This window comes from Myxocyprinus asiaticus, chromosome 19, assembly GCF_019703515.2.
Source record: "Myxocyprinus asiaticus isolate MX2 ecotype Aquarium Trade chromosome 19, UBuf_Myxa_2, whole genome shotgun sequence".
Taxonomy (NCBI): domain Eukaryota; kingdom Metazoa; phylum Chordata; class Actinopteri; order Cypriniformes; family Catostomidae; genus Myxocyprinus; species Myxocyprinus asiaticus.
Window position 1 is genome coordinate 17,424,195 of NC_059362.1, and position 121,896 is coordinate 17,546,090.

General features: G+C 38.1%; 2 protein-coding genes across 9 annotated transcripts in view; both read left to right on the forward strand.

Moving 5' to 3' along the window:
- Positions 1-5,218, forward strand: part of LOC127410398 (NAD-dependent protein deacylase sirtuin-5, mitochondrial) — a 14,511-nt gene extending 9,293 nt beyond the window's left edge. For all 8 annotated transcript variants that reach the window (XM_051645645.1, XM_051645646.1, XM_051645648.1 and 5 more), the window contains one exon: positions 5,006-5,218. In XM_051645645.1, the coding sequence (XP_051501605.1) occupies positions 5,006-5,078 (73 nt within the window). In that variant the 3' untranslated portion in view covers positions 5,079-5,218. The remainder of the gene's footprint in view (positions 1-5,005) is intronic.
- Positions 5,219-52,218: 47,000 nt separating this feature from the next.
- LOC127410376 (adenylate cyclase type 1-like) lies at positions 52,219-121,221 on the forward strand. Its single transcript, XM_051645609.1, has 20 exons — positions 52,219-53,024; positions 61,943-62,092; positions 74,533-74,651; positions 76,359-76,470; positions 84,820-84,947; positions 87,346-87,504; positions 87,634-87,775; positions 92,765-92,920; positions 95,702-95,896; positions 99,466-99,563; positions 99,815-99,899; positions 101,761-101,850; positions 104,046-104,299; positions 104,410-104,536; positions 105,396-105,512; positions 109,687-109,833; positions 109,954-110,052; positions 112,697-112,811; positions 116,092-116,216; positions 118,155-121,221. The coding sequence occupies exons 1-20, from the start codon at positions 52,395-52,397 to the stop codon at positions 118,464-118,466; spliced, it is 3,360 nt and encodes a 1,119-aa protein (XP_051501569.1). The 5' UTR covers positions 52,219-52,394; the 3' UTR covers positions 118,467-121,221.
- The last annotated feature ends 675 nt before the right edge of the window (positions 121,222-121,896 follow it).

Consider the following 121,896-nt stretch of genomic DNA (forward strand, 5'->3'; position numbering starts at 1 on the left):
GACAAGATAATACAACCCCAATTCCAAAAAAGTTGGGACGCTGTGTAAAATGTAAATAAAAACAGAATGCAATAATTTGCAAATCTCATAAACCCATATTTTATTCACAATAGAACATAGAAAGCATATCAAATGTTTAAACTGAGGAAATGTACCATTTTAAGGAAAAAATAAGGTAATTTTGAAATTGATGGCAGAAACACATCTCAAAAAAGTTGGGACAGGGCCATGTTTACCACTGTGTAGCATCCCCTCTTCTTTTAACAACAGTCCATATACGTCTGGGAACTGAGGAGACCAGTTGCTGGAGTTTTGGGAGAGGAATGTTGTCCCATTCGTGTTTGATACAGGATTCTAGCTGCTCAACAGTCCTGGGTCTTCTTTGTCGTATTTTTCGTTTCATGATGCACCAAATGTTTTCGATTGGTGAAAGGTCTGGACTGCAGGCAGGCCAGTTCAGCACCCGGACTCTTCCACTATGAAGCCATGCTGTTGTAATAGATGCAGTATGCGGTTTAGCATTGTCTTGCTGAAATATGCAAGGCCTTCCCTGAAAAAGACGTCATCTGGATGGAAGCATATTTTGCTCTAAAACCTGTATATACCTTTCAGCACTGATGGTGCCTTTCCAGATGTGCTAGCTACCCATTCCATAGGCACTAATGCACCCCCATACCATCAGAGATGCATGCTTTTGAACTGAGCGCTGATAACAAACCGGATGGTCCCTCTCCTCTTTAGTCCGGAGGATGCGGCGTCCATGGTTTCCAAAAAGAATTTCAAATTTCGATTCGTCTTACCACAGAACAGTTTTCCACTTTGCCTCAGTCCATTTTAAATGAGCTTTGGCCCAGAGAAGATGGCAGCGTTTCTGGATCATGTTCACATATGGCTTCTTCTTTGCATGATAGAGCTTTAACCTGCATTTGTTGATGGCATGGCGAACTGTGTTCACAGACAATGCAGTGCCCATGCAGCGATTTCCATTACAGAATCATGCCTGTTTTTAATGCAGTGCCGCCTGAGGGCCTGAAGATCACGGGCATCCTATATTAATTTTCGCCCTTGTCCCTTGCGCACAGAGATTTCTTCAGATTCTCTGAATCTTTTGATGATACTATGTACTGTAGATGATGAGATATTCAAAGTCTTCGCAATTTTACGTTGAGGAACATTATTCTGAATTTGTTCCACAATTTGTAGATGCAGTTTTTCACAGATTGGTGAACCTCTGCCCCTCTTCTGAGAGACTCTCTAAGATACTCTTTTTATACCAATCATGTTATTGACCTGTTGCCAGTTGACCTATTTAGTTGCAAAATGTTCCTCCAGCTGTTTCTTTTTAGTAACACTTATTTTTCCAGCCTTTTGTTGCCCCCGTCCCAACTTTTTTGAGACGTGTTGCAGCCATCAAATTCAAAATTACCTTATTTATTCCTTAAAATGGTACATTTCCTCAGTTTAACATTTTATGTTTTCTATGTTCTGTTGTGAATAACATATGGGTTTATGAGATTTGCAAATCATTGCATTCTGTTTTTATTTACATTTTACACAGCGTTCCAACTTTTTTGGAATTGGGGTTGTATTCTTGCAAACTGTTTTCATAATGCTGAAACAAAGAAAACGTGAAAACTCCTATGAAAAACACATGAGCGATAGAGCACCACTTAACAGCTGAACAAACAGCGAGTAAGATACGTGCATCATTGCCTTTTTCCTCACCTGTTCTTCAAGATATAATCAAATGTGTTTCATAGAAGCTCAAAAAGTTCAGCAAAAACTATTACTAGTATAAACATACTCTTTTTTTTTTTTTTCCTGTTTACAGTAAAATATGAATAGGAATATTAACAAATTAAATTAAAGGGATAATTCACTCAAAAATGAAAGACATGATATGATAAGTGTTGGGGAGATACAGATAAATACAACTGGGACAGTATGAAAAATGCTAATAAAAACAAAAATGAGTGATTTGTAAATTATATTCACTCATTGCTATATTGAAAGCACTACAACTACACATATGACGTTTTACCCTGTGAATTTCATTGTTTTTGTTTTTTTGTTTGTTTTTTTATGTATCGTAATTTCAAATTGCTCCAAAAAAATTAGGACAGTCGAGGTTTACCACTGTGAATCATCACCATTTGTTCTAATAACACTTATTAAGCATTTGGGCACTGAAGACACAAGTTTGGTAAGTTTAGAAAGTGGAATTTTCCCCCATTCATCCATTATGTAGGTCTTAAGCTGCATAATTGTACGGGGTCTTCGTTTCCATATGGTGTGCTTCATAATGTGCCACACATTTTCATTTGGAGACATGTTAGGACTGCAGGCAGGCCAGTCTAGCACCCACACTCGCTGCTCACACAGCCATGCACTTAAAATCAGGGCAGTATGTGGTTTGAAGTTGTCCCTGGAAAAAACGGTGCTGGATGGCAGTATATGTTGCTCCAAAATTTGTACATATCTGTCTGCATTCATGGTGTTCTCACAGATGTGCAAGTTACCCATGCCATGGGCACTGACACACCCCTGGCCCATACAGACACTGGCTTTTGGACTTGATACTAATAACAGCTTGGATGGTCCTTTTCCTCTTTGGCGCGGAGAACACAATGGCTGTGTTTTTCAAAACATTTTTGAAATGAGGACTCTTCGGACCAAAAAACACAGTTCCACTGTTCTACTTTCCGTCTAAGATGAGACTGAGCCCAGAGAAGTCGGCAGCGCTTCTGGACAGTGTTGATGTAGGGCTTCTGCTTTGCATAGTAAAGTCTTAACTTGCATCTGAGGATGCAGCGGCGAATGGTGTTGACAAACAAAGGTTTACTAAAGTTATACTGTAGAGCCGAGGAGGGCGGGGCCGGGCTGGAATGAGACACACCCGGTCCCCAATCAGCCTGATGGGGCGCGCGAGGGATAAAGGCGGCCGGGGACGACAGTTCGAGAGAGAGAGAATTGCAGGCAGCTGTACAGTGTGTTTTTAGTTGTGTGTTTTGGTTGTGTTTTTTTGGTTAATAAATTGTTATTTAAGTTGTCAAGCCGGTTCTCGCCGCCTCCTTTCCACTGAACCCCCTTACACTGGTGCCGAAACCTGGGAAGGAGGAGGGATTCCCGTCGCAGGGTCCTCGACATTGCCGTCCACCCAGGGGAGCGCCGCTGCCGTCCGACTGGGGACAGAGTAGCCCGACCACCCGGACGCGGGGAACGGCCACCGTCCGCGTGGCGAGTGGGGACGGGACTCCCCGACCGCCTGGAGCGAGGGAGCCGCTGCTGGGGGCGGAGGAGTGCCCTGCCATCCCCCGGGAACGCGGAGGGGTCGAGAGAAGACCGCCATCCGCGAGGGGAGGAGGGAAGCGACTCCCCGACCGCCTGGAGTGGTAGGGCCGCTGCCAGGGGCGGAGGAGAGTCCCCACGGGACGCCGGGAACGCAGAGGGGCGTTCTGTCCGCTGGGGGTCGGAAGTCTGACTCCGGTCCGCCCGGGGAGGAGCGGCTGCAGTCCGCCTGAGAGGGTGGAGTAGTGATCGAGGACCACGCGACAGCGCATCAGAGAACCGGTGAGTTTCTTTTTCTCTCTCTCTCCTCTCTCTCTCTCTGTCGCTCCGTGTTGGCCTTTCCCTCGCCATTTTGTGTTGTTGTTGTTTTTTCCCCTCCTGTTTCCTCCCAGGTCGAGGAAGGCGGGGAGGACCCGCTGGCAGTCGGGGCATAAGGCGCCTCCTCCTTTCCACTGAACCCCCTTACATATACCAAGCCCATATTAATGATATCTATTACAGATGAATGATGTTTTTTTAAGACAGTGACGTCTGAGGGATCAGAGTCACACATATTCAGAAGTGGTTTTCGTCTTGCCCTTTACGCACCAAAATTTGACCAGATTCCTTGAATCTTTTAACTATATTGTGCACTGTAGTGTTGGATTATTTGCTGAAGCATCTGTTGGCAAATTGACAAGTCTTGAATGATCCTTGCTCTTGAAGACCTAGGCTGTTTTTGGAGGCTCCTTATACAGTATTATGTCAAAATTTCCTCACCTGTTTAACATCTCCTGTTCCACATCGCCTTATTTAGAGTGTATTGCAATCAACTGATTTGAAATTACTGTACATTTAAAAAAATAAATTAATAAATGAAATTCACAAGGTAACACATCATATAATGTGTAGTTGTAGTGCTTTCAATATAGCAAAAGGGGGAATATAATTTAAAATCACTCATTTTTGTTTTTATTAGCATTTTTCATACTGTCCCAACGTTTTAGGAATTGGGGTTGTATTTAAGTCTGTTTTTACTATAAATTCACCTCCCTGCCAAGTAGGTTTTGGAATAATAGTAGTCAACAAAACTATGAAATAACACAAATAGTAGTATAGGAATTGACCAAATGTATACACAAAAGTATCTTATATTTTAGCTTCTTCAAAGCCATTTTTTGGAAATTCAGAACTTTGAAGGTCCAAAAAGCACATAAAGGCAGCATAAAATTAATCATAAGACTCCACTGGTTAAATCTATATCTTCAGAATGTATATGAAAGGTGTCAATATTTAAGTCCTTTTTTACTCTAAATTCTCCTCCCTGCCCAGTAGGTGGCAATATGCACGAAGAATGTAAATCACCAAAAACAAAAGAAGAATGTGAAAGTGGAGATTTATAGTAAAAAAGGGCTTAAATATTGATTTGTTTCTCACCCACACCTATCATATCACTTCTGAAGATATGGATTTAACCAGTGGATGGATTTATGCTGCCTTTATATGCTTTTATATGCTTATATGCATGGGGCAGTGGTGGCTCAGCAGCTAAGGCTCTGGGTTACCTATCAGAACTGCCAAGTAGCTCTCAAAATATTTACCCTGCTTTAGTAAACTTCTGTCTACCAAACCTGGAAAAGGAACTATTGAGTATCGATTTGGTACCAAAGTCCTAGTACTTTTAACATCCATACCTGCATCTGGTTTATTTAGTAACTAGTGTGCTTTTTACCAACAGGTATCATTTTGAGGGTCCTTGTGGCACCACACTGCCTCCTGCTCTGGAACGCCATGAGAGCGAAGTCAATTAAGGAGAAAGAAGAGCACAGAGCATATAGCACTTTAACTGAGAGAGCATGAACAGACTTCGGGATTGGTTCATGCCTTATATAATTTGTGTATTGCATAGACATTGTGTATTGAATTTAAAATTAAATTTTAAATAGTCTTATTGAGTGGTTGGTTGGCATATGTTGCAGAATTTGTGTTTTTGTCAAACTCAAGACATGAGTGTGTGAGTGTGTGAGTGTGTGTGTGTGTGTGTGTGTGTGCAGGTTTAAGTGGTTTACGAGGACTTTTTTAGGTTTCAAACTGGTAATTACAAGGGTATTATGCTAAAAATGTGGTTTATGAGGACATTTATAGTGTCCCCATAATTCAAATCACTTAAAAACATACTAAATGATGTTTTGTTGAAAATGTAAAAATGCAGAAAGATTTTTGTAAGGGTTAGGTTTAGGGGTAGGGTTAGGGGATAGATTCTATAGTTTGTACAGTATAAAAATAATTATATCTATGGAGAGTCCTCATAATGATAGCTGCACCAACATGTGTGTGTGTGTGTTTGTGTGTGTTTGTGTGTGAGCGAGTGTGTGCGTGTGTGTGTGTGTGTGTGCATGCACCCTGTGGCATTGGGTCACCTTGATTCTGTCTAGTCCAATGCCAGGTTTTATGGTCCATCTGAAAATCTCTCTCTCTCACTCACTCTCTCTCTCTCTCTCTCTCTGTCATGACTTGTATGAACAAACAGCAGAGTTACCTGTACATTGCTATAAGCTACATTGTTTTTGACACCTCCTAGTGCAACTTTGTTGTCCTCCTCACCTGTGCAGTCACACACATTAAACCTTGCATGATAACACAGGATTGTGGAATAATGCCATGCGAATAGCTTGATTTATTTAATCTATATGATAAGTGCACTTTACAATAAGGTTGTATGCATAAACGTAGTTAATGCAATAGTTGACATGACTCAACAGCATTTTTGGCATAATGTTGATTGCTACAAACATTAATTTAGAAAAAAGCAAAAATATGGGTTACAGTGAGGCACTTACAATGGAAGTGAATGGGGAAAATTTTTGGAGAGTTAAAAGCCAGAAATGTGAATCTTAGAATTTTATAAAAACTTATGTTTATAATTCTTATGTTAAAACTTGTTAATTATTTGAGCTGTAAAGTTGTTTAAATCGTTGTTTACTTGGATTACAAAGTTTATGGCGTTACATTGTCATGGCAATGAAGTATTGTGGCTATACTTTTGAAACATTGAGTATTTTAACGTTTCCAGATTGGCCCCATTGACTTCTATTGTAACTGCCTCACTGTAACCCAGATTTTTTTTTTTTTTTTAAGGAGTGGCAAGTCATAATACATTTTTATGGTAATCAAAATTATGCCACAAATGCTATCGAATATTCCTGGAATATTCCTTTGATCTTAGTTCATGTTAATGTTTCCGCATATACTAATACTATTTTTAACATTAAAGGTGCAATATGTAATATATTTTCTGTACTAAAGCATAAAATTATCATAATATGCTATCAGAGATTTAGGAAATATGCTAAGTTGAAATACTGGCTTCTCCGAAAACAATGCTACAGCCAGTATATTCTACTTTGAAATGTCCATTCCGGGCTGGAATTTCTGTTTATGTTTTGGCCTGTGTGATCCCACCCACTGCCCATTTCCCAATAGTATTTCGACACCCCAAGTTGCCAGATATGAAACAAGTTAGCAGGCAAATACAGCGTGCTGCAGCCATGGAAGTCAGCAATAAATCTAGCTATCATTGACAGAGTTATGAAAATCCACATGAGCTGGTTTATAATTTGCAAACAATAAAAACATTGCAAACATATACATTAGCTGATCAACTTACAGTGTAAGGCTCGTCGCTTGCTATTGTTAGTTTGCTCGTTCCTGTTGCGTGTCCTCAACCTGGCAACCCGCGTGAGCTTCGAGTCTGGTGAAGAGGGGGCGGGGGAGACAACTCTCTCCAATATTTTGAATTTGGACTGCAGTACCCATTTTAAACGTTTGATGTCAATGTTACACATTGCTCCTTTAAAAGTTGTATACATTAATGCATTATTAATTCACATGAACTAACAATAACGACAGTATATTTAAAAAATAATCTTATTCAAAATTAATTATTAACTCATTATTGTTATTTCCATTACCTTTAGTTTATGATAGCTAATGGATCAATGTTCACATATAGAGCCTTGTTGTAAAGCACTATCATTTACAGGTACATTTGATTTACAAATGTGCAGCAGAATGCTTTCTGTATAAGAAATTTAATGTGTGTTCACAGACTGACACTGTGGCTAAAAAGGCTGTTTTGGAAACAGTGTTTATGTGTGTGTGTGTGTGTGTGGGGGGGGGGGTGTATGTCTGTGTTTGTAAATGCTAAATCGGTGTGTAGTTTTGTGGCATGTGTAACTGATAGCTGTTGGTGTATGTGCATTTGGTCTCCTGGAGAGGCTGTGGCTCATTAGCTTCTGAGGCGATGAGAGAGGTCTGCTCCAAAAATAACACACACCATTTCCTGTCCATTAAACCACAATTTCACACCAATCTGAGCTTAACGACATACGCGCGCGCACGCACAATAAATATCTCCCCTGACATACGCTTAGCCTCTAAAATCCTTTGAGACACACAACATCAATCCTACACACACGTACACGCGCAGTCCCATTAAATATCCATTTCACACCAATCTGAGCATCTCCCCAGTCTGGGCTTGTCAGAGGACAGGGATGGAGCACTGAGGAAAAGGGAGCAGGCGGGAGTAATGTATGGTGTGCAATGAATCTAGTTACTTTTCTGTTGAAAATGTCATTTTACATTTCCTTTCACTTTTATTTTCCTCTTGACTATGTGACTTCTCAGTAATTTATATAGTGGGTTTATTCTATGGTCCTTAGTAGATTTCTTTTGGTCCCACATTCTGGATAACTTTTATGATAACCTTGGACTGAGTAGTGAAATATGATTTTGAGAGACATTATTATTAAGGGAGAATATGGCAGTGTCTATTGTTTAGATCCAATATCTATAGCCAGTTGCCATGTTGTTGTGTGTGCAATCTCATCATTTGTGCTAAAAGAAAAAGAGTTATGATCGGTTAGGCTGGTCATTTGGTTGGTTTTAGAGGTGTTTTGGGCACGTTTTAGCTGTTCAGGATAGGTAGCCAGCTTTTTTCAGCTGGGGTGGTCATTTCCAGACTGATCACACTGTGAATGCGGCAACAGTAGGTCAAATGTTCTGCTGCTGAAATCGGTATGTGCTTACCGAAATTTGAATCACTGGCCCCAGGGCTGAAGGTGGAAGTGTTGCTAAATGTATGACCATGAGTTAGCTCCAGTTTCCTGGTGAAATGTCCAAAGAGTGGCTCCAAAACGTGTTGTATTTCTAGTTATTAATAATGTAATACAGAGAACAGGTTAAACCCCCAGCCCTAAACCTAACCCTCAGTGGAGTAAAAATGTTATTTTAGAGCAAAAATGGAACCTCCCAATGGCGCTCAACATTGTTTATGTAAACACAATTATTTCCTGGTTCCCACGGGACCAGAACTCATGTTTCAGAATTTGTTTGCGCAATGCTGTATCAGTGGCGCTAGAGGTAAAGGTTATCACGTTGTCATTGATGGAAAAATGTCTGATGGTGGATGGCGACTGTAAGTAATTTGACAGAAATTTCGATTTCAGAGTACATGAACTTTCGGAAGCAACATGTTGATATCTGCTGTGATCATGTTACAGTTTCTCACAAAATAACAGCTTCATCCAACTACAACCACTGGCTGATTGCAGAGGTTCTTGCTCAAGCATGACTTTGTTTTTAGGTCATTCAAAGAAGTAGTGCTAATATAGGCTATAGTCAGGGTAGACACCCTGTTTAATTTTTAAGCTGTGAGGGATAAATATACAGTCCCTTAATTGGGTTGTATTGGCTAAATGTTCTAGATCACATCTTATTATCACAACCCGTGCTTTCTGAAGTTTCTTATCCTCTAGAATTTTTTTTGGCATGACATATTTTTAATGTTGCGTTGGCCAAACATTCGACACCCACCCATTGAACAGACTGCACATCTATTCCTCACAGCCTTGATTTCAATCTTAAAAAAATAAATATGGCGTCTACCCTGACTAAGGTCAAAGGCAACCAGCAACAACATCAACATTGTGGCATAAATAGAGTGGACCTTCAGGACCTCCAGGAAACTCTGCCTATCACTACTACAGCTATGAAACCTTGCTTCCTGCTGACAACCAGGTGCTTTCTGTCTCAGAAGACGTCATCCTTGGCTGGGTGCTGAAAGGGTGTGAAACCCAAATGACCAATTTCCTCAAAGATATCAACATTTCACTTCTCTAGGTTTCTTTATGCATCAGAACTGTCACCATCATCAATGTGCCCTAGGAGTCACCTGTCCCCAAAGGGTTCGTTATTGTGGTGTCCTGACAAACCTAATTTGGTGGTTTAGTTAGCTGATCCTTATGCTACATAAGACAATAGGCACTGCAAAAGGCCACAGGGTAACTTTTCAACTTTATTTAATGACTCCATTCATTCAGTTTTTCACAAGTCCTGACATTTAATCATAGAAAACATTGCCTGTCTTAGGTCAGTTAGGATCACTACTTTATTTTAAGAATGTGAAATGTCAGGATAATAGTAGAGAGAATGATTTATTTCAGCTTTAATATCTTTCATCGCATCCCCAGTGGGTCAGAAGTTACCATACACTTTATTAGTATTTGCTAGCATTGCCTTTATATTTTTTTAACTTGGGTCAAACATTTTGGGTAGCCTTCCACAAGCTTCTCACAATAAGTTGCTGGAATTTTGGTCCATTCCTCCAGACAGAACTGGTGTAACTGAGTCAGGTTTGTAGGCCTCCTTGCTCGCATATGCTTTTTCAGCTCTGCCCACACGTTTTCTATCAGATTGAGGTGAGGGCTTTGTGATAGCCACTCCAGTACCTTGACTTTGTTGTCCTTAAGCCATTTTGCCACAACTTTGTAGGTATGCTTGGGGTCATTGTCCATTTGGAAGACCCATTTGCGACTGAGCTTTAACTTCCTGGCTGATATCTTGATTTGTTGCTTCAAAAAATCCACATAACTTTCCTTCCTCATGATGCCATCTATTTTGTGAAGTGCACAAGTCCCTCCTGCAGCAAAGCACCCCCACAACATGATGCGGCCACCCCCATGCTTCACGGTTGGAATGGTGTTCTTCGGCTTGCAAGCCTCACCCTTTTTCCTCCAAACATAACGATGGTCATTATGGCCATTTTGTTTCATCAGACCAGAGGACATTTCTCCAGAAAGTAAGATCTTTGTCCCCATGTGCACTTGCAAACTGTAGTCTGGCTTTTTTATGGCAGTTTTGGAGCAGTGGCTTTTTCCTTGCTGAGCAGCCTTTCAGGTTATGTTGATATAGGACTCGTTTTACTGTGGATATAGATACTTGTCTACCTGTTTCCTCCAGCATCTTTACAAGGTCCTTTGCTGTTGTTCTAGGGTTGATTTGCACTTTTCGCACCAAACTACGTTCATCTCTAGGAGACAGAATGGGTCTCCTTCCTGAGCGGTATGATGGCTGCTTGGTCCCATGGTGTTTATACTTTGACTATTGTTTGTACAGATGAACGTGGTAGCTTCAGGCGTTTGGAAATTGATCCCAAGGATGAACTAGACATGTGGGGGTACACAATTTTTTCTGAGGTCTTGATGTCAAGCAAAGAGGCACTAAGTTTGAAGGTAGGCCTTAACATACATCCACAGGTACACCTCCAATTCAGTACACCTCCTATCAGAAGCTAATTGGCTAATTGTCTAAAGACTTGACATAATTTTCTGGAATTTTCCAAGCTGCTTAAAGGCACAGTTAACTTACTGTATGTAAACTTCTGACCTACTGGAATTGTGATATAGTTAATTAAAAGTGAAACAATCTGTCTGTAACAATTGTTGGAAAAATTACTCGTGTCATGCACAAAGTAGATTTTAAATCTGTGTTGTTAAAAAATTAGTTTTAATGACTTCAACCTAAGTGTATGTAAACTTCTGACTTCAACTGTAGGTCAAGGAATGGTCAGTCAATGTCTAAAATGTCCTCCACAATCATTGCCAATGAATTGTGTACCCTGATCTGAGTGCATGTGATGGGGGGTCTCCAATGATGGATGGAATCCTTGAGAGGTTGTAGGGAATAAAGAGTCCAAACAAAGAGTTTATATGTGTGTAGCCTGCATGCTAGAAAGAAGAAAGTGACAAGTTAATTAATTTTACCTATAAATTGCAGTATTCCAACAGGCAAAGTTTTCGGTCACAGGTGAGCATCTTCACTGCATGATGCAATCAAACAATATCTTCTGTGACTATGGTGTTTATAGCAGGAACAGCATCCACACTTCCAGAATTCAGTGGGTGACCCCTTGGCTATTGAAAGTGCTGTATTATCCATCTCTTGAAACTGAAAAAGATTTGCAAATATATGTAGAAATGGCAGTCATTCCACTGTTTACAAATTCACCTTTTGATAGGAAATCCTGGCTTATATGCCTCGCATAGTCTGAGGTGAATCAGTAGGTTTACTCCAGTTTTCTGATTATATAACTTTTTATGATATATAATCATTTTTTAAGTATATAATTGTTTAAATAAGCAATGGTATACTGCTGATGATGCTGAGAAGGAGGGTCTATCACTCTTAAAACAGCTGCTCAAAAGAGTGAAGCCTGTGGAAATCTGGGGCATATCTTTTCAATGCCAAATAGGACATACAGGATCATGAAGTTCCACCTACAGCTATCTTCTGCTTCCACCTTTCACAGCATCCTCAGGAGGGTCTGGTCAGACATCTCCATAAGTTTCTATCAGTGTGTGATGAAACTACACAATTTGTTTTGCATGCAGAACCTGCACAGGTCTGCCATCATTTAGGGATCCCCTGGTGAATTGAAGGATTTGGTCTTTTGCATATTTGGTCTACTTTCCAGAGAGGAATGGATTCTGGACAGGGGTGGCATAATTAAGGAGAACCAGTGTATATATTAATGACCCTGGATAGACTTTGATTGCTGCCCTACATGGACCCATCCCAATGTGCTGGAAGGGCATCTCAGTGATGAATATTGGGGCCAAGGTTGCTGTCACACTTCACAGTTCTGGAAGAACTCTCTTGTTTAAAGGCTAATTTATACTTAATGGGAGAACAAGTGTCTTGTAGTTCACCTAAAAATTATGACGAAATGCACTGGAATTTTTGTTCTGCTAAGGTGTTTGTTTGCTGATATTTCTCCTGTTTGTGCACATCCCTTACATTCTTGACCTAGGAGAACCTGGCTAGTCGAAGAATGTTGATGGTTAAAAATTGTGGGTGTGTTTATGTAACGTTCTTTATTCACAAAAATATTTGCGTGCTGAGCAGATTGTAGCTTGCTAGGTTTCTATCTCAACATAAAAAATGGATAACTTTGAAGCCCTTCTCTCCAAAGTTCTTTAAAAGTCCACTTTTTTTATACTGTATGATGCAAACTAATTTTAAGGTATAAAACTTCCCACTTAGGCTTTATTCGTCTAGGGTGCTTGAATAAAAGTTTGCCATCTTCCATTGTATAAATTAGGCTTAAGCCTGTAGTCCTGGCCTTTTGGATAAATGTTTGTAGTATACAGTGTTTTATGCTCTGAGGTGTCTTGTGAAGGGGTGGAAGTGTGTCAACTACATCAATATCTGGATCTTCATGCTGGGAACCACCAAAAGCTCTCACCATGCCTGGACACCTTGACATCTAGTAGCCCATTTTTAATCTTAATTTTTGAGTATAAAGATGTTGCCCTCATACCAGTCTGACAGAATGCCATGTTGTTCAAAGTGAGCTACAAATTATTATTTCTTTTTCAAATGTAAAATATATATTTCAAATATATAAAATAGAAACTATTTTACTGAAATGGAATGTTGTTTGGATTTCACCAAGGGCAGGCTGATGCATGGGGCTTCTGTATAATAGCAGGAGGCAGTCTCAGCACTTCAATGTGAGGTTCTCAGCTAGGGGGTGGTGAAACATACAGCCTTGCAGCTTTTTGTCAGCTTGGAAAACCCCAGCTAACAAAATTCTCAGTTACCATTTTTTTAATGTTTCTAGACTGGCCTCATTCACTTCCACTGTGCCTTATTGTAACCGCAACTTGATTGGTAATCAACATTATACCACAAATGTTGACGATATAGCTTAACTTGTGTCGGAAGTTTGACAAGATTTTGCCACCTGAGGTTGCGCTAGGAAAAATTGTTGGTCCCATTTTACATTAGGTGTCTTTCACTATGTACTTAAGCATTTGATACAATGTACTTATTATATAAATGTTGTTGCATTTTACCTAAATTTAAAGTACCTGCATTTAATTGTATTTGTAGTTACACTGTTATCCTTAGCCTAAACCTTACCCCTAAACCCTAAACCTAACCCAACCCTTACCCAAAACCTAACTCTAACCCCTAAAACCTAACCCCAACCTTTACCTTACCCCTACTCCTAAACCTATCTGTACCTCAACCTCAGTAGCAGCAAATGTGAATCTTGTGAGATGTATTTGTAACATGTATTTGTATATATTTTAATGTTATGCATTGTAGTTAAAGACACCTTATAACAAAATCTTTCTCTATCATTATAACAGACTGAGTTAAAAAATTTCCATCAGTCTTTTTTTATCCGTCATATTGGTTTTCATTTACCCGAGAATTAGACCAGAGATCACTAAAATGCTTGATGTAAGAGTCCTGACCTTAACCCCATTGAAAGTTTTTGGGATGTGCTGAAGAAGACTTTATGGAGTGGTTCGACTATTCCATCATCAATACAAGATCTTGGCCAAAAATGTATGCAACTCTGAACGGAAATAAATGTTGTGATGTTGCATAAGGTTGTCGAAACAATGGCGTAATCAATGCTGAAGGCGGTCCAACGATATATTACAGTATGCAACTTTTTTGGGGCCAGGCAGTGTATGTAAAAATTACGGACAGCATTTGGAATTATCAGTAAATTAATAAAAAAAAAAATAGATAAATGTCAGAAAATTTCATTTAACACAACCCCAGGATGAGTGGTTCCTTGGTTCACTTTTTTTGTTTTTGTATCAATTCAGTGTTGTCACAATAATGTTTTTAAATAGTATTTTATTACTAGTCATTAAAGCACATAACATGAAAAAAATTCAAGTCATTGCCGAGTCATCCATTTCAAGTCCAAGTCGAGTCTCGAGTCTCGAGTCATTGGTCCTCAAGTCAAAGTCAAATTAAGTCATTGTAACGGGGGGGTTAAAATGGGAAAGGAGGAGGTGGGAACTGGACGAACCATCAAAGTAATATTTAATGAAAATTAAACAAAAAGACACAAACATAAACACACACGGCAGCTGCGTGTGGCTCTCTCTCTCTCTAACTGCCGCATCCTACTTATCTAAAATCCTGTGCTGACCAGCTGGCCCCCATCTTCACACAGATCTTCAACAGATCACTGGAGCAGTGTGAAGTTCCCTGCTGCTTCAAACAACCCTGTCCCAAAGAAACCCAAGATGAAAGGACTTAATGACTAGACACACCGCTCTGACGTCTGTGGTCATAAAGTCACCTGAGAGACTGGTGTTGGCCCACCTGAAGGACATAACTGGACCTTTTCTGGATCCCCTTCAATTTGCTTATAGAGCAAACAGGTCTGTGGATGATGCAGTTAACATCAGATTGCATAATATCCTGCAACATCAGGACAGACCAGGGATATATGCAAGGATCCTTTTTGTGGACTTCTATTCAGCTTTCAACACCATCATCCCAGCTCTCCTGTGGAATAAATTAACCCAGTTCTCTGTTCCCACGTCTATGTCAGCGAATCACCAACTTTCTGATGGACAGGCAGCAGCTAGTGAGACTGGGGAAATTCACTTCCAGCACATGTACGATCAGCACTGGTGCCCCCCAGGGATGTGTGCACTCCCCACTACTCTTCTCCCTGTATACCAACAACTGCACTGCCAAGGACCCCTCTGTCAAGCTCCTGAAGTTTGCAGATGACACTACTGTCATCGGCCTCATCTAAGATGACGATGAGTCTGCATACAGAATTATGCAGATTATTGAACGGCTGGCTCACTGGTGCAGTCATAACAATCTGGAGCTCAACACACTCAAAACAGTGGAGATGATTGTGGACTTCAGGAGGAACACCCCAACACTGACTCCACTCACCATTCTAAATAGCACTGTGGCAGCAGTGGAGTCATTCAGGTTCCTGGGCTCTACCATTTCACATGACTTTAAGTGGGAGACCCACATTGACCCAGCAGAGGCTGTATTTCCTTCGACAGTTGAGGAAGTTCAACCTGCCACAGGCACTGCTAATCCAGTTCTATTCAGCAGTCATTGAGTCTGTTTCTGCACTTCAAAAACTGTCTGGTTTGGTTCAGCTATGAAATCGAACATCAGAAGACTACAAAGGACAGTTTGGACAGCTGAGCGGATTATTGATTGCCCCCTGCCCTCCCTTCAAAAACTGTTCACATCCAGAGTGAGGAAGAGGGATGGAAAAATCACTCTGGACCCCACTCACCCTGCCCACTACATTTTTGAACTGTTGCCTTCTGGCCGACGCTTCAGAGCTCTGAGCACCAGAACCGTCAGGCACAAGAACAGTTTTTCCCTCAGGCTATCCATCTCATGAACAGTTAAAACTGCCCTATTGTGCAATAATTACGTGCAATACACAGCTTAGTCAATTATATTTATTTAACATATACTACCTCTTCTGCGTTACATTCCCTTGCACTGTATATAACAGATTTGTATTTGTACATATATATATATTTTGTCTTATTGTGTATTTCTATATATACTTACATTTTCTATTGGCTTTTTTATTTATTATTATTGTTATCTCTGTCTTGTTGCTGTATTGTTTGTGCACTGGAAACTTCTGTCACCAAGAAAAATTCCTTGTATGTGTAAGCATACTTGATAAGCAAGTCACAAGTCCTGACACTTTGCAACTCGAGTTGAGTCATGTAACTCCAGTCCCCCACCAATAAACACAAATTACAATTCAGAAAGTACAATTATGACAAAGTACAAAATATTAACAAAGAAAAACTAAAGACATTACAAGCAGTAAAAATAAAGTATCACAAAATATAGCTTTCAAAGTGATACTTGACCAGCCAAATCATTTTTTACAGGACTAAGGCAATGACAATCCATAGTCAAAGGTTCACAAACTATAATCCTGCACAGTCATGAGATGAATTAGGAGAGAGCATGTGAAATTCTCACGACTCTGGATGGGTGAGGGAAAGTGCAGGTGGTGAGTGGGAGAGAGTGTGGGACTGAGATAAAACATTGCAGACTGAAGAAGGGTCACAGTGACTGTAGGGGAGGGGCAGATTCTAGTAAACACAAGGTCAAGCTGTTTGCCAGTTTTGTGTGTAGCAGGAGAGAAAGGCATGATGATGTGGAGCATCTGGAGAAGTGGAGAATTGAGCAGTTTGTGTTTGAATTTAAAAATTGACATGAAAATTGTGAAAAAAAAATATTTACTGCATTTGTGTGTGCCTGAATATTGCTCCTCTTGTTCTCTATTTAGATAATAAGACTGATCTCACTACTTCTGACATGGTTATATAAAATGAATAATCTGTTCAGTCAGACAGTCAAATCGCATATTTTGTTGAGCTGATAGCATAAGCTAATATGCGAAAAGGGTTTGAAAAAAAAAACACTAGATATTTTTAGCCTAGAATGATCAAAATGTGTCCTGATCTCTGTGTGTGAGTGTGTGTGTGTGTGAGTGTGTGTGTGGGGGGGGGGGGGGGCTTAGCTCGTTCAGGCTTAGCAAACTGACAGAGAAACCCAACCCACTAGCAACACTTCCAATGAGCCATGAATGTAGCATTGCCTTATATTACATTATGTTCACAGCCAGCAGACACACTGTCTCACAGAAGTGATTTACAAGAAAATGCATGTCACATGTGCTGCAAATGCTATAAAGCACTATTCAGATGGGATTAGTCTTTTTTCAAACAAAACATTTTGCTTTAGTTGCACTATTCGACAAAAAAGATGGGTGTATATTTCTTTCAAAATAAATGAGAGGTGCTGTGATAAAGTGCAATACTGTAATCACAGACATTCTTATCCAGATGGAATTAGATTTCTCAGAGGTCCCCCGATTTAGCCCAAAAAACCTCAATCAGTTTACTTTGTAAATTTACTGAGGTTGTGTGAGAAAAACACAGACATGTTCGATTCGGATGGGATTAAAATCACAAACTACGTCTGTGAAACACGCTTTTTCCTAATGCCCTCAGGGAAAATAGTCCCGTCCAAATAGGACTGAAGATTATTATGGTTAGTCCAAAAAACCAAGGAAAACACCAATAAACAAGAATATTATAATGGTTGTTTTAACATTTTACAGTAAGTTTGTATTCGTCAGAACATGTAATGCGATAATTAACATGAACTAACAATGAACAATACTTTTAAGGCATTTATTTATCTTGGTTAATGTAAATTTGTAAATATACCAAGACATTTTTTACACTAAAAGTTGTATGCATTAACATTTCTATTTTTAACAAGGAGCAATAGTTTTTACATAAATTGACATTAACTAAGATTAATAAATGCTGTAAGAATGATTGTTCATTGTTAGTTCATGAGACCTAATGCATTGCCTAATGTGACCGAATAGAACCTTAAAGGGTAGTTCTCCCAAAAATGAAAATTCTCTCATCATTTACTCACCCTCATGCTGTCCCTGATGTGTGGCTTTCCTTCTTCTGCAGAACAAAAACAAAGATTTTAAGAAGAATATCTAAACTCTGCAGGTCCATACAATGCAAGTGAATGGTGACCAGAAATATGAAGCTCCAAAAATCACATAAAGGCCACATAAAAGATATGCATAAGACTTCAGTGGTGTAATCCATATTTTCAGAAGTGATATGATAGGTGTGAGTGAGAAACAGATCAATATTTATGTCCTTTTTCACTATAAATCTCCACTTTCACATTCTGAAAGTGAAAGTGGAGATTGATAGTTAAAAGGAGAATGCAGGTCAAAGGGTCAGGGCCCCTTTAAAGGTAACCTTGATGCTGCTTTGATGTATCAGCTTGCATCTCTAAGCATCAAGTTTAAGCACATACACAAAATTATTGATGCCTCCTTTAGAAAGGTTCCACTTTACAAGACCTTAAATGACCAAAGTGTCTTATTGAATTCACGTGGTGTGCACTGTGTGTGTGTGTGTGTGTGTGTGTGTAGTAGAGCTGACACACTGTCCATATACATATATTGTATATACTCTTGTATTACACAAACACACACATACTATGTATGTCTGTATTGGTTTGTGTGTGTCTCACATGGCCCTTTGTGCAGATTAAGAGATTTATAAATAGAGGAAAAGGCTTTGCTTAGACACTCAAATCTCGGAGCCATGCACGGATTATTGCATCCCTGTGGGATTTTAACCCAAACCCGAGCTGACACACACACACACACACACACACACACACACACACACACACACACACACACACACACACACAACTCTCAAGCTCTGTGCAAACTGAAGCGTTGCATATTTAGTTTATTCTAACACTCCAGACATCCCAAAAACCAAATCCACAAATTCAGAGTACAGATGGCCTCTCCCTTGCTGACTGTGTTTAATCTCTCTCTCTCGCTCTTACTTCCTCTGATCATTCTAATCACTCATTCCTTACTGCTGTCCTCCTTCATCCCCTCTTTCTATCTCTCTCCTGTGTCTTTCCAGCAATTGCTTCATTGCCCTTCCATATACATCCATCCATTCTCTTTCTTCCCCCTCCCCACACCTGTTTCCTCTACATTATCACATCCTTTCTTCATTGGCCTGGATGAGGCTGGTGCTGCTGGTTGGCCAAATTGATGGACCATCATTCGGCTAGCAGCTATCATTTAGCTAATTATGCTAATACCCAGGGGTGGAAAGAGTACTAAAAATCATACTCAAGTAAAAGTACTGTTACTTCCCAAAAATTTTAGTGTGAGTAGAGTAAAAGTACCTATCCTGAAAACTACTCAAGTACGAGTACAAGAGTAGCTCATTTAAATGTACTCATGAGTAGTGAGTACTGAGTGCTGAGTTGCAAAAGCTATACCCCGTTATAATAAACACTGTATGCTGCAATTTAAAAATGTAACACACATACTGTAATTTACATTCCCTTTTATGGCTGTTTGCCAGAAAGAATTTAAAAAAATGTGATAGTTTATAGGTATTTTTATCTGCCAAACTTTAAAATACATCACTTATCTATGATTAACACTACATGAATCTGATTCCATAAAATAAAAGGGAGACATGATTACAGAGATGGAAAGATGAAAGTTATTTTCAATACATTGATCACCATTTTAAATCATAATGTAAATCAGTTTATGTTTAGGGTCTAAAATGCCTTTAATGCCGACAGAGCGAGTTATTGTTATGCATAAAACGTTATGTTCAAAACAATCAAGCACTATAAAAATTGGTGGTCACTTGGTGTGTCATGTCCTGCACAATAGAGAAGTTGGGGCAGGGGTGGGAAAAGTTTTTGGTATAGGGGCCACATCGGGTTTTAAAGGGATAGTTCACCCAAAAATGAAAATTCTCTCATTATTTACTCGCCCTCATGCCATCCTGGATGTGTATGACTTTCTTTCTTCAGCTGAACACAAATGAAGATTTTTAGAAGAATGTATCAGCTCTATTGGTCCATACAATGCAAGTGAATGAGTACCAACATTTCGAAGCTCCAAAAATCACATAAAGGCAGCACAAAAGTAGCCTAATCCATGTGACTCCAGTGGTTAAATCCAAGTCTTCAGAAGAGATGTGATAGGTTGGGTGAGAAACAGATACATTTTTAAGTCAATTTTTACTATAAATTCTCCTCCCTGCTCAGTCAGTCTCCACTTTAACTTTTTCACATTGTTCTTGTTTTTGGTGATTCACATTCTTCATGCATATCACCACCTACTGGGCAGGGAGAAGAATTTTTAGCAAAAATGGACTTAAATATTGATCTTCATTTGTGCTCTGCAGAAGAAAGAGAGTCATACACATCTGGGATGGCATGAGGGTAAGTAAATGATGGGAGAATTTTCATTTTTGGGTGAACTATCCCTTTAAGTACTACATGTGGGGCCACACTTTACTCCTTTTGAGATACAATGTTCTGCATTGCATTGATTTAATTCTTGTACCTTTTAAGCCCAGCAATAGTTGTGTTCTCATTATAATGCATGATGCACAATTTTCTGAAATGTATTTGTGACTGGTGGAATATTCTGCCTGTTTGAAGTATTGCTCTACAAATGTTGATACTTTCTAGCAGGCACTATAAAAACTTGACAAAGGCTAAGCATAATTATAAATTATTTTATCATCTGTACATTCATGGTAATTTATTATTCAAAGTAACACTCTCTACATCAGGGGTTGGAATTATTAAAAAACTAACAATATTATTAAAAATGTTACTGTTTTACTATATTCCATTAATAGGCCTACTTTTAAAGCTACTAAAGTTATTCAGCCAAAAGCAGAGAGGTTTTTTCGTTTTCTTGTTATTGTTGTTTGATTAATAGCCTTTTAATGAAACACTACACTAGACAGTGGTCTATTCAGTTACATATACACTTTTTTTTATTTATTTTTTATCCCCTTTTCTCCCTAATTTGGAATGCCCAATTCCCACTACTTAGTAGGTCCTTGCGGTGGCGTGGTTACTCACCTCAATCTGTGTGGCGGAGGACAAATCTCAGTTGCCTCTGCTTCTGAAACAGTCAATCTGCGCATCTTATCATGTGGTTCACCGTGCATGACACCGCGGAGACTCACAGCATGTGGAGGCTCATGCTATTTTCCGCGATCCACGCACAACTTACCACGTGCCCCATTGAGAGCAAGAACCACTAATCGTGACCACGAGGAGTTTACCCCATGTGGCTCTACCCTCCCTAGCAACTGGGACAATTTGGTTGCTTAGGAGACCTGGCTGGAGTCACTCAGCACACCCTGGATTCGAACTCGAGACTCCAGCGGTGGTAGTCAGCGCCAATACTCGCTGAGCTACCCAGGCCCCAACAAGTACACTAGAAGTCTGACATTTTGATACAAATAAGTTTTTTGTCCCACTGTTTATATTCACTTTAGATATAACTGACTGTGTTTACCTCACCAAGATGGGCATTGGCGGAATTATGAAGTGTATTTGGTGTGTCCATCAAAGCCTTTATTTACTGAGGCCAGTGTATTTTTTTCCAGTTGTTTGCAATGGGAGCACTGTGTATTTGAAAAAAGCCAGCATTGTGACGAGGATTGTGAGTGTCTATTCCATGCTGAGCGCTGCGCACTTGGTGTTTTTTTCTGGTCGCCGAGAATTGAAAAATGTTCAACTTTGGGTAAAATGCAGCACTCGTCACTGTCACTTTTTACCCAGCCATCCAATCACAGTGGAGGAGGGGCGGGACAAATACCACACTGACAAACCATCACATCCTACTTGTACAACGACTGAACAACAATGGAGAACTTTATATTGCTTGTCTCTGAGTATTCATGTCTGTACCAGATGACATTCCCAGACTACCACAATATTAATATGAAAAATAATGCTTGAGGAACATTACGTGTTTCAGCCTAACCTTCATCCAGAGCATGGGCCAGAGCAAGTACTCTACCTTGTGCCAACATTTTTACATTCAGTATTTGCTGATAACGCAAACTATCTGCGAAATTAGGTACTTGCAAAACATTACTTCCACGGATATTCTGTATCATAGCAACCAAAGCGTCTCAGCTGAAAAAACGCTGTGCCTCCAAAGTGCTCTCAATCGCTCTCAAGCGCTCCCAGTGCGAGTGGGGCGGTTGCGTTGGACATTCACATTGGCTGCGTCTCTTCCGCAAGAAACAGCAGCACCTCTGTGCCAAAAATAGAGTTATCTCTTGGGTCCTACGCCGATTTTTTCTTTAATAAGGTCATAATAAGCTGAGGTTATTGCTGCTTCAAGGACAACAGCGGGCAGTCACGCGCACTTCATCTTCATCAGCACACTTGGTTGTGATTGGTTAATGTTGTGTCTATACTGTACACCTATATACACAGAATGGCAAAAGGTCCGGCAGTTTATTAATTCTTTACTTTATTTATTTTATTGAGTTTACTTGCATGCAGACATATAAATTGTAGTGTACTAGGTTCGGTTTGAATAATTTTGATTTGCTTTTGTGTCTTGATGACGTCATTTATTACGTAAGACATGAAATTTACATATGTAAATGAGTTGGTGTAAAGAGCTACGGCAATTCTTTAAGATGTAGAACCATATGTTTTTTTATTTTTATTTTTTTTTAATTGAACTAATGATTTAACAATTTGTATTTAACTACTAACCATTTTGCTATCACTAATACAACTTCTTAAACATTCAGACAGTGGGAGATTTCTATTTTTATTTATTTTTTGTAATTAAACTACATTATTGAACAATGACAAAGTCCAAAATTATCCTGGCAATATCAACCAGGGGTAGGCAGCAGTGTATTGTTGGGGATATATTTTTTATTATTATTTATTTTTAAACATGGATCTATATGCCTTATAATGCCTCACGTGGAGCTGTTTTGGAGATAATATATAATATATCTTATTTTTTTAACATATCTGTTGTGTGAAGCTGAACCATCAGTGTGTATTACTTGTGCCAGTGTTACTGTGTCACAATGACTTTTTGATAGTGACACCTCATCTGTTCAAATCACTTATCTCTACACTTTATTATAGATCAAGGTTTCATATGCACTCCATTCTCTCTCTCTTTCTTTCTCTCGCCCGGCTAGATCATTTCTCAATGCTCTTCTATCACTGTAGGCTGACTTTTCTTTTCCAAACGGAGAGCATGCACATGAATTGAGGTTGAGATTGTCGTAACAAATACCAACAGTCATTCAGACAGTCATAAACTCATCAGTCATTCAATTTATAGAACATCCATATGCACATAAATCCAAGATCACAAGAAAAATTAGACATCATTCACGATAGAGCTGATGTTTTTAGTGTCACCAGATGTGGAAGAATGTCGCTAAAGCAGACTATAAAAGTCGCTAAGATTGTCGTTAGTCGCCAGATGGCTATTTTACTCAATAAGGGGGTCTAAATCTAGCGACATAGTCGCTAAGTTAGCAACACTTCTTGAGGCATTCTCCACATCCTTAACAGCTGGTGCCCGATTTCTATGCGTGATTTGATTTGACAGGAGTCACAAGACTCTCGTAGCCAATCACATTGATGGATAAAAAAAAAATCAGGACAGGGAAGTAGCGAAAACAGACGGAGGGAAAATAGTACAGTAAAAGTACAGTTACAGCACTTTAAAATGTAGTCAAGAAAAAGTATAAAAATTTTAAACTACTTAAAAAAGTACAATTCCTGGGAAAACTACTTAATTACAGTAATGTGAGTATTTGTAATTCATTACTTTACACCCCTGCTAATACCATTCATCAGTTCAGTGTAGTGCTGCTTATAGTAAATATTGCTTATATCACTTAGGAAAGGAAACCATGCAAGGGAGCTTTCACGCTAGAGCTTTTGGTGTTGACCTGAGTCTGTTTGATGTGAGAGTACAGTTTGTTTGGTTGGTATGAAAGCAGTTTTACAAACAACTGTGTCTGCATAAAAAGATAGTCTGGAGTTCGGAACATGTGGTACGGTTCCAATGTTGTGGGAGCTACTTTGAAACTGTAGCTTCCCAAGCTACAAGCAACTCATAACTTAAATTAGCCAAACTACTACTTTAAAAAAAAAGAAAGAAAAAAGTAGTTTGCTACACTACATGCTACTAACATAAAGCAGCTACACTGAACCTATTTAAAGAAGAATTTTTTTTGGATGTCTAACAATTCAACACACTCTCATGGCGAAATCGTCAGGATTCATACGACTTTTTTAAATTTGGCTAATTCGTATGATATCGTGCGACTGCACTTGTTTGAATTGCTACGACTTTCACTACAGCCAATGACGTCGCTGGACATCGTTTCCTTCTAATACGCGACAATTACTTGCTTCTGTCACACACAACAGCTTCCTATCATGTTTACACACTCTACTGATTGGTTAAGTTTAGATAAGGGGTTTGGGTAAGGGCATAATATTAATACTGTAAGTATGTCCTTAATGCCTCGTGCGTGAAACTCGCGCTTCCGCATTAGACATCCAGGAATTTGTACACGGTGATGTCGTACGAGTTTATAAGAACAACATCGTGCAAGACCAAACGAAATAGCCAACATGTAAATTATATATGACTTTTCATGAGATTGGGTTGAACAATTGGATAATATCACCTGATTGTTTTAGATTTATTATATATTAAGTTGACATTCCCTTATGGAAATGAACCATGGTTTTATTACAGTGACCATAATTTAAGCATGATATTTGTAGTAAAACCAGATTAAACTACTACAAAACTAAACATTATTACTACAGTTACAGTATGGTTACTACAAAATTACCTTTAAAAATAAAATTACTGTAGTAAAATCATGATAAATATTCATTAGTGTTAAACAAACAGGGTGACAACACTGAAAATAAATGTATACTAAATATACACTAATAAATTAGAAAACACATTATTTAATATAAATGAATCTACATATAGTAATAAACAGCAGCAATATTATATTTTGATTAATAAAAGACGGCAAAGTTATTTTAAGGCTGTGCAGGCTCAAGTGAATCTGTGAATAATTTAAACAAAGTAGACAATTTACATTATTCTTCTAAAACAACCAACTTAAGAGTTACCAACTCTAAATGTAAGGGAATCATTTAATTTAACTGGCTCATTTACATGAACTGTCCGAAAGTACTGATTTACTTAAATCCATGGTTTTCAAACTGGGGGGCACCAGAGCATGTAAGGGGAGGTGCTGAGAATGATGATAAATTTACCAAGTAAAATGAGAAGATAAATAAAAGATAAATTAAACTGAATGGATTAATAGACCATAGTCCAGCTTAATAGACCATAGCTCTATGGCATTATAATACTGTTAAATGTTGAGGGCACACACATATCATGTGTGAGCGCATCCATGTATCGGTTGCTCAAGTGCAAATCTCTCCGCTCATATGTGGATTCCTTTGCACAAAATGATGCGTGCTTTCAAATATACAGTGCTATCTGAAATCTCCCTGCTCTCGCTCAGAGAGTGCATGTGCATGCTCAAAACGTGTCCTGTGCACTCACGAATCTACCAATCCCATTGTTTATAAAAATTGCAGTGCAGAAAGTAGTAGCAGACCCTTACAAAAAAATCTAGAGTTCTGGCAAACTAGCTGAAAAATGTTTCCCCTCATTATTTTCACATGAAATGAGCTTGTAATTCGCTGCAAATGTTTGCCAGAAGTTTGCAGCTCTTCGATGGTAGTGGTAAACCTGCAGCAACCCTTTGGCAACAATGGACAATTTGCCACAAGTTTGCCGCAAAGCTCATTTTCATGTAAAATAATCAGTGCCGAATTTGCGGCAAGTTTGCGGCAAATTTGCCAAGAACTCTTGTTTTTTGTAAGGGGAAAGCTGGCAAATTGTTGAGTTAGATTTTAGACAGCTAGCGCTAGCTATATAATATACGTAGAATAAAATAAGCCTTCAGGTTCAAAGCTAGCTAAGGTTTGGGTACACTATTGCTAGTAACACGGTTAATTATAATCACTGTTTAACGAAAGTACGACACAAAGCCATAAATACAGAAATATTCTTAGCTGTACTATTATGATAATTATACGAGTTAATAACATACCATTAATAAAATGTTCCTTGAAAAGCCTTGAATTGGTCAGCTCTGTTGACAGAATCTGCAAAAATTGAAGCCCTCAGTTTTTGCCATTGCGATTTTGACTGCAAAACAGTGCAGTTACAAAAATACTCAAATTAGCCCGTCTGGCACCAACAATCATGCCACGGTCGAAATCACTGAGATCAAATTTTTCCTCCATTCTGATGGTTGTTTTGAACATTAACTGAAGCTCCTGACCTGTATCAGCATGATTTTATGCATTGCACTGCTGCCACTTGATTGGCTGATTAGATAATCGCATAAATATGTAGGTGTACAGGTCTTACTAATAAAGTGCTCATTGAGTGTATAGCAGCATTAGCTTCCTCTTCAAACGTCAGTGCAGTAAAGCTATATGTAAGGTTAAATCCATAAGAGTAGATGTTTACACAAAGTGCCCTTTTATAGATCTTCATCTTAGCTGACCCTTTCATTATCATCTGATGTGCGGCTGTAGTCTCTTACTGAATATAAATCTAGAGTCAACTATTTTCTCCTGCTTGAAGCAAGCACTCCATTAGGATGTCTCTAATCCCAAATCCCACTACATACAGGTTTTCACTTGTCTGTTTATTGAAAAGCTAAAGGATCTAAGAATTAAAATGAATTTATATTTCTTTGGGGATTACATTTTCCACCCACTCTTTTTCTTTATTTTTTGCCTTTGAAAGAATGATTTACCAACATTTGTTCTCTTGTCAAAATTAATTTCCTCCCTGGCATGCATTTGATTGTGAATACAAACGTGAATATGTACGCTCACTGTATATCTTTTTCCTGTCCTCCTTATACAGCGATTGAGCCTCAAAACAACTAACATAAGATGCCTCCTCACCAAACCTTCACTAAACAAACTGTAGGATCAGAATTTCTCTCTAATACTGATATGAGTACAGAAAAAAAATCTTACAAAATAATGATGTGTTTGTGTTTTTTTAAGCTTTGCATTGATGGGTTGTTAAAGTTGTAAATTATTTTCATGATATTCTGATTAATTAATCAAATAAATTACAAATAATCACTAAAATAATCAATATTTGCTAAGAAAAGCCCCCAGTTGAAGATATTTTAAAGACATTATTGTGGCAGAGTGGTACAGCAATGGATAGACATGCCAAAAAAGTGGCTTTAGAAGTCAATATATTGTTTGTTTAATTTCCATATTATTGAACATTAGCCTATCACTGGCCTACAGTCCACAGCAATCAATTTTGCAACAATTTGACAATCTGAAGTAGACTTCAATGCTGTTCACACAGAATGCGTTCTTGCATTCCATCTGCACTATTTTTTAATTGTTGGTTTTTCAGTGTTTTCTGCCATGAGTGCCACAATTTTTAGATGCTATTTTAAAACTTTTAAAAATGTGTCTCTAGACCCCTGGATTCTGTTGCACTCTGTTTTGAATGTAAAAACACGTCCACCTTTTTTACCCATTCAGTGCTGCCTGCTCTCATTTGGTTTAGTGAGGTGCGTTGCCTTTGGCGTGATTAAATGCGTAAATTTTTTGTCACATTATTCTATAAAACTGATTGTACTTAATTAAGGTTTTAAAGTGGTAGCACTAGATATTACAAGTTTATAAATAGTTGAATTTCAGAACCAAAAGACACAGTCAGGTGACTGTGCCTTTTATCTGAGCCATGGATGCCGCTGGCTACTTCTGAGTGTAATGAGAATAGGTCAGTGAAAAGCTTCAGGCCTGATAATATACTGTATAAACGCGTCAGTATCAACAGCACAAACAGCTCTACCATGGACACAGCATGAACACTGCATCAAACAGCAATCTTAATTTTAGTCTTTATTTTAATACTTGCTGAGGCTGTCAGCAGATTTTGAATGGGGCAATACGGTACCATTTCTGTTAATTGCTCAAGAATCAGCTGATTTGACAGTCTCAAAATGGCTTAATATAAATATCTGACTGTTATATTGGTATATCAGTTCGTAGGCCTATTAAAATTCACTATCCATGTAAACATGCACTCACTGAGCACTTTATTAGGAAGACTGTACTAATACTGTTTAGGGCCTCCCTTTGATTTCAAAACAGCCTCAATTCTTCGTGGCATGGATTCCACAAGATGTTAGAAAAATTCCTTTGAGATTCAGGTCCATGTTGACATGATTGCATCACGCAGTTTCTGCAGATTTGTCAGCTGCACATTCATGCTGCGAATCTCCCGTTCTACCACATCCCAAAGGTGTTCTATTGGATTCAGATCTGGTGACTTGGAAGGCCACTGAAGAACAGTGAAATCATTGTCATGTTCATGAAACCAGTTTGAGATGACTTTTGCTTTGTGACATGGTGCATCATCATGCTGGAATTAGCCATTAGAGCATGAGTAAATTGTGGTCATGAAGGGATGCACATGGTCAGCAACAATATTCAAATAGGCTGTGGAATTCAAGCGCTGATGGAAAGCATTGCCAAGAAAACATTCCCCACACCATTACACCAACGCCACAAGCCTGGACTGTTGACACAAGATAGGCTGGATCCATGGATTCATGCTGTTGGCTCAAATTCTGACCCTACTATCTGTGTGCCTTAGCAGAAATCAAGATGCATCAGACCAGGCTATGTTTTTACAATATTCAACTAAACAGTTTTGGTGAGGCTGTGCCCACTGCAGCCTCAGTTTTCTGTGGAACCCAGCGTGGTCTTCTGATGTTGTAGCCCATCTGCCTCAAGTTTTGACGTGTTGTCAAAGATGCTGAGACGCTATTCTGCTCACTATAATTGTACAGAGTGGTTATCTGAGTTACCGTAACCTTTCTGTCAGCTCGAACCAGTCTGGCCATTCTCCGTTGCCCTCTATCATCAGCAAGGCATTTTCATCCACAGAACTGCTGCTCACTGGATGTTTTTTGTCTTTGGCACCATTCTGAGTAAACTCTAGAAACTGTTGTGTGTGAAAATCCCAGGAGATCAGCTGTTACAGAAATACTCAAACCAGCCTGTCTGGCACCAAAACATTCTGATGGTTAATGTGACATTAACTGAAGCTCCTGACCTGTATCTGCATGAATTTATGCATTGCGCTCATGCATGGCTGATGAATAAGTAGGTGTACAGGTGTTCCTCACAATTAGCACCGAGATCACTCTCCTCTCTAGTAATTTGGCTCATAGTCTTAATAGTGAGTATTTGACTAACTGGGGCCCAGGTCATGAAGCAGACAAACTGGTTTATCCGAACGTCTGCTAGCTGCCTTGAGACATCACACAGGTCACATAAACTACAACACATAGAGACTGTATCACCTAGATATCATATAGTGTCTGTTCCCCGAACTACCAAACACAAACCCCTCATTAAATAATTTAGAAAAAATTTGATTAAGGTCAAACTTAAAAAAAAAAAAAACAGAACAAATAAATTGAAGATAAACATCATATAAAGGTAGGGCTACTTAATCTGTCATATGGAGTTGATGTTGATACTATAGAAATTCTACCACAAAGCGATGACATCTCAGATCATTTTCTCGTCTCTTGTTTGCTGCAATCAGCTAATGTCACTCAATCTACACCACGTTATCGTTCAGGTAGAACTATTCTTTCGACCACTAAAGATAGCTTCCCTAATAATCTTCCAAAATTGTCTAACATACTCAGTAAGCCAAAAAGTCTAGAAGAACTTGATGTAATAACAGAAAATATAAATACAGTCATCTCTAGCACTCTTGATAGTTTCGTCCCCTTTTGATTAAAGAAAATTCAAGAAAAAAGCCCTGCACCATGGTACAATGATCACACTCATGATCTCAAGAGAGCAGTTCGGAAAATAGAGTGCAAGTGGAAGAATACAAAATTAGAGGCATTTCGCGGTGCACTGTCATAGGTCATGAAGAGCTAACAAATCTTATCAAAAAATCAAAAGCCACAACATATTTGTTAAATCCAATACCCTGTAATCTCAGAACCTCTTCTTAATATTATCAACTCCTTGCACTGTTCGGGACGCAGACACACTCAGTTTAAGTCTAGCATAAAGACTCATCTATTTAGCCAGGCATACACCTAATTTATCCATCAACTCACAATTAGGCTGCTTTAGTTAGGTCTGCCACTATATCTATAACTCTGCGTAAAATTGAATGGCATCTATGCTAATATTATTCTATTTGTTTCCATGTCTCATATCCTGAGGTTACCAGAGCCGGCCAGATCCAGCTCCATTCCTGCTTGGTGTCGGACTCCACTGCTACTTGTCTCTGAGTGATGACGACTAATAGCAGCTGATACTAGCCAGACATCACTTCAATCTTTTACGATGGACTTAAAAGGACATACTGATGCCAACTACAACTGTAAGACATTGGATACTTCATATGCCACTGCCTGAACCTTGGATTTAGGATAGACCTCACTGAAATGACCTGCCGGTTGAACTGCGATGCACCTCATTAATCTCTGCCTGCATCACCTTTGTCTAGTGATGGACTACACTCTTGAAATGGAATACATATACTATCATTTAACTGCCAACAAAAGCCTTCATCAGCCAAATAACAAAGGACAATGCATCAATGTGAACTTCTGCAGTTAATCCAGGATGGACTTCAAAGACATTAGTCATTCATCTTGCAGTTCATAACACTTAACACTTACTTAGTTTAAAAATGTTAAACCATGACTTACACTACACACAAATAACTAATATTGATATTATATTCATGCTATTTAGCTAGAGGGGAACTGGCCCCCACAGTGAGCCTGGTTTCTCCCAAGGTTATTTTTCTCCATTAACCAACATCTTATGGAGTTTTGTGCTCCTTGCCACAGTCGCCTTCAGCTTGCTCACAGGGGTTCTAAATACAATTATTGTTTAATTTTTTAATTATTTAATTTTTATACACAATTTACAATCATATTTAATCAAACTACACAACGATCACTTTAAGACTTTATAGATATTACAGTTTAATTTTTTGTTAATGCATGATTTTCTGTAAAGCTGCTTTGAAATGATGTACTGTATGTTGTGAAAAGCGCTATACAAATAAAAATGTCTTGACTTCACTGCGTTCTGAGAGTAAAAGTTTTGACGCTTTCTGTGTTATGTGAGTCCAAAGACTAGATCCAAGCAAACCATTTGTTGTTTAATAATGTCTCTTTTAATATCCTTTCCATTCTCTACAGTCAGTTATTTATCAAAAACAACAAAAGAAACATTTAATTTTAATTACATAGCATGGATGCTGTAAAGAAGCCATTCAACTAAACACTACTGTCAAAGTTCCTGCCACAGGTCTTAAAGAGACAGTACCATTTTAGCACTTGTTCTACATAAAATACTTGTAAATAGTACAAATTAGGCATGTAAACAACAAACATGTAACAATATACTGTATATCTGCAATGTATATGCAATTTCAATAGATCATGTTTGTTGATGTAATACATGGACTATATTTAAAACTATATTAAAATGTCACTAAAATTATGAAAATGAATGATAAAATTCAATTTGTAAAACTGATACTCTATGTCCGTAATTTAACAAGTTAGAAATTCCCCTGTATAATAAATAACAGCATTAGCTGAAAGAGAATTTCTTTCATACTGTACAGTATGTAAGCAAAATGGACATTATAACTGAAATATACCCAAATTAATTTAAATTAAAAGCCAAATTGAAATCAAATCATGTTATCGTGATGTATCGCGATATATTGAATCGTGACGTGTAAGGTATTGTGAGGTGGTTGGTGATACCCAGCCCTTTACCACACTGAGGAGGCGTTTTTGACAGCGAAAACTGAGCTTTTAAAAAATGCTCTCTGCAGTAGATACATTTGAAAATGCTGTCTTCGTGTTGTAGTGTGGACAGGGGAAATGGAGATATCTAAAAACAATGTTGTATTTGTTGTCATGTGACGCAGTAATGTGATTCATTCAACCCAAAACAATCAAGACAATGTTTTTCACTTTGATAAAGTTGTTAAAGATAAATGTTACTTTGTACAGCCTTCACATTGCATTCCTTCAAAGACGATGGGAAGTTCACTCGGAATTGCTGTTCAGGGATGGAACACAAGAACAATTGCGTTTCAGACCATACATGGAACGGCTATTTTTCACATGCGCAGTCAGGGGATTTAAGAGTTTTCATATATTTCTGTGTAGATGAGCAACTTTTGGAAAATGCTTGAAAACGGCAGTGTGGATGGTGAGCGTTTAGAAAACGAAAATGCAGTTTTCAAATGTATCTTGATTAATACGGATGTAGTAGCCTTAAATGCATCAATGAGTAAATGTTTACACGATAAAACCTGTTGAGCAAACATTTGCAAAGTCAGGTGTGTAAAACACAGTTAACAACCTGTTACACCTGCAAAACAAATGCAGTCATAGCAACTTTTTTTCTTTATATGTCATCTGAATTGGACAACAGAACACTACATAGTTGGAAGTTAGAGATATCAAATTTCTCACATCAGAATTGAATGGAACACAGCTATAATGAATGTGTGCATGGCAATTTCCCATTAATCCAATAATATGAAGCCCAATCAAAACTTTTAATGAAGTATTGTTTGATGTCTGGCAATGTTTATTATAGTACCCTTTGGAGACCCACTAGAGTGCAACCATGGATGCTTATGAAGAAAAATCATTAAAGTGAATGTACAGTGACTCAGTGTAGAACAATGGTATTAGCAAAGTATGCATCAGTGTATATACAAAGATTAAATCTTTTCATCTACATGTCCCCTTGGAAAAGTTGGAGAGTGTTAGAAGTCGTTGTTGTGGGTGTGAAGTGTTTGGCTTGGCCATGGCTAGTAGGTGGCTAAAGTGCAAGAATATTGGTCATGTTCCTGATGTTCACAGCTAGGATTAGCTGGTGTCTCCCATGGGGCTGGAAATACGTTATAACACAAATCAACACTCACAGTGAAATGCATCTCTAGAGCACAGATCCAGCTCCTAAGTGCTCGCACAAATACATATACAAACACACACCAACACACACAGAGTAGGCTCATACAAAAACCTACGACTTCTATAAATAAAAGTGATATATATTAAAAGAAGTTGTACCTTTTTATATCTTATGATTTTTCCATCTCGTACAAATTATTATGAGCTGTCATTAGACTTAAGATGTTGAATCAATCTCATCCATCCATGATTAAGATTACTTGTATTGAAGAATTTAAATGCTTTAGTGTTCTTCTTATCAGGACAGAAAATGGCACGTCTTTGCTGGCTAGGTAACATAGCTGTGAGTTTATGAGTTTGTATATGAGTCATACAGCGCCTGCTCTATAAAGGGCAGGCTCTGTGTGGCTCATTCCAGTAACAGACATTTTCGCCCTGCTTCAGAACAGGAAGTGACCCATGTCTGGTCATAGGAAATCAGTGGGAAGTTTCTGGGTGAGCTGACCCTTTTATTAAGGTGGGCCCAAAACTCTTTTTGACATTCTTGAAAATTGTGACTTGTTTGATTTATCGTGTGTGTATGCAGCTTGTAGAAAAAGCAATACCCACATAAATGTCATATTGTAATTGCATTTTTTTTTTTTTTTTTTTTTTATCTCTCTCATGTAATGTGTAATGTTTCTCTCTTTACTGTCTTTTCTCTTTCTGGTTGTTAAAGGAATAGTTCACCCAAAAATTATCATTATTGCCTCATTTTCTTACCTTTCTGCCATCTCAAATTATATGACTTTCTTTCTTGCATTTTACGGACAAAAATCAAGCATAGCCTCAGCTTGCAATCAGCTGATGCTCAGCATATCATGACGTCTGTCAATACAGTTCAGAGTCAGACCCCCCCCCCCCCCCCCGCTTTACTTACCATTGACATGCTGGGCTCAAATTAAGTACATCTTTTCCTGGGTAACAATGATATTCTGATCCAACAGCCGTATCCGGAGAAGTTAGCATCTAGACAACAACACCATATCTGTGTTTTTACTGGTCCACAGAGAATTATTGATTGAGCCTCAACATTTAAGTTTTCAACTATGGAGTTAATAACTTGCTTGGCTAGCATCCCGAACTTTGTATGATTACATAGACTCTTAACCATCCAGACTTGTAAGGCCACAACCAGTTCTACACTCTTAGAAGCAAAGGTTCCATATAGAACCCTAAAGGGTTCTATCGCTCGCTTCATATTTGGAACCTCTAAAAGGTATATAGAATATATAGAACCTTTTAAGGGTTCCCAAAATGCAACCATAAAATGTAGTTTTTGTTTAGTTTTTAAATTATTTTTTTGCTTTATTACCAGAAGAACGTTTTATGGATATGGGAATTGAATAGTCCATATACTATATCACTAAGAAAGTGAAATAACCATATAAAAGACATTTAAGTATTATTAAGTAAAGCATCTTTAATAGTTTGTATTTACAAAAACACAAGCAATAATTAACACAATTAATAATGCAATAGTTATGAGAGTTGACTTAATAAATCCACACGTTTGTAATAAGCTAAAAGTTCATTAGTAGTAATATTATTTATATAAAAATCATAAACATTAAATCATTTAACATTAACCATAAGTTAACCATAAGTAAGATTAATAAACAAGTAAAAAACTAAGTAAAAATAAATAAAAGCAAATGACCTATGAAAAGCCGTTAAACAATCTGAGCAGATACAGAATCATTTTGTTGCCACTGGTCTGACAAACTGAGTGTGATCTTTTGGATACAACAAATCAAACAAAACTTCACTTAAGCTATCTCCATGTCATCAGTTTGATGCGACTCTCTGCACTCTCTGAGGGGTCTGGACACCATATGAATGATCAGATTGAGGATGGATGTGCTGATCCTTGTAAGTATGTGAAACATTTAATAGACCTGCTATCAGTATGCAGAGTAATTAAAAATATAGGAATTGGTATCTCTCTAAATTTTATCTTTTTTTAAATTAATTTCTCCCCAATTTGGAATGCCCAATTGCCACTACTTAGTAGGTCCTCGTGGTGGTGCGGTTACTCACCTCAGTCCGGGTGGCGGAGGACAAGTCTCAGTTGCCTCCGCTTCTGAGACAGTCAATCCACGCATCTTATCACGTGGCTCGTAGTGCATGACACCGCAGAGACTCCCAGCATGTGGAGGCTCATGCTACTTGCCGTGATCCCCGCACAACTTACCACGCACCCCACTGAGAGCGAGAACCACTAATCGTGACCACGAGGAGGTTACCCCCTGTGACTCTACCCTCCTTAGCAACCGGGCCAATTTGGTTGCTTAGGAGACCTGGATGGAGTCACTCAGCACACCCTGGCTTCGAGCTCGCGACTCCAGGGGTGGTAGTCAGCGTCAGTACTCACTGAGCAACCCAGGCCCCTCTAAATTGTATCTTAAAATTTACATGAACAGGAGTGTTGTGTTTTATCTATACGAAGATGTTCAAACTAGTAATGCTGCACTCCAGAGCCACTGCAAACAGATTAACCATTATTTAGTATCATAAAAACCTTAACGCAATGCAAAATAATGAGCAATAATCATTTTTTATTTTTTTATTTTATGACATTGTTTATGTCATTGTTTTGAAGTCAAATGTCCCCTTTGACTTCCACTTCTCATGGCTCTGATTATGCTGGTGGACAGAACTTCAGAAGTGCTCAGGTGAAGGTCTTTGCTAAAACCCATGTTAAATTATTATGGCATCTTCAATAAAAAATACATAATTTTCATATTTTTAAGACAATAAAACTACAAACACCAAATACTCACAAGCTGAGAAATTTAAACATTCCCATCACTTCCACTCTTTGACTTTGGACATTTGACATATTCACACTCTTAAATAGAGATTAATTTATCTCTTTATATCAGTGCAGTTAGTTTAATTCAATGCTGTGATGTGCTCCTGTAAACTTGTTTTGTGTTTTCCCATGTTTTCTAGATGGAAAGAAAATTAAATTATAACAACCTGGTATCAGGATCACTGACGTGCACAGAACGGGGTCTACAGGGGCGCAAGCCCCTGCCCCTTTTGTTCACAAATCTAAAGGTGCCCTTCACAAATGTAAAGGTGCCCTTTTAAGCAGAGGTGCCTTTAAGAGCGCAGAGATTTAAGCAGATATAAGCCGCTCAACAACTATTGACAGCAGATTTCTCTTCATACTCTGTCCATGTCCTTTCGCCCCTACCCCTGCTAAGGTCTGATCAGGATTACTAGTCAATCCACAACAGAGATTTTAGTGATTCAAGTTTGAAATTACTAACCTCTAGGTGGAGAGTATTGCAGGCCTGGACGAAACAGTTTTGTCGACATTTATTATTTGTGCTTGCTGAAATAAATGTGTAAGTCATAAATAACAAGGTGTTGTCAAAATAAATAAAAATAAAAAAATTAATCAACAGTTTAATTTATTTCTCTTACTTACCAAGGTAACGTCACCCTCAAGCTTTCAGGATGCTCGCGCGTTTTGATTGCTCACGCGAGTTGTGCGCATCTTAAATGCACCTTTGCGCTATGTAGATAGGAGGGAAAAAATAACCATAGACTGTATATTAATACTAAGATAAACCTGTCGTCTAAAAGAGAAAGTACATTGGATCTGATCTTTTTTCATTTATCCTTTTCTAATCAAACCCAAAGCTGTACAAGTACATTGTAAATGTTTATTTTTTCTGCAGTATGAAATGCAAAAGTAATGTAGTGTAGTGTTCAAAACTATTTATAAACAAAACTTTCAATAATGTAATTTATGCATAAACATACATACATACTCACATTAAGCAATTGTCAAACCAAAGAACCCTTTTGTGGAAAAGGGGTTCTTTTTTCTGTAAATCTTTGTAAATAGAACTTTATTTTGCATTAAGAATTCTTTGGAGCTGAGTAAAGAACCCTAGGGTTCTATATAGAACCTCAAAGAACATTCTTTTCTAAGAGTGCACCTCCGCCCTATATTTGAAGATGAATCACTGAGAGACCTGCCGACATTCCCGAGCCTCATCTCTCCAAGATCCACGGCCTCCGCTACTGCGGGCCTCAAAGCAGCTCTGGATTGCATTGATAACCGCTCTCAGCTGCCTTTTCTCCTCAGTTACTTGCTTAGATCCTCACAGGTATTGTCAGTTTTGTTTCATAATTCTTTTGTGCTCTATAAGGCTTATTTGTTGAGGCGTGTATGGGGATAGGATACATGTAATACATGAGGAACGCAAGTACACTTTTATGAATATACTATGCCTTTACGGCAAAACAAAAGCAGGTATATTCATATATTTAAAGGATTGAATTGATCTGGCATCACTTCTGGTCACCATGCTTGTGCTGCTCTCTGTGTGCATCTTTTTCACATACTCCTCCTCTATAAGCCTTTTTTAGGCCTTCAGGTACCAGGTAAAGCAGATGGCGACAGATAAGTTATTGCGGATAAGAGATGCCTGTTTTATGGGGGATAATTAACTGGACTTTTTTTTTAATCTGGTTTATTTCTTCCAAATGCCTCAATTTAGATTTTAAGTATAAACAGATTTTGAATCTAATTTAGATTCAGGCTGCATATACAAACTGCGCTTTGATCCATGTTTGGATAATATTGCATTTCCTTTTATAATGATCAAGTCAAGTCTTTTTGCACTTAATTTGTCATTACCGACGCTGCTCCCTGTGGGGGTGGATTTTTAATCCTCTTTTGCATTACATATTTTCCTTTATCATGCTCATTTATTGTTAATCTATATTTATGATTGTATTTTTATTTTTTTTATTTTAATCAATTATATTCCTTATTACATATACATATAATATGTATGTTATCTGAGAGGTGACTAAGGGGTCTTAGTAACAGTAATGCAGTAACAGTGATAATTAATTTAGCCCGGATCCCAGAGAATATATGCATTTATAATGTACTGAATTTATTAATATATATATATATATATATATATATATATATATATATATATATATATATATATATATATATATATATAAAATCAACCATCAATTAACCATTTGATTTACTCTTTATTACATCAGATCTCAATGAATGTAGAGATTTCATGGCATGATTGTTATTTTTACTTAAATATTATTGTTGTTGTTTTCTTTCATGGTCTGTAAAAGCAACCGTTGATATATTTTATACAGTATTTTTAATCATTAATAATTTATGTATATTTTAACAACTTTTGAGTATTACTAATTACATTTTCCTTAGAGTCATCCTGTATTCCAGTATTTTGCAGATGGTGAGGCCTGCATTCCAACCTAGGCCATGGAAAGGCTGCGGTAAATATAATTCAAGACCTACCCTGTCTAAATTATCTATTTGCAGCCTTGTCTATAGTTTATTTTTAACATGTGACTCTACCGTATCGACATAATGGGAACTTCAGAAAGAGGAGTATTTACAACTGATAGCTAACCTCTGACACCTGCATAGAAGTCTGCTAAACCTATGACGAGACCTTGATTATTTTGAGAATTTTATGGGAACCTAATTATTTTTTGCGTGAATGTGGATATAGAATATGTTTTTAAGCTCCTGAGACCCGAGCATGACTGCTGTGTGCATTTTCATACCCTTTTTTGATTTGTAACTAGTAGCACCTAATAATAATAAAACAACAACAACAACAACACAAAAAACCCCATATTTTCCTAAAAATTAATGTCCACATATGTGGAGAGCAGGACTAATTTGTGGAATTTTAAATGATACCAAGCTATAGAAAGTCATCAAATTGTTTATGATGTTTCCAGGAGTGTTGGTTATTCATGTTTTTGAGACATTACAGACATTACATCAGAAATTAACATAATTAATTCTGATTCAAAGTAATGGCCAGCTTCATCTAATCACTGCCAACCATGTTAAAATAAAATTATACATTATAAATTCTGATTCTATGTACTGATCACCATTGTCCCATATCTGCCAAACATGTTGTGTAGTCCAAACATCATCTGCAGCCTGAAACTGAACCTTTGACCGGATGCTAGGAGTGAATGCACTTGGCTGCATAGGAAAGCTATAGGATGCTCCCTTGCTCCCTATTTAGTGAATGACTTAACCTCCAGGGCGCTGTCTAACTGCACTGGTCTCAGAACAGTTTCAAATGCACCTTATTTTCTTCCTAAATCTGTAAAAAGCCTCTGAAAGCAACATTTTCCAGCTTTTGGATACATCCATTGATTCTCAATGTGCTAATGCACAATGAATATAGCATATTTTAAGGAAAATGAGCCTATCGACCATGTACATGGACGATAGGCTCATTTTCCTCATTTTAACAGCTTGCTGTTTAATGATAAATCATTGACATTTTTTAAAAAGCAAATCAGATGAAACTTGAGACTCTACTCTTTTGACTCAAACAGGTTGTAATTAAAAACCTTGATGAGGTTTCTTACCAGATGTAGTTTTGTTGCAGTTTCTCCCTAAGACAAACTCAGCTCAGAACGTTGCCATGTTGTTTTGTTACATGATGCATTGCTTTGAAAGTTTAACAATTTAATGACAGCCTAGACTCTCCTGAACTGAGATCAATCGGTTTAAATAAAATGAATTCATGCATAGTCTATTATGAAGCCAAAATGTAATGTCCATGCATGTGGATGCAGCGTCTCAAGAGGTTAATTAACATATAATCTCAGAAAAACCTTTAAAAATGTGATTTTTGCATTTGACTATAACTGATGTATCTTATGTTAAAGAGGTCTTCACTTCTAACTTCCACTCTGTTCATGTATGTTGAAACTGCAGAGAACAATAGCGACAGAAAATGATCTCCAATTGATTGAAATATGACTACGCATGGTTTATTGTTCATTAACTATATTGTGGACCAAGCTGTTTTCCCCTACATCCCTAAAGATATTTAATGATCAATAATTTGCTACTATGTGGCCAATACCTTTCCTCTAATTTTATATCGACTGCTCTGCTAGCATATCTGTAGAATCACTGTAGTAGCCTACATTCTTGTGATCAAGGCCCCAGCAACATTTTAACTTCCCTATTCTAATAGAGGGCATGGTGCATCATGTAGTTGTGTAGTACTGTCTAGATTCAATGGGCCCTTTTTTAATTTTTGCAATTCTAAATTGTTACGTGTAAACTAATAACATTATACTTTCTATTATATTACCCTAGAAAGCTACCACAGCTGCGATGAGGTTTCTAATACACGTGCTAAAGAAGTGACAGAAAATGTGGCATCTTTCTCGCTTCCAATCCCCACAATCCATCTCTCTCTATTTTTTCCTTTATGGAAAGTTTTTGAACTTATGCATGCCTTGATAATAATCATCCCGAAGGAGAGAATCAAGTGTTCAGGATCCTGGTTTGTCTCTCTTCTCCGCTGTTTGCCGGATGCCCAGATATCTGAGTTTACGAACTAATGCATACCTGATGATACGCATCATGGAGAGGAGAAAGTCAGAGGTCAGGGTCAAGGTTTGCCGGTTTTCCGGACTCTCCCTAGTGCTGTTTAATGCTCACTTTGTTGCATCAGAGCAGCAACAACTGCTGTGAACAACGCCTTCAAGCTCTTGGCCAATAGTTTTCTGTTGTATACTAACAATGTTATGTTCATGCCGGACATTTAGTCGCTCAAGCAGTGGAATCTGGCTGAGGCTTGGCTCTTCTCCCTTAGGACATGATTTGTTTGATCTGTCAGGAAACTCTGCTGACATTGCCTTGGCTATAACCAACACACTCGAATAAGCTTCAGAATTACTTTAATTGGACTCTTGGAAACTCTGAACTCTGAGAAACTCTGGACTTAAAAAACAAAACACTCTGCAGGGTGGTGACCCTCCAAGAGCAAATTGCATAGCTGTGCTCTAAATGCTCTACAGTATGCCATTGCTTATATTCAAACAAGTTTTAACTGCTTGTATCCTTGCTATAGAAGTGCATGCTTCCCTGATCTGATTAACCTTATTAGTAGGGTTGCATGATTTTGACAAAAATCATAATTGTCAATTATTGCCCTTGATATTGTAATCAGGATTATTAATATCGATTAAAAGATTAAGTTACCGTGACATCACAAAGTAAGCAACTGCGTGGTTCTTCAGAGAAGCAGATTTTAATGGTGGATATGAGCTGCGCTCCAGTTTTTTAAAGCATCTTTTAAGCATTAAATATTGTAATAATGTTTGTTAATGTTAGACCTAATAAAAGTTATTTTAAAGGGATATCTATGGTATAGAAGAAATATATGTAGTTTTTTCTGAACTATTGACAAAACCAATTTTTACTTGTTTCAATATCTGTGACAGTAACAGGTTGATAAATATACATCCTCACACATCACACTTCAGCCTGAGAAAGGTGGCATAAAATCAAGAACTACCATCAAACATGCAATATGTCTCTTTTTGCTTAAATTATTGGTCCACGTACAGTAAATAATATGACATATTCAATATTCAAACGTATTAACAGCCAATTTAAATGACCAAATTGCGTACTGCGTTCAGTATGTGCTGTGGTGGCGAGATTGCTCATTCATCCCGTTAGATTTTCAATGGTGATTTTGTTCATGTAAGATCATCGTTAGATCTTATTTGGCCTCAGTGGTTGCACTTTGGAAATTAAAAACAGCGATTCATTAAAAATTGAAATTTACAAATAGCAGCTGCCGGGCAAATGGGTCTTATTAGAACAGACACGATAATAATGACTGTGATTCATAAAATATACCATTCAAGCCATATTCCTTATGTTGGCAACACCTTCAAAACAAGCTGAGAATAGTTAAACTGAATTACTTTATTGCTATTTTATACAAATCAAATTCACATTGGCCTACTTATAAACATGACAAAACTAAACTGTTAATACATTTTTAAAAAATTGTACACAGAAATCGAGCAACGAGACAAACTCTCCAATTACAATGACTGCTGTCACTCACTGCAGGTTTATACTGTTTGAGAACCGCAGTTCAGTGTAAGCTCACTGATGCTCCAAAAAGAGTTCTGCACTCTTGCAAATGCTCTCATTAAAAACGAAGATGTCTAATCAGCATAATAAACCAATTATTTACACTGTCTATGCCTTGATTAGAACAGGAGCATTTTAGTTTTGTCGTGTTGCTCGTTTGCGGTGTATTTACCATCTATGTTGTAAGCGACTGGCACAACATTCAATTCATCAAAAATAATTCTAAAGTTTCTAAATTTTTGTGTTCACTACGAACAGAGGTGGAACATAAAGCTAGCATCTGGGCATCAGACTGTTTAAAACTTGCGCATTAGGATCAGTTGTCATCACTGATAGGATGGAGGACTAATTTAAGTGTCTCTGATTGGCTATTGCCATTTTATTGCTCAACGGACATGTCTGTGATTGGTTGGAATACTCAACTGCTGCAAAAACACATAAATAGAAACTAGTGACGCAACAGGAGCAGACTTAAATTCAAAGATTTAATCATCAGTTTTCACGATTACATAATTGAAATTGGTTTTTCGATTAATTGTGCAGCCCTACTTATCAGTGCTCTTTAGCAACATGCTTGTTGCCTACAGACACAGCTGCCTTTACTTGTTACTGCCTGGGTTGTTTGCCTTCCCAATTAGGTCTCAATTTACTTAAGGGTTACTTGTAGGCCCTATAATATTCAAGGTTTTTTGCTTAGCTAAATTGGTAGTCTATTTTTTTCCGATCTGTTTCTCTGACCTTTAAGTATGTATAATAATAATAATAATAAAAAAACACATTACTCCACTAGTTTCTCCTCTGTTGAGCATCAAATGCTCAGGGATATATTGAGTAGTAAGGTTAAAATATTGACCTTAATAATAGATCTTATTTTTAAGTCACACGACTTCCTCACAGAGAAGTGTGTTAGTCACTAGTCTTGTTAAGCTGCGCAGAGCAATGTGCATAGGGCACTATACAACTCTTGCATTATTTGGTTTAATAGCAATATGCTGTTGCTAACTCATCTGGTGCTAAACTATGTATCTAATTGAGTTTACTGCTGCATAGGTATCTGTTCTTGAAGTGTCAATTACAGTATTTCATATACAGTTTAGGTCTGTTTTCGTCATGCCGCAATTATATATTTTGGGTACATGCTTAGCCGTTGCAATCTCTGACATGTCTGTTACTTCCTTCAGTGTATAATGTCCTAACATTTTGAATAACAGTTTCATGTTGCTAAGAAGGCCAAAGTAAGTTATTAATGTAATTTATATTATCAAATCATTGCCATTACAATATCAAGATAATAATCTGCACTAGGTTTGGTCAGCTCTACCAAGTAATAGACATGCTTCTTCGTTTTATCTTTTCAGCTAATGGCAACATGCTGGTTACCATAAGCTCCTATCTGGATGGTTTTTGGCAACCTGCTTGTCGCTTTTAAGATTGTTTAGCCTCTGCTTGCTTCCCCCAGTAGGTTGTTACTATCGTAATTGCATTTGATCTCTCAACATTCCAGCAGTCAGCATTCATAGCTATGGATTCAATATGACATCACTTAATGAACGTTACATTTATATAGAAATTTTCTGACACTACACTCAAAGCACTTTACACAGTGAACAGGGAACTTTCCTCAACCACCACCAGTGTCCAGCATCCACTTGGATGATGTGACAGCAGGCAGCCATAATGCACCAGTACGCTCACCACACACCAGCTATTGGTGGAGAGGAGGGAGTGGAGTGATAGAGCCTATTAATGGATGGGGATTATTAGGAAGGCATGATTGATAAGGGCCAATGGAGGGAATTTTTAATGACCACAGAGAGTCATGACCTCAGTTTAACGTCTCATCCGAAGGACGGTGTCTTTTTACAGTGTGTCCTCATCACTATACTGGGGCATTAGGACCTACACAGATCACAGGGTGAGCACCCCCTGCTGGACTCCCTAATACCTCTTCCAGCAGCAAACATAGTTTTCCCACGAGGTCACCCATCCAGGTACTGACCAGGCTCAACCCTGTTTAGCTTCAGTAGGCAACCAGTCTTGAGCTACAGGGTATGGCTGCTTATGACTTAAGATCAGTTAGCAACAGTCAGTGTTCATAGCTATGGAATTCGAATTTCATTAATTTGTTGGATTGGATTGTTAAACTGATTGAGTTAAGCCAGTTGTCAGCATCATCTGTTAGTTGGGAGACATTTGGCATAAAGTTTTTTATTATTATTTTTTGCTTCACTCCCTGTCTGTCCATGCATGGCTGCATGAATGGGTGGAGAGTTTGCCCAGAATAGAACCATACTGCCAACACAAACAGATTGTTTCATTTTTCTATAAGTAAATAACAGTATTCATTCAAAGATGACTTGATGGAAGTGGTCCTGACTGAAATCAAGCATAGCGTCAGTTCAGGCAGGTCACGTTAGTCAAACTTGCATGCTCAGCTGATCATGACCTCTACCAATACAATTCAGATGCTTATCAGAGCAGTTCTATTTAAGTGCTCCACTTATTCATTGCCTTAGCTGCCTTTCCATTGCATGGATGTGAGCTGCACTCAACACCCTCCTCCAACCCCAGCTTCACCTTTTGTATGGCAGCTTTGCCTTTAGATTTCTCTACATTTGTCTTGTTGTTCTGTGCTCTTAGACTACAAGTGATTGCCAGTTTGAAATTCCAATCTTCAATGTGTTATTCAATGTATTCTTGATTTACCAACTTTATACACTGATGAGCCAAAACATTATGACCACCTGAATAATATGCTGTTGGTCCTATGCACACCGCCAAAACAGCACCAACCCACCGAGGCGTGGACTCTACAAGACCCCTGAAGTTGTCCTGTGGTATCTGGCACCAAGACATTAGCAGCTAGTAAGTAAGTTGTAAGTTGTGAGGTGGAGCCGCCATGGATCGGACTTGTTGGTCTTGCACATCCCACAGATGCTCAATCGGATTGAGATCTGGGGAATTTGGAGGCCAGGGCAACACCTTGAACTCTTCATCATGTTCCTCAAACCATTATAGAACAATGTGTGCAGTGTGGCAGGGTGCATTATCCTGCTGAAAGAGGCAACTGCCATCAGGGAATACCATTGCCAGGTGGCATATGTTAAATTGAAGTCCACATGAATGGCCGGACTCAAGGTTTCCCAGCAGAACATTGCATAGAGCATCACACTCCCTCCACCAGCTTGTATCATCCCACAGTGCATCCTGGTTCCATCACTTCCCCAGGTAAACGGCGCACACTTACTTGGCCATCGACATGATGTAAAAGACAACAGGACTCATCAGACCATGCAACTTTCTTGCACTGCTCCAAGGTCCAGTTCCTATGCTCGCGTGCCCATTGTAGGCGCTTTCAATGGTGGACAGGGGCCATCGTGGGCACTCTGACCGGTCTGCGGCTATGCAGCCCCATACACAGCAGTGTGCAATGCACTGTGTGTTGTGACACATTCCTCCCATAACCATCATTAAAATTTTCTGTGACTTGTGCCACAGTAGACCTTGCGCATCGATGTGCTTTGGGTGCCCAACACCCTGTCACTGGTTTGTGGTTTGTCCCTCCTCGGACCACTGTCGGTAGGTACTCACCACTGCTGGCCAGGAGCACCCCACAAGCCTTGTCGTTTCAGAGATGCTCTGACCCTGTCGTCTGGCCATAACAATTTGGCCCTTGTCAAAGTCGCTCAGGTCTTTACTCCTGCATTCAACACAATGGCTGTCTCGTTTGGAAGGCTGCATGCTAGGTAGGACGCGTCCTTTGAAGACTGCAGTATACCGAGTGTCCTCCTTTAAACAAGCCTCAAGCCTTGAAGGGTTGCTATGACAGCATTTCCATTGAAGCAAAGAATTGTGGGTTGTGAGTGCCCACGTAGGATACACCTCATGCATCCTCCGAATTCCCATGAAAGAAGGTCGCATTTGAAGGCTGCATTCGATGTGTCCTACTTGCTTTTCTGAAATGAGGCAGCCTCGATGATGTATGCGGCCGACAAATGCAACCTCCGGAGTATGCAGCCTCCAAACGAGACACAGCCATTGATTATGAGAACTGATTGTTCGCTTACCATCTAATCCACCCAGACCTTAACATGTGGCCTTGTTAGGTGATGATCAACATTATTTGCTTCACCTCTGAGTGGTCATAATGTTTTGGCTCATCACTGTATATCTGAAGTTCTATCAAGTGTTCATTTATTCTGTTATGCAAACGAACAACTGTACCATGTTGCACTGTCAGAAATGTCAAAAATGTACCATGTTGTAATATAATTCTGCTGGATCTATTATGTAACCCCTGTTTTTTGTGCGTTTTTTTATTTTTTATTTGCTGCACTCGCTGCTCTGCCCATTCATGGCTGCATGGATGGGCGGGGAATTTCCCCAGAACAGAACCATACTGTCAACACCAATAGATTGCTTAAATTGTCTATAAGTAAATAAAAGTATTCATTCAAAGTATTTAAGTCAAAGTATTCGAGTCAAAGTATTCATATGACTTAAGTGATCCTGACTAAAAATCATCATATACAATATCCTTCAAAAACAAATGTTGTGTGTGTGTGTGTGTGTGTGTGTGTGTGTGTGTTCCTCAGAAGAAAGAATGTCATACAAGTTTGAGTTGGCATAATGTTGAGTAAATGATGAGAAAATGGTCATTTTTGAGTAAACTATTCCTTTAACACAGAACCGACTTCTAAAACTGCACAAATTTACACACTCAACAATATGAGAAAATGTTTATGTTTGTGCTTATGTAATTAACTTAGACCACTTTGGCACATAGGAGGGGCCTGGGGAGCTCCCTTTTTCTGTTACTATGGAAACACAACCCCTGCCCACCAACCAGGAGGTGGAATGGAGGTTCCAAACTGCAAGCTGTCATTGTGTGTCTATCTGTTATGCTGTGTAACAGTGCCGTATTAGAGTATATGAGCATGTGTGTGTGTTGTTACTAACCAAATATAATGCAAGGAGACTGGTGCGTGTAAAGCTGTCTGTTCTCATTTCTCTGCTGTCTCTCTTACTCTTGAGACACACACACAGCGGAACTCCTTTGGAGGCAGCCGTTCTGAGGTGTTCATCTGACTGACTGCTATTCTTAGAGTCTCTACTAACAAAGGCCCTGGCAGAGAGGAATGCACATAGATGAAAAGGAAAAATGTGTTGGCATATGTGTGTGTGAGTGCATGTAGGTGTTAAAAATGCAGGGCTGTTGCCACCAGTAGGTATCTGCGCTCAAAGCGAGCACATCTGTGTGTAAGAGAGAAATTGAGAGAGAGAGAGAGGGAGCAGGTGAAAGATAGATCAATAAAACGCTAATCTGTGAAAACAGGATGGTGTAGAAGCAGGGGACCTCTTTTTCTCTCTCTCCTGTTCCCTCTCTCTTTTTTTTGCATCTTTCACCACCCCTTTGCTTATGTAAATTTTTAGCTCCTGCTGTGTCTAAGACTGGCATAGTGACACGAGCATTAATTTAGACTTACTCTCCCGTATGAGAGAAAGCAAAGTGTTATAACATAGCCAACAAAAGCCTCATAAACACAGAATGTCTTTTGTCTAAGTAGACACTGCTAAAAATAGCAAATGCTTGTTGTGAGTTTAGACAAATTCTGATGGCGAATCAAAAATGCACTGAAACATCTGTTCTACAATGTCATGTATAAATCTCATCTTTTATCTTTGCTGATTTTTGATCTGAAGGTAAATTCTTAATATTATTGGAGTTTATTATTGGAATGCAGATCTGTTCATCAAACCACATTGAGAGATCACAATTATGAACACATACACTCCAGTGTTGTTATACAGTAGATTCATGGTATGCAAAAGATTTTTACTACGGTATTTTGCAGTGTCTGATGCAGGGCCATTGCATGAATTCATGGAACCCGGGACAAATTATAAGGGTTCATACACTCAGCAGTGTTAAGACAAGTTTTGTAAAGTGTTACTAAATAAAAATCAAGTTTCTAATGTTTGGTTCACCATAATAGCACTATTCAGATCAGACTCAAAATGCATGGTCGGGATGGATCTGTGTGAAACAAGGACAGATAATCAATAAAACTTTCAAAAATCAATCACTCAAACATCTCTACTGTAAGCTGTTATAAATACACAAGCTTCAAAAAGTGCTATGTCTGGAGTTGCGAGTTCAAATCCAGGGCATGCTGAGTGATTCCAGCCAGGTCTCCTCAGCAACCAAATTGGCCCGGTTGCTAGGGAGGATAGAGTCACGTGGGGTAACCTCCTCATGGTCACTATAATGTGGTTCGCTCTCGGTGGTGAGTTGTGCGTGGATGCCGCGGAGAATAGCGTGAAGCCTCCACATGCTATGTCTCCGCGGTAACGCGCTCAACAAGTCACGTGATAAGATGCGCGGATTGACGGTCTCAGACACGGAGGCAACTGAGATTCGTCCTCCGCCACCCAGATTGAGGTGAGTCACTACGCCACCACGAGGACTTAAAACGCATTGGGAATTGGGCATTCCAAATTGGGAAGAAAAATAATAAATAAATTAATAAAAAATAAATAAAAATAAAAAAAGTGCTATGTAGTAAATAAAGTAAATCAATAACAAGAACAAATCAATATATGGATTAAATTAAATTAACGAGTTAAAATGTAGACACTTGAGAATGAATTTGCAAACACGGAATACATATTTGTAACAGTAAAGTCTATAGACTAGTTGAAAAAATCATCAATACCTTATACTGTAAGCTGAAAAGGCACAGTATGGATTCAGATTTTAAGAAGGTTTTGAGGACTGCTGAGACGATTACTAGGACAGCTCTACCAGCCATCAAGTGCATCTACTGCATGCTGTGCCTTGATCAAAAGCAGGCCATTCAAGCACAACACCCCCAAAATATACATGAACTGAAACTGGTTTTGAGTAATGGACTAAAATAACTTGTAACTGCCCTGCGGGTCTCTGCATGACAGACATTTTTTGGATGAGGTTTTGGTGATTGCCAGTGAAGGAAGAAAAATGTTGTAAATTGTAACCCACAGAGAATGTGAACAAGAGTATCACTTAAAAGAACCTTGAAACCTTGATTTGATGTGAGCATTTAATTATTGCTTTTATGAGAAACAAGGATTCCTCAGAGGTGCTAACGGTAACAGATTGTGATAGTTATGACAGTTACCATTATGTTGAGTGTCAGCTTGGCTTAAGTGAATGTATTTACTGAACATAAGCATCATCTTCACAATAAATCTGTGGAGCAGTCAAACTAGGTCTGAGGGCCTTTCAAAACAAATGTTCCTGGATAACAGATCACAACAACATAGGCATTGTCATGTTTAATCTAATGTTAAAAAATTACTAATTTCAGTCATGAAACGCTAAGCTTGTAGGTTCTTTGAACTTGTTATCTGTTAGCCAATCAGCTTGCTCACATGTGATATGTTAAACCAATCGGCTTTTGGTGTAAGCTAATAGGTCCTTTGACATGTAATCTGATAGGCAATCAACTTGCATGCTCTCTCTTTGCCCAACATTTAAACTGTCTCAGTTTGCAAGTAAGCCAGTTGCACTGCAGTGTGCTGCAAGAGTTATCAATGAATATACTATTTGCTCAGGTGGTTGCAGGGGCTTTTTCTTCTATCAAATTGCACGGTAAGGTCTGCTTTGGCCTTGACACACAGACACATCACTATCTTAGGATATTAGTTTAAATAAATCCACATATAGCTAGGCTAATTCAGAAGTTAAATAAGCTCTAGGCCAGGGGTATTCAATTAAAGTTCCAAGAGGTCCGATCTCTCCATTTCCTTCTCACCAAGTGTCCGGATAATAATAACTTAACTGGTGTCAGTAGTCAGTATGGTTATGAAACACACACACACACACACACACACACACACACACAAACATGTTGGTGCAGCTATCATTATGAGGACTCTCCATAGACATAATGATTTATTCTGTCCCCTAACCCTAACCCTAAACCTAACCCTCTCAAAAAACTTTCTGCATTTTTACATTTTCAATAAAACATTTGTTTTTAATGTTAAAACAAATTTTTATGTGATTTGAAATATGGGGACACTAGAAATGTCCTCATAAACCACATTTTTAGCATAATACCCTTGTAATTACCAGTTTGTAACCTAAAAAAAAAGTCCTCGTAAACCACTTAAACCTGCCCACACACACACACACACACACACACACACACACATATATATATATATATATATATATATATTTTAAACAGTTATTATAAATTCACTTTGGCAGCATTAGTACTTTGTAAAAAACAAACAAATCTTAAATATTCACAATAGTCTCTTCAAAACTGTGCAGGGATGAGGACACTGGGGGGCCCATAGAAGCCAAAGTATTGGGGTCTGAGGGATCCTTTCTACAAAAAGATTAAAATATTTCATAGAGTTCATCAGTATGAATATGAATATTAAAAGATAAGATCAAAAGTTCATTTTTAAGATGAATGACAGCATAGAGCGGGGAGTGGAAATAAAGCGTGTTCGGCGGTAGAGAAAAATATTAATTAGCATGGTGTGTACAGCTCTGTAGTTTTGACACATTGCTCAATTAAACTGCAGAAACGGTAAGATGGGGCAACCGTTGTCATGATGCCTCGCGGTCTGGATGAAACCATGCCGGGGTCCGGTCCCGGACTGCGGTCCGCTAATTGGTGACCGCTGCTCTAGGCTTTCCTGGTCTAGGTACATATTATGAGTCAGATCACTAGATGTTTAAGCTATTCGCTTTATTTCATTAGCATTATGCCATTCGGCCAAAGAGGCCAAGGCACACCTTGATAGCATACTCTCGATGCACATGGCTCTTTGGAGCAGCAGCAGTACACAAGTCTTGGCGGTAGATCTGCTTGTTTCGGGGGGGGGGGGGGGGTTGTGTTTTGCGTTTTGTGTATGTGTTTGTGCAGCTTCCGTGCTTTGTTTGGGGATCGTATTTATGTCTAATTGTGCAAAAGTATGTCATACATGTTTGATGCAGCATGTCTTGTGTTTGTCTAAATGTGCAGCAGCAGCAGCATGCTGATAGGGTTTTCCAAAACTTGTGATCTGTTAGCCAATCAACATGTGTCCTCGCTCTTTGCCTAACATTTTAATTTGCTCCGTTTGCAAGTAAACCATTTTCACTGGAGTGCGCTGCGAGAGTTTTCTCTGAAACCCTCCACCTCCCCAGCTCCACAGTCTAGAACTGCTACATGTGGATTGTATTTATGCCAGTATGACATATATGCTGATATAGCATGTCTTGTGTGTGTCTAATTGTGCCACAGCAGCCTGTCTGCATGTTCACCTCAGTATGTCTGTGTAGTAACAAGTCTCCCTACTTGATCTGCAGCAGCAAGACCAATATCCTTTCAATATGTCATACCCACATTAACATGCTAAATCTTGAGAGATGTCATGAATGAAATAAACCAAGGCTGCTCCCTTGCCTCACAACCCACTTACAATACAGTACTCTGACATGCCTAACATTTTTTGTGTCACGTTAAATCATTTGAATGAATGGTGGCTTTTTACTGGCCCCCGTCAATGGAGGAGCAAGCACACCTCCTCAACCCCATTGTCTCAACGTAAAAATCCACTTAGGCACCCGGTGGTAATCAATTTAGCTGCAGATGCGCGCGAATTAAAGATGAATGCGATCTGTAATCCGAAACACCTGCTCCGCCGCCGAATCGGTAACGGCACTCGGCGCGAGCTCAAACGGCACTCGAGCAGGAATTAAAGTGCTTAATTAAAAGGCTACTGATGCGGCGCCTCTCATCAGTATGCTATTTATAACCGCGTGCCAGCACGGCGGGGAGAATCTCCTGGGTTATTCATCTCATGATCTAGTGTCATATAGGCACGTCAAAATAAAAACATAATTTGCACGTTTAATAAACAGGATCATCGTGCGTGGAGACTGTCCTAGTTCATGGCATCTTTCCATTTAAGATGAGCCCCCGTCAGAGCTGTGCTGTCTTGTCTTATCTTTTTTGAGGGCTGGGAGACGTGCCTGGTTTCTCAATCTCGGGCTGATATTGCGCAAGCGTGATCTGGACGCGGTGCTGCTGAGATGCAGCTGTGGTATGCAGAGAGGGGAGTCCCAACTCTGCGTTGTCGATGTTAACCTCTTTCTGGGGCCGAACAATCGCCGCCGCTACGGGTGGTCTGTTCCCTGGAGACCGCCTCGAGGAGGGAGAAGAGAGAGAAAAGAGGAGGCGGCTGCTGTCTGCGCTTGTCACGCTTGTTAATTTTTTTCCACCAGTACCGCTCGCGCAACAAACAACAGTCACCAACCTGTGGATGGTGGCGCGTGCTGCGTAATAGAAACAGTCTCGCGCTAGGTTCTGTCTGCGCGAGCCCGTCTCGAGGCGCGACGTGTTTGTCCGTTTCCCTCATGACAAAACAAATGCTGGACACGCGGTGTTTGTGAAGAGTGCGCGCGCGGCTCTGGCTGTATGAATGGCCCCGCAATGGAGGAAGTTCCGTTTCCCAGAGTCCGCACACGGCGGAGGAAAAGTCGCTGCCTGGCCGGCACGTGCGAGGACGAGTTTGACTGCAAGGAGCTCGAGACGCTCTTCCAGAAATACAACCTAAAGCTCGAGCAGACCGCCACGCTCAAAGCGCTGGCCATCCTCATCCTCGTCGCGTCTGCGCTGGCGCTCGTGGAGCTCCTGTCCGCCAGTTCGCGCTTCACCGTCTCCAAGGGCTCGCACCCGGTCCACTGCGTCATCTTCACCTCGCTCTTCATCGTCACCAACGTCAAATATCTCCAGGTCACGCAGCTGCAGCAGATCGCGCGCCTCGCGCTGCTCTTCAGCTTCACCTTCGCGCTCCTTTGTTGCCCGTTTCCCCTCGCGCTGGGGCACGGCGCGCCGCAAGGGACGCAGGGCGCGCAGGGGCCTGACACGACGGGCACAACACCTGAGCAAGGTGTTTGGCAGCTGATGCTCGTTACGTTCGTTGCCTACTCTCTCCTACCGGTAAGGACGATTCTGGCTGTTTTGTTCGGCATCCTGGTTGCTGCGTCCCACTTCATCGTGACAGCAACATCGGTAACGGCCTGCAAACCTCGCGCCTGGACACCGGTAAGTTTAGCCATTTAACTTTCCTTGCTAAACATTGAAATATTTTACTATACATCATGTCTCGACGCGATTCTTATTGTAGTGTTTAGTTTGCTTCATGGAGCATGAGGATCATTTGGGCACGCACTGCACGTGCACAAAGGTGGAGTGATGAGTCGCGCGAGTGGCACTTTGGTTTCAGCACCACTGTTGATGGACAGCGCCTTGAGAAAGCAGAAGGGAAAACGCTCAAAAGAAATGAGGCACAATGCACAAAAACACAATAAATGTAGTTTTTTATTTTTTATTTTATTTGTTATTTTTTTTAAGAAACCACACCGAATAAACTTAACAGCAAATCCCATTCGTAAGTGTATAACAATAAAACACCATACATAAAGACTGTAAATACTGAGATTCCTCCTGTAAATGAAACCGACCTGTACGGCTGTAAACACCACGCAACAGGTTGGGAAGAGTATTTGTATGCTTTAACCTTTTGTTTACTCTAGTTAGGAGCTGGCAGCACACTGACACATTTAAGTACAGCTTGAAACCTCTGAACACTCACATTTCTTACAAGCAGATGCTCACTCCATGTTAAATGGTGTTTGTGACATGCACTCATACAGGAATTACAGCTTCCATCATCAACAACCCAACCTGTGAGAACAGTACTGAATTTAGGGACCTGTTAAAGGAATGTTCCGGATTCAGCACAAGTTAAGCACGATCGACAGCATTTGTGGAATAATGCTGATTACCACAAAAAAGAAAAAAAAAAAAAAAGCAAAAATCGAGGTTACAGTGAGGTGCTTACAATGGAAGTGAATGGGGCCAGTCTTTGGAGGGGTTAAATGCAGAAAGGTGAAGCTTATAATTTTATAAAAGCATTTATATTAATTCTTCTGTTAAAACGTGTATTATTTGAGCTGTAAGTTGTTTAAATTGTCATATTTACGGTCGTTTTAAGGTTTTAGGGTTTGTTGACATTACATCGTCATGGCAATAAAGTTGTAAAATCGCCTTTAACTTTACACAGAAAAGGTTAGTTAGTGATTTTATCACATTAAAATCATATTAACTTACATATTGTTTATGTCTTGTGGCTATACTTTTGAAATTGTGAATATTTTAATGTTTACAGATTGGCCCCATTCACTTCCATTGAAAGTGCCTCACTGCAACCCAGATTTGTGCTTTTTTTTAAAGAAAAGGAGGGGCGAGTCAAAATAATTTTTGTGGTTATCAACATTATTCCACAATTGCTGTCGATTGAGCTTAACTTGTATTGAACCCCGAATATTCCTTTAAGCTTTGATTTTATCGACAAAGATTGAAAGAGTGCCTAAAATCGAATAAAAATGCTTCAGAGTCTATAAGCAGAGCGGATAGACATAAACTCATTCAAATCAACTAGTCTAAAAATATCAGAATGCCATTTCACATTAAAATGGAAGCATCACAGGAGGCAACAGTACATAGACAGTATTTCATTATTGTGCTTCAAACTTAAGCACCACTTCACATCTAGACTCAAGTTGTACCATTCGTATGCTGAGTTAATGAGTTTTTTTCACTACATCTCCCTCAGACTGTCATAGCATGACCTTTTAGCATGCAACACATTTAAAATACATGGTGGTCAGCCACCTGTCAGCTCTCACTTGACTTTGAAATGCTTTAATGTGTTGCACAATCAATGATTGCCAATCAATAGCAAATACCCTTTAACCAAGCTGGCCACATTGTTTATTAGCCCTGTTACCATATTTACAAGTCTGCTAGGGATTTAAATAATGCTAAGGATTTGTCTGCATCCCCTTAAGCTATTCAGCAAATGGCCTTCACTTTCATTTACAAAGGTCCTGTTAAAAAATAATGCATAGACCAGTAGAAAAGATTCTGGGTAATCCAATTTTCTGTTCCTCTATGAATGAACAATACAAAGCCCTTATTAGGCATCTGTTTGAAGTGCCATGTCTCAAAAGCCAGGCAATTGCTGATTCGTTCAGTCACAGGAGCTTATCCAGAGAGCTTCTCAAGCTATCTAGTGTGGGGGTTTGTGTCCATCTCTGTATTGGAGTTTATCATCCTAGGATGGATTGAAAAAAATGAACCCAGTGCCCCCTTTCTCTTCTCCTCAATGGCACACAAAAGTCCTATTACCTGACAGATATCACTGAATTAGGTGTCCTGAATTATCACTTGTCTCTGTGACAGCCCTAGGCTCTGTAAAGAGTAAACAAATATGAGTCAGATCTTTGTTCAGCCAACCAGAAGACATTGAGGCACTTTTTAAATAATTTCTCAATAATTTTGTACATTCACAATGTAGTCCATATATGGGAAGCAGGAAGCTGAGTGCTTAGTAGTCAAACGGCATAGTCAACTTCATAAGCAGTTGTCAGCGAATAGTTTGTCGTACGAGAAAGAATTAAATGGTTCTGGTTCTGATTCCTCTTAACGAATCAGGTTCCTTTTTCTACTTTTCAGGAAGAAATATTTGGAAATAAGAAAAGCAATTACTGCTTTATTGCATTTACTGCCCGCAGGCAGTCTGTTGCCAAATGATGAGATAATTTCAGATTTCGACAGAGCAGATAGGCTATAACAAATCAGAAATAAATGTAATACAATTCTTTTAAAAAGCATGTTTACACAGACTTTTTAGAGGCATAAATGCAATCCAGTAATTGATCCTAACTATATAGCTATTAAATTAAAATTCTAAACAAACAACGTGATAACATATTTCACTTCATTCTTTTATAAAATTCCAAACTACACATCGTTATATGAACAACCAGTCAGTAATTGCCTGATTGAAATCTCACAAGCTTTAAAGGGATAGTTCACCCAGAAATGAAAATTCTCTCATTATTTACTTGCCCTCATGCCATCCCAGATGTGTATGACTTTCTTTCTTCTGCTGAACACAAATGAAGATTTTTAGAAGAATATTTCAGCTCTGTAGGTCCTCACAATGCAAGTGAATGGGTACCAACATACAGTACATTACATACTAAATGCTGCTTAAAAGTAATCCATATGACTCCAGTGGTTAAATCCATATCTTCAGAAGTGATATGATAGTTGTGGGTGAGAAACAGATCAATATTTAAGGCCTTTTTTTTTTTTACTATAAATTCTCCTCCCTGCCCAGTAGGTGGCAATATGCATGAAGATTGCGAATCGACAAAAACAAAAAAAGAAGAATGTAAAAGTGATCATAAAATAGGACTTAGCCCACATATTGCGTTTGGGTAATTTTTGACACCCAGAGAGGTAGATAATAATTTTTAAATACCACATAGTTTTTAGTATGGGAACCAAACTTTGTGACTTTGTCAAGACTATCAAAATTCAAATAATATATATATATATATATATATATATATATATATATATATATATATATATATATATCATTTTTTTTTTAAAGATTTTTTTAATAAAATTGTTTAAGAGATGTAAGATATATCAGTTTTGACCCTAGCATCAATTGTGGCTTTATACATGATATTATGTAGAATTTCTTTTTTTTTTTTTTTTTTTTTTGGTACGTCTATGAATTCAAATTTTCTTATAAACACTTCACTTACATTTAGCCTCTTTCCCATACTCCCTCACATACGTTTTTGTCTCTCACTGGGACTGTAGCTTCTTTACAAACATGTATACACACATACACATTCAGTCACACACAGACACACACACATTTCTGTACAAAACAGACATGACAGATGTAACTAACATAACAAATAAACTAAATCAAAGGTACTACTGTCTAAAGGGTGTGTGGCGAGAGCAAAAGTGTATGCACACATTAGTCTAAATAGGGCTTGAAATTCCACATTTTACTCTGCCGAACCTACTTGCAGCATACTCACGCATCAACATTCGGCAGTTCATGCAAGTAAATAAAATTGATTTTTTTTTCATAGTTAAGAAGTATTAATGTTGTATAATTGAGTTGTACAGTTGTTTTGATTATGTTTAACTGAAAAAGAATAAGTTGGTTTAAAAACTTTTGACCACCAAGTTGTATTGAGCAGTTATGAGCAATAGGAAATTCATTCAAATTACTAGTAATTCTCACAATAATTGTTAATATAAATTGTATTTATGTTATATTTAGATACAATTTCACAGAAATGTTGATAAAAAAAATATTTCTTCACATGTATCACACTGGTTTTGCTGTAATTAATCTACACTGATGAGCCAAAACATTATGACCACTCACAGGTGAAGCGAATAATGTTGATTATCTCCTAGCAAGGCCACATGTCAAGGTCTGGGTAGATTAGATGGCAAGCGAACAATCCGTTCTCGTAGTCAGCGTGTTGAATGCAGGAGAAATGGGCAGGAGTAAAGACCTAAGCGACTTTGACAAGGGCCAAATTGTTATGGCCAGACGACTGGGTCAGAGCATCTCTGAAACGGCAAGGCTTGTGGGGTTCGGCCATTCATGTGGATGTCAGTTTGACACGTGCCACCTACCTAAACATCATTGCAGCCCAGGTACACCCCTTCATGGCAATGAAGGGGTGTAATCATGGCAGTGGCCTCTTTCAGCAGGATAATGCGCCCTGCCACCCTGCACACATTGTTCGGGAATGATTTGAGGAACATGATGAAGAGTTCAAGGTGTTGCCCTTGCTTCCAAATTCCCCAGATCTCAATCTGATTGAGCACCTGTGGGATGTGCTGGATCAAAAAGTCAGATCCATGGTGGCTCCACCTCGCAACTTACAGGACTTGAAGGATGGGCTGCTAATGTCCATGCCTCGGCTTGGCAGCACACGGAGGACCAACAGCATATTAGGCAGGTGGTCATAATGTTTTGCCTCATCAGTGTATATTTTTAAATGTCAAATAATTTATACATTTTGTTATTTAAAAAAAAAAAAATCATATTAATTAATAACTTTTTTATTTGTCAGTTAACATGCCAAAACTATCAATCTTTTTACATGTATGTACAGTTAAGAACTTATTAATGACTTACAATATAGTTTTAGATGAAAAACATTGGGTTATGAATGATTTATAAGCTTAGATTCCAACGGGTCAAAAGTGACCAGTGAATGCAAAAGGTGTATGATGATTCTAAATGCATTAGGAGGGTTAAATATTTCTCACTCACACTTATCATATAACTTCTGAAGATATGAATTTAACCACTGAAGTCTTATGGATTACATTTATGCTGCCATTATTTGCTTTTTGGACCTTCAAATTTTTGGTACCCATTCACTTTCACTGTGAGGAATAATGAATGCCATGTGCACTCATAAAACATGGGAGACACATATGAGTGTCAGGATCCTGCCACAAAAACTATAAACAAAGTCAACAGAAGTGTCAGGATCCTGATAGGACATGGAAAACGCAAGGGTGTCCGATAGTGTAGCTCCGTTATGCGACCAAATGTTGAGAACATTTAAACTTTTGCTGCAACGCACTCTAGTGTAGGCATCTGTTGACCAATGAGAATCTTGGAGAGGTGGGACTAGCTGTGCTGTGAAATTGAAAAACATGGCAGACAAGCTCAAACATATGGTATATTCATTCCCTGTCCAATATTATCTTTCTCTGTCAGGCTAAAAAGATAGTAATTGTGGAGAGAGAGCCTGGAGAAGAATTTCAGTGTTTACTGGTACATTGTCAAAAAGATATATTTGAAATAACCATCTCTTTCCATGACCACCTCTACCCTTTGTTGTGCACGCCTTCCAAACGGACCTTTCGCAGTCCCATACAGCCAACGCTACATCTGAGCTTTCCCTAGTGTTCAAGTGCTTTCGAAACATGGTTCACGAAGCTTCAAAACCTTTACGAATCATTTGTTTCAAACCAATGCTTTGGAGCGCGTATCAAATTGGCCAAGTCACCTGCTTTCAGCAAACGAAGCTTTGATATGTCATACTGTTTCAAAACAGTTTCAAAATGTTTCGCAGTTACGCTAGGGGGCGTTGATCCCATAGTGAAACCCTGAATTAGTGTTAAATGCAGGCTGTAACTGATCTCGAGTCAGTGGATAAATAAATTATATCTGTAAAATCAGACTAGTTTCTGATTAGAATTTTAGTCATTTAAATTTCTCTGTTGATCACCTTGAGTTGTGTTCCCAAAGGGAAAAAAAATCTAAATGTTGTGTTTATGAAATCAAGTTTTGAGAGACACATAGATATTTTGTGATATTCAAAGAGATTTATTTGTTTTACAAAAGGTGAATCTAGAATTTCGACTATTGTACATGATAATGCGCCTTCACTTTCTTATTTTTATTTAGCACACCACTATTGTCAATTCTAAAATTGCTGCTTAGAGTAGTGGTTAACATGCTCCTCAATTAGTCTAAGGCACTTGATGCGTGAGTTGGAGTACCATGCTGTCAGAGTGTACCTTATTACCATAAAGTTTCGTTTTCAAATGTTTATGCACAATCTGTCAAAGCATTAATATTTGTAAAATGTCTTCATACAACAAAGTGTTGTTTTATAATCTAAAATAAAATAAACAGTAATCAAAAAAAGGCCAACTTATATATGAAGGTCTACATATTCTCCAAATATTCAGATCTGTTTATTCCAGGATATTGTAGACAACCATGAAAAATATATGACAAATACAAGGTAGAAAATAATTTCCAATGCATTGTGTCATTGTATCTGATTTTGACTCAATTCTTCTCATTGCATTTACATGCCTATGATCAGCAGATGTCCTCATCGTGCTGTGTTTTGAGTGCTTCAAAAACAAGGAATGATTTTCCGAAGCAATTGGTTCAGTTGACTCTAAGTTTCGGAAAGCTTAGTTTCTGCCATCTCTACTATCGTGACATGCTAGTTGACCGTTAAGGCCGAAACATACTTTACGCAAGTATGTAAACGCAGACGCGAGCGCTTGGCTAATGCATGGCCAACACGTGGTCCCATTGTACATACATAACGTGCGGTTTCCCGTTGCACTGGCAGTTACAAACCTCAGACCACCAGAGGGCAACAGATTTTATAGGCCATGGAACCAGTGCTGTGTCCAAAACCAGGAAAATGCTGCCTTCGGAGGCTGTATATGGAGGCAGGATGAAAATAAGGTGCTTTTCAAACTGTTCGGAGACCAGTTCCTTAAGAGTTCCATTCATTCAAAACAGCTGTCAGTAAAGCCATTAACTGATTATGCAGCAAGTCATCTGCCTACGTTTTTGGATGCAGCCCGGATGTGGTAGATGAGTCGATAGTTGAGGAGTGGGGAGAGACACGGCCCGAGTCCACCATGACAGTTGTTGACTGAAAGAAGAAAATCCGCTCTAGCGCCCCTTGCGGCAACGGTGAGAATGCAGTGCATACTTGCGGTGTGTTATGAATTGATCGCTGACACGTGAAATTGAGCTTGCATAGCAAGGTGCGTCTGCATTCATGTACTTACCTAGAGTGTGTTTGAGCCTTTTAAGCTCTCTCCTATGATTAAAACACAAAGTTGTTCTCCCAGTATGCCTTCCATCGCAACATTTTTAATATGTATGTACTTCAGAGCAGATCTCCTATAGATGACACGACTCTGTACTGCCCTTTACAGGTCTGGTGGAGTATGACAATACAGTTGTAGTGCACTCTATTGAGCTGTATTGGAAATTGTATGTTGGTTCAAAGTAACTCAATAAAGTTAATGCAACAATTGTTTTAAGTTACATAAACCTGACTACATTAGGTTACACTAACAAAATTAGTTTTTATAGTTTAAATCAGGTAGAAACTCCTTCAAGCAACAACAGCATAAGTTCACTTTTTTCAGTGTGGGATGGCATGAGGGTGAGTTAATGATAAGAGAATTTAAATTTTTGGGTGGTCTATCTGTTCAAGTACAAAATTACATAACACAGTAACAGTTCTTAATTCATTAGAGTTTGACATGACAAAAGAATAATTGGTTTGCAAACCACATTACACTTGTCACACTGTATGTTTTTGATGCACTAAAAAGAGCCGACTCATAAGAATAATTAATCAGGAATCAGACTACAGTGATCGCACTGCATGTTTCGTGCTGTAGATTCAAAGCCGGCTCATAAAAATCATTCGTTCAGGAATCGGACCACACTGGACGTGTGTTTCATGCTATTGATTCAATAGAGAGGCAGCACTGCCACTGAATACCAAATAAAATGCTACTGAATAAAAGCGCTTGCTTTTTCCAATGAGAGTCTACTAGTAATGTGTGTTTGAGTAGTTTTATGCAGAATTTGATAGAAATTATCCAAAAAATAAAAAAATAAAATAAACTAGCATATTATAGATTAAACTGTGTCAGCCCTCATTCCCAAATGAACATGTTTAACATCAGCAAGGACACCTACATCTGCTCCAAGGTAAATTAAAGCTAATAACTTAATGTTAATTCATTTACGTATTGATTCAGGTCTTAGTAAAGGCAACAGTAAATAAAGAGTTCACCGAATCATAGTGAGCGTTATGAGACATTATAAGCAGTTCTGTTCACTTACAGAACAGTTTAGCAAAGTGTCAATTGCACGTTTGGGAAACGTAAACCGAAAATCAAATGGTTCTAGTATTTAAAAAAATACAAAATCGGTTCTGAACCAATTCCCAACCCTACGTGCGAAAATACTATTATGATACTGTTGCTTTTGACAACTTTAATAACAGTGAGACACAGTGCTGCTCTCCTGCTACATCTCTGATTACAATGGTCTCAATGGTGTAATGGCATCTTTGGGGGATGGGCTTTTGGAAAGGGGTGTGTGTCTATTTTGGTAGCTAAGTATGGAGGAAGTTCTATAATGGCTAAATATTGCTTACAGCATTTTTAAATGTCAGAATCCTTCTCCATGGTTCAATAAACAGGATGGTCAAGGCCCCTGCAGACTCACACACACAGACCCTTTTGTCTTTTTCTCTCTGTGTTTGTAGCTGGTAGCAAATGCAGTGTTGCTGGTTGGTGTGAATCTGTCGGGTGTGTTTGTGCGAGTCCTTACTGAGCGTGCCCAGAGGAAGGCCTTTCTACAGGCTAGAAACTGCATCCAACAGCGCCTGCAACTAGAGGACGAGAACGAAAAACAGGTCAGACTCCAACACATGCATGTGGGTAGTTGACATGAAATACTTTTGAAAAGCTGACATGTCCTGAGGTGTGACATGCTATACTCCATCTAAAACTAAACAGCATTTTAGTTATACTTTCATAATTATTACACATGCAGTTTTTTATACCTTATATTAATGGAGAAATTAATTTCACACCACAGGACCAAGTCAAGTAATTTTTCCATTTAAAATTCCATTCAAGTCAAGACCATTTAAAATGAACTATTGAAGGCAAAAAGGTGTTTAAAATGGTAAAATGGTGACCAGTTACAGGACCTAAGATATACATTTTCCCATGTACACATAAATTCAATCTAAAATGTTACGGAGTGACTATTTGCACTAGGTGTAAATAGTACCTACTGCCAGAGGTGGGTAGAGTAGCCAAAAACTTTACTCAAGTAGAAGTACAATTACTTAAAAAAAATTATTACTCAAATAGAAGTAAAAATAATCATGTTAAAAATTACTTGAGTAAGAGTAAGAAAATATCCAATAAAAAGAATACTCAAGTAGTGAGTAACTAGTTACTTCCACATATAAGGTAATGGATGTTAACTCTCCTATATTCCAGTACATGATACACATTTAACATCCATTAGAATAATGGAGAATAATAATAATTATAATAATAATACTGTTAATATTATTGTAAATAATAGAAATTGTCATAATTCACCACCATGTTGTTCCAAACCCATATGACTTCTTTCTTCCATGCATCATATTAAAGGGATAGTTCACCAAAAACTTAAAATGCTCTCATTTTCTCACCCTCATGCTATCCCAGATGTGCATGACTTTCTTTCTTCTGCATAACACAAACGAAGATTTGTAGAAGATTATCTCAGTTGGTCCATACAATGCAAGTGAATGGTGACCAGAACTTTGAAGCTCCAAAAAGCACATAGAGGCAGCATAAAAGTAATCCATATGACTCCAGTGATTTTCAGAAGCAATATGATAGGTGTGGATGAGAAGCAGATAAATATATATAACTATATAATATAAAAAATCCTTTTTTACTATTAATTCTCCTCTCTGCCCAGTAGGTGGCGATATGCACAAAGAATTGAATAACCAAAAACACAAGAAGAAGAATGTGAAATTAGATTTATTAGTAAAAAAGGATTTAAATATTGATCTGTTTCTCACCCACACTTATCATATCCTTTCTGAAGACAGATTGAACCAGTGTCATTTGAATTCCTTTAATGCTGCCTTTATGTGCTTTCTGAGCTTCAAAGTTTTGGTACCCATTCACTTGCATTCTAGTATAAACTAACAAAGCTGAGATATTCTTCTAAAAATCTTTGTGTTCAGCAGAAGAAGAAAAAACACATCTGGGATGGCATGAGGGTGAGTAATGATGCGCAATTTTTTTTTTTAGTTTGGAAAAATTATTCCTATAAGGAGATGTTAGACAGAATGCTAACCTTAATCATCATTTACATTCACTGCATGTTTTTCCCTCTCCAGATTTTGAAAGGGAATGGAGACTGAGACTGTCAGTCCCTAACATTCTGTCTAACATCTTTTGGGTTCCACAGAATACAGAAAGTTTCACGGGGTTGGTAGAAAACGAAGGCGGGGGAATGATGATATAATATTAATTAAAGGCTGAACTATCACTTTAAGGATGCTTCTCAGATTTGTATGAATCTGTCAATTAGAAGAGAAGTTTGGAAACCTTTTTCTAATAATTATTATGGTGAAAAACATGAACAATGTCACACAGTCCCAAGTTATATATGTTTAATTATACACTGAAGAAAGATCATGCTTTATTCATGCCTTCTGTCATTATTTCACAGCTTTTAACATCCTGCGTGAATTTAGTTTAGTGATGGTCCAGCAGTGTCAGTGTTGAAAGAATTTAGATAATTAGTTCTGTACACGAAGGGGGGAAATTGCACCTTATCTCTGTGTTTGGAAGTGTGTTGTCCATTAGACAAAGCCGCCCGCATCTGTCAAACGCTGTGCACGCGCCAACATTGCACGTACAGAAATGCTCACAATCGCGATAGGCAGGGCAAAACATTTGCACTTAACACAGATGTTTACAAGGATTTATACAGTAGGCACTGATATGTTGCAGTGCTGATATAAAAATTTAAACTTAGAAACTGAGGTCATAAGAGCCCGTTACAGATTCACACTGACAGGACAAGCCCACATTATCACAATCTCTAAAACTTACCTCACCATGTTTTCTTAATGTGGAGCTGCAATTTTAATCTTGAAATGTGAATTGTTTTGCACGCTTGCTGCTGTAGTGTTGAACGCAACTTGAGTGACAGCGTGCAGCAGCTGTGAAATTCCACTGTCGTAAAAGAATCTCAATAAATTATGCATTCATTAACACTTATCAAATTAAAAGCAGTAATGTAACAACAGGAATGCTACCCATTGTGAGTAAAAGTAAAACATTTTTCATCAGAAATTTACTTGAGTAAGAGTGAAAAGTACCCACCATAAAACATACTCATAAAAGTACATTTTTTTCCAAATAGTTACTCAAGTAAATGTAACAGAGTAAATCTAGCACATTACTACCCACCTCAGCCTACCATACAGCATTTCTATTTGCACTCTAATGGTCTGGTGGAAACACAGAAATTGAAGATAAACTGCACTCCTAGTGTAGCTGCAGTGGCATGAGATGTAACAATGGTGTTGATATACTTTTTCGTGCAGATGACCTGGTTTCTTATCTGCCTTTTGCCCCACTTTTTTGCATTCTGTTTCCTGTCTCCACTCTTAATATTTCCTTTAATACAACTTATAATAGTAAATAAAATTTAATATAAAGGTGGATATCCTCGCAGTGATTTGGCAACGTTGAAGATCAGGGGCTTGAGAGAAAGGTTTGATCAAGGTCAAATTAAGCATGGTTTTTCTATAGTAATATTGTAGTAGCCACGCTTTTTGGTGGAAGCCATAGTTTTAATGCATTTAACCATGGTTTTACTACTGTAATATGGTGTTAATATAGTGCATGTTTAATTTTGAGGTTACTATGATTTTACTACAAAATACCATGGTGATACAATGGTTACTGTAGTAAAACCATGGTTAATTTTTTTTAGGGGAAGATTAAGTTAAGGGTTGGTGTAGTGTGTCTTTGGGACTCTAAATAAACACAATAAACATGCTGCTGTGATGCCCCTATAATGTATGTTAGTATTTCATTAGGGGTGCAAATAGCATCTATCACTATTTGAACTTGCCGCAAAAAAAAAAGAAAAAAAAAAGAAGCTTTTTGTTTGCAATTTACACTTAGTTTACAACTGCTGCCAATATTTTGATGCTAGTCCATGGAAAAAATAGTCCATGGACACTTTTTGTGTAAATTACCTGTACGCGAACACACACACACACACACACACACACACACACACACACACACACACATAGCTGCATGTATTAGATGAAATGATCAGGTTTTTCATTTTCTCCCTCAAGTTAAAGTTGCAGTTTTGACAGGTAATTACCTTGCAAGATTGCTTTCATTCCCCACTGACTAGCTTAAAGGTCAAGCTTTCCCAGCAAACAAACACTATCACATGCAGATTTACATGTGTACACGCACACACCAATACATATACACAAAGACACACAAAACAGGTGGGGTCTAAGGTTAGTGGGTTGACTTAGTTGGCATTTAGGCTGTATACAACTATAATGCCATTGCACCCTGCCAAATGCACCATACTACAATAGGCTCTTGGTGGTATTGAGTGTTAATAGCATCTGAGCCATTTCATTAATTCAGCTTCCTTGCTTTAAATAAAAAATCAATAAAATAATAATAATAAAATCAATATGAAATTAAAATTGACCCTTTTTACACATTCCTAATCGTACTGCACACAATAGTGCATGTATTCCAAACAATAATCTTTGTAAGCACTCATCAAAATTTAATTACTCACTCTGCCTTTGCTCTTATATGACTTTCCTTTTTGGCTGATTTGACCTAGGCCATGCATGCTATTGTTTAATGTTATAGCCAAAAAGCTATTCAAGACAGGTGTTGTTTTAGCAGCTACTGTTATGGGTAATGCAGCCTTTCTAAAATCTTTTACACAGTAATATGTGTCATTAAGGAAGTAAAATGGGTTGCAAATGAAAGTCATTTAACTTTTTTGAACTCTGAAACACAAAAATGTAAATCAACATTAAATCAAAATGGTCTCTTTTTACATCTTTTCCTAGTTCCTAGTCTTATTGCACATGATTAATGAGTGGAACGACTGCTTTTTACAGTCCAATCGAGTCCCAATGAATAAAAAAGTTATGTCCTACATATTTTTTTCTTGAATATTCTGTTTCACTCTGTTATTTGTGATATTAAGGAAGTAAAATTGGTTGCAAATGAAGGTAATTTCACTTTTTTTTACCCTGAAACTCAGTAAATTGATTATTAATAAATTAAAATCAATGTGAAATCAAAATGGACCCTTTTTACACTTAGTTTTCCTTTAGGAAGGAAAATGTCACGATACTTACTTAACCTTAGTTCCCTGAGTGGGAACGAGATGCTGCGTCGCTAGACGCTTTGGGGATTGAATACCCTAACGCCATGCGAACAGTAGCTGCTATTTGTCTAAGCCCGCTAGCCTACAGCGGCACACAAGCGAGCTAAATTATATAAAAATTATTAATTTACTTCTGTTCCAATGGAAAAAGAACCTTGGAAGCAGGAGTCAAACTCTCATCCATATTTTAAAATCTAACAAACGTATGCGGAGAGGACCACCCTGCTACCATACAAATGTTCTGCAAGGACACTCCTCTAGCCAAAGCCCAAGAAGATACCACACTTCTCGTAGAATGGGCCCGAATACCCAGAGGCGAATGCAAACCATGCCTCATAAGCACTCGAAATTGCATCAACAAGCCAATGAGACAGTCTCAGCTTGGACACCAAAACACCTCTATTGCGTCCACCAAAGCACAAAAACAACTGCTCTGACTTAAGCCACTGGCTAGTATGATCGACATAAACCCGCAGAGCCCGTACTGGGCAAAGCAAATGCAAATTTCATGCTTCTCCAACTCAAATGGGGGAGGAGAGAAGGACTGCAAATTAGTAGTCTGTGAGCGAAAGGGCATAGTGATAACCTTAGGCAAATAGCCCAAACAAGGTCTCAATATGACCTTTGATAACCCTGGCGCAAAATCCATATATAGGGGATTGACCGACAGGGCATGCAAATCACCAGCCCTCTTAAATGATTCCAAAGCCAATAGCAAGGCCGTATTAAGGGCTAAAACCTTATCAGTAGCTGATTTTAGGGCTCGAACGGGGCAGCCGAGAGCACCTCTACCATCACAAATAAATCTCATAAAGGGATGGGAATGGGACAAAAAAGGTGTCAGCCTGCATACTGCACACATAAAATGAGAAACATTAGAATGTCTCCCAATAGAGACTCTATTCACAAGCGCATGTTAAGCCACTATAGCGGAAACATAAACTTTGAGTGTTGCCAGGCAACCCCAGACCCAAAACACTCCTGTAAAATCTCTAACACTGAACCACTAGGACAGTGAATAGGATCCTCATTTCGCACTGTACACCAAGTGAAAATACACCACTTGAACATATTTAACCTCCTCGTTGATGGAGCTCTAGCATTTAAAATGGTATCAGCCACAGCGGGCGATAAACCATCATTCAAAAGCACCCTCTGCAGAACTGCGTGCAGCAGGCTGATCGGAGGAAACACGTAGAGACGTGCTATCGGCCACTGATGTGCCAGCGCATCGATGCTTAGCGGTGCCGGGGGCAAAATAGAAAACCAGAGGGGACAGTGCGACATCCCGCTTGACACGAACAGTTCCACTTCCGCTCTGCCAAACCTCCTCCAGATTTGTTCCTTCCTCCTCCAGATCGCCCCAACCCTTGATGAAGGCGTATGTCGTTATCACTTTGCACTGACACACCTATCCCAGTGGAACAGAAAGCGGGTGCATTTCCATGGCAACAGAGTCTGGTAGCACCCATGCGTCACTCTGATGGGAAGAAACTTATGCTTCAGTGGTTGAAGTCCCTTTATAGAGTTCATCCAGCACTGAAAAGGTCTCACATGCAACAAGCCTAGGGGAATGAGAGCGGATGCCGTGATCATGAGTCCCAACAGTAAAGGGGAGGGGAGCTTGTGTGCCTGTGCTAATGTGGCTGATTGAAAAAGGGTTAATAATTTTTTTGCCTTTATTGTACTTAGGCATAAGTGGTGGTTGTGTACTTAAATGCCAGGAAAATATATTTTCTTTGTACAAGACATTTTGTGTACACTTGTGTTTGTTGAACTTCAAATTCTGTTATGAATGTCACTGGACTTTTGATCAAGGAGACAGAGGCTGAAATCGTGATGAGATTTCTCACTGCCCGTTCCCCAGTGCAAGCTGTAGGGAGAGACTGGGCTATAATCTGGTTGTCGGGTGTTCGATGCGTTGCACAACAGCGAACTTCTCCCGATACTGTCCGAAGGGCAAACAGGGAAGAAACGGATATGTTTGTACAGTCCAATTTCGTTCACTTGCTGGGGGCTCGCCCTTTGTTTCACAGCAAGTACATCAGGCTCGCTTCTGATGTCTATGTGTTGCACATTCAGTGTTATTACGCATGCTCCGAGACCTTGTTCATGGAGGCAGAGGCAAAACTCCAGCTGCAAATATTCAGTGCTCGTTCGCCAGTGCAAATTACAGGGGGAAAGGGAGCTAATTGGGTACAGAGAACGAGTTGGACACTAAACCGGTCCCAGCATACACAATGGAGCAACAATGTGTAGTGCTAGGGACAAAGTACTTTTGTACACTGGAGAGAGTTATGCATGCCCCAAGACACTTGGTTTAGGGGGGTAGAGGAGAGATTTTAGTTGAGAATGCTCAACATTAATTCCACAACGTGATTCATGGGGGAGAATAAGACACAATTTCGAGCGTTCGAGGTGTGATGAATGGCGAACTTGACTCGATAATGTCTTCCGCTTCATAATAAACACATAAGCGGGCATTGGCTGGCTGGAAGACTGCGGTCCTCTGAATGGCACCGATCTGAACTTGAGACGTGAACATGCAGGGGGGAAGCGTTGCTAACCTCAATTCATAGAATGAGGCACAAAGCCCATCACCCTCGCAAACAAAAGCATTGCCTTGACTGACTGGCACCCCAGTGCAATCCGTGGGGGAAGCCGGAGAATTCAAACAGACACTTCTTAACGCGATGTGCTTGGTTAGACTACAAAACCATTGTGTGTAGATCCAAAAGCTAACTTAAATTTTCTGATAAAATCCAGAGAGAATAATGGCACCGACAAAGCCCTCTGTGTGTTGGTTCGCCATCACTCAGTCTTATTCCGACCTTCTTATTCCGCGGCCAGGGTTCAACGGACCATGCGGGAACTCATCTGCTGCGAGACAGTGCTCTGAACAGGGGAGAGAGAGAAAAAGAGGCAGAGGCTATGCCTCCAACTGCCTCATTCATGCAAGCTCTCTCAGAGCTACACAGAAAAAAGACAATAGGGGGAATGGGGCCCATTTTGTTTACTTACCGTCCAACAATGAAACAACTTATACAGCGTATCTTAGTTGCAGTGGCTGGTGAATCGCATGGCTTTTGAATGCAAATTCACCAGAAAATGGCCACCGAGCTGAGCAAAACACCAGCCATCACAAGCATGTCTGATGGGCGAGAGTGCGCTTTCGCTCGGGGGGAGGGCGACAAACACAAGAGAGTCCACTGTCTGTCCGCACTCCATTTTCTCAAGCACAGAGCCGAAATCTCAAATGGCTACAAAGTCATGGAGCTCCATATTCGGAGGCCGTAGAACTAGAACAAGTGGGGATAGCGCCTCGTGGTGAGAAAATGCAAGCCTTGATTAAGCGCCATTGTCCTGGTCCGTCCTTTGCAATGCAGGTTTTTATTAAGCTGCATATGAAATTTGCTCTGAAATGTATGCTCTTTTCAAAGCCATCCTTATTTGTTGCCACACAAAAGGGAGACAATTTAATCATCGCTCCGACGTGAGATGCCAGAAAAACAACACAGGCTTAGACAATATTCATGCACTGAAGTAAAGAAAATCTGAGGGGATGGCACTATGGGTGATGCTTATAAGGAGCCCATGACGTAGCTCCTTAGGGGTGTCCCTTAAGCGCCATCTGCCAATGAATTGGTGTGATTGTATAGGGCTTCAGACCACATGACCACTTATGTGTTCCCAAAGCATTTAGCAATGCAGCGTGGAGTTCCCTACGAAAGGGAATTAGGACACTAAGGAAGTAAAATGCGTTGCAAATCAAAGTCATTTCACTTCTTCATCTGCATACATTTAAGTAGACTAAAAACACTTCAGACTATTTAAAATGTAAAATGTAGAGTATATTTTCTTCAGTTATCAACTTTATCAAATTAAGTGCAGCATAACAAACAGTCAACACCAAATATATTTAAAAACCTCTACTCCAATGCAACTGTACAGCTCTCTAGACACACATCACTTCTAAAAGCCCAATCCTTAAAGAGACAAGAGCTCTCTTTACTTGGTTTGGATCGAACTGTTTGCTATATCAGTTGCCATTTTTTGCGAGATAGACATTTCTGGACAAAGCTGCACACACAGGAGAATTTGATGCACTTATTCGAAAATGTATTGTGCTGACAACCTACCGGAACGAGCCAGATCCATTATTCCACTTTATTTCTTAGTAAGACTGCTTCATCTTTAGCTGCCATTGTAGATTATATCAATGATAAGGATATGAATCACATAGCAACATTAGCATAACTTATCTCCCTCACTGAGCTCTGGGCAGATTGCTGTGGATAATTACTGAATTACTGAAGTGGAGAGGGGCATAAGATGGAAAGATGCAAAACACACTCATACAAACTAAAGCAGAGGACACTTTCCCCTTGTTCCTTAGCGACTGAAATTGGTTATAATTGTTTGCACATGACTCATCCACCTCCTACCCAACAAACTCCCTGAATAGAAGGTAACACCACCCACTCTATACATCATACCAAGCTGTAACGCACAACTCTTTCTCTGACATACATGCACACTCAGTTCAGATATATGGACCAGTCTGTAATCTTCTTCATCTGTATATACAGAAAATCAGTGATCTATAACTTGAGGAAACTAAATGCACATTCAGCATTAATTGTTGATGTATTGATTTCACAAGTTGGAGATTGGAGAGTGGAGATTGTTATGCTTTGTGTGAACTTTCTGGGACAGTGGGACAGAGGGTACTAATGAATTGAATTGGAAATTGTAACTTTTGGATTAAATGGAAATACTGGAAAGTAAAAGGCAAAATCTGTGTAAGCTCCTCTGGGAGATGGGGGTCCCCTTGCAGCCACAGGCCCTGGGGCTTAAGCCCAGGTAAGCCCATTTGTTAATGCAGCCCTGCTAACAACATTAATCCAAAACCAGCCCACAAACACAAACACCACATAGCAGTCTTTCTTACGACGAGGCTGGAGCCATTCTGCAAGTCCAATGCAGATGAATAACAAACAAGCGAGTAAAAGATAATATATCCATGTTTTGAATTACAATACACTAAGGGTAACGAATAATGAACACTTTCTCGAGCTGAACATCCCAAGAAACCTCTGGCTGCACAAAAGATATAAATAAACTCCAGCAACTTTCCTCATATCCCACTCCCGCCTTGGTGCGTCCCGTACAGAAGTGATCATATATGCCCTATTCACTTTGAAGACATTTATCCTCCACTGTGAGAGCTTCAGATGGCTGAAAGGTGATAATCATCAGTCAGAACTTTTTAAGCGATTCTTATTGGAAAATCTGTTTGGAACGACTCTACAGCATGGATTGTGCTCTCTTCAAAGTGTCCTGCAAAGGCACAATCAGCGTCAGTTAGAACACAGCCAGACGTGCTGAACAGATGTAGAGAGAGGTTGCATTCACATTTGATTGGACAAGGTTTCTCAAACTCTATGTGACGTCATCGATGTTCCTGAGTGTTTTATTCCAGAAGAGAGAAACTGCGGATTTTAAATGCTTATATCTTTTGTAAATGTAATTTGTCATCGTTTAGAAATACACTAGCATATAAATTACTTTAAATGTAATAGATATGGACTAAAAGCAGCAAAACTTTATTTTGATTTCACTGGGTCTTTAAAGGTGTTGTTTTATGTTGCAAACTAACTACAAGCTGAAGTGGTTACAGATTGTCCCATTAAGTACATTAGGACAAAACCCTTAAATTGGATAAAGTCCTGTAAAAATTCTCAAAAGAACCATCTAGCATCCTCTTTGTTGACTGTACATGTACATTAGTACACAATAGATATTCAGTGACAGGTAGCTTTATAATGATTGTCAACAAGGAAAATATTGGTAATCTTTAGGCTTAACTGACAGATCCTAGCATATTCAAAGCTATTAATAATGTATGTTAAACAGCCAATGAAAGAAGGTAAAACAATTACAGCAGTGCTACTTATTATACAAACTCTCAAACCATCTTTCATCCCAACTCTTAAGTTTGTGCCTTGTTAAGACTAGTGAAAAACAGACAAGTTGGGTTTTTATCACAGGTGGCTTGGCTTCCTGGGGTTTGCTCATCAAGAAGGCATTTATCACCTGCTTTTAGTAACGCATGGCTTGGCGATGAACTATATGCGTTTCCACGGAAACTTACCTTTGCCATGCCAACCAACTCCAACGCTTGGAACTGTGATCTCTCACAGAGTTTGCCCACTTTGCAGATATCTGAAAGTTTATAGATAAAAAGCATTCAGAAAACAGAAAAAAAAAAAAAAAAAACAGTTTTCATCTGACTGTACCCATAATAATGGAGTTTTTATTGGGTATATCAACCAGAGACACTGAGATCAAATTTTGAATTTGTTATTATTGATATCAATTCATGAATCTCTTTAGATAACTCAATATTTTAACGTGTTTGCTATATTACATCTGGGAGGGTTTGATAATATAAGTTCATATATACAGATATACTCATATACTCTTTGAATAGTTCTCAGAAGTTCTTTATTGAGCAAATGAATAATACTGTAATCTCTGGCTGTACTGGTACCTTAACAAACTGTTCCTTAAGTATTCAGACACCCTCAACTTTTTATACTCATTTGAGAAGGTATTAACTTATATTACAGATTTTGCACCCACTTTGTTGTTGGTGTATTTAAATACAATGCATTTAAGCATTTGATACAATGCACTTATTATGTACATATTTGTTGTTACATTGTACTTACATTTAAAGTACCTGTATTTAATTACATTTATAATTATACTGTTTACATTTGCCCTAATGCTAAACCTAAACCTATAGTTACACAATAAGTACATCGTATTGTATGTATTTTATTATTCGTATACAGTAGTTAAAGACACGTAATATAGTTTTTTTTACATTTATTTTATTTACTTTTGCCACCAACACACAATACCCCATAATGACAATCTAAACAACAATTTTTTAGGAATTGTTGCACATTCATTAAAAATAAACAAACTCTTTTCTCTTATTTACATTGTTTACAATTAATTATTTACACCTTATTTTGATAATACTTAAGATATCTCTTGGATCTTTCCCTGATATTCAAATTTGAATCCCATCAAATATTGGCGAGAAAGGCTTTGATTCAATTGGTGACCCAGAACCCAGTAGTCACTCTGAGTAGTTTCACTAGTTACTGTACAGTAGTTTCAGAGTTCATGTGGAGATGTGCATCTAACGAATAATAAATAATGACAGAATTTTCATTTTTGGGTGAACTATCCCTTTAATAAAGAGTGCCAGGTCTGCTAAAAACCAGGAGCAAAATGTATCCTGTTATATGCTATGAATTTTTGTCATGAAACCAAAGACCAAAGGGTTTAACACAGTACATATTAGGATGTACATTTAAGATGTTCTGATTGATTAATGAGCATGTTAAGTGATTAATTAGATAATCATGTTTGTTGTGTGTTCTAGTTACTTGTAATTGGAAGTCAATGCCGACCAGACACACTGAGGAAGGCCGTAAGGCCGAAATGTCTGTGTCCCCTTTGTGCGGATCATTCTTCTTTTGAGATACTTACAAAAAAAAAAAAAAAATATATATATATAAAATATACGATTTAAATATAAGATAAGTTTTGATTTGTTTAACATTTTTTGGTAAAAGTATTCTTACTATTTTTCCATTTATGTTATTTCATAGTTTTGATGACTACAATTATTCTAAAATGTGGAAACTAGTAACAATAAAGAATGAGTAGGTGTGTCCAAACTTTTAACTGGTACTTTGTGTACTGCCAGAAGCCATAGCATTATTCGAGTACATTTTATTTTAAACTCGACTGTCGTATTCAAAAAGTTGTTTTGTATACACAAATATTCAACAGGAACGCCTCCTAATGAGCCTGCTGCCCAGAAATGTTGCCATGGAGATGAAGGAGGACTTCTTGAAGCCACCAGAAAGAATCTTCCACAAGATATACATCCAACGGCATGACAATGTCAGGTATTGAGAGAAAGAGTGAGGTCCTTTGAATGCTAATTTCTTGACTTATTCAAGCCATTCATGTTCCAAACCCACACTTTTTCCATGAATGAGAGATAGTACTACATTGTTAGTTTTCCCAGACCAGGCAGACTGTGTCAATTCTATTGCACTTAAATGTGATTGTGATCAATGAGTCAATAGGAGTCAACAACTCTCCTCTTTCACACAGCCATCCAAGCTCATGAGTCTGGCTCCCAACCAAAGCACGCACGGCGCCCACAGCGCTAGTGCTATCAACTCAAGAGCTGCTCAATTAACCCGCACTGCCCACACATGCGGAGAGAAAGAGAGTGAGAGATAGAACAAGAGACTGCTGGGGGCCAAACTCACAATAGCACATACAGTACACACATATAAACATATGCCATAGCCAAGCTATTTGTGAGTGAAAGATGCTGCATACAGATAACTTTTCTCGACCAACTGTCTAAAGCAGTGTTTCTGAACTGGCTGGATGTAACTAGGGATGGGCATTTTGAGTAATTTTGTAGTCGAGTACTCTACCACATAAAAAAAAAACAAAAAAAAAAACAAGTAATCGATTACTTGAAATTTATAATTTAAGTTCAACCTTTGAACCTGTTTTTCTTATGAACAAATGAGCACTATTCATAAACAACAACATCTCAATTAAAAAATGACATTAAATAGATTGCACTCGCACTTGGAAACATACTACATTCTAAGTCTGCTAAAGTGGTACATACTTTTTTGATGAACTATTCTTTAACAACGTCATGCATCCACAGCACCAACCAATGCATTGAGTTGTAACAGCAAGATTTAGGTAAGAGAAACAGTTTCATTGCTGCCCATGGCAGGCAGAGGCACAAAGGAAAATCAAGTTGCAATATTCGAGTAGTGTTTTAACTTGTCGATTATTTAAAGGTGAACAGTTACTTGATTAATTGATTACTCATGCACATCCTTAGTTGCGATCCAAAAATGGGTTGCAGGTCTATCCAAATAGGGTTGCGGACAGTAGGGAATAGACAATGCAAACAGCAAATAATAACATGCAATATATTGGTCCATAGTTAGAATTGTAAAAAAATTAGGCTTATTAACCTTTAAAAGGCAGGAGAAAAGGCTTCCCTTTCTTTTGCTGTTGAAGTCAAATGCCATGCGTCCAATCAACCATGACAGTATTTTGGCGCAAATTCATTTGTAACTTGGTCAAAGCTAGCCAAATTAGGCAGATGCCAACATGCACGTGTTGTTTGAAATACCCTCATCCTCAAAAACCCACAAGCAAAGCTATGCAAGATAAAAAAAAATATGACTCAGACTACATTTAATACAGGTTGCGGGTTTGGTACTGAGTTGGGTCACCACTTGTTCAATGTAAAATCTGAGTCTTGAAGCAAAACAAGTTGAAAAACAATTGCGGTGAATAACAGAGCACATGAATGTAATGTGTTAAACAGACTCAATAGACACTGCTTGATTCAGAAAGTTTCTAAACATCTGAGATTGTTAAATTATTTACACTGATATTACATGCCCTTGGTTCAGTTATCATTGCATTGGTTCATTAAATAGCATGTTTCTAATGAAAGACACTATTATAGCTCATCCCCTTGCACTTAAAAAGAACTGACAGTGTTATTGTGTGGAATGTCTGGAGGGAATCATCATAACCCATCACTCTCTTGTTCTATGCAGCATCCTGTTTGCAGACATTGTCGGGTTTACCAGTCTAGCCTCACAATGCACAGCCCAGGAGCTGGTCAAACTGCTGAACGAGCTCTTTGGGAAATTTGATGAGCTTGCTACAGTAAGTAATTCCTTTGCATGCATGTGCTTGTGAAAAAAAAGAAAGAGACAGAGAGAGAGAGAGAGAGAGAGAGAGAGAGAGAGTAAGGGAAGCCAAATGCATTAGAAAGTTCATATGTGTAGGCATATGCAGTAACTTATATGATTGCACACAGTCTGGCAGCAATATGTTAATCAGCATTATAATCATAATCCCCATTAGTGGCCAGCTTCTCACAGATTCACTATGTGCACTGCTTGAGAAACCATAATATCTATGAACATCTGACAGAAAAGGGACAGTAGACTAGAGACTTCTGACAGAATCCATTGTAGGAGGAATTCACTAAGAATTAATTGCACCCGGTTAAAGCACCGGTTATTTGCACGCGCTGTCTGTGCTGGTTTAGCACCCAATTCATTAAAGGAATTACAGTATGCAGATCAGGCAATGCCGTGAACATGCCCACAAAATCGTTGCTGAACACAGTTTGCATGAACACTCTTCTTCACCATTTGATTATTATTTGATGGATTACTGCTTACAGATGCGGCCTTTGAGAATGTACGTCAAAGGGAAACGGATACTATGATTTCACGTGGTGTGACGCGACTTTAGGCGGTACGGGAGAGACATGATCAGTAGAGGGCAGTTGTGTTTCATTCTGTGAACCAACACCGATCGCTTGTGGTTTAGTCAGTGAGTTTATTTCTCCAACGGGACCATCTAATCCATGCTGTCAGCGGAAAACTGAAGTGAAAACAAAAATCTCACCAAAAGCCACAGCAAGCGATACTAATCAGCAATGGCAATACATTGTACAGATGAAGTTACTGTTTACAAACAAATGCTCTCTGACAGCACCTCTTTTTTAAATAATAATAATTAAAAAATAAACTCAGAATTTGACCATAATTTATGGTTTTTCACGGATCATCGCATTGTTATCATGTCTTTTAAGACCCATTTGACCCCCAGCTGCTGTTATTAGATTTGAACTTTTCATGAAGTAATCACACAAAATCCGATCGCAGATGGCTGCTTTGAATTTCCAAAGTGCAACTGCTGTGACAGATATGAGGCAAATAAAGATCTGCTGATGATTTTACAGCATATGAACAAGACCACCATGAGAAATCTAATGGGACGAAAGGGACCCCGGCTGTTTATGAAAGGAAATGTGAATAAAAATAATGTAATTCTTCTAAACGTATGCTTTTGCATATATTTTGAATGCAGTAAGTCACTTGTTCAATCGAAATTGGCTGTTATTAAGTTTGAATAGGATGATACGAAGTAAAATGTTATTATTTATTTAGTATGTAAACCAATAATTCAAGTTGTATAGACATATTTCATGTCTCATGGTAGAATACCGTTTTATATGCCACATTTCTTAGGCTTTAGAAGTGCATCAGCTAAGGATTTGTATTCATCAACCTGTTACATGTCCGACATAATCATACAGGCATATTGAACCAAGTTAAAATTTATTTTGCTGATAGTTCAAAAATACCCTTTACATAGCCTGTTTCTTCACTGTTAACCAGATATCCATTGATAATAACTTTCATTGAAATAAAAATTATTAGATTATATCATTCTTAAAAGATACTGACTATTGGTAGGCTATAAATGTATAGCCTGAGTCTCAAAAGTTCCGCTTGGACATAGGCTACTAATTTTTACCAAAACGGTGCTGTTCTCGTGCTGAAGCAGATGCTTGGCTTATGCTTAGCTGGGGGATCTGTGAATGCAGCGGGCAGCAGCAAATCACGTTAAACGTGGACAAGCCAAATTAAATTTTATTGTGGGAGTACTGCACGCATGCCGATAAAACACTAATGATTCAGTTATTCATCATATTTTTATATTCTTGGCATGCACATTCTCATTACTGATGCATGAATACCCGCATTACGTCGCTGTCTGATGAAAAACATGTATCTCCAAAAAACAAATTTTTCAAGAGCATGGAAAACCTTTTTTTGAATATACTTGTTAAACAGTCAGTCTGATTAAGCATCTTTTCATTGGTCATTTTGATGCACAATTCAAACAGCAGGAAGAGGTCATTCAGCGCATTCCATCTATGGTAAAAAGTAAAAATTGCCAAAAGTGGAGATACGTGTTGTTCATTAGACAGCGATAGTTTTATTATGCTCTGGTTTATGAAGTTCAAAGGACATTATAAAATGTGGCTAATGCTATTCAAAACAACAACCAGGAAGAAAACAATTGTCATCACTCCTCATCTTATGCACTATTTACTGCCAAAACAATGACACCATAATACAGTACTTTTACGTTAAGTGTTTTCTTCCCCAAAGAATCCCATTAAAAGCTTTATACTATTTTAAATGAAAAAGATTACAAATCAGACTGGTCAAGATTAGAGTGGTTTCTTCTATAATTGTTTAGTAAACTTTTGGAATGATTTGCATTATAAAATAAAGAAGCATTATAAAAATAAAACAACCAATTGCACAGCAGATGATGAAGTCACCTGAATTCACAAATCATGATGAATAACATAACATATTACTTATGTCTACGACAGCGCACGGCGGATTTTTAGCCAAATAAAGTTTGAAAATCACACCGCACACCCTGGTCTAAAATGCCCATGCTAGATGTATAACAAGTTAACTGGTTTTATTCCAGCCAAAATAGTTGTTTATTTAGAAACGGTTGGGTCAAATAATATTTACTATTAAGGCATACTGAACATTTAGACAGATAAAGTATGTTACATTTACATGGTTCCCTATTCCATTGTTAATGTGAGCCAGAGTATAGGATATGCAACAGATAAACTTTCCTTGGAGGAATGTTCCCCTGAGTCCTGATGGAGGAAGAGAAGATTCACACCTTAAAAAAATGTTCCCTCCCGCAATTCAGTGAGACAGAATAATCATGAATGGGGCACTTAATGTTTCAAACCACACCAGAGGAAAAGAGACCTTTTCCGTTTCATTTTAGGAAAATAAGGGGCACACTCTATTTCTTTACACCACATATGCTATTTAACATTTAAGTAATTCATTTATGGCAGGGGAAAACCATTATAAAAAAGTAACACTTTATGCCTACAGCAATGTGTGTAAAAAAGGTTTGATTATTGAATAATATAATACATTTAAAATGCACTTAATTTAATTTTGGTTAACGACTTCATTGCATCTGTTGTAAAATACATTAAATTGTAACACTTTTAACAGTTAACGACATTAGTTAACATGAACTAACAAGGAACAATACATTTGCATATACTAAAACGCTTTTAAAATCAAAAGTTGTATGATTTTAACGAACACTCCAGTTTAATACATTTTTTATTTTTGTTATTTAAACAGACGCCAGTGAATATTGCTAATTATTTAAGTGACTCAAGACTAGAGCAAATATATACGAGTAATTTGTTTTCACAACAAACTTGAAAAATAAGTAGAAGCAAAATGAAATAGAAACGTCTAAACCACTTGGATCCCATACGCCATGGCACTGATCTAGAGTCAGCCTTCACTTCTTACTAGTAATTAAGGTTTGAATTTGAGGTGGGGAAGCTGATCCTAGACCAACAGTTTCGAACCAGCATTTTCCTGGAGCAACAATTGGAATTCTGTATCAATTCACACATCATGCCCTTCACCCGTGACCAGCCAAACGCTCCGCCTATTTATGAGCCGTAAAAGAAATCAGCAAGGTTTGAAATGAATCACTTTAAAATAGTTAATTACAACCAGAAGTATTTGAAAATCTAAATAGTAGCATTCAAAACTGTGTGCTTAACATCTTTAATGAGAGAATGAACTATATGCTACTCATCCTATAAAAAATTGTGAATGATGTAGACAAATCAAAATCCAGAGGTTCTCAAATTTAACAAAATTTCCCTCTAAAAAAATCAGGGAAGAGTTTGTGTTTTAAAATCAACTCTCCATAATAATTTATACGTTACACCAAACGTTTTTATTTATGAAATAAGACAAGTATTTACAAATGCTCTTTGCAGTAAAATTAACAATGCATATCTATATAAAACATGATTTAAAAACAACAACACATTTTCCCTACACAATGACATTTTATTATCTTTTAAAATAACCTAATACAATTTTTCTAGGAACACTTTGCCTCCCTGAAATAAACGCGTACAGCAGCCCACACTTTGGAAACACACGTATTAGAATCAGTCTCATTTTCAATCGCCATTGCAGTCCAGCGTTTCTCATCAGAGAAAATTGTAGATTTATATTTAATATTTTCTAATACTTTACTTACAAGGTATAAATTAAAATATGCATGGGATAGCCTACTGTATGACGCACCCACAAAAGACACAGCAGGCAATCTGTCTCTGTAACTGGACAGAGGAGCGTAAGCTCTTACAAAAGTGTTCCTTGTGTTGTAGTGTTGTACTTTAATTCTAAGAAGTCCGCCTGCGGTATGCGGAGTGATTTCACATGATGGATTGCCTAATGCCACATTAAAAAACTTAGATTTTTAAAGGCCGCATCTGTGTATCATTGATAGAATCATACACAAAACATCTCATTTGACCTCCTGAGACCCCCGCGTCCACATGTGTGGACATTACGTTTTGGCTTCGCTATAGGCTATCAATAATTTAATTTAATTTAAACTTACTGATATCAGTTCAGGAGACTCTAGGGTGTCATTAAAGGGTTAAACTTTCGACACAAGTCATTTGACAAAACAACATGGCGCTGATCTCAGCTGAGTTTTTCTTTGGGAGAAACAGCAAACTGGTAAGAAATCTGGTCAGAAACTTCATTAAGTTGTTACATTAAACCTGTTTGAGTCAAAAGAGAAGAGTCTCTAGTTTCATCCGATATGCCAATTTAAATTTTTTATTGATTTACTGCAAAACGGCACGCTGTTAAAAACGGTGACCATGTATGTGTATGTATGTGGACTATAGGCAAATTTTCCTTAAAATATCCTATATTCACTGTGCATTATCACATTAAGAATCAATGGATAAATCCAAAAGCTGAAAAATTTTGCTTTTAGAGGCTGTATATGGAGTTAGAACGAAAATAAGGTGCAGACAGACAGAGTGCCCACCTTTGTTGTCTGCTATGAAAAAGTCTGATTGTTTTTAAATATAATAGCACAACTCTACTCAACAAGCCGCATGATTTGAGGTATGATTTTTGTTTGCGGTGTGAGTTACTCACTATGTTCCGATCCATAATCCTAAGTATGACCAGTAAAATCAGTGATGCTTGCCTTAGCAAACACCAGTACATATTTTAGCAGCCCCTAACTGTGGTAAATGTTTAGTTGTGATTGTTTTGATGCTAAAAAGTTTATAATTTTCAATGGTGCTGGGTAAGATCATATAGAAGTGTCCCAGTGTCTTTGATGTAGAATGACTGTAAATTGCAACTGCAGCATTTATTAGAGGCCTTTCAATTACTTGGATCATGGACTGTAAATGTGTTGCTCTAGCAAGTTAAAGCAGTGTGTGAGGGTTGGCAGAGATGTGCAGATGTGGGTTAGTATGCTGGTATAATAAATAAATTAAAACAGATTAGCTTAAAATATTCACTTCCATAATTGTTCCCTGAATTTTTTTCAAAGACTTTCTTGGCAAATCTTAGCTAAATACAGACTGTACTGAGAAAAAGTGAGGCTTTCTGTGCAATGTAGTTCTCTGTCACAACAAAACATTTTACAAGTTTGACATTAGTTTAAAAAAATCAGGCAACAGTTGACTGGCACAATGGTGTTTATGTACGTGCGCATGTGTGTGCCTGTGTGTGTGTGTGTGTGTGTGTGTGTGTGTGTGATTTCCCACAGTTTCTCTTGCCCTGTGGTGCCAGATGGTGCATCTCTAATGAAAAAAAGCAATTGATTGGTTTAGTTTTTCTCTTTCTTCTTTATCTGTTTTTCTCTTTGACTCACACTCTCTTGCCTCATTGTTTATGCTAAATATATGTGGCAGGTCTAATCTTCATATTATATTTGCAAAAGGTTATGTGCATCAGTTTTTGTGAGTGACTCTGTGTGTACTTATGCTCATCTCTTTACTTTTAAAACATGAGTGGATGGAATGGCTTTGTACACACAGCAGATGTCCTTGTTTATAGTGCTATGTGATTCTAATGGCAAAAAACTGAAAACTGATTTTTAATTTTAGTTTTTATACTGCATCCACACCAATAGGTGTCAGTATAGAATCCAAGACCATTGTTTAGACCAGTGAAACAGAAACAAATAATGACTTCTTAAAGGTGCACTCAGTAACTTTTGTCTTTGTGTCATCTTGGACTTACAATGACACCTAGCAGCTTGGATGCAGCATCATTTAAAACCAATAGTTTTCAGTTTGTAGAAATTTAGTATTCACAGTCAGCCATGATTACTTAATCCATGAGTGAATGTGTCAAATAACAGGATGGTTACTGAGGTTAAGCAAGTAGTATTCAGCTGGTCATGTGATTCTAACATGGCAGCCCCCATGTGTGGACCCTCTCCATGTAGAATAAATCAGCTTTTATAAGGTTACTGATATGTGAGTCTTCATTTTAAAGTGAGTGGTCATGATTTACTACATATATTGCAAAATTACAATAGATGTCTTTAGGAGTCTGCACCCAAGACTTTCACCCACTGTTGCACTGTATATGGTTGAGTGACAATAAAGGGATTTTATTTGATTTTGATTTGATTTGATTTGAGTTAAACCTTTTTAATGAGGAAAAAATTACTGAGTGCACCTTTAAGGAAACCTCAAACACTGAGGTGCTAAATAGTTGTGAAACAATTGCGGCACTTTGCATGTGTTCTTACAGTGCAAAAATCTGCATCTTATTTACTACCCACCCGCAGTCTAGTCAATACAGGTGCAATTAGTGCTAAAATAGCAATGCATCTTGAATATTTAAATTAAATCATTGTCATTCCTTTCTGTGCAAACACGCCTCCTCTCTATGTAAATTAGGATAATTTTAGATTGTGCTTTATTTGCAAAATTCTATACACAATAAACATCTCTGCTGGAAAACTGAATTTTATGTGGAATTTTATGAGATGTTTGTGTACATTTCTACTGATCATGACAGTAGTACTTCATCAAATGATGATCAAATTATGGAGCGTTGTAACATGGAATATATTCATATTTGCTGTGTAGTCAAGCGCACTTTCTGCATATTAAAAAGATGATTCAGATGTCTGGATCACAGTAGTGGAGTGATGCTCTGCAGTTCAGTGGTCTGCTGCATCCTTCGCTTTATAGTGCTCAAAGCAGGCCTGCAAGATCGAAATTACGCTGTGCAAATTGCATTCTGCACACATTTAGTGGGTGTTTTTGCACCATTTCTTGATCTGCATAATTCTTTAGTGAACTGGGCGCTAAACCCGCGCAGACAGCGCGTGAAAATAAACTTTTAAAGGTTACAATTCATTCTTATTTAATTCCACCATGACTTTTTTTTACATAGCCATTGGTTTGTTCCAGAAGTTCTTTCATTCACTCATAACAAATTGTGGAAATATGGCAGATATCAAATTCTAAATAACCTGGTTTACGAGAGATATTTATCAACTGCATCATTCAATTAATGACGAAACATACTCTACACAAGTGTGTGAACGCAGATGTGAGTGCTTGGCCACTACATTGCCAACCCAGTATTCAAGGGGACAATAGTTACCTTACATCTGTGCCTGGATGTGTTATTATTCAGGTAAGTTTCTATAAATATATTGCCTTTAAATTACTTGCCTAACAATATTTTCTTCAAGCTGTTAACACAAGGTTATTTTTCTCAATTAACCAACATCTTATGGAGTTTTGTGTTCCTTGCCACAGTCGCCTTCAGCTTGCTCACAGGGGTTCTAAATACAATTATTATTTAATTGTTTAATTTTTATACACAATTTACAATCATATTTAATCAAACTACACAATGATCACTCTAAGACTTTTATAGATATTACAGTTTAATTTTTTTGTTAATGCATGATTTTCTGTAAAGCTGCTTTGAAACGATGTGTGTTGTGAAAAGCGCTATACAAATAAAAATGACTTGATTTGACTTGACTTACTCCGACATGACATTAGTTGACCTGAAAGAGAAAACTCACTGTTCAAACTAATCTGGCTATAGTGCCCCTCATGGCAACCTCGAGAATGTAACATGTACTTACGTTTGTGTTATGAATTGCGTTCTGACACATTTTGGAATGCAATCAAGCATGCGTAGATAGCAGCGTCTGCATTTACGTACTTGCGCAGAGAATGTTTCGGCCTTTACTCTCAATTGCACACACCTTTTATTTGCTTTTTTTGTCTCTTGAAAAGCTCCATCATTCCTTTGTGTGTGTGATTGGCAGGAAAACCATTGCAGGAGGATTAAGATCTTGGGAGACTGTTATTACTGTGTGTCAGGCCTGACCCAGCCCAAAGCAGACCACGCTCACTGCTGTGTGGAAATGGGTCTGGACATGATCGACACCATCACGTGAGTGTGGACCGCTAGAGCACGCTTGTGCTACGGGGGTTTGTGGCTTAATCTCATTCTGTTTTTACAGAAGTCACTGAGCTGGCCAGCACAAGGCTACGATCATCTGACAGACTCTATTTGAAAGATATAGTGTGGTATAATTTGTGTTGGAACGTGTGTGTGTGTGTGCATGTAAGACCTGTCCCACTATATTCATTTTTCTGCTCTGAATTCTAAGGAGGCTTTCACTGCTGCAGTTTCTTATCACCTCACACAGGTGCTAGAATATGCACACACACACACACACACACACACACACACACACACACACACACACACACACACACACACACTTACTTTCTCACACTGGTGTAGAGTTCCTGCTTTGTGTTGGTAGCAAACAGAGAAGAAATTCTTCCTGCCAAATCCCCCCCTCTTTCTCTCTTCAGTCATCACAGCTGGCATTATACAAAGGGATGAGGAGAGAGTAAGAAGCTTTTGAAAAATAGGCAAAAAAAACTAAAACAAAAAAAAAACCTGACTTTATTAGATAGAAATATATGGTGTCTTTTCCATGTAAATCAGTTTACCCAATTAAAAGCTGCACTACGGAACTTTGGGTTCTCTGTCGACATGGTGGTGGTTGAAACCTAAAATTGCAAGAAACTTGCGGATGAACATTTTGCGGCTCTGCTCTTCTGCACAGATAAATCGAATGGTTTGAGGTCACCTGGATATTTCCTGTGATCACTCTGAAATATTCACCTGCAGAATGTGCTATTTTCCCTTTAATATTATGTTATTTGATTAAATATTTAGAACCGAAATATTACTTACTTTGAGGAAGATAAAAAACACTCTTATTTACTTATTTTTATATGACTATGCAAGTGTTTTATCTACCACACATTAATGTTTGTATTGTACTACACATATACCAAATTTAAGAGATGAAACTTGTGATATGGCTGAAACAGTGGAATATCAATGGAAGACCCTTTATTTTTATATTACAATCTACAGCATCAGTGGACAATGCAAGTTACTAGTAATGCTATGAATGAAGTATGGGGATTAAATATATTTTATGAAACATTAAAATAATATGCAGAATTATGGAATATATCAATTACAATAATAAACAGTTTCCTTAATTTCTTTAACAGTATAGTTATTATAGAGAGAGAGAGATTACATGCTAAACAATTTAATATGTACATTACTATGCTATAAAATCGGTTCAATATAAACAATTTAAAATAAGAATACATTCAAGAAGAAACAACCTTGTTGTACTGTGTACCTATAGTGGCTTTTGAACAGCGTATTTGCTAAAAGGACAATGGAAAGTGATACAACTTGTGTATTTCTGCAAATGAGGTAAAAGGAATGTCACAAAAGGAGCACACTCACACTTAGGGAACCTTGAAACTATGTTATAAAATAATCAGAAGTCATGAATATTAAAAAACATGTTACTGTAACTTCACCAGAAAACATTGCCTAATAAACACATCCCGATCGGTAAACACAATATTCCTCGAGTAATGTTCGATTCATTAAAGCATGGCAACTAATATAAGCTTTAACAGTCTTACCAGAAAACATATCCAAATGTTATAGCAAGTAAACAACATCGCCAAACAGTTAACAGTTAAGCATCCATCCAGAGACTGCTGTTCTGCCGCTGCTGTCCTGAACTGTGACTGACTGATCAGAGTTGTTTCCCCATAGCCAAACACTCGACATACGTTGTAGCTGGCCCTTCTTTCTTGTTATTTTGCACCAAATCCAACCCGACAGCACAAAATACAAATCATGTTTACAGGCCTATTGTAGTGAACTGGGGTAAGACAAGGTCAGGGTTGTGAAAATGTATTTTTTTAATGTACTCACTCAATAGAAATTTATTCAAAAATCTTCCATAGTGCAGCTTTAACATTAAAGGTGCAACATTAAGAAAGAACTGTACTGTGGACAAATATGTCGAAAGATGTGTAATTTTTGTGCTGCTGGTGACTCCAAACACAATTGCTGCTTCCAAAGCTTACTTATAGTTGACTCTGCATTCAGTATTAACCTGGGGTTGGAGGAAATTCTTTTAACATAGGAAAAAAAGCTTCAGATGTGGAGATCACAAGACAAACCGAATACTCACTTTATTTCAGTAACCCCCCCCTATTATTGGTAACATTCAGATGTGGAATAATTAATCATGGGTGACAAATGCATTTGCAGATAGACCTACAACTGCATCGGTGATGGACACCGAAAATTCTTTTTTTGTTGTTGAAATGTTGCATCCATGCCAATAGGTGTCAGTATAAAGTCATATAGATCAGCAAACATCCACAAAAAAATTACTTTGGCTACCTTTAACATTTTTTTTTAATTTTTATTGTGCGTGTGTATTCAGGTCTGTTGTGGAAGCAACCGAGGTGGACCTGAATATGCGTGTGGGTTTGCACACGGGCCGTGTGCTATGTGGTGTTCTGGGGCTGCGCAAATGGCAGTATGATGTTTGGTCTAATGATGTCACACTGGCCAACATGATGGAGGCAGGAGGACTGCCTGGGTCGGTCACATCAGTCTAACACATTCACACATGTTTGCCATTTCTACCCAAGCATCATGCAATGATACATACAGTGAAGACTATTTGAGCTGAAAGGTGAGAGTGTAATCATCTGCCCCTCCCCAACAGGAAGGTTCATATCACCAGGGCAACACTAGAATGTCTGAATGGAGATTATGAGGTGGAGCCGGGCTACGGCCATGAGAGACATGCTTTCCTTAGCAAACATGCCATCGAGACCTTCTTCATTGTGCCCTCACACAGACGCAAGGTACAAAAACATCATCAGGTCAATCATCAACAGAATGTACAGGGGATATAATGTAGGACGGGGCTTGGTTTTCTTGGATTGTGAAAAGCAGGGACATTTTGATGCAATTAACCATGGTGTTACTACAGTAATATGGTGTTGATATAGTAACCATGTTTTTTTATGATTAACACTTTTATTAAAACACAGAAAAACAAAACATAAATACACAAAATCAACTTTTAACACCCACTACCACCCCTCCTCCTCCCCATCCCCAACCCTACCCCGAACCTCAACAAACACCCCTGTGGTTATACATGAACACACACAAAAGAAAACAAAAACAAATGCCAAACAACTAATAAAGAAAAAATAAATATATAAATACATATATATAAAAATCACACACATTGACAATTACCCCTCTCTCTCCATTATTCCACCCGAGAACCCTCAAAGAACGCTAAGTATCCACCCCATTTCCCAACAAACAAATCCAGATTCCCTAATCTTCTATAAGACCCTTCTTCTAAGGCCGCCACTCTCGCCATCTCCAAGCACCACTCCTGAAATGGGGATGCTCCAACCGACTTCCAACCCCTCAAAATCACCTGTCTGGCGACCATAACACTGGTTAGGACTGGTTAGAGCTGCGGCCCTGAATAAACCCCACCTGATCTATATGTATAAGAGATGTCATAACTTTACTCAATCGGTTAGCCAAAATTTTTGACAATATTTTAATGTCTAGCTGGATCAGGGAAATTGGATGATAACTCTTACACTCGCATGGATCTTTGTCTTTTTTAAGAATCAGACTTGTGTCATGGTTGGCAGAAGTTTTCCATTCTTTAATGATTTTGTATAAAATTCTAACAAAAGTGGAGCCAGTTCTGTAGCATAAGATCTAAAAAAATCAGCGGCAAAGCCGTCTGGCCCCGGAGCCTTGCCTGTAGTCAAGGCCTTAATTACCTCGCCCAGCTCCTCCAAGGTTATCTCAGAATCAAGATAATTTTTTTGCTCAGTCGTCAGTTTAGGATGTTCTTATGGTTCCACAAACATTCTAATATCCTTATCAGTAGACGAAGATGTGAAACTGTAGAGATCAAGATAGAATTCTTTAAAAGTATTATTAATATCAATGGCCGAGGTAAAAAAATTTCACCACCAGCAGATTTCACTGAGGGAATTGTAGAAAAAGACTCTCTCTGCTTTATATATCTAGCCAAAAGCTTCCCTGCTTTGTCCCCCTGAAAGTATGACTGTCTTGCCCTGAATAACGAAAACTACACCTTCTGTGATAAAATAGTATTATATCTGTATTTCAATTGGGTCAATTCCCTGAGGCCATCAGATAACATTCGACACTTCAACTCTGCCTCGGCACTTTTAATATTCCCTTCCAACTCCACGAGTTTTCGTGCTTTGGATTTTTTGATGAATGAGGCATACTGTATGATCCGACCCCTAAGAACCGCCTTAAGTGCCTCCCAAGCCACGCCTACAGAGGATACTGAGGACCAGTTGGTCTCCATATAAACATTGATTTCAGCCTTTAACATTTGTTGGAAATCAGGATTTTGCAAAAGGGATACATTAAAGCGCCACCTATATGATGTCTTTTTCTCCATATGTGGCAACACCTCTAAACTCACCAGGGCGTGATCTGAGACTAAGATGATTCCAACTGAGCAATCCACAACAGATGAAATGAGGGACTTAGATATAAAAATAAAAAAATCTATTCTAGAATAAATCTTATGGATTCTATATGCTTCACTATGATCAAGGACTGAGTCCATCAATACATTAAAGTCTCCTCCCAATATTATATCATGAGGGGTGCCAGCGGCTTGCAACAACCCTTCAAGATCTATAAAAAAGCCCTGATCATCAGCGTTAGGTGCGTAAATATTAGCCAGAATCAACGTTTGCACCTGAATTTCTGCTAAAACAATAATGACTCTTCCTAATTTATCTTTACTCAGTTTGAGGCATTTGAATTGTAGATGTTTACTTATCAATGTAATGACTCCCCTGCTCTTACTTGAGCCAGCACTAAAGAAAACATGTCCACCTCATATCTTCCCAAATTTTTCAGCTTCCTGCAGGGAAAGATGTGTTTCTTGAAGAAACACTATATCATATTTCTTACGTTTAAGAAAAGAAATAACCTTCCTTCTTTTTATGGGGTGCCCCAACCCATTCACATTCCACGTGGAGAGAGATAATCCACTCATATTAACATTTGACATTTTGACATGTTAGAAAAAATAGATTGTGTGTCAAAAATAAATTATAAAGACCACATTCCCCATTAGTGCAACAATCAAACCCCGAACTTCACCCCCAAACCAAACAAACAGAAAAAGAAAAATGTATGCATTAACCCCACACGACAGTGCCAACTGGCATCCATCCCTCTAAACTCAAACAGTCCATGTATGCCTAGCCAGCACAAAAAGAAACAAGAAAGGCATCCAGCTTCCTCGGATGGTCAAGTGTATGTTCAGCGAGACAAGCTCACTTGGGGCAACGTGAGAAACACACCATAACTTCCTCAGTCCATTAATTTTATGAAAGTTATCGCTTGTTGTGGGCATGTAAATATTTTGCGGCCATCCTTAGTATCTGTTCTCAATTTGGCCGGAAACATCAGTGCAAAAGCGATCCTCAATCGATGCAAGAGTTTCTTGAAGGAATGTTACTACACAAAACAAACTCCAGCCACAAGGCAAAACCATCACAAAAAGAAACAAAATGGCGCCCCGCTTCCTCAGCCAGTCAAGCGCATACTCAGCGAGTCAAGTCCACTTGGGGTCCACATGAGAAACATCAAATGGCTTACTCACCCCATTGTTTCTATGAAAGACAATGCTTGCTGTGGGCATGTAAATATTTTGCGGCCATCCTTAGTATCAATTCTCAATTTGGCCGGAAACATCAGTGCAAAAGCGATCCTCTGTCGATGTAAAAGTTTCATGCTCAGGAATTCCAACAATTCGATTGTTGTTTCGTAGATCGTAGATCACGTCTTCCAGCTTTTCCCAAACACGTGCAAATTTACTTTGGTCACTAGCAGATTAGCAGCTAATTTCCTCTCCGATGACTCCAGATAATCGATCCATTTCTCGACATCCCCGATTCTTGTAACCAATTCAGAGAATTTCGCCTCCATCGCGTAATCGATCGACGTATTACAGCAAGATCCTCCAAGTCCGCTATGACTTTCGGCAGCATTATGGACATACTCGCCAGTTGCCGCTGAATTTCTCCTGCCGCACCGTCCAAACTGAGTCCCTGGTCTGTGGGCCTGTCTGAGGTATTAGCTTGAGCACGTAAGTGTCTTTTAAAATCTCCAGAGCCCGAGGATTTTGAATTCTTTGATATGTTGACTTCTTAGAACAGTTATGTAGCAGGGTGTATCAAATCTCACCGGTTTATAACATAAAAGGTATTAAAAACTAGCAAAGTGCACAGAGCTCATTGTTCACACGTCCGACCCTCGCATGGCGCCACACGACTCCAGTAACCATGTTTAATTTTGTGGTTAATATGGTTTTACTACAAAATATCATGGGCATATTATGGTTAATGTAGTAAAACCAAGGTGAATTTTTGTAGGGGAAGGTTAGGGTTAGGTTTAGGGGTAGGGGTTGGTGTAGGGTGTCTTTGGGACTCTTAATAAACATAATAAACACACTGAAGTATTTAAATAGGGGTACAAATAGCATCTAACATTATATGTACTAGGGTTGGGGTGCAAATAATAATCTACCTTTATTTGCACCAGGGTGCAAACAGCATCTGCCATAAAAATATTATAATACTGTATTTTTGTAATAGCTTTTGGGTAAACAAGTGAACACAATAAAATTAAACGAAATCCCACACTGGGATACAAGCAAATGTCAACTATGATGAAGGTAGATTTTAATCAAAAGGTTGAACTGTGTTCTCATGACAGGGGTATTTTTAGACTGGGGCAATTTGTCATGTTTTCTATTGGGGCAAGTTTTCATACATGTTTTATTTGTGTGTTTATTTTATAGAATTTATTAATTACAATGATTTTTAAGAGCCAGAAATGTTTTTATTAATTAATTGTTTTGTGGTTTCATTCAAGCTGAAAAGCCTATAGTTGGCTATTTAATGGCAGGTTCTCATTGCGCCACGGCCTCTGATTTCTTTAGAATAATGTGCACTGATGTATAATAAGACCAGATACATTTATCTAGAAAGTAAATAGTTCCTATTTTGATTTCATATTGTTTTTTTAAGAACCTTAAGGCTCAAATTAGTTCATCATTAGCTTAAACAGGAGCACTATCTTTATTTTATTTTTTTTTACTGAAAGCAACTGTTAATTAAGGTGCTCATTAAGTGCGAATTTTCAGAAGAAGTGCAAAGTTCCTCTCATGTTTGATGTACTTTAATGATCTTATGAAATAATAAAGGTAAGACTTTAAGTCCATCTCTATTAGCTTTGAGACCATCTACAGTACGTAAATGCTAGTGCACTTCGAAAAGTTTACAAAATAAACTTTTAGCAGATAAACACATTTAGAATTTACAGTATTTATTTTTCTGGAAAATGGACCAAAAATATTGATGACTCATCATGCACTTGTGGGCGTATCCAAATTAAGCATAGGCTATTGGTTATTAAAAAAATACAAAACTTCCTGTTTCAAAAGGTCAGGATAAACTTTATGGGGTCTTTAAAACCAATGAGAAGTGTCTTTTTCTGTTAAATGTTTGAGTTTGCAATGACTTTACTGCACTGACTTCAACTGAATCTCCCAGATCTGAGTGACAAAGCAATAAAATGATTCACGTATGCACAATCAAGAGGCCTCAAACGCCTCCCAGAGTTCTTTAGAAATGAATTTGAGGAGGCTTCTTTTGAGTCACTTCCTCTTTAGTTACCACTGCCATTTTCACACATTCAGTGAAGCTTTTCTCTTTCCGCATTCCACATTACATTCTCTCTCTCTCTCTCTGCAGATTTTTCCAGGGCTGATCCTATCAGACATAAAGCCAGCGAAGAGGATGAAGTTTAAGACAGTGTGTTATCTGCTGGTGCAGCTCATGCACTGCAGAAAGATGTTCAAGGCTGAGATACCTTTCTCCAATGTCATGACCTGTGAGGATGATGACAAGGTTTGCGAATATTTACATATGTCCATCTTCACAAAATTGTTATCACTGCGTGTCATCACAGTGACTGTAAAATCTGTACAATCCTCCAATACAATAAATTCTTAATCCAAGACCCAAAATCACCTTTCACACACACACACAAATCAGATTCAATCTGTTTTAATCTGGTCCACTCTCTAATGCCTGTTCTTTGGATAAGTGGATTATTGCATGCAGATCTTATCACAACAGCAGATGTACTGTTCTCATCATGATTGACTGTGTGTGTGTGTTTTGCATGTATCAGTGCATAATTAACGTCTTATCACCATTGCATGTATGAAAAAAAAAAGGCTGAGATGTGTTAAACATCCATCTGTCACCATGTAGATATACTGTATGTGTGTACATGGGTTTAAATGTACATGTGGTTGTTGCTTTGTTAGAACCCTGTTGGAGATCTTTTTCTCTCTAATCCTAATAGATTATTTAATTAGGTAATTATTTACTCACCCTCCTGTCATTCCAACCCCTATGACTTCAGGCCGATTTGTACTTCTACGTCGAACCTACGCCTTAGGCTATGCGTAGCTACGGCGGTTACAGCGTAGCCTACACCGTAGCATGGCGTGCACCTCTTCAAAAATGTAACTGTGCGTCGTGTCGACGCAGACAACAACAGCTTTGATTGGTGCACTTTGTAACTAGAGACCACCCCCCAGGATTATAACAACGATATCTGAAGTAGCTTCGCATTTTGCCTAGATTATTTTAATATCTATGCATCATATCACATTGTATTTGGACTCGGGACCATTAAAGCAATTGTCTCAATCAGGAGCATCTGCTGTTTTTATATTCTGTTTGTGTTTCATGAAGTTACAAGCGAAATGGCTTTTCTCAGGGCTTTTTACTTTATATTAATTTTAAATGTGAGTGAAACAATATGTGTTGCATTCTACTCTCGAGCTTTCCGATCTGCACAATGATTTGACCGTATGTTTGACGGTATTGTGACAGTAAATCATATTTGATAAGTTATGGAAATGGAACACTTCTAATTTGTCAGCAAGTTAAAAAGCACCTGGTAAGATTTGGTTATATTGCCTGTATGCACTGTAAAGTCTTTAAAACAACGGCTGTTTAGTGTTCGCCAAGTGAGGTATAGTTATTAATTAATTTGATGATTTATTTTTCAGCACAGGACATCAAAAGTATGCCAACATATTTATTTATTATTATTTAAGCGACTCAAGTTCAACCATACAATATTTTTCTCATTTATTTGCTCGCTGCAATACAGGCAACATGTATAATAAATAATATGTAGCCTACCTAAATTTCAACATGTTCACATACTTTGAACTAGTTTTTAATGCTACAATAATTTAATAAATTCTTTTGAATCCACGAATTACATTGCTTTTATTTATTTATGAATGTATAGCATTTTGGCTGTGTAATCGCAGAACGATGCCGACACCAACGCAGAACTATAAATGCAAACCAACGCGATGGTTTTTTTCACGTCAACGCGATGGAACGTGCTTCAGGTAGCAGATCATCACAAGTTCAATACTGACTGTAGTCTCACAATCTCAGTCAGTTAATCTCTGAAATACTCATTCTTTGCGGTTCAGAATGAAAATAACAATATTCTTTATTGTAACAAAATAAAAGAATACATAAAGTAAATAATTACAGATGCAATAGCTCGACACAGTACAAAAATAATGGGACTTTACAGTTCTCAAAAGATTAAACTCAATTAAACAAACTGTGCAGAGTGCTTTCAATACTTCTCAAGCCTGATCTTCTTAAAGAGACAGTAACTATATTGCCGGTTTTCATGACATTTACATTCCAAGTTGGCCTACCTGTAAAAGGAAAGTACAGATTTGTTTCTTTTAGTCTTTTTTCACTCTTATTTTTGGAAGTGGGCATTTTTAATGTCATGTAAACATGTAAAGACAATCACACAACCTTCAGTAAGTTTCTTGAGCATTTCATTGCTGCATATATTTTCACTGGATCTAAAATGCAAAGCCCTGGAAATCTGAATTGTGACATCTTGAAATATGTATGTACAGTTACAGTTCTTTAGTGTTGTTATTTGCATATAGGTAGACTTTAAAATACACTTGACATTAAAAAAAAATTTAACAACAGATTCAATGAAGTCTTATGTCAGAAAGCTAACATTTGTGATTTAAACTTAAAATTGAAATGCCATATGTGTTATAAAGGCATGGAGACCATAGCACTGTGTAAGGAACAGATGGGAAATCCCATCTTTATCAAATTTGTTGAGAAATGTCCCCTCCACTATAGCTCTTAAATGTCATTTGTTCATGTGCATATCCACACATTGTGCATCAAGACACATCTCACCATGTTTGACACCAAAGGCCATTGCTTATATAGTATAATATGGCTTCAGAATGCTTAGAATTTAGTGCATGAGTAAGGAATTTAACTCATTTTATGGTGCCTTTTTGGAGCTTGATAGATTAATAAATTTAGTGTATGTTTTCAATGCATAGGAAAGAGCTGCGTAAACATTCTTTTAAATGTCTCCTTTTATGTACCACCATAGAACGAAAGTCATATGGGTTTAGAACTAAATGAGGTGTAGTACATTTCTGAGTGAACTATTTCTTTCATCTCTGTCCTTCTAAACTAATTCAGTCATAAAAATAAATAAATAAATAAATAAATAAAAAAATGCAAGGTATTTCAGAAATTGGAATCTCTATCCTGTAATTCAAGTGTGGATAACAGAATTTTTTTATGGGTTTCCAGAGACGAGCACTGCGAACAGCTTCTGAGAAGCTGCGCAGTCGGACTTCATTTTCGGCGGGCATGGTGCAGAACTCCCCCGGGACCAGAGTGAACCGTTACATAGGCCGTCTGATAGAAGCACGACAGACGGAGTCCGAGACAGCAGACCTCAACTTCATTACCCTCACATACAGGAGCAGAGAGCGAGAGCAGAGAGTTAGTACCCACGCATACACAAAGGTGCAGAGGGAATGGATTATGGATGGGGATGGACAGGCCATAGGGATCAGCAGGATTTTTCACAGTTGGGATTATCAAAAACACATTTATATGCAGCGTAAAAACACTATATGGCCAAAAGGATGTGGACACCTTAACACCACACACACATGTGCTTGTTAAACATTTAATTTTAAAAACATGGCCATTAAAATGGAGTTGGTCCTCTCTTTACTACTACAACAGCTTCCACTATTCTTGGAAAACTTTCCACTAGATGTTGGCTGTTGGGATTTGCCCCCATTTAGACACAAGAGCATCTGTGAGGTCAGGCACTGATGTTGGGTAATTAGGCCTGGCTTGCAATTGCTGTTCTAATTCATCCCAAAGGTGTTCATTCGGGTTCAGGTCTGGTTCTTAAGCAGGCTAATCAAGACCTTCTACACCAGACTTAGTAAGTCATTTTACTGGTGGCATCCTCTGAGGCCTTTGGCACATTCTACTGAAAATGTTTGTCTAAATAGATTGTATGGCTGTATGCTTGATTATTATTCACCTGTTAGCAATGGGTGTACAGTGTCTGAAACAGCCAAACCCCTTCATTAGAAGGGGGTGTCCACATACTTTTGCCATATAGTGTATGGGTAATTTTCAATTTGTTTAAAACATTTTTTTTTTTTTTTAATTTTCAGTTCAGTTTTCACCCATAAAAGCTGAGTACATTTTTTTTTTTTAAACCTTGACATTATATTTATTCATAAAGTACAACTTGACTGTTGTAACACCAGTGACAAATTCTCTTTAAAAACATTTCTTAGACGGTGTCAATAGCATCACAAACACACCACTGCTCTGACTAAAATCAGTAAAACATACCATTAAATAAAATTGAAAATGATTTTTTTTTCAATACAAATCATTTACATGACCATTATACAGTGTGACACCAATGACATATTTAAATGAACCATGTGAAAAAATTACAGTTAAAGTGTTAATAAAAAACTTTTTCAACATTCAACCACTATGCAGATTCTTCCTCTGAACTTTGACCTTGGAAGTTCTTTTCCACAACTTTTTGTATTTTCAAAATACAAGTTTTAACATTTATAAGACCAATGACATGAAATCAAGGAACAAACATTATTTTTAAATAATTTTAAATATGAATTACTTATTTTGTTTTGCTTTTTGCACACTTGTTAGACCTTGCACTAATGCTTGACCTGAGAAAACAAAATGAGTAAAAAAACAAACACATAAATACCTGTAAATATCATAGAAGTGGTGTACCAGAAGAAGGGACAATGAGTTTTTCAGGCAACTGACAAATTAAAATATATTTTCTAAAAACATGTGTAAAAAAAAGTCAAATCTTTTCGTATTATTTAATAAAAGGCTAGGTTATATAATGATGCCTTTTAAATTTGGTTTCTTGACTATTTGAAATCTTTTTCATGACTGACAAATCAAGAGACATGTTTATCACCATATTTTGATAATAATCCATATACATTAGGCTGGCCCATTTAAGCCTAAAATGTGTAAGCAGGTCATTTAAGCAACATTTTGTAGAGCAGCACTAGACACAGTTAACTCAGTAATATTTAAATAATAAAGATTTACTTTATATAAATGACACATCACAGGTGTAAACTTTTATAACAAAGTGTATTATAATGTATTCAGCAGCCTGGGCTAAGCCCTGAATATCCATTGACCCTAGAACCGCCCAATGCAATGTGGTTATATTGTGTAACCATGTTTACCCGACAGCTGATGCAAACATATGATTATATTAAAATTGTATTATTTCACAGATGCTCATTATTATTATAATTTAGAGGTGTTTGAAAGCAACATCAGAAAACCACAGCTAGAGAAAACAAGCATTTGTGTAATTGGACTTTTAACTCAAAATTTTAAAATTACTGAGATATAGATTTTTGTCAACTTCCCTATGTGACAACAAGCACCGGTCTCCCCTGTATATTGGAGGATTATATGCTGTGATTTTGTGATGGGCAGTCCTGTGCTACTTTTAAGTTCCAGCCCATCCCTGATTCTGGGTAAACATGTATACAGCAGTAACCAATCGGTGGCATTAGCAGTAGTGACTTGGCAAAATGTGAGAGAGATGGAGTGAAGAATTTCCTCACACGCACGCCACATCCCACGCATTGTTCTGTGGTGCTTCGTGACTCCCTGTCTCCTCTCACTTTCAACCTCCTCTCTTCCCCTCATCTTTCTCTCTCTCTCTCTTTCCCCATATTCACTCCTCCCTTCCTCTCCGATCCCTCCGATCTCCAATTCATGTGAGGCATTCGCCCACATTAACAGAATGGGAGCAACAGTAATGATTTGGGAATATCTGTTAGACGCACGACATACACTGAACAGCCACAACATTAAAACCACCTGCCTAATATTGAGTAGGTCCCCCTCGTGCTGCCAAAACAGAATAGCATTCTTAGATGATATTCTTCTCACCACAATTGTACAGAGCGGTTATCTGAGTTACCGTAGACTTTGACAGTTCGAACCAGTCTGGCCATTCTCTGTTGACCTCTCTCATGAACAAGGCATTTCCGTCCACAGAACTGCCGCTCACTGGATGTTTTTTGTTTTTGGCACCATTCTGAGTAAATTCTAAAGACTGTTGTGTGTGAAAATACCAGGAGATCAGCAGTTACAGAAATACTCAAACCAGACCATCTGGTACCAACAATCATGCCACACTCCAAATCACTGAGATGATTTTTTCCCCCCATTCTGATGGTTGATGTGAACATTAACTGAAGCTCCTGACCCGTATCTGTATGGTTTTATGCACTGCACTTCTGCCACACAATTGACTGATTAGATAATTGCATGGATGATTGTTGGGGCCAGGTGGGCTGGTTTGAGTATTTTTGTAACTGCACAACAGTTTCTAGAATTTACTCAGAATGGTGCCAAAAGTAAAAAACATCAAGTGAGCAGCAGTTCTGCAGATGGAAATGCCTTGTTGATGAGAGAGGTCAGCAGAGAATGACCAGACTGGTTCGAACTGACAAAGTCTATGGTAACTCATATAACCACCCTGTACAATTGTGGTGAGAAGAATATCATCTAAGAATGCTATTCTGAGATGCGGGTTGGCGCTGTTTTGGTGGCACGATGGGGACCTACACAATATTAGGCAGGTGGTTTTAATGTTGTGGCTGATCAGTGTACATTCTCTCTCGCTCTTTCTCTCAAGCTACAGGAGCTTGCAGTGGCTTTCCCTGCTCTCTGTGGGATTATAATGACACTGCATCTGGCTCTTGTGTAGAGGAGGATTTTGGTTTTTATACTCTAATGAAGCTGATGCACAAATCAGTGCATTGCATTGATCTCTCACAGTCTGCGCTGGAATGACACAAACACACGTTCCTTGTGACACCTACAAGAGACACGACGCAGCACATGTTCACATGCGCACACACACATACACATGTGGAAATATTGATAGCATAATTGCTGTGATCTATCAAAATTGTCTCTGTCTCTCTCTCTCTCTCTCTCTCTCTCTCTCTCTCTCTCAGTATCAACAAGTGTACGATGATGCCTTTATCAGCGCTGTGGTCATGTCTCTAGTCCTCACTTCATTTTTTGCAGTCGTCTATTTTCTCATCATTCCTCAGTACGTAACACACACACACAAACATATATCTAAATATACCTCATTTTAAACGAACGCCCACACACACCTTTTCTTTGTTTGCTAGATACACTAAATTGATCACACATTTCACGTCCTCAGAGGTCACTGAAGCACACACACACACACACACACACACACACACACACACAAATACACATACACATACATACACACACACACACATGCATACTTATTTGCATATAACCTCTCTCTGTCTCTCTCTTCTGTAGAGGTCTTCTGGTTGTGATTCTGCTGGTTCTTTGTTTGTGTTTCCACATGGCAAGTGTGATGTACCTTCACATCACTCACGTGCAGGTAACACATACACAATATTATATTAAAGGCATTCTTTTTCTTGGCTTTATTTAGCAACACTCTCATTGGCATGATAGCAGCGAGTGCATTTGCAAACTCAACCTTGGTTTGAGCTGATTTAAAGAAATATAATTTTAAGGGGGCCTGGGTAGCTCAGCAAATAAAGACGCTGACTACCACACCTGGAGTCTCAAGTTCAAATCCAGGGCATGCTGAGTGACTCCAGTCAGGCTTCCTAAACAACCAATTGGCCTGGTTGCTAGAGTGGGTAGAGTCAAGTTGGGTTGACCTCCTCGTGGTTGCTATAATGTGGTTCTCACTCTCAGCGGGGTGCGTGGTGTGTGTGGATGCCACAGAGAATAGCGTGAGCCTCCACACGCGCTAGGTCTCCACAGTAACGTGCTCAACAATCCACGAGATAAAATGTGCAGATTGATGGTCTCAGACGCGGAGGCAACTGAGATTCATCCTCCGCCACCCGGATTGAGGCAAGTCACTACACCACCATGAGGACCTAGAGCGCATTGGGAATTGGGCATGCCAAATTGGGGAGAAAAGGGGAGAAAAAAAACTTTTTAAATTAATATTTACTGATGCTTGCTAAGACCAGCATCACTATTACTATTGCTCATATAAATCAGTATGGATTTAAACAAACCCCTAAACGTAAGTTTTAAACAATGGCATATAACATGTCCTGCACCCAGGGCCATTTCTGAGCACATGGGGGCCCTAAGTGAAACCCTACCCCACATGAATGCACATGAACACCACCACAAATATGTAATTACGAGTGGGGAAACTCTGGATTTTCTTTTAGCCCCAACTTTCGATTTGGGGGCATGTCAATTTAAGAATCATGCCGAAAGCAAATTGTTATTGGTAATAATTCAAATTTACTTGAGGATTTTGAATGTGCAGTTCAGTTTGTATGAATTTTTTATACTGTTAATGAAGGATAAAGATAAAACTCACCAGAAAATAAGCCTCATTTAGCTGATTTATGCAGTGACAAGTGTTTGTAACAAAACTACATTTCCCATCCTTATATGTGGCCAGGCAAGAATGATAAAACAGATATATAAAGCATTAATTACACACCTAATGTGTGGCTTTGCTCTTCATTTTGTTGCATTGGTGCTAAAAAAGCTTTATGCCTTTGCTAGTAAGTGAAAAAGCGAGAAAGAAATATGAAATTGCAAAACGGTCTGTTCTTTACAACTAAAATTAATTGAACGCATAATACTTACGATTTTCATCCTTGTAAATACGAACATCCCAGGAGGTCTTGAATATACCATTACTCGCAGCTTTTTGTATATTTAAAAAATTTATAAAAAAACTTGCTTTGCGGGGCCCCCTTTGTGGTTCGGGGGCCCTAAGCAGCCACTTACACCACTTATAGCTAGAAATGGCCCTGCCTGCACTGTTTGAGCTACAAACATGTATGATACCTCAAATCATGTGGCTTTGTTGACTTTTCTAAGTGATGATTGGACTTAAAATGTTCACTGGGACACCAATAAAATGAGTAAAAGGATCCTATAGATCAGAATATCATAGAAACATGGGGGTGGGCTCTTTTGACTTGGCCAAGTAAGCAACCATATAGAAACCACCCAGAACACCCTACAACCACTTAGCAATGCCCTAGCAACCTTCCAGGACACCCTAGCAACCGTATAGCAACAAGCGCGACTCAGAATACCTTAACAACCGCATTGCAGTGCTCTCGCAACCACCCACAACACCCTAACATCATGGCAGTGACTTTTGTCCGCAAAATGTGCAAATCTAGTTCTTTTGAATGTCTTTGGTCTGCACATTCACTGAATTCTCACTCCTTTCTCTATGTGTTCAGTGCTCTCCTGAGTGCCTGACCCTGCAGATCAGAACGGTTCTGTGTGGCTTTCTGGTGCTGCTCATGTACTCCGTGACCCAGGGGTGTGTGGTGAGTGTGTGTGTACAGTAGAAGAGAGTGATTATCGTGTGAGTGAGGGGGATGCGTGCAACACTGATTGAAAAAATGTGTGCAGCAAATGTGTCCATTTCACCAAGTTGGGCTATTGACTCATTTAGTTCATGTCTTACATTAGACCTTGTGGTAATGGTTTATTTGAAGCCTGTACATGTAATATGTTATAAAGGTAATACAAATGCCACATCATGCAATTAGTATTAGCATTTTATCTTTTATCAATAAATGTAACCACAGTTACTATATATTATAACACTTACAGTTGTGCTCAAAAGTTTGCATACCCTGAGAATTGGAAATATATGTACCATTTTTAAAGAAAACATGAGTGAGCAGGCAAAACACATTTCTTTTATTTCTTATGGGATTCATATTCAACTGTAGGTTATTACAGAATGCCACAATCATAAAACAAAACATGGCAACAAAGAAAAAAATGAAATGACCACTGTTCAAAAGTCTGCATACCCTTAGTTCTTAATACTGTGTATTGCCCCTTTTAGCATTAATGACAGTGTGCAGTCTTTTGTAAAAAGTTGCAGGTGGTATAGCTGCCCATTCGTCTTGGCAAAATGCCTCCAGGTCATGCAAAGTCCGAGTGCGATTGTTCCCGGTACAACCCCCCCCCCCCCCCCCCGCAGCATTGGTCTGGTTTCACACTCATTTGATTCTATTGAACCCCGGTCCATTTGCGTCCATCTTATGTCATCACAAACACGCATGGAGAACACAACGCGACTCATCATACTTTTTGTTTCTTTGTTATTTTGGTGCCATTATGCACAGTAGAGTGAACGACAACTACGTATATGTGCGCTTCATGGTGTAACTCATCAGATGTCCAGGGGAAGGCGGCTTGCTGCTGCTCACAAATGCCATTTTTTTGAGGAGACAGCTGATTGCAAGGAATTCATTTGCATCTTTGTTTACACTGCACGCTTACTCACGCTCGTGTCCAAGGTGGTTATCGCCACTGTCATCTCCTATTATACCCTATATTTATAACCTATAATAGTATTTATATATAGTATTATAAGATAAATAGATAGATAGATAGACAGATAGATAGACAGACAGACAGACAGACAGTATTTATAGTGTTAATTGAACTTGTATGTAATTGTGGTGTCATTACTTTTTTGGGACTTTCAGGAATGAAAAACGAATGCGCATGTTACTTTACTTCCTGAACGAGTGCGCACCCGAGTCCGAGTTGCTTTCACATTCACGCGAATCGCGCTACAGTTCCATTGCAACTGAACTCAGTCCACCTCCTACAGGAAGTCTGGGGTTCGGTACCACAGTGCGCTCCCCGGTCCGCATGACAGCTTTCACATTACCAATTTTTCATGCAAACCGTGCTCTGTTCCGAACTAAACTGCCAGTGTAAAAGCACCCTTAGTCAGCAGTGGGCAGTAAGCTGAACTCCAGCTGAACAGGCAACAAACCAAGCAGGCAGCGCAAGATGAGGACGTGATCATGCATTCAAACACAGCTGGACAGAGTGCAACTCCGAATACAGGGGTCAAAAAACGTGTTGTTCTAAGTTTCAAACTACTGACAGGGACCTAAATACGTTGTTTATCCTGCAACGCAACCAAAATGAGATGCTTCAAGCATCTGTCTGACACCTGTTTATATTGACGCATCCTTAGAAAACCCCTCATAATAAATCTGTCTCGGACAGACTGAAAAGATCAATTGCAAAATGGATTGCTGTAAACTGTAGGCCAGTGGCAGGCTTATGTTCAATAACATGGAAGTAAATAATATATTGCCTTCTAAAGCCACTTTTTTATTGTCTAATCACTGCTTTACTCATCTGCCACAATAATTAAATGTATTTTAATTATCTGAATCTGAATTATTATATGTATAATTATGTAATCAGATATTGAATTAGTTTTATTCTGGGGCCTTTCTTAGCAGATCTGATTAATTGGCATAGCATGTAATTAATTCGATTAAAAAATGAATCAGTTGACAGCCCCAATTGTAGTGTAGTATAACAGTGGTTACAATTATTCATAAAAAACAATGTTTCAATGTGTATAAAAAAGTAGTATGAATGCGTTATAATGCATTATGATAACTTTATATTGCATATAGTATAGATAGGCTCGAAATGCAACTGAACTTTTACGTTTTGGGTGTCTAATCTAACACAGGTGGGATGTGTACCGTGGTCATTGGAGCGGAACTCCAATGTCTCCATGGTGACGGTTGTCACAGTGAATAGGACTGGTTTGGGCTCCGGGGTGTGCAAATACACTCCATATGTATTTTTATCATGTGTAATGGCGTCACTATCTGTGGCGTTGTACCTACGTGTGTCGTCACTCCCCAAGATCCTCCTGGTTCTCCTTCTCAACATCCTACACACTGTCGTTATGGAGACCAGTGGCTATCGGGAGGCCATGGGGTAAGTTGAGCTAAGCACGAAGATTATAGGAATGCATAGTTTCATTTTTAACAATTTCATCTGCTGATGATCTAAGGGGTGTCATCATGTGTGTGTGTGTGTGTGTGTAGCGGTGGATTTTTTCACACACACGGCTATGACCCGGTTCTTTCAATGCTGTTGTTTTCTGGAGCTCTGGTGCTCCACTGCAGACAACTGGATCTCAAACTCAGACTGGACTACCTCTGGGCCACTCAGGTGGGTGCACCTGTGCATGTGTATTAGTGTTTTAGGGTCTTTGCATATGTATGAAGCTTCTAATGGCTAGAATGCTTCAGCAATGATATAAGCAAAGATTCGCAGATTTCCACAGAGTTGATACACCTGTCATTCAAATATCCTATCTATACATTCTTCTTCCCTTGCATGTCTGTTTATTAAATGTGCGATCAGTAATTTTTTGGCACATTTTTTGCACGGCAGATATGTCTACTTGGACTTGTACTGACACATAGTGGTGTGAATGCAGAATGCAAAAGCAAAAGTTGAAGAAATGCACTAATGGCAGTCAGGCGTCGAAACTGCCATGGGACTGGCAGTTCCTATGGCTGAACTGTCAGTCCCATGCTTATTGACATATAAGCATGCTCGTTCATGTTTTTGAACTGGCACTTGCACGATACCAAAAGTCCTTGTGAGAACACATGAACATATTTTAATAAAATTGTTTAATGAGGAAAAAATCGCTGAGTGCACCTTTAAGTGCACTGTGATTTCTAATATGTGTCTAATATGATTATGTAGTCAGCTATGCGTGTTAAAATTCACTATGGAGATTTTTCCTCAAAATCAGAGCTGAAAATACAGGAAAAAAAAAAAAAAAGTCTGCAGATTTCATCTAAGCATATAAGTAACATCAGCAACAGTGCTTCGGCACTGTAAAAAAAAAGACATTCTACTGTATTTTAGAAGTAACAGTGCCCTCTGGTGGATTTTAATTATTTTCTACATTATAATTATTAGTTTTTATTATTAATGAACTCTAAAATCTCCAGTGTCTGTAGAGTGCCGTACCACAATATTTCCTTAAAACATGTTTGTGTGTTACATTTTTTAGGCAGAAGAGGAGAGAGATGACATGGAGAGAGTGAAGCTGGACAATAAGCGGATTCTGTTCAATCTGCTGCCTGCACATGTTGCGCAGCACTTCCTGCTGTCCAACCCACGAAACATGGTCAGATTTCAGAGAAATTTCACTGAAATGTTGGATGGGCTGAAAGACAACATGAAACAGAATTCACGGATCATTTAACATCCGTAATGTATATCCAAGTGAAACATTATATTTAGATGGAAATAACATAGGACAGGGCTTGATTCTATCTATTATGATTTGAATGGCTTGGCTTGATATTGTTGGTCAGTATTATTTATCCGCATCCGCAAGATCAGCAGAAAAAAATTATAATTTCATAGGCAGAAAAATTATATCAGAAAAATATCATTAAAATATATACATTAGAATAATAAAATCGTTAGAATAATGTGCACTGATGAGTCATGCACAATAAAACCAGGAAGTTTAGTTAAGGAAGTAAAGAGGGTTAATTTTGTTTTTAATTTCATGTTGTCTTAAAAGGGATAGTCCACCCCAAAAATAAAATTCTGTCATTATTTACTCACGCTCATGTTGTTCTAAACCTGTATGACTAACTTTCCTCCATGGAACACAAAAAAGGGATTGATCAATTGTTATATTAATGTGCAAGCTGCTCTTTTTTATACAATGAAAGTGGATGGGGACCAGAAAAAGGAGAAAAGGTACCAAAAGTGTCTTGTGCAGTCCATACTAATTTTGCTTTTCATTCCAAGTCTTCTGAAGCTATATCATAGGTTTGTGTGAGGAACGGAACTAAATTTAATTCACTGAATCAATATTCACTGAAAATCTAACTCGACAGCGATGGCCACCATTCACTTTTTTTTGTCTTTTTTTTTTTTCTTTTTTTTTATGCAAAAGATATGTTTGAAAATCTCCTTTTGTGTTCCACAGCAGAAAGAAAGTCATACAGGTTTGGAACGAAATGAGTAAATGATGACAGAATTTTCATTTGTGGGTGAAGTATCATTTTAATTGAGCATTGAGTTGTAATTCCCAGTATCACCACTTCATGGAAATGTTGTTGTGATCCAGCAATAATTTAGGTGAGAGGTCAGCAGAGATCCTTTGATGATACTGTATGTTTTGATCATGTAAATGAGATAGCATTGAGAGTTGTGCTAATGCTCAGCCTCTCTGTCTGACTTTGTGATCTCACTGCCAGGTTGCTTTGTGAGGCCTTATGAATATGAGGAATGTGTGATTACACTCCCCAGTTTGTTATATTCTTTATGTTTGCTGCATGCTTAACACATGCTGCTCGCCTCTTTTCCTGTCCAAGACCCTTTAAAGGAATTGATGAAATCAGACATCCTGAAATCTGTTTAGCTCTGAAGTAAGCATCCTCTCCTACGGGTGGAATTATATTGTAAACAGTGACACGGGAAAGTGAAAATCAAGACACATACACAAAAGTATACCCAAGATGCAAACATCTCTGGAATTCTTTTCTCAACGGACAAATGTTTTTCTTTTTTATGCCTCATTTTTACATCAATTTTTATCACAATCTTTTTCTTCCTCTATTTTTCATTTTTACACACATTTTAAACACAAATATGTTTTACTACAGTGATGGTTTGGAAAAACAATTTGACACATTTAATGTTCTATTTTTACTGTCAATTTATTTGTAGTGAACTCTCATAACTGTCCAAGTATGGGTCTTTTGTAGCATTTTATCCCTCAAGTCCACTTAGAATGTTAGTCAAGGTTTCTTGCACCAAAAACATCATAATTTAGTTTAACATGACCATTTTTTACCTCCTCTCTGACCCTTAGAATCAAACAGGCTGTTTATGCCATTGCACCTTTAAGACTTATACCTTTATATGTAAATTAACTTATGATTGCATAACTTCTGTGTACCTGCATACATCACAATGTTGTTCATCAGGTTGGACCAAGCTGCTTAATACTGAATAGGCATTGATATGTAAGTGTGGGTGGTTATATGTTATTGTAATGATTGTTCTGACGTCAATACCTTGATGATTTCTGAAACAACCTGTTCTTGCAGTTGAATTTTCATAAATGTTTTGGGTAGCTGGGTTGGGAGATTGACTCTGTGAACGTCAGACTGTGTCTATGTATTACATCAAACTTTTATTTTAAATTATGTAAACCATTTCATGCAATAGTTTTTAACAGGTTTTGCTACAGGACCCAGATTTTACATTGGACATCAAGTGGCGACGACCCAACATAGTACCAACATTGTTTAGTGTACAAAAGTAAACTAAAATTTTATATTAAACATGAAAATGTACTAACATTACCATGACCTGCATTGGCCCAACAACAAGCAAAATTTATTTTGTTTTATGCACTCGGCAGCAAATAAATCACCACGCAAAACACATTGTGGTTGACACAAACAATGTTGATCATCATTGCAAGTTTTGTTCTTGGTTTTCAAAAATGAGGCCACGTCACACAAACTGTTTGTGTTGTCATCTGCCTATTTTGAATAGCTTCTACCAAGTGACAGATTACTATTACCAAAAAAACAAACAAACAAAGAAATAAAAATACAGATAGATTTGGCTCCTAGAGCTGCTGATGTCAAGAACAAAATACAAACTTTTTTATTTAAAACAGACTGATCACACTGTGAATTCATCAACAGTAGGCTGACATTTCCACTGCCGACATCAGTCTGTGCTTACTGAAATTTTGATCACTGCCCCCCAGGGCCCGAAGCTGGAAGTATTGTTGAATGTATGGGCACATGTGCGCTCCAGTTAAAGGGATGGTTCACCCAAAAAATTACAATTCTCTAATCATTTACTCACCCTCTTGCCATCCCAGATGTGTATGTCTTTCTTCTACAAAGCACAAATGAAGATTTTTAGATGAATATTTCAGCAATGTCGGTCCATACAATGCAAGTAAATGGGTACCAAATCGCTGAAGCTCCAAAAAGCACATAAAGGCAGCATAAAAGTAATTCAGAAGACTCCAGTGGTTAAATCCATATCTTCAGAAGTGATATGATAGGTGTGGGTGAGAAACAAATCAATATTTAAGTCCTTTTTTACTAACAATCTCCACTCTCACTTTCACATTCTTCTTTTGTTTTTGGTGATTCGTATTCTTCGCGCATATCGCCACCTACTGGGTAGGAAGGAGAATTTGTGTTAAAAAAGGACTTAAATATTGATCTGTTTCTCACCCACACCTATCATATCACTTCTGAAGATATGAATTTAACCACTGAAGTCATATGGATTACTTTTATGCTGCCTTTATGTGCTTTTTGGAACTTCAAATTTCTGGCACCCATTTACTTGCATTGTGAGGACCTACAGAGCTGAGATATTTTTCTAAAATTCTTCATTCAGTGGAAGAAATAAAGTTATACACATCTGGGATGGCATGAGGGTGGGTAAATAATGAGAGAATTTTCATTTTTGGGTGAACTATCCCTTTAACAGATGAAATGTCCACATAGTGGCGCAAAAAGTGAATTGTATTTTTAATTGTAAATAAAGTAATACAGTCGACAGGAATGCATATTTTATTAACCCTACTCCCCAACCCTTAACCTAACTGTCAGTTCAGCAAAAATGCAACCTTCGAATCGTGCTTAGCAATGTTTATGTGAACGCAATTACTTCTTGGTTTCCATGGGACCAGAACCCATGTCTCAGAGTCTGCTATCAGTAGCGCTAGAGAAAAAGGTAAAGGTAATTGCAATTGAATTGATGCAAAAATGTCTTATGGGGTATGGTGCTTTCAGTTATTAGGAAGAATGGGGTCGATTTCAGGGTACATAAACATTTGGAAGCAACATGTCGATTTCCCATTTGATGATGTTGTTTAAAAGATGATAAACCTATATATTTTTCTATGCACGATTATATGGTCAGTTGCATTTTAGTATATACATTTCGAATTGTTTTCTCTGCTGTCTGCAACCCTATCAGAAAAGATGTGCAACCCATTTTTTTGTCGCAACTTGCCAGTCAAGAACCACCACTGTTTAGCTAAACCACAGTGATGCCTCTACTAGATGGACAGGTCAATATTACATCCACAGCTGTCACTAATTTACTCCACTCTGATACTGAAAGCAAATTTTGCTTTTACCAAATTCTGGACAATTCATGCATGTCGTATGTCATGACTAATTTCTGTAGACTTGCCTAGATATTTAGTCCATGAGTCGACAGCTCAGCCTGGATAAGTGGTATCGTCCCCTGAGGGTCTCACAGCTCTTTTCTCTCCTGCTCTTTCCCTTTTCCAGGATCTATACTATCAGTCTTACTCTCAGGTGGGCGTCCTGTTTGCCTCCATCCCCAACTTTAATGACTTCTACATTGAACTGGATGGAAACAACATGGGTGTGGAATGCCTTAGGCTGCTCAACGAGATCATCGCCGACTTTGATGCGGTGAGAATTTCTTGTTTCCCATTCCAAGAAATGTAATGTTTGGCTGAGTGTGTGCATTACCTTAATCCCACTCAAGGCTTCATTATTTCTCTGTTGCACCATCTCTATCTCTTTCTGTAGCTGATGGATAAGGAATGCTACAGAGATATTGAAAAGATTAAAACTATCGGCAGCACCTATATGGCTGCAGTCGGACTCGTCCCCACAACGGGATCCAAGGTACACAGAGCATATGTGTGCCTCAGTATTCTGAGCTCTGCTGTGTTTTGTTTATGTGTGTGTACGTGTGATGTCTTTAAAAGTGAGAGCATGAAGAAAGAACTGTGTGTGTGTATGTGTGTTTTAGAGTTCATCTGAGTTTGGGTGTATTTGCTTTTGGATTTGAAGGGTGAAAAACTTGTCATGATACCACTCAAACTTGCTGTTGCTATAAGCAAAACTAATAGCAAACAGGCAAGCACACACCTCACATGTTAATTAGTCTAAATCTCAGATTGCTGATGTCATTTTTCAATGCATCTGGTAAAAGGACAGGTGGCATGAAATTGTGTGGTTAAAGGGTTAGTTGACCCAGGAAACAAAATTCTGTCTGTTCTTTCCACACAATGTAAGCATATAGAGTAAGGCCTGTCAAGCTCCAAAAAGGACAAAACAGCACCATAAAAGTACTCTATAGGGAAGCTCTGAACTGCAAGGTGAAAAGAAAAAAAAAATCACTAGGTTAAAAAAATTCAGAGGAAAAAAAAAAAAATACGGAGAGAAAAAAAAAAATTTCGAGATAATTTTTTTTTTTTTTAGGTGTCTTAGTGTCTATGTCGTAAAAAACAATTCTCGGTCAAAAAATAAATACATTTGTATCTGAATTTTTTTTTTCTCTCTGAATTTTGTTTTTCTCTCCGTATGTTTTTTTTTTATGCAGAATATTTTTCCTCTGAATTTTTTTTCTCAAATTTTTATTTTTTTTTCACTATAGGTTCAGGGCTTTCTACCTCTAAAAGTAGTCCATATGACTCATGCACTGTATTTCAAGTGTTCTGAAGCCGTACGATAGCTTTTTGTAAGAAACTGAGGGAAATTTAAGTTGTTATTTGCAAAAAAATCTTACCATCTGCAGTAGCTTTTCTTCATATTTAAACTTGTCACAGAAACTTATTATGAGACACTTAAACAATGACATTTAGCATCATTGGCGGCTGGAAAATTAAATGGATACTGAAAGTTAATGTAATTGTTAATAAGCTGGTTTGCTGTGTAAACGTCAAAATACAATTTGATGTGTACAATTTTACCCGCTGTGTATTCCTGTCATTAAATACTTTCATTTTGCCATGGCATGCGCAAAAATTATAGTTCGTGTTTTGTTCATTTGACACGTGAAAGCTGCATAGGCAACATGTCCCACAGGTAACAGAAATTAGAAGCTCACCTCCCGAGTCTTCGGAAATTAGTCTTTTGTTCATTTGATACAACAGCCGCACAGCCTTTGTATTGGAAACAGAAGTTAGTTCATACTCTCAACCATCCTTAAATACAAGAAGTTAGAAAGGTTTTACTTTTTGCACTTACAGTTACATGAAGTGTTTCTGGTCTCAAATTTTAGCTTCTTTATTTCTTGCAATTTGTAACTTTGTGAATATTTCTGTCATGATGGTTCTTTTATATAACACTGAATCTGGTATTAAGAGTTAGTTAAATCTTTAAATGTTATCTGTATGATGGGGAGAAAAAAAAAGCATTCATAAAGCAAGATGCCTTTCAAGCCCAGTCCTAAACTGTTTATAATGGAGTTACAACTTTTATCTTCTCTCTTTAGAAAATATCATAGACTACAAAAAGCTATGAGGAAAACTCATATTGTTGACTTGACTACTAAACTGATTTTGGATATATTGTCATTTATTTTTCCTTCATGATGCATCCCCTTGTTTTATGATTTATGTCCTTCTCATGTACTCGGTGTGAACTAGAGCCAAATGAAGAACTGTATGCCTTATTGAATTTCCCTGTGAATTTATCTAAGACCATTTTACTTCAATTTTACACTTGGCAGAGAATATCTTGTACATGTCCTGTATTAAATACATGTATATTCATCATGACAATTTGTATGATTTTAAAAGACAATTTATCGTCACACTGACAAGTATTGATCACGATACAAACAACTGCAACACATCGAACTGTAAGCTGTAAAATTAACGAAAAATCAGTAATTGTCACTCGTGAATTAATCTTTTGTCTTCTATGCTAAGCCTAGTGACAGTCATGTGACGAAATGACTTGAAAAAAGATTTGTTCATTTTGCTGAATGAGAGTCAAAGATCCAAGTCAGTAAAATGATCCAATCTTCCCATAACTACTACAGAAGACCTGCAATAAAGAGCACAAGTTGGATGGACTACTTTTGTAATTTCTGTGCTACTAGTGTCACCACTGGTCACAAAAACTGATAGTCCCACCCCAAATTCTTGCAATTGGTTGAGCCAGTATTGCTGTGTTGGACCGGTCTGAATGCTAAAATAGAAATGTGTCTTGATGCCACCACAGTGATTACACTTATCAAGGAAATCAACCTATGAATGGTAGTTATATTATATTATACAGTACCTGTAAATTATTATATATAGTGGTTTTCTATACAAATTAATTTGGGATTGGAATGTATTATATAAGAAGTATTTTAACACTAAAGTAAAAATCAGCACTTCACCTTTTGGTTAGTGGAGCTAGTTTTTTATGAGATACAATACAGTATTTAGTACAAATCACCCACCCTCTATATTTATCTTAGAACATGAGCATGTAGAAATGGTAATTAATTATTATTGTGTCTTTCTGTATGTTCTCTGTTACCCGTGAATAGGTTAAGAAGTCCATCTCTGCACACCTGTGCACAGTAGCTGATTTCGCCTTTGAGATGTTTGAGGTTCTGGACGCGATCAACTACCAGTCCTACAATGACTTTGTACTTAGAGTTGGTGAGTGAACGTGTGTTTGTGTGGGTGAGTGTGCATATGTGATTGAAGGAAAATATGATTGGAGAAAAAACGTCAGAGGATAAGTGTGCACATTGTGCCGGACCTCCTGTGTCTGGCGGTCCAGTAGGACCTCCTGAGTTTAATATAATTTGCAGTGGTAGATTGTGCATAACACAGTTACACACAAACATAAACAAGTGACATACTTAACATACTGAACATATGCAGAGGTGGATTAAGATGTTGGAATACCCTGAGCAAGAATGCCTTCATGCCCACTCTGGAGGTGAGCTACACATCACAACTCGACAAAAGATCGCCCCTATTATTATCAATGGTGTTGTTGCACACATGCAGTGTAGAAAGTGTTGATTATAATCGGAGAGATCTTTGCCATGTCACTTCAAGTGTCCTGTAGAATGGATGTCAAAGACCCACCAGCAGCAGCACATTTACATAGCATTGATTACATCTGTATGGACCATCAAACAGGATTTAATGACACGAATATACAAGAGGAAAAGTTGTACACATCACAATTTGGTATCAGTATCCTTATCCACTATCATTTTCTACCCTTTCTAGATTATAAAATAAAAAATAAATCAAGGCTACATTGAGGCACTTACAATAGAAGTGAATGGGTCCAATTTTTGGAGGGTTTAAAGACAGAAATGTGAAGTATATAATTTTCTAAAAACAACTTGCATTAATTCTTTTGTTAAATATTGTGTATTATTTGACCTGTAAAGTTGTTTAAATAGTCATTTAGAGTGATTACAAAGTTTGCGGCATAACATTGTAATGGCAACGAAGTTGTAAAATTGGCTTTAACTTTATACAGCAAAAGTTATTACGCGATTTTATCAGACTAAAATCATGTGAACTCAAAGACTGTTTATGTCTTGTGGCTATACTTTTGAAACAGTGAGTATTTTAACATTAACGGATTGGCCCAATTGACTTTCATTGTAAGTGCTTCAATGTAACCACGATTTTGTGCTTTTCTAAAGAAAATAAGGGGCGAAGTCTAATAAAATTTTTTGTGGTAATAAATATTAAAAATGAAAATTCTCTCATCATTTACTCACCCTCATGCCATCCCAGATGTGAATGACTTTCTTTCTTCTGCTGAACACAAATGAAAATTTTTAGAAGAAAAGACAGATACTGCATTATTTGCGTTAATTTGTTTTAACACGTTAAACAGTCAACTACTAATTGCAGAAATGATTGCATTAAACTTACCAGCCATACTATGAACATATGCAGTTGTACACATATGCATAATAAGAGTATTTGACCCTATTTACTTTCTAGACAAATGTTTTATTGTGCACAATTCATGTTGTGCATGTTTTTCTAAAGAGAGAGAAAAAAAAGGTTTTATAATTTTTCATTTCCATCAAAAATAAATTTCTCCACCTCTCAAATGAGGGAATTCAGGCAGGGAAAAATAATATTAACCAACTAAATTTGTATGTTTTCTGAAGAAAATGTGAATGGTGCTTGCCTGTGCAGAACTTACTTCCACAATGCTAGGGTGTTGTGGGTGGTTGCCAGGGTGTTGCTATGCAGGTGCTAATGTGTTCAGGGTGGTTGCTAGGTTTTTGCTTACTGGCCCAAGTCAAAAGAGCTCATGCCCAGATATTTATCTAGATATGTTTCTTAGATACAGGTGCATCTCAATAAATTAGAATGTCGTGGAAAAGTTCATTTATTTCAGTAATTCAACTCAAATTGTGAAACTCGTGTATTAAATAAATTCAATGCACACAGACTGAAGTAGTTTAAGTCTTTGGTTCTTTTAATTGTGATGATTTTGGCTCACATTTAACAAAAACCCACCAATTCACTATCTCAAAAAATTAGAATACATCATAAGACCAATAAAAAAAACATTTTTAGTGAATTGTTGGCCTTCTGGAAAGTACGTTCATTTACTGTATATGTACTCAATACTTGGTAGGGGCTCCTTTTGCTTTAATTACTGCCTCAATTCGGCGTGGCATGGAGGTGATCAGTTTGAGGCACTGCTGAGGTGGTATGGAAGCCCAGGTTTCTTTGACAGTGGCCTTCAGCTCATCTGCATTTTTTGGTCTCTTGTTTCTCATTTTCCTCTTGACAATACCCCATAGAGTCTCTATGGGGTTCAGGTCTGATGAGTTTGCTGGCCAGTCAAGCACACCAACACCATGGTCATTTAACCAACTTTTGGTGCTTTTGGCAGTGTGGGCAGGTGCCAAATCCTGCTGGAAAATGAAATCAGCATCTTTAAAATGCTGGTCAGCAGAAGGAAGCATGAAGTGCTCCACAATTTCTTGGTAAACGGGTGCAGTGACTTTGCTTTTCAAAAAACACAGTGGACCAACACCAGCAGATGACATTGCACCCCAAATCATCACAGACTGTGGAAACTTAACACTGGACTTCAAGCAACTTGGGCTATGAGCTTCTTCACCCTTCCTCCAGACTCTAGGACCTTGGTTTCCAAATGAAATACAAAACTTGCTCTCATCTGAAAAGAGGACTTTGGAACACTGGGCAACAGTCCAGTTCTTCTTCTCCTTAGCCCAGGTAAGACGCCTCTGACGTTGTCTGTGGTTCAGGAGTGGCTTAACAAGAGGAATACTGTAGCCAAATTCCTTGACATGTCTGTGTGTGTGGTGGCTCTTGAGGCCTTGACCCCAGCCTCAGTCCATTCCTTGTGAAGTTCACCCAAATTCTTGAATCGATTTTGCTTGACAATCCTCATAAGGCTGCGGTTCTCTCGGTTGGTTGTGCATCTTTTTCTTCCACACTTTTTCCTTCCACTCAACTTTCTGTTAACATGCTTGGATACAGCACTCTGTGAACAGCCAGCTTCTTTGGCAATGAATGTTTGTGGCTTACCCTCCTTGTGAAGGGTGAATTGGTGGGTTTTTGTTAAATGTGAGCCAAAATCATCACAATTAAAAGAACCAAAGACTTAAACTACTTCAGTCTGTGTGCACTGAATTTATTTAATACACGAGTTTCACAATTTGAGTTGAATTACTGAAATAAATGAACTTTTCCACGACATTCTAATTTATTGAGATGCACCTGTATGTTTGGTCTCTCCTTCAATGTATGTCTATAGGAATTGTTTACCCATTTTATTGTCTGTTTTCCCACTGAAAATTCTGTTTCTCACAGAAAAACGTCACATTATGGAAGCTAAAAATGCTGCAAATGCATTTTTATGTTTTTGAAGGTAATTGATGAAGTGGTTGAATTTATATGGTAATTCATTTATCAGGTATTAATGTGGGTCCAGTGGTTGCCGGGGTGATCGGGGCTCGGAGGCCTCAGTACGACATCTGGGGAAACACAGTCAACGTTGCAAGCAGAATGGACAGCACTGGAGTTCAGGGCAAGATACAGGTGGAACAGACATAGAATCATATACACAAACAGCAAAAACTAGATCACTCCACTATAAATTGTGTAAATGTGCCATTAAGAAAAGACCCTTAAATTATTATTTTTTTGCTGGTGTAACCCAATGAAGTCAGGTTAATTCAGTTTTGCTAAATAGTATTTTTTTTTCTTGAATAAAATAAGTTAAAGGTGAAGTGTGTAATTTCTGCATGACTAGCTTCAACAAATGCCACCATAATTTTCAAACAGGTCTCCCAAACACTTTCTTGTCATTCACTGGTTGACAAACAGATAGTCTTGCCCCAAACTCAACATTGGTCAAGCTAATGTTTCTGTGTCAAGCTTGTTGGGATGCTTAAACAAACAGAGCAATGTTTTGAGTGCACAGAGACACAGTGTTTACACTTCTCACGGATAGAAACTTACAGTAAAATTTACGAAGCCCCTTTGAGGACAGGGCGTGAATTTTTTTCTGAAATAGTTTTGCATGCCCTGTTAAATAAGTTCTGCATTCCCTCGCAATTGTTTGCGTTCCCTTACAATAATTTTTGCGTTCCCTCACAATAGTATGCATTCCCTCACAATAATTTTTGCATTCCCGCACAATAGTTTGTGTTCCCTCGCAAAAAGTTTTGCGTTCCCTCAAAATGACTTTTGCGTACCGTCGCATTAGTTTGCGTCTCCTTTGCAATAAGTTTTGCGAGGGAATGCAATAGTTTGCGTTTCTTCACAATAAGTTTTATGTTCCCTCGCAATAGTTTGCGTTCCCTCACAATAATTTTTGCATTCCCGCACAATAGTTTGTGTTCCCTCATAATAATTTTTGCATTCCCGCACAATAGTTTGTGTTCCCTCGCAAAACGTTTTGCGTTCCCTCAAAATGACTTTTGCGTACCGTTGCATTAGTTTGCCTCTCCTTTGCAATAAGTTTTGCGAGGGAATGCAATAGTTTGCGTTTCTTCACAATAAGTTTTATGTTCCCTCGCAATAGTTTGCGTTCCCTCGCAATAAGTTTTGTGTTTGCCCACAATAGTTCGCGTTCCCTCGCAATAAGTTTTATGTTTGCCTGCAATAGTTTGCATTCCATCATAAGTTGTGCATTCCCTCGCAATAGTTTGCGTTCCCTCACAATAATTTTTGCGTTCCCTTTCAATAAGTTGTACGTTCCCTCAAAATTACTTTTGCATACCGTCGCATTAGTTTGCGTTTCTTTGCAATAAGTTTTGCGTTCTCTTGCAATAGTTTGCATTCCCTCACAGTATATTTACTGTATTTAATGGTTTTACTACTCTAACCATATTTTAACCACAATATTTCTAGTGAAACCATGGTGATAATACAGGAAAACAAAACCTATGTTAATAAAAATCATAAATTTGTGGTTATTATGGTTTTACTAAACAAATACAATAGTTTAGCTGGTTTTACTATAGTAATATTGTAGACTGTAGTAACCATAGTTTTTGCCAGAAATCATGGTTTTTCTATAGTAATATTGTAGTAACCATGACCTTTGTAGGCTAACCATGATTTGTTTGGTGGAAATCATGGTTTTAATACAGTATACTCTATCCATATAGTAACCATGGTTTTACTATAGATTAAACATGGTAATTATTGTGATTTCTTATGGTTTTACTACAAATAATATGGTATTTGTAGTAAAACCTTAGTAACACAAAATTATGATTTTTAGTACCATAGTTTTCCTGTATTATTACTTTGAATTTACTACGAATATCAAGGTTAAAATACTGTTACTATAGTAAAACCATGGTAAATGTATTGCGAGGGCACGCAAATCTGTTTTAGATTATTTTATTTTGTTATTATTTATTTCCTCTAAGGGGCTTAAAGTTGTCTTTGCATATTAAGCTAGGAATGGCTAAAGTATTTTAGCATTTTGTGTTTATTTGCTTTTCTTTGCTTGTGCATTTACAGGTAACAGAGGATGTCTTCCGACTACTCCATGGTTATTATCACTTCCAGTGCCGTGGACAGGTCAGCGTAAAGGGCAAAGGTCAAATGCTCACCTATTTTCTGGAGGGCCGAACCCACCAAGGCACACACCATACTCAGTCCAAGAGCCTGGAGCGTGGGTCGAGCCCTTGCATCCAGACAAAGTTGGGCTCTGCACCCACTGTCAGCAGTTATGGGGTCAAAAGTCACACTCTGGGGTGCGTTGCCACAATTCCAAACAACAGCATTCTTTACCTACCCTCAGTATCTGTCAACATGGAGATGGAGGTGTGAACACTGAGACTGAGCCACTGAGACAGGTTCTGCAGAGATCAATAAATTAGTACATTTAGAGTCAGAGAGGGAGACCAAACACAAAGTAATGAGGTAAGAGCAAAAAATATAGGATGTAGGATTGTAGATCTGTGTTGAAAAAAAGGAGAAAGGAGACAGTGAGGTCTCTGTCTTTGCACTGGTGAGGAGATGAGAGAGACATTTAAATGTGCCACACAGAGAAAAGCCCTCCCCTTCCACACAAGTACATAATAAGCATGTATGTAATTATGTGTGTGTGTGTGTGTGTGTGTGTGTGTGTTATAATGAGTCTTCCCCAGACCAATAGGACTTCAGGGTCTCCTACATGGGAGCATGCGATCTACTGCAAGGCAGCTTCACACCAGCCGAGGAGACACATGCCCAGTGTGTGTGTGTGTGTGTGTGTGTGTGTGTGTGTGTTTGTATCTGTATGTTATCTTGCATCTAAAAATGTCAAGAGATGCCAAGGCAATGAACATGTGAGCAATGAGGACCAAACATTAAGATTTTAAACAGCGCTGTATTTTGTACTATGACTGAGTCAGGGCAGATGTTTATGAGACGATGAAACGTAAGCAGGGAGAAACTTGGCATGGTTGGGTTTTTATTTAAAAAAACAAAACAAGGTTCCTCATATTGAGATTTGTTTTCAATACATTGTTTACAAAAACTCGGCAAGGGTTTTCGGAACTGATACAAATGGAATTTCCAGTTTTCAAAGGCATTAGTTTGCGGTTAATACTGTCTTGAGAAAGAAATTGCCAAAACTACAAAACAATTACTCCACAGTGAATCAGAGACCAAAACGATTTATTGTCAAAGGAAAACACTATGCTGTTTTGTAATCATTTACAGAAAGTCCGTAGAGTCTTTGACGTGGGTAAATGTTTACTTTGCATGGGATGAATCAGCAAAGTTTTCCTTCATGTGATGTGTGTACGCACTGGTGCTTGGAGAAAACATCTGCATTCACTTGTCGCTGCCATTTGACCTCTGGATTTTTTTTTTTTTTTTTCCAGTAATGACAAGAAAAAAACACTAATTCCGTATTATACTGTCAAATGTTGATTTACTGATATAATCACTACACTGCGTGAGAACTGTAACACAAGCCAGCACAATAAAGGCTGTGTGAAAGTGCAGTATTTTATTATTATTTTTGAAAAAACTGCAGAGTGAATAGCTGGACATTTGTTCCCTATTCCAAATATTTTGTCAGTGGTTTTTCTGAGTTTGTAAGTGGCGCTTCGCTTTACGATTCTCCTATCAATGGTAGCATCTCTCACTGTGTTTGCAGAACGATCTTTAACACACGACTGAACATGCATGATATTTTAGTGCTGGATGTGTCATGTGCTCTGTAGGTTTTAGGTTCTGCCGTCTGAACATCTGGATTTTAGTGCATCAATTTCAGAGCATGCAAACATCTCGAATCCGCTCTCGAGTTTGAACACTCAAAAGCCTCGTTTTAGATTTCATACGAATAAAAGACTCAGAGTTCAGGCCAGTTGGCCAGGTTTATTTACTTTCTGTGCTATTACTGTATCTTTGATAGATTTTCCATGATGCCTAGGGAATGAAGTTTGGCTTCAAGCATGTCCATTCTCAGCATGCCGTAATTCTGTCATGTCTGCTATTTGATAACTAAGTTGTGTCTCTAATGCATGCCTATTGCAAAAACAAAACCAAGGGTGAAAAGTGTCAAAGAAATGTTGCAAAACATGCTTTAGTAGCACTGCATGTGCCCACAATACTGGCCTTGATGCCTTGATGAATTGAAACATATTTTTTTGAACCATAATCTTTTACTGATGGCTTATCCGCTTACCTGTGCCATGCGTGGTGCTGCTGTGAGACATTGGGGAATGCTTGCTGGGAGTTTTGTAGCATTGGCACCTATGTCAAGCTCTTGAAGTGACTGCCTTTTTATCCAGGGTCTGTTAGAGAAGGTGAATTTATTTTAATATGTGCCAACACATACTATAGTTACCAATATATCAGACTGTGTTCTTTTATAGCACAATTTTGTGACTTGGTTTTCTTTCTAACTTAATTCTCATGGACTGATCGAACCACGTGGGGCCCAGTACTGACTCACAAATGGGCTATTCCTTTAGATTTGAAAGTTTTGTCTTTTTTTAAATTACATTAGACAACATATCCAGGAATGCTCTGTTTCTGATTATACTTTACCTGCATTTAGGTTAAGTTGCCACATAAACAAAATTGTAAGATTTCACCTATTAATGTAAACTGAAAAACTGCTCATTCAGGTTTCATTTTTTTTATTTAATGATTATGAATGCCAAATGCCAAAATGCTTATTGTATCACTGAATATTTCAGATTCTATGATCCAACAAATGTAGCCAGACAGCTAAATGGTTCTATACGATATGGCTTAACATGATTTATTTTCAAATTACAGTGGCCTAACTTACTGCTGTTATGAACATTATGTATTAATTTTAATAAAGCATAAAGTGTGCACAGTAAAATCATAGGCTAGATTTTCATGTCAATTCGATATTTTCATATTTGATACGGGTCCAAATTATTGTACGTATTAAATATATTGTAGAGTAAACGAAAAGAGTATTTTATTGATGATTTGTAATATTTGTGCTATTTTTGGGGTTGCAATGTATTTATTGCGATTGGTTCTATGTGAATGTAAATTTCATATTGAGATCTTTTATACTTGTGTTTGCACTGTTCAGGAATAAAATAATGATGAGAGATGACATTGTGCATTTCATGGTGTTTTTCCGAGGGTCGGTGTTGTCATGGTCTTGACTTTGGCCTTGAATAACAGGGCGTCAAACTATGGACTGTGACTGTGAGAGTGAATGACCTGGGAGTTATTAAGTTGTATAACTCAAGAAAAACAACTGGAGCCAAACAAATAAAGATTCTCTCCTCTGATATGATACAAATTTTTAGCAATAAAGGCACTGCAAATCCTATTCTTAATCTGTAATTTGGTCTATTGGTTTTCCAGTTATAAAATATATAAACATCCTTATTTACCCAAGAAGAAAAACGTTAAAGCCTATGAAGGTTTTCAGAGAAAGTAACTTGTTCCATTGGCAGATAATTTCACTTATTTTAGCATATAGGAAATTATTCTAAATGTAATGAGGTTCATGCTTAACGTGAACAAAATCTGTGAAACAAGTCAAAATACACCTATAGTGGCCCCCAAAAATATTTGGTCACTTAAGACACAGTTAAAAATGTATGAACGTCTCTGCTTTATTTCACAAAATATCAAACCAATGACATTTATTTTAAAGAAATAAAGTCAGTAAAGCATATTTTAACCCCTAATTCTAATTACCGCAATATGAAAAAATGAAATGTTATTTAAATTATAAAGTATTTACACATCGTAGTTGAACTCCCTTTGT

Coding starts and splice junctions, on each gene's coding strand:
- LOC127410376 (XM_051645609.1), top strand. CDS start 52,395: ATGAATGGCCCCGCAATGGAGGAAGTTCCGTTTCCCAGAGTCCGCACA. Junction 74,652..76,358: donor CAACGGCATGACAATGTCAG/GTATTGAGAGAA, acceptor TGTTCTATGCAG/CATCCTGTTTGCAGACATTG. Junction 87,776..92,764: donor TGCCCTCACACAGACGCAAG/GTACAAAAACAT, acceptor CTCTCTCTGCAG/ATTTTTCCAGGGCTGATCCT.